Source organism: Mobula birostris, chromosome 16 (assembly GCF_030028105.1).
Source record: "Mobula birostris isolate sMobBir1 chromosome 16, sMobBir1.hap1, whole genome shotgun sequence".
NCBI lineage: Eukaryota > Metazoa > Chordata > Chondrichthyes > Myliobatiformes > Myliobatidae > Mobula > Mobula birostris.
This window is the reverse complement of record NC_092385.1, coordinates 19,681,359-19,825,537: the sequence shown is the minus strand read 5'-3', so window position 1 is coordinate 19,825,537 and position 144,179 is coordinate 19,681,359. Positions and strand designations below refer to the sequence as shown.

The window sequence follows — 144,179 nt, the reverse complement described above, 5'->3', positions numbered from 1 at the left end:
TTTCTGATCAAATCTAAAACCTTGAAAAAAACTTGAAAGAGTAATAAATCAAATTAAATGAAAATATTGGATAAAAGGTCGCCATATTTGTTCAAATTTAAAGGATGTATCAAATGTCCGACTTCTTATTTTCTCTAAACTTAAACAGGACAAAATGGAGGAGAGCCAATAAAAGACCGTAGGTGGATTAGAAGCCTTCCACTTCAATAAAGTGGCTCTCCCAGCCAATAAGGTCGAAGAGGCTATTATACATTGAACAGAAACAGGAATATTTCCTGCTTCCAATGGGATAATCCCAAAAATTGCCGTAAGCAAGTGAGGTTGTAGATCCAAATCCAAAACTCTTGATAGTGTTTTAAAAACATCTCTCCAAAAGTTATCTAGCTTTATACAAGACCAATACATATGAGTTAAAGTGGCCAGCTCATACACCTGTCACAAATAGAATTAATATTGGAGAAAATACCACGAGTTTATCCTTTGACATATGGGCCCGGTTCACTACCCTGAACTGTATCAAGGAATGACAGGCACAAATAGATGAGTTGTTAACCAAATGAAAAATTTTACTCCATTGATTATCTGAAAATGACTCTTAAAGTTCCAATTCCCAAGCGCGTTTAATTTTACCGTTAGATATCATTCGTAAACTCAATAACCGTTTATAGATTATAGCTATCAACCCTTTTTGAAATGGTTTAAACTGAAAGAGAACATCTATCATATTAAGTGGAAAAGCAGAAGGGTAATTTGGTAACAAACCACGTAAAAAATTCCTAATTTGTAAATATCTAAAAAAGTGTACATTAGATAAATCATATTTATCTGCTAACTGAGAAAAAGACATTAAACAGTCCCCTCAAAACAAATCTGAAAAAGTTATTATTCCCTTGGTTTTCAAAATTAAAAAGGTCTTATCCAAAATTGATGGTTTAAAAAAAATTAAGACAAATATTATTAGAAAGAATAAAATTACTAAACTCAAAAAACCTACGAAACTGGAACCAAATTCTTAATTCTTTTCATTTAACTAATTATCTTGAAAATCTCAGTAAGTTAGCCTCTTAGCTGCCTTCTTTCAGGGCTAAAAGTACTAACTTTCTCCCTTTTTTTAGTCAAATCACTGACTCTTGATATCAATCTTTGGTCATCATTGGCATTCATATTTATTGAAATACAGTGCAGAATAGGCCCTTCTAGCCCTTCGAGCCATGTCGCCCAGCAACCCCACTTGTAACTCTAGCCTAATCATGGGACAATTTACAATGACCAATTAACCTACTAACTGGTTGGTCTTTGGACTATGGGAGGAAACCAGAGCAACTGGAGGAAGCCCACACATTCCATGGAGTACAGACTCCTTACAAATAACATTGGAATTGAACTCTGAACTCTGACGCCTCGGCCTGTATTAGTGTTGCACTAACCACTACGTTACCGTGACGCCCAACTGGAGGCATTGATTCCAATGGCTGAATGCTGTCCAGTATTTCAATGACAAGCATACTGAATATATCCTGACATGTATTCTATCATTTTGTGCCTCTAGTTTGATACTATAGTGGATATTTTATTTCTCCTGTCCATTGGTTGGATTTGAGACCTTTTGGAACCCTTTGGTTTTTGCTCTTTTAACTGTCATTTATTTTAAGTTATATTGTACAATTTCTCACTGGAAGGAATTTTTCAACTTTTCTTGTTCCACCCTTTCCCTCTACCATTTTTTTTAAACTGGCTACCTCCTCTCAAGTGTCTCAGCCCGAAACGTGACCTATCCATTTCCCTCTGCAGATGCTGGCTGACCTCCAGTACTTTGTGTGTGCTGCAGATTCCAGCACCCACAGTCTCCTTGTGTCTCCATGTCAACATTTCTTCCTTTTTATTTAATTCATGACATATTAAGCCATTCTTAAGTTCCTTATTCCATTCCCCCCCCCCCCCGCTTTTGATTTCACCTTCCTTTGGACTATGTTCAAATGCATATTTGACCATTTTATCGAGTTTCTTAGAGTAATAGAAAAGTACAGCAGAGAAACAGGCCCTTCGGCCCATTTAGTCTGGGCCAAACCATTTAAGCTGCCTAGTTTCTTAATCCAAGTTACTGATCTAAATTATAAACATTCTCATTGACTTCTAGTGATGTCAACCCCCCCCCCATCTACCTTTGCCCTTAGTTCGTTGCCTGATTCTCCATAGCTTTGATTTTAAGTAGGTACAATGAGCTGTTTGTCAAATGCCGTTCTACTTTCTATCAATCAAGTGGAATCAATTGAATTATGTTTTCAGTAATCTCAGAGGGTAGCTACAGTTTTCGACAGTTTGCTGTCTGACCTGGTGAGTATTTCCAGCAATATCGCAAAAAAACCCTATGCTTACAACCTGACATCAAAACTGCAGGCATTGGAAGTATATTTTATGCTGATCAGACCTAAAAGAATGAAGTAGATTATTATTTTGAATATCCTCAATTTAAATGGTTGGTTGAAAATTGCAGAATAATTCTAAGCTGTAGACCTTTGTTCTGTGAAGCGCTTAACCACAGCGAAAAAAGCATGCCCGCAAGAAAATGAATCTCAATTAATGCATTATCACATTAGACAGTGATTACACTTAATTGTTTATAAGACCGTATAAGGTTGTGAAAGGCTCTACAAATACATTAAATATTTTCTGTCTTTCATTGTACTTTGTTCTACCTCTATCTTCACTTGCTTTCATACACAATTTTTGCTTTCTGTCCAGCAGATAAAACCTGTTTGTCCTTCACGTTCTCCCCTCTCAACCTCATTCTCCTGCCTTCTTCCCATAACCTTTGATTACTTGACTAATCAAGAACTATCAACCTCCACTGTAAATATATTCAATAACAGCCATCTGTGGCAATAAATTCTGCAGATTCACTACCCTCTGGCTAAAGAAATTTCTCCTCATTTCTGTTCTAAATGGATGTCCCTCTATTCTGAGGCTGTGCCTTCTGGTTCTAAACTCTCCAACAACAGGAAACATCCTCTCTAATCAATTCCATCTTGGCCTTTCGATAGTCGATAAGTTTCAATGAGATCCCCCCTCTTTCTTCTAAACTCCAGTGAGTGCGGGCCCAGAGTCATCAAATGCTCCTCATACATTAATGCTTTCATTCCTGGAATCATCCTTGTGAATCTCCTTTGGGCTACCTGCAATGCCAATCTTTTCTTAGATAAGGGGCTCAAAATTGCTCACAATACTCCATGAGTCTGGCCAAAGCCTTATAAGGCCTCAGCATTATATCCTTGCTCTTATATTGATGTCCTCTCAAAATCAAGGCTAACATTGCATCTGCCTTCCTTCGCACTCAGCCTGCAAGTTAACATTTAGCGAACCCTGCACAAGGACTCCCAAGTTTTCTCCCTGTTTAGAAACTAGTCTACGCCTTTGTAACCCTTTCACTACAGCTGGTAACAAACTTGGCTCATTAGCTAGGTCTGGCTAACAGCCACGTGACCCAGCTTTGCTTGGGTAATGGCGAGACAGCCACCTCCAATAAGCCACATACATCTGGGGCCGGTATCATTCGGGTTGAACCAAACAGGAAAACTGCAGTGCTCTGATGAGGGAACAGAAATTGTGGCGAACGCTGTGTAAATGCTGCCCCATGCAAGGTTAGCATTTGCCAGGAATTAGCAAACCTTACAGCAGCATTAAATTAAAGTGGAAGAATATTTACAAATATTTTAACTTTAACAAACAGTTAATAGGGGGAAAAAAAGAAAAGGGCCCAGTAGGGTTAAACCAGTCTAAGTGTGCACACAAACATTGGAGCTCATTTCTGGAGTAGCTGGGTGTTTCACCTCGATTATTCATGTGCTGAACCCACGTTCTGCATGAAAGACACCACTTCAAACTTCCCAAAAGACTTTTTAAACCAACTGGCTGACTCACGAGTATTGACACCTCCTCCTTGGAACCATTCATCGGCACAAAGCACTTCCTACAATGGGGTCTGTCCTTCGGGCGGGATTCTGCGAGCATCTTTCCTTCTGTTCTGCACCACCATCATCTTCCAACCCCTACCATTCAAAGCCCAAAACCAGACTAGTGTCCTTCAGAACTCTGATCCTGCCCAGCTCTCTCAAATGTTCTGTGACATCCCACTGGAGAGAATGTTACAGCACGTTACCAGACAAACCCAATTGGCTGAAACAACATTCCTAGACTGAGCAAATGCTCCTTATATCAGCCAAAGCCAAAACAGTAGTCTATGGAGCACAGCTAATAGAACACACCGTGTTCGCATAAAACTGCTAAAATAAAAGTACCTCACTGCATAGCAGTAGAAATAGAATAAACAAATTCTTAAGCAGGGCATTACACCAAAGTGCGTCACCGTACACTTCGGAAACAAGCAAACTAAAAGTAGCGACAAATGCATCAAATAGCTGCTGCATAAACAAGGAAACATTTTGTGTTGCTTTCAGAGGAGGTAACTCATGTTTAATCAAGGAAAAAAAATTAACTGAAGTGAGTTTACATTGTTATCAAGACCTAAAAACATCAGCGATATCAGTCTTATTAGTGCAAGAGTTTCAGACCAAGACCCAGTATGTTCTTGGTTCCTTTCATCATGCTGAAATTTAATTTCTTTGAAAATAGTTGTGATGAGATGTTAAGCTCCTGTGGGGCTTACAAATATTACTCGACACATAACTTTGGCAAGCTTACACTTCCATTGTAGTGGTCAGAATGTGAGTAGCATCATCTCCAAACATTTCCCATCAAAATCAGCAATCCAAGAGCTACTTACAATGTATGATACTGTATATTCATTGTCAGAATGGGCATTGAACCTAAGGTGGGCTGACAATGTTGTCATCAAGTGATGGCCAGCTTTCAAAATGGAGCTGATTGTTACACTGTGCTGATGAGGCAATAGGCTTCTGATCTCATCCTTAGGCTGTCAATGCTGGGCAAAGGCAGCGAAAGTCAGATTACAGAAGATATGCCAAGTATAAGATTTGCCTTCAGAAATTACAAAATGCGTTGGGTGAAGAACGTTGACTTTTGACTTTTTCCACTTAAAATTCTGTTTGTTGAACAACAGGAGTTATATTTAGTTTTCTGCCGTTGTACATGCTTAATGCTGGTTTGTTTTTAAATGGCTGAAAGTGCTCGTAAGAAGCTACAGAAATCTCTAGCAGGTGTGTGGCTGTGTGCTGGTGGTACTGCTGCAGATAGTTAAATCCTAATTCCTAGAGGCTTGCCCTGTTTGTAAACAGTCTGTACTTTCTCAAAACTGTCCCTCAGGCTTTCACGGAGGAAGTTAAATTGCTGAAGTCTACCCAATTTGGCACGATATATTGAGTGTATGCTTCAACGATCATAATTGCAGTGGGACTGATTTCATTTAGCAATCTCTAGACATACCTTCTTCAATAACAACTGCAGGCTATAGGAACCCAATCCTGTTTATTTTTCTCAAAGTGATTGGTTAGAGTAATTCTGAATCTGAAACATTTGTCCTTTGTATTACTTAATAAAATGCAATACTGAAGATTGAACATTCCACCCAATAGTTCCCCTTACAAACAATGTAGGAACCCATACATCCACTCAGTGTGAGTACAAGGAGGCATTTTTACTTCTGCACAAATACAAAAACCTCTGCATAGAGATTACTAGGATGTGATGTACACTCCTGAACTGGGATAGTTCTTGACCAATATCACAGATTGCTCTATTCAAAGGCACAATAAATGGAGCTCCTATTCTGTTTTCAGATGTGGCCCACTTGAAGATTATACAATGGAGTTTAATGCTCAAACCTACTGAAAAATCCACAGTGAATAGCCAGTGTTTGGTTCCCATAGATACTAGAATTCAGCCATCCAGCCATTTCTTGTTTCTTGGTTTTAAACAAACATCGGGGTCTGTAGTGGTTCCCCGCAGAATCCAGGTGCTTCTCACAGGAAGAAAAGAAAAAAAAATCGGAGGGTGAATCATCATAGGCACTTTTCATTCACCTGAACTGTGTGTTCAGAAAGGCCTGAGAGGAGATTATTTTGGCCTCGTGATTAGGAATAATCCATGATGCCTAGTGCAAGGTTGAAATCAATATTAATTTGTTTCAATGTGCAAAAAAAACCCATGTTAAATATACAGGAAGGAGCAGCCACTAACTTGCCAGCATTAGTGCCAATTCAGAAAGCTGACCACTACTGTTATAATAACACTAAATATATTCTTGAATCCACAGTGTACAAGACAAAATTATATATTAATTCCCATTGTCTGCAGCCAAGTGTTACTAATTGCACAGTGGACAGGCAAAATTGGGCCTTTAATGAAAATGTTGTTTTTCCTCTGGAATTTATGAGCTAAAAATTAACTGTGTAATAAAAGTTAATTTGTCCCTCCTTGAATTTCTCCAATGATTTTACTTGGGTAACTTGGCTCTTAAAAATTGCTGAGGCTTTATTCACAGTAATCAATTTATGAACAGCTCTGTTTTCAGCTTAAATCAAGTGGCACGTTAATTGTTGGGAGATGATGTTCTAGTTTTGTATACAGTCTCCAGGATTATTTTAATCTTATTTTGTCTCCTCCTTTACATATATCATACAAAGAACATACCTACTCTACATAGCTATAGAATTGCAGTATTTTCCATCACTGCAATGCAATTGCCATTGTAATTCTCCCAGCAGGTAATGGGAGGCACCCTGGCTTAGGTGACTCATTTAATTATCTCACCTCTCTAATTGTGTCAGGAAGATGGCACGCGAAGGATTGCAGGCAAGGAGCCACATCTTGAAGTCTACTGTGCATTGCATTAATACTACCAATCGAGAGCATGGCCTCCAAAGCTGGGGCCCATGGACCCCTTGCTAAAGAGTATTGGTCCATGGCATAAAAAAAGGTTGGGAACCTTTGATCTAGGGGGTCACCAAGGCACATTTTAGCTTAAACTATATCACATATTCAAGAACTGTTGTAAATTTCATTGGTAGTTATAGAATCAGCAAAAATAGCCTCAGACATCAATGACAAACGTTTTTTAAATTTAAGTATTTTTACAGATGGAAGTTGCTACTTAAAACTGAATTATTTTTCAAGAGGTAATGAAGATAGTTTCTAAAACAGGGCTAATTTCCGATTAATTATTATGTTTTCTTTAGACCAGATATTGGGTTTGCACTCTCTAGATCTGTTAAGAAGATCTGAGAAATTCTCCTGCATTAAGTGCCAATATTTATCCCACAATCATCGTTATTAAAACGTGCATTTTATTTGTCTATCTGGTCATTTATCTCATGCTGGATTTATTTCAATAGTTCCTCATCTGGGACATCTTGAGGTTGACAAAGAGAATATAATTTATTTATTTATTTTAGACTTAGTGTTAAGATGATTATACTTAAAGCTGTAAAAATTGACAGTTTAACTTCAGCGGTTAGATTATTTGACTTCATATAAATGCACTCCTGATGTAATCATAAGAGACAATCCAGAGACACTGTTCTGATATGAAAATTCACCATGCATTCCATTTCAACTCAGGGAAATCAGTTCAATGAATTTTCTTTATTAAACCTAAAGTGCCCTTAATTATTTCTGTTCTCCTTGCTCTGCAAATCACATATCTTCAACAATTGTACCTAAGTGACTCCACATAAAGGTTTTTTTTTCTTTTGGCTAAGTTATGACACTTTTGATTAGACAGGCTGAGGTACAAATATTACAAATTAGGCCTTTCTTAACACACGATCAATAAAATCTTTATTCAAGCGTAACATTTCCTGGCAAAGTAATTACGTGTTTGTCAGGATTCAACAGTGCTTCGTGCAAAATGGGAGAATAGTGGTAATTTCTTCTTTTCTGGGTCTCTAAGGGTTATATGGTCAAACTAATAAAAACCAAATCTACACAGTGTTCCTATATAACATATTACAACCTTCTGATAAACTCCACTGAGCTTTTAATTCATTTTTTTAAAAGCAGTCTGTCTCCATGAAAATGCTGCAGTGGTGTTTGGCTGTAATGTTAATTTATGGTCTTGTAATAGTACTTGAGAACAGAACTTTTTATGTTCACTGAGCTGTTCTCTAAAGGCTGGTGTATGTTCTCAGCTTAGTTGTGTAGATTTGATTTTGTGTAATAATTTTGAAATATTGCCCATGGAGGACAATGATAAGGAGTCCTTAGTTTTAAAATCTCCCTATACATTTAATGACACAGCTTTATAACAAATGTTTTCCAAAAAGTAACTTCAGCAGTGTTCATTAATAGGAGAGTTGGCCTGTCAGCACTTGTGAAAGAAAGCGAGTGACTGAATGAAAATGTGTGCTGCTATTTCTGTCCTCTTAATGGCTCCTTGTTTGCTTAATTTCTAAGCATCTGGTCTGGAGTACCTTCTGAATGCACAGGAAAGAGAAGCGATTCATCTGGTGGTGGGGTCTAATCTATAGTGAGGCAAATCACCCATTCACATAGATTGTTGTACTGTGTCATAGGTGCAGTTTTTGGCTGTTATGGGGCATCCTTATTCTATCCGCCGAGGTGACTGTAGTTGTCATCGAGAAAGGCTGGAAAACAAGTTCCTTTGACCATGAACCCAGGAAAATCTGCTGATACTGGAGATCTAAAACAACAAACACAAAATGCTGGAGGAAAAGGGTTTACTCCTTCCCACAGATGCTGCCTGAGTTCCTCCAGCATTTTCTGTGTGCTCCTTTGACCATGAATGCATTTTTATTTCTATCTACGGCTTGCCAGCTTTGGCCATGGCACACCAGGAAACCTGAAAGCCCAGCACATGAGAGGCATTAGGAGCAACGATGAAGCTGAAAGCTGGTGCGAGAAGAAAAGAGCCTAATGTTTGGATGACTTTCAAAGGTCTAACAGGTCTTCATTTTTGGAGGCCCTTAAACCTAAATTTGTCAGTCAGTACCTTTGCAGAGATTTATGCCATCGTGCTGAGATGGGGTTCATAGATCATTTTCACTGTCCTCATTCCTTCATTATTTCCGAGAATTGATGGTATTTTGATGATTTAAGAAGAAAGTGTTGCTCAAAGGAAATTAGAATTAACAGAGGTATTGTTTTTTTTTACCAACACCAGTTCTAATTTAACTGATTTTATCATGCTGTTTGTGTTGTACACAATAAGCCACCTCATAGCTTGGGCCATTTGCCATGCATTATTGCCCTATGTCCATTCTTACCTTGTTGCTCTGAAGCATCCTGCACCTTCATGCAAAGAGCTGAGCAGAGGCAGAACCTCCAAAGGTGCATTGATGAAACCTTCAAAACTACCCTGAAACATTTAACAATCAGCATTACTCTTCTCTTGTACTGACTGTCAAGTTGTCTGGATTTTAAATGTCTCTGATACTCAGAGATATTTAACAACTTTTAAATATGACAACTATTAAATATGAGTAAATGATTGAGATTAATAATACTTAAATGTTAAAAAGTAGCCAAAAGTACTTAAAACATTTACAAATAATTAAAAACATGAAACAAATAACTTTTATAAAACAAACTTGCCTTCCCTTTGTTTTCTTCTTTGCCGCTCTACAATCCCTATTGATATCTCTGGGGTCACTAATCCTCTGCCAGGTCTAACCCTGTGCAGTTTCTGAGCACCAATTCACCAGCAATGGCCCAACTGACAGATTTAGTGTTAAGAAGCTGTTGGTAAATTCAGATCAACATCATTAACTACACATGCATGAAAGTACCAGGTTTAGTTCCACTGAGAAGCGTCAGTTTTTAACCAGCTAAATACGGTCCAATTAGATGGCTAGGAGGGCACTTTTTTTCCCTCCTAAAGTTCAACAAATTCATGAAAACTCTAGATTATCCATTGCATTGAACTTGGCACAAGGATAATGCATCACAAATTGTTTAGCCTTATATTATTCTTCCACAGGAAAGTTGGCAAGTAAATGGTTAATTAGTAGTTGATAAATGATAGATCAGTCCAAGCTTTTTTCACTGAGTTAATTTTCAGCTGCTGCTCTTGAATCTCAGTGTAACAAGTGTTTATGTGCTTGTAACAAGTGTCTGAGTGGACTGTTATGTCTGCAGTTTGTCATGCATTCGGATTGCTCTCATATGTTCTCCTCCCACAGCAGTGACCCAATCCCTCAACGACTCAGTACATGACAGGGCTGGCTGTATCAATCATTATCTAGCAGATAAAGCACCGGGGTAGTGTTTAAGAGATGGATTATTGCTTATGACATTACTTAGTTTTCAGACAGCAGTCAGTTTGAAGCCTCTCCTGCCGACCAAGTCTTCAAATGTGCAGGAAGCAACTGGTGGTTACATTTAGGCAAGTAGTTTAGATTCCTAATTTGACTCAAGGAAGCAATAATGGTGGCTTTAATTGCAGAAATTACAACTGTTGCTTTGAGTTTGACATCTGCAAAATGACCAGGGGAATAGAAACACTAAACCTAATGTTGCTTGCTGTCCTAGTTTTGGATCTATATTTAACTGATAATCACCGACTAAATCTACTTGTTAATCTTATTCATTGGGCCCGAAGAACAGGTTTTAAACCTTTTGAAAATATATCTTTTAAAAACTGTTTAAGTGGCACAAATGCTTGGAAATTAAACTAAACCCAAAGTCACCCTTTCTACAAATAGAACAAAAGTGCCAATGCGAAAAGATGCAAACTACAATGAAATTTTAAAAAAAAGCTTTTAAATTAAGAGTAGATTTCATCCCCATCACTTTGGTTGTATTAGATACATTTAACAAATGCAATTTCCATTCTGATATTTGTCAGGATCAAAAAATCTTCCAAGTAGAAATAGGGTTTTGTACAGGCCCAATCCAAACTTGAAAAAGGTCCTTATGCAACACATAAAGGGATGGTGTGTAATGTTCACTTTGACAGTACAAGATGTGAAGTCATTTTCCAAATGCATATGGTTTGATGTGTAAAGTCCCCGAGAGATGTTTTATCACTATATTCTCAAAATGTTCTTTTTTTTAAAAAAGCCAGCCTAATGGAAATCGATCATCACATATTCAGGGCTCAAATTATTTCACATTTAAACTAAGCAGTATTAATCATGGAATAGTGCTTATTTGCAATCCATTGTTTTGACTAATGCCATTCATTTTTTTTCTTTGTTTGTCCTGATTGATAGTCGAGGCATTGAAGTTAACCAGACAAATGTATGTATGCTGTGGGTCCCTTTCCAGTACAGCTGTGTTTTTTAGCTGAGCACTTTGTGTGGCAGTTATCACAAAGCAGCTGTGCTTGCTTATTAAACACTTTGCAATTTTCACCATGGTACAGATTTGTTCATCTGACAAACAAAGCAAAAGGAAAGTTAGAACAGTAACACCCATTTAATGCATAAGCATTAAACTGCAGCCTTCCTCTAATGAAGCTGAGAGTTCAGCTCTGCTAAATTTGCATTTTACCGTGTCTTTATTGATTTCCTCTGTGTTACCGTGAAGTTTGACAATGTTAAAAATACAAAAAACTGGTGCTAAATCTGCCGCATGCCTTACTAGCAGTCTAACACAGTTTTATCCATAAACTAACTTGTCCTTACTCCCAGAATCAACATAGAATCGGAACTGCCATCTCACTCTGTGACAAATCTGTTTCAATGCAAACGTGCTGATTACAGCAAAATAGGGATGTAATTACTCGGGAAAGTGGCAATTCAACCAACAATTGATTTATGAAAACATTTATTAAAGAACAGATTAGAAATATTTATTCAGCAAATCTTTTTAACAAATGAATCAGTTCCATTGCTGCTTATTTCCATGTTGAACGTTCAAGTAGCACAGCACAATTAAGCAGATTGGCTGAGTCCATTTAATTAAGTGAAATGAAGAATTTCCTTTCAGTTTGCATCCAACATATGGGCTAATTGCTGCACAGTACTAATTTCTAAAAGACAAGGAAAATCAGAAGTAAGTGACTTTAATTTTGTGCCATTTCCTTAAGATATGTTTCAATATTCCAGCATTTATTCGTGTAGCCTATTAATCAAAATGACAACAAAACATCAATTTCCTGCTATATGCAAGTACTAACAATGTATATGTAATATTTTAAGTTCTAGACTTCCTTCAAGTTTACATATGTGTTTGGCAATGGCAACCCAATCTGTGAATTCACTTCAACAAATGCTAAATTCATGCATCTCCAGAAGATCTAGTGTATGTAACACATTAAAATGTATTAAGTGGAAATTTCAAATTAGGAAAAGCATGAACTGTGATAGTTAAAGAATTATTGCAGATTAGGAAGTGTCATATTCATATATTCTCACTTTGCAAAATAACAAAATTCACCTTCAACACCATTGCCAGAAAAGGCCACACACAGAAAAGCAGGAGACTTGAAGAAAAATGTACACTTAATTAAAACCATGACTGTATTCGGTAGACATGGTATGCAATTCAGCTTTAGAGGTTAATTGGAGAAATATTAAAATTATTTTTTATATATTGCATTCAATTTGCAAAAGCTAGTTTTCAATCTATCACAAATAAAAATTTGCAGTATCAAAGTGCTTATGTACACCTATATAAGAATTATTTCCTTAAAAGACTGATACCATGTATCCTATTTTTTTTTAAGTTTGACTACTACACATCAATGTTGGTGATCCAATTCTGCATTATTTGGCTTATGTTATTTTGTAAAATAAAAACAGAGAACTTGAGTAAAAAGTGTAACAATCTTGCATTTGAAAAAGAGCATATATGAATGCTTTGAGACCATAGCTCAGGGACAGTTCACAATGTCTATGTCCTCCATGATGCCAGTTTAAACTAACCCCATCTGCATGTATATGATCTATATCTTTCCATTCCCTGTCTGCTCAATCTAAATCAGAGAGAGCTGTTGAATCAGAATTTGTCATAAACATATAAGCTATTGATCAAGGAGTTAATGTTACCAACTGCAATGAACAGTCAAATTCTAATACTAACTATTTAATAATAATTGTATATCTAGGATTTAAATATAAATTGCCAAGAGTATTTGGTATGTGAGAAACTACTTTCCACAGAAAACCTAAGAAGCACAATTACTTCCTCCACATAACTCCATGAGGACCATAACTTTGTCGTGGTTTAGAGACTTGCATGCCTCAATGACCAGCAGAGCTACCATATGTTGTTTGCATTCAGGTCTTCATGCTTTGGCTCTTCGTAGGGCCACCCATGCCAAACAGGTCAAAGAGTAGAAGCCAAACTAAGAGTGGTCCACCAATCTTTCAGGTTTGGGGGTTCAGCTCAGGGTCAACCACCCTGACTGGTCAAACAAAACTGTTAAAGAAACAGCAATAAAGAATCCTTCAACATTTGTGTGCAACTGTAATCCTGAGTCTCCACCCGGGATTTGCATGGCTGACAGTAGTAAAAACTAAGAGGAAGCTCCTAGCACAACGAAGGAAGCCCTGACCGCTGCCAAAATCTAGGCCAAAACTGATGGCCAGTAGCTTCCCAGGTGGAGACTCAGGAATACCGTCTCACACAGATGTAGAGGGATTATTTTTTTCCATAACAGTTTTATTTGACCAGCCAAGGTTGTTAGCTGTGAGCTGAACCTGGAGGACTAATGGACCACTCTTAGGCTGGCCTCTACCCTTCGACCTGTTTGGCATGGCTGACCCAACCAAGAGCCAAAGCATAATGCCCTGAGTCCGGCCAACACGGACAGAGATGGAGGACCTTCTTTGCTGCCCTAAACACCAGCAGTGTTACAGGCAGTGAGTGAGTAAGTTAATCCATGTAACTTATTTTGACTATTGAAATATTATTGAATGATTTTAAAACTGATCATCATTCGTGTTTTAAGTAGCAGAAAAATTGTCCTTCAAAGTGTGACTACTTACCTTGCATGTCAAGGTTTGCGAGGAAGGAAGGGGCGTTTAGAAAGGCATCTGAATGTGCAGGAGATGGAGGAGGATGGATTATGAGCAGACATAAGGAATTAGTTTAATTCGGCATCATAGTCAGCACACACTTAGTGGGCTGAAGGGCCTGTTCCTGTGCTATACTTTTCTATGTTCTGTGAAGCTATTCTTTACAGCATCATTGCTCAACCGCTCAGATACCCTCTTAAGGAGGGTATGGGTGTAAGAAAGACTGGACAAACAATCTTAGGAATGCATTAAGTTTTTAAAAATCCAAACATTAATTATTACAGTAGATAAACATGAAATCTTCATTTCATTGCTTCATTTAATAACTTAAGTGTTTTGTTCATTTATTAATAAATGTAACTAATGCGACATGAGTTGATTACTTCCAAAATCCTATTTTAGCGTAATTACAGAGAGCTGGAATGGCATTGGAGCCAAACAATATATCATGGAAACAGGGGACATTCTTTCATTATATTTCAATTGAGTAGTTATTTAATGTTGTGTTGTTGTTTAATTAGATCCACAGGAAATTTCAGTGTAAATTGAAATTGGCGAAAAAGTGGGTGTAAATCGGGTGTAATGTCCCAGTTATGGTCCCTGTAGCAAATTCCAGGTCCCTAACGAGGCTGATTTATGTGTTGTAATAATAAGTAAAGTGAATTAAATTAAAATAGCTTCTGGAACCACTGAAAAAAAGTACAGCTACAGTATAATAGCTTGAAACATTTTTTGCTTATTGATAAAATTTGTCATTTTGTTGAGCTGGCAGTGATGGAGTTCATTTCACAACAAGAGCGAAGGTAGTTGATCAAACATGATGTAATAGTTACAGGAGATGTTTTACAGTGTTTTCACTGATAAATCCAATTTTCTTCCTGATTTGGCATCGTTCACCATCAATGCCCTGAGTAAAGTAAAGCCATCCCTACTTTACAGAGGGGGAGGGGAGGTCCTGCATTCCTTGGAAATGGTCTGTATCGCGACTTTCTGTAACGTGAAGCTGTGCCCTCTGCACACACATCTAAGGAACTAAGATGAAAGAAGTAAATTCTATGTATTTATTTATTTGTTTGTTGTTTTTTTTTCAAGCAAATTCCATAAGAGCAAATTTTAATCTGGATCTCAAATTTCTGGATAGTGATTTGAGAATTCTGCAAGGGGGAATATGCATTAGCTGAATCTTGATAAGCATAATCCACTATTCTGTCAAAATGAATAAATCTAAATAATTCCTGAACAATGACTGACAACAATTCTGGAGGCATTGAATGCAAAATTGGATTTGGAAGCAGGCTCTGTTTGATTATTGTTTGGAGAGCAAGTTTGCATTGCATGATTCATTAATTGTGCCAGGCACATATTGGAGAGCTATTAAGCACAATTTAATATCCAGCAGACATGAACCAGTAGATCAAACTACCAGGTTTGAAACAAGTCCTTCTGCAGACTCTGCATCTTCAACACTGCCTGCTCATTTACCTATCATTGTATCATATGTAAACTTGGCCACAAAGCCATTAATTCTGGCTTTCAAATCAATGTATAGCGTGAAAGCAAGTGGTCCCATACTGACTGCTGCAAAACACCACTTGTCATTGCCAGCTTACCAGAATAGGCCACCCTTATTCCAAGTATGCCTTCTGCCAATCAGCCAATCTTCCATCCATGCTAGTCTCTTTCCAGTAATACCATGGGCTCTTGTATTGTTAAGCAGTTATGTGAGGCACCTTGTCAAAGGCCTTCTGAAAATCCAAGTGAACAACATCCACTGACTCTCCTTTGTCTACTTTGCCTGTTATTTCCTCAAAGGATTCCAACAGTCACCTTAAGGAAACCATGCTGACTTTGGCCTACTTCATCATATGCCTCCAAGTATCCAGAAATCTCTTCCTTAATAATGGACTCCAACACCTTCCCAACCACTGAAGTCAGGCTTTCTTCTGCCACCCTCCCTCCTTGAAGAGTGGAGTGACATTTGCAATTTTCCAGTCCTCTGGAACCATTCCAGAATTTAATGATTCATGAAAGGTCATTACTAATGTCTCCACAATCTCGTTAACTATCTCTTTCAGAACCCACCTGGTCCAGGTGACTTATCTACCTTCAGACCTTACAGCTTCCCAAACGCCTTCTGCTTAGTAACAGCAACTACACCCACTTCTGCCCCCTGACACTCGAATTTGTAGCACACTGCTAGTGTCTTCCACACTGAAGACTGATGCAAAATAACCGTTAAGTTTGATCTCCCCTGCTCTATCTGCCTAAAGCAGAACTTCCCAGTAGCCAAACGTTTTAACTCCTGTTCTCATTACTAAATGTCAGTCCGTGGTCTTCTCTTGTTCCACGATGAATCCAGCCACAGGCTGGAGGGGCAACACCTTAAATTCCATCCGGGTGCCCTCCAACCTGATGCATATCGATTTCTACCACCAGTAAAAATAAAATCTCTCCTCCTCCCCTCTTCTTCTGTTCCCCACTCTGGCCTCTGACCTCTGACCTCTTCTCACCTGCCTATCACCTCCCCTGGGTCCCCTCCTCCTTCCCTTTCTCCTATGACCCACTCTCTTATCCTATCAGTTTCCTTCCTCTCCAGCCCATTATCTTTAATACCTTCATGGCTTCACCTATCATCTTCTAGCTTATCTCCTTCCCCTTCCCCCCACCTTTTTATTCTGGCATCTTCTCCTTTCCTTTCAGGTCCTGAAGAAGGGCCACAACCCGAAATGCCAATTGTTTATTCATTTCCATAGATCCTGCCTGACCTGCTGAGTTCCTCCAACATTTTGTGTGTGTTGCCTATTAAGCTTGTCCACCATTTCTTTGTCTACCGTTACAACTCTCCAGTGTCATCTTCCAGCAGCCCAATATCCACTCTCACCTCTCATCTTATTGATTCATGAGCAAGTTGATTTCCTCTGGCTATTGGCACAATTTCCCGAGTGTTTGGTACTTTCTGATGATACTTTAGGTTGCAGAAATCTACAGTGAGTACTGAGGGAGGTACTGAAGGACCTTTTATTGATGTAAAGACATCAGCCAGATCAATTGCTCTCAATCATGGGTAGATCAATGGGCGTTAATTTTATTGTGCATCTTGATAGGAGAACAAGAAAATGAGGATCTGATACAGGGCAATGAACCTGTTGATTGTACTGTTCCATGTTTTATGTTCGAATATGTGGGAGAGCAGGAATGGGAGGTGGAGGAGGTGGGGCGAATAGCTCTGAGTGGAAACAAATAAATATCAAGATGAGATGGTTAAGGACGAAAGGCATGCAACTTGCCTGTGATTCAGTAAGGATGCCACACAGACTCACGGACATGGTGACCTGGTATTGAAAGATCAGCTGAGGAGAGGAGGAGAGGAATTGCCTTTGTCAATAGCCTTCATCAGTCGGGGCACAGAGTATAGGAGAAGGGACATTATGATGCAGTTATATAAGTTGTTGGCAAGGCCGCACTTGGTGTATTGCGTGCAGTTTTGCTCTAGGATTTTTGTTTCCTAGAGTACAGTAGAATGAGAGGGTGACCTCAGAAGTCTGTAAAATCATGAGGGATAGAGATAGACTTTTCTCCAGGCTTGGGGAGTCCAAAATGAGAGGGCAGAGACACAAGAAAAGAGAGGAGAGATTTAAAAGATTCCTGAAAGGTAACTTCTTTACACTGAGTGCCGTGGATATCTGGAATAAACTGCCTGAGGAAGTAGTAGAGGAGAGTACAATTCAACATTTAAGAGGCATTTGGACAGGTACATGGAGAGGAAGGACTTGCAGGGTTATGGGCTGAATGCAATCAACTGAGACTACCAGGGAGGATGTGGTGGTCGTCATGAACCAGTTGCAGGACTGTATACGGTCTGGCACCAACCTCTATAACTATCTATTTCTGTTTTTTTTAAGTGGGAATCTAGAAATCCACCAGGCTCCCTTCCAGATACATCTCTCCTGTGTCTCTCCATCATTCTGCCTTCTCCGAGGTATGTTGGGACACTTTGCAGCTTTCTTGTTCCCCCATGCCATTCTTTACTGTTTTCCAGCTCACATTCACTTTCTGCATGTTTGCCAGCATTTGCTTCAGTCTCAATTTAAGAGGTGTGGACTAACTTTAACTGGTGCTAGCAAGTTATGAATATTGGCCCCATGCTGATGTGTCCAGTCAGTCAACAATGCACTCAGAGTTAGATGTACATAGAAATCATTATAATAAGCAGGCAGCCTGTAACTGGCATTATGCCTGCATTGCAATCAATTACTTTGGCTAATCTTGTATTCTGATCCCTGCACCCTTTTTGGGGATGCCCCTGTTTAACCTCCCCATTATATTTAAAAATAAGACTAATATGATGTTGCATGTCACCTTGCAGCCTTTACATCTTGTCAAAGCTGACTTATAATGATACGAAAGAGATGGAGGTAGTTAATCAGTTTGACTTTGTTGTATCTTAGTTATGGCAGTGCCTTGATTTTTACAAAGTTTGAATGTGACAAAGTAAATGATTTCAAAAACACAGGGTTCAATTTATTAAGATTTAATTTAAAATTTACCAGTGGTTACTGAAATACATTTGTGTCTTTTTCTTTTTGACTTAAAAGTATTGTAACATTAAAAACTATTAAAATTCTAAATTTTACCAAGTGATTTATAGATATGAAAAATATCATGTGGAAGAAAACTCATTGGATTTGAATTGAAACATATCACTGTTACCAAACTATTCCATTTTAATACCAAATGAGCTGTCATCTGAATTTTTATTTATTTTTATTTATTATCAAATGTATAGTCAAGACTCCAATAATAAAACCTGAGCTACATTCAGACCACAGTAAGTCAACTTGAACATCACCTTTTCAACACTAGTTCATTAAATTTCCTCTTCTGTATAGAGTGTGTGTTTACTGAATTATTCTGTTTTATAAATTGCAATTGCTCTTGATAAGAAGTAATGTGTGCGAGAAAATGGATGTAGGCATCTGGAGCCTGTCCATCACTGAGTAAAATCAGGGCTGAAGTTCTATAGAAAATCCATTTTGAGAACTTATTACCTTAAGAAATCAGAGGAGTAAGAGTGGACCAAATGGCCTCTCCACCATTCAACAAGATAACCATTTAGCCATGATGATCTGATCTTGACCTTAACTCTTTTTCTTGGCTGATCCCTGAAATCTTTGATTCCTCTGAAGTCAGTCTTGAATACATTTAATGAAGTGCTCTCCCCCTCCCCCCATAACTCAATAAGCCAAGGAGTTCCCAATATTCACAAACCTTTGAGAGAAGTTCCTTCTCATCTTTTTCTTAAATGGGCTCCCCTTATCTTGAGGCTATGCCTTTGAGTCCTTGGTTCTGTTTGAGAAGAAAGAACTCTGCATTTATCCTGTTACGCTCATTCATCATTAATATTTCAAGAAGATTTTCCTGAACTATCTCCCTATCTTTTCCCCTAGTACCCGATAATCTATCGATCTTGGTTTACAGTAAAATCAATATTTGAGCATCCACAACCCTCTGGAGTAAATAATTTCAACGATTCACAACCCCCAATAAAGAAACAGATCTATCAGAGGTGGCTGCACGGTGGGATGTAGACAGGACAGAATCCTTAGCATTCACTTTAGACCCATTACAACTCATGACGTCAGACAAAACAAAGAAATTAAACCCTTGTGCTTATTGATAATGCTCTTCTTTAGCTGATGAATTCGGGAAGAGGTACTTGAACATAACAAGGGCACATTTTATATTAAGGGCAGGGGTCTCCAAAATGCTCCAGCAAACAAAGTTTGTTAGTGCCACTGCTGACCAGGCTGGGTGACCCCAGGAGGTCATAGTTGCCAAACACGTGGTGAGCAAACTAATATAAGGGACAAACCCGCTTGAAATCATCCAGATTAATTATTGCATCAAATTTATCTGGCTACGGGCGGTATTGGGAGGAGTAATCACTGCAGTCTCCTTGCGGAGATTGGAGTCTTGGCACTGAAGGCAACCTCCAATGTGTTGTGCTTGATGAGATGAATTTGACGTAGATGGAATTGCTTAACACAAGAAGTCCATGAGACAAAGGGACTGTATTCCACCAGTTTATTACATCATGACTTATCATAAGTGGTGAGGAAGGCAAATGCAATGTTAGCATTCATTTCAGGAGGACTAGAATATAAAAGAATGTAACGTTGAGGCTTTATAAAGCACTGGTGAGGCCTCACTTGGTGTATTGCAGTTTTGGGCCCCTTATCTTAGAAAGGATGTGCTGAAACTGGAGATTGTTTGAAAGGGGTTCATGAAGGTGATTCCAGGAATGAACAACTTGTCATCTGAAGAGCATTTGATGCCTCTGGGACTGTATTCACTGGAATTCAGAAGAATAAAGGGTGAGCTAATTGAAACCTATCGAATGACGAAAGGATTTGATAGAGTCGATGTGGAGAGGATGTTTCCTAGGGTGGGCAAGTCTAAGACCAGAGGACACTGCTTCAGAATAGAGGGCCGTCCTTTTAGAATAGAGACGAGGAGGAATTTCTTTAGCCAGAGAGTGCAGAATCAGTGGAATTTATTGCCACAGGTGGCTATGGAGGCCAAGTCTTTATATGTATGTTTAAAGCAGAGGTTGACAGATTCTTGATTAGTCAGGGCATGAAGGGATATGGGGGGGTGGCGCAGGAGATTAGGGCTGAGAGGAAAATTGGATCAGCCATGATGAAATGGCAGAGCAGACTCAATAGGCTAAATGGTTCAATTCTGTGCCTCTATCTTACCATTTTATATCCCTCACTCTACATTAACTGTCAGCAAACCAAGGAGTGTGCTGAGATCAGCAACACTTCCACCTAAAGTTGAGGTTCTGGTCCAGTAAAGTTGCAGCACGGGATTACATGTGAAATAGAAGAAAAGAAGAAGATTTGCTTTATTTGTCAGGTGATCAAACCATATTGTGAAGTATGTTGCTTGTGTCATGGTTTGTGATGTACTGGGGACAGCCCACAAGTTCTGATGCCAACATAGCATGCCCACAACTCAATAACCCTAACTGTTCATGTGGAGGAAACCCACTCAGACATGGGAAGAATGTACAAAACCCTTAGAAACAGTGGCGGGAATCAGACCCCAATCAGTGATTGCTGGCGCCATAAGCAAATGTGCTAACCAGTACATTACAGTGCCGCCCAGAAAAACGGAAACAGCGTGCCGCAGGTAGTCACCACACAGACAACAGATCAAGTCCACGTTGTGCTTGATAGTGGAAAATGAGTTAGAGACAGCTCAAATAATAACCTTCTCCTCAGCACTGGCAAAGGCCAGATTATAAGTAGAAAAGGCAAGGCTGTACCACTTTGAACCAACTTCAGGTCTAAGAGTGTTTTATCCCCGCCAGCCTCTTCCCAAAATCCACACATTTCATAAAATATTCCTTTTGGAACAAGAAACAGCAAGACCTGTGATCACAACCATATCCCAGTTGCACTAGCGCATCGCAGGCTGATAACTCTACAGTACTTGCTTCATTACTAATGTTAAATAATCTGGGTGCGTCACTTTGTTCAGAGACTTGCTTTCCCAAACTAAAGCATTTTGTATTTTTCATTCCTTATCTCAAATTCATATGATGATTTCTTGTCCTTTTAAGCAAAATTTCCACCATTCCATAAAATCAGATGATAAACAAAATTGCTTAGCCCCCAAAAGGAAAGATATTTCATTAATTTTTAATGACTGTAAATGTCAGGCAGTTAATAGATGAAGTGTTTTGTGTTTTTGTGACTTTAGCAATATTGAAATTTGATTACTCTTAGCACATACTTAACACAATAATTCATACAGCATAAATTTATGTAGCAAGTAATTATTGCAGTGGGAGTGGACAATTGTTGGTTTGTGTGGTTGTGCTCAACGTCATTTATTTCAGAGTAATTCATTTGGACTATTTTTAGAAACTGTGGTCAATTTACTTTGCCATACCCTTAAGCTACATTCATTAACTTCTATGTGAGAATAAATGTGCCCTTAGCATATGATGCACTTCTGTAATAGTACTTTTCCTTTATTGCCATGAAATTTATCGATTTAAAATGATCCTTGTCTGACCGTTTACAGCCAGACCACAGTGATAGTAATCAATGCATGCTGCATGGACATATTTTGAATTGGTGCAGTTTCTGACCATGAAGAATCACATTGTATATCTCCTAGTGCCTCGGCTCACTGAGAGTACTGCAAAACATTACTCAGACCACAGCATTGTAAAGACAATTGGTACCTCATGTCCATCTCGTCTTCCTGCTTTGTCGCACCTCAGCTATACTTATATAAACCTAATTGTATTTACTTAGTTTAAAATTAATGCAGGTATCTCGACTTAATCTATAGATGGACTAGCATGTTGACTAATCTCTATTAGAAACTGCTTCTCATGATGGATCAACTAATACATACAATTTCAAAGATTCATGAGATGCACTCAGAGAAAAATCAATTTGAACGTTTCACTCCACAGACCAGCAAGTGAAAGAAAGTAAGTCATTCTGGACCTTGCCAAGGAGTAGCTTGTTGGATGTGTGGGAGTGATTGTCTCATTGAGCTCTACGTATCTAGAATGAGTAAATAAGAGCCAGTATGTTCCATCATTGTTGACTGTGCAGTGAGCAGGATCCACATACTTTGCCTGTTTTTATGAAATTCACAAAAATATTGGTTTCGTCACAGTACGATAGTGTAATGGTTAGCAGTATGATAGCGTAATGCTGAGCAGTATGATAGAGTAATGGTTAGCAGTATGATAATGTAGTGGTTAGCAGTATGATAGTGTAATGGTGAGCGCGGCACTTTACAGTACTGGCAACCCTGGATCATTTCTCACCATTGCCGGTAAGGAGTTTGTACATTCTCCCCGTGACCACATGGGTCTCCTCCGGGTGCTCCAGTTTCCTCCCACAGTCCAAAGATGTACCGGTTGGTAGGTTAATTGGTCATTGTAAATTATCCTGTGACTGGACTAGGGTTAAATTGGGGGTTGCTAGGCGACACAGCTCGAAGGGCTGGAAGGGCCTATTCTGCGTTGTATCTGAATAAATAAATAAACAAATAAAAACAGGACACCTGGGTAAAAAGTAGAATCCTTTGTCGTCAGCAGGATGTTTTGATTTTTCTTCTCATTTAGAAGGGTAACAACTTGATTGCATCCTGCTCACTTTGGGAAATTTAAATCATCAACATTAAAACATGAAGTCACCCTACTTCTATGCATAGTTTGTCTTTTAAGGTCCTTTTAACTAAAGGATAGTGCCTCAGTGGAAATCAATATTTTGAGTTAGAAAACAAGTGCCATGCAATGCTATTCCTATATACTAATTGGCTTGAAGCACTTGGATTGTGTGTAATGACAATTCTTTGAGCACAGGGGAAGCAGAGAACGCACAAGCAATGTAAGTTGTCTCACCATGCCATGGAAATCTCCCCAGTGAAATTCTATTGGGTTCTGATTGTGACAGAGAGCCAAGCACATGATGCAAGGTTTTGCTAATGGTGCCAGGCCATTCATTTTCATGATTTAAATAGGTTTCTTACAGTTTTCTGTTTTGGAATGTCAGTTGGAGACCAGCTTCAGTCTTTCTGGGCCCAGAGGAACCCAAATGCAGCAGAAGCATCTAGTAACATTTGAAGTGTGTCTCTGATTTTCCAAGAGTGCTTTAGTCGTAGTAGGGTTGGAGGAAAGATTGACTTGCAGAGAGCTGTCAAGGCGGAGGGGAAAAAGGGATCTTTCACCAAGGAGAGACACTTTAATATCCACTCTGTTGCCAGACTCACAAAATCCAGAAGCGGAGTGTTCAGAATCAGTGGTGATAGAGATCTGTGCCTTGCTGCAATCTGTTACAACCACACAGTCAGAGCTGGACCGTGCCACCTGAGATGAGGGTCTCAGTCATTCTGAGCTTCCTGGCTTTTTGATCATTTCCTGTGATGCCAGCTTACCAAGCCATGGTTTGAAATTTATGCAGCTCTGCTGTGTTAAGTACGTTACTTGATGCTCTCTACTCAAAGAGCAGAGAATTCATATCTGTCTTCTTGAGAGGTCCAGAAGGTTCAATTGAATTTCCAAGGATTGCAGCCTCTCATGTGACCCTGGACCACCTTAGAAATTACAAGGGCAAACACTCCCTAAACTTATAACTCCTATGTGACCACAAGCTGAAATTCATGGCAGCAGCTGTTCAAAGGAAGTACAGTGACTTCTCGCCACGGTGTGAACACTCGAAGGAATGGAGCTCGGAGGTGATTTCCTGCTCATTCACTTTCACACTTGAGTGGTGTTGCTTCAATGACCAATGCGGAGTGCAAGGGCTGCACGATACAAACATGCAGAGATTGTTCCATGAGCTGCGCAGAAGAAAAGCTTGCTCAGACAGAAGGGGGAAGAGCAAGCTCAAGTCTCCAGCACAGTGTCATTGTTAGAAGCAAGGTGACAGAAGAAATTAGACAACAACTCAGCAGCTGATGGTCAGCTTAGGTAGGACATGACTGGTGGCTTCTTCCCGCTGGCAAAAGGGCGAAAGGTTGTCTGAGCCTCTTCCTATCGATTGTGCGTATACTTGACGGAATATGTCAGGTCTTCCTGAGCCTCGTAAAATGAGCTCAGTTACTGACAGGTCCCTGCATTCTTATGACGGGTAATTTCCATTATCCAACACGGCTGCCACTCCAATCTCAAAACATTAAGTGAAATCCTAGCCAGCATTCTGGAGCCCATCTCTTAGCAATTAACCTAGTGCTGTTGGCTTGTCTTCCTTCAATTTGAAAGTATATGGCATGCCCCGGCCTATTAGTGTTCTACAATTCATTGTCAATAATTACTGTCCAGGAAAAGCATTTTGTTCTAACCCCCAATTATAAATAGTTGTGCTCTTTTGTCACATATCCATATAAAGAAAAGCAGTACTAGGTAAAAATGCTTCCAGATCTCACTATAATTGTTTGGTATCAGACCACTTTCCCTATCATTTTGACATGACCACCCACTGTGAATTGGAAGTTTTTGTGATTGCTTTAACTCATACGTCTATTTCAGCTTGCACTTGTGATGTTTCTTTATTTTTGGTGTATTCTTTTTGAGTGAAAGGGAAGATTAATTGCATTGGGAATTTATATTCTACCTACATGAGCCACCCAAGTTCCTTCTTATTAAAGATGAGATGGGAAATCACACTTCGGTGTACATTCTGTGGTTTCATGGTTCAGTTCATCTGCTGGTCCCTAAGTAACTCAATAGCAATTAAGTGTCACTTAGGCCCTCACTCTTTAGCAGTCTTACCCTCTTGATGTCCTACTAACTTCATTTGTTTATAAAATGCCCTTTCTGTTTCCTGTGTATTATCTTTTTTTTACATTATTTCTCCACATCCCTTACAACTGAACTTCCTACATTCCTAAGAGGCACATTATATTTTTCATCGTTAGTATTGTTAGCCCTAATTTTATCATGCGCCTTGTTTTTATGTTTTCAGTAAGTCTTGGGCTTTTTACCGATCAATTCATTTCTGCACCCTTATGGTCCTCATCCAGGCCACTTCAGAGAGGACCTCCAAAACTCAGAAAGACACGAGATTCTGGCACATACACCATTCTGATCTCAAAATACCCTGCCGCCCTTCAGTCTCACTCAGTCCAGGCTAGGATTGAATCGCGGAGAATCACTGGGCAGTGTGGCTCAAAGGGCCAGAAAGGTCCATTCCTCGCTGCATTGCAATAAGTAAATTAACTGGAACTCCCGGCTTAACAGCACAGCACAGTTTCTCCAAAAGGGCTGCAGTATTTCAAGAAGTAGTTCACCACTCACCTTTACCAGGACAATTTTTCAATGGGCAACAAAATCTCAAAAATTGAATTTAAACATAAGAACATAAAAAGTCATGATAGAGAACTTTTTCTTACATAGCCCACACAGATGTGAAATTCTATCACACAATGCAGCATTTACACGTAGGATGCAATATCTGAAAGAAATGAACTGCAGAACCAGTACCTGATGTATCACGTAGGCTCGCAAAGGGTTGGTAAAAGTTCACACGAACTTCTCATAGCAGTGACATCAGTAGTAGGTACATTCAGTTACACTTATGTTGCCTGTGAATGGTGTGGTCTCCTCACACAGAGGGGCACCTTCACATTGAAAATGAGATTTGCTTCATTCCCTGCATGAGCAGGTCCAAAGCTGTAGAATCCAGCACTTGGTTGCTGGTAGGACGTGTTTAAATGGTGCAATTCCTTCCCCATTTCTGTGGACTTTCCCCTGGCTGGCTGGCACTGTCCCCTCATTTGACCATTATTCCAGCATACCATTCCATCAGGTATCAGTCTGACATCCTTCCAGCAGGTGACTGCAACAATCATCATTATCTAGTACCCTGACTGGAAAACATTCTGTGTTTCCTTATCATGGCCCCAGATCGTGCTCTGCCTCCAATCTCCACCGTGACTGCTCCACGGCTACCCATGAATTGCCATCTACTACATAAAGGATGTGTGTGCTAAATGTGGAATGTTTGTTCTGTGGTGCACACTTGGGTATTGGTTGAGGAAGAATATTAGGTTTATATTTTACATTTGGAGAATTTTCACTACTGACCTATCAGCCCACTTATTAACTTTTCTGCCCTGTTAATTTGAGTCAGATTCCCAATTGCTTCCCCTTCTTTGAACACAATGATTACCTCTTTCCTTTTGGCCCACAAACAAACTTACCTAGAAATCACTGCTGGATGTATTTCAAAAAACTTACCCATTCTAACAACATACATTATTTTTATTCCATTCCTCAGGGCTGATGAAGGGTTTTGGCCTGAAGTGCAGCTATTCATTCCCCTCCATAGATGCTGCCTAACCTGCTGAGTTTCTCTGGCATTTTATGTGTGGTGCTCCATGGCAGATGGTGAATTTGAATTCAGTAAAAGTATCTGATTACCTTGAAACCATGTCAATTGTCATAGAAACCCACGGCAATGTGGTTGACTCTTAAATGCCCTCTGAAATGGCCTAGCAAGCCATTCAGTTGTATCTAACCGCTAAAGATTTCCAGCACCTGCAGAATCTCTTGGGTCTACATTTGGCATGCTGGTTGCAACAGTTGTTCTCCAACTGTTCAAGATGCTGTTGACCATAAGACCACAAGACATGGGAGCAGAATTAGGCCATTTGGCCCATTGAGTCTGCTCCACCATTTAATCATGGCTGATCCTTTTATCTCCTCCTCAGCAGCACTCCCCCACCTTCTCCCCATAACCTTTGATGCTGTGTCCAGTCAAGAAGCTCTCAAGCTCTGCCTTGAATGCCCCCAGCAACCTGGCCTCCATAGCTTCCTGTGGTAATGAATTCCACAAATTCACCACCTGTGGCTGTTGAGACCACAATTGAAGTAATGTGTGTATTTCTAGCCATTGGCTATATAGGAAGGATGCCATTAAGTTTGAAAGAGTACAAAAAAGGTTCATGAGAATGATGCAGGTATTGAAGGGCTTGAGCTATAAGGAGGGGCTAGATAGGCTTGAGCTTTTTTTTCCCCTGGAGCAAAGGTGATTGGGGGGTGACCTTATAGAGGTATAAAATCATGATGGGCATCAGTAAGGTGACTGGTCACAGTCTTTTCGTCAGGATAGAGGAGTGTAAAAGTGGAGAGCCTAGATTTACAGTGAGAAAGGAAACTTTTAAATGGGGCCTGAGGGGCAAGTTTTTCGCACTGACAGTGCCGAGTATGTGGATGTAGCTTAGGCAGGCAACCTGCTTGGCATGAGCAAGTTGGGCTCTGGGGCCTTTTTCTAAGTTGTGTAACTGTAACTCTATGACCCCAAGAGTTCAAAAATGGCCAATGTTGTTTCCCTCATAAACCTCCATCTCAATGATGTGGTAATGTAAAATATATATTGAGAAATAAACATGCTTGCCTTCTATTCCTTACGTACTTATGCTGTGAATAGTACGCCTGCATTCCAGTACTGTGAAAGAATCCCCTTTTACACTTTGTAACACGCCAAAAGTGCTATACCCTGTATTATAAACTTCCCTTCCTAATATAATTAAAACTAATTTGAAGTAAACCTGTTGCAATTATTATTAATCCTTACAAAATTGTAAATTCCTAAAGCTTTCCAGGTTTGCTTTGAGTGTATAGAAAGTACAAGTATGCAACTCAGTCCTAACTTCAATGTTTTTACAAAATAACATTCCTTTTCCAGATTTCCTTATATATTTTTGATATCATTAATACTGTTCCACATCATTAATACTTTTAATTTCCCTCTACATCAAACCTTTTTCACTCCCTTTTAATTCAAGTTAAAGCCAAGGATTTTACTGAAATAGATTTCACCTTTGTTTTCCATTTCTGATTGCAGATTTACGTAATTCTGCCTTATTAATATCGGTCATTTTCCTGACTCTTCATTTTGCTTCTGGGAACAATCTCCCCTGTTCTTTCTGGGTCTCTCACGTTTTAGTTACTTTATCTTCAAGAATGTTGATTCCATTTCAAAATGCTTCTTCTAGCATAGGTGGCATGCAAGTATGAAGCCTTGGCAATTGCCCCAATCCTGCAGTTGGACAATGATACTTAATTTTTTCTTAACCTATTCCAACACAGGCAGCAATGCCACTTTCTAAGTACAAAGCCACAATTGTATCCATATCACCTGTTCTAATGCAATTCATGGTTGTGTATTTTCCCTTTTTTAAACATGTTTTTGCCTGTAGGTTGAGCTATCAAAGAACTCTCACCTGAGTCCTTTGATGACTGGTAAGCTCGTTGTTTTATCATCTTGCTCCTGCCCCATTCAATCAAGTCCAAAGCTTCACTGCACAAGGATTCAACAGTCTAAGCAATAGCTAAAACAGTAATGCCAATGTTATCCCCACAACAGTGGTTAGGATAGATAAGCAAGCCTACACTCTTCCATTAGTTCCACTTGCCTTCAGATCTGCCCCATCTTGAAGGATACCAGTGAGGGACATGCAATCTATTGGAGCAAATATGTCTGCCGGGATTGAATAGCTGATGGTGTGTGGAAAGTATAAGTTATAGACATGGGATATTCAGCAGTAGTGAGGATGTGAGTACTTGGTGGAGCACATGAGCTCACATTGTAAGACTCGATTAATAGAAAGTGTTGTACATGAGGTTGTGAGATGTTGAACGGTCTCTGAGATTCCATTTAATATCAGAGGGTGTATACAATATACCACCTGAAATTCTTACTCTTCACAGACATCCACAAGACAGAGGACAAACCCCAAAGCACGAATGGCAGAAAAACATTAGAACCCCAAAGCCCCCCTTCCATGGTCAAGTAGCACCAAAGCATCGACCCTCTCCCCTCCCCCTTCCCCCACCCCCCTCCACGTGAAGGAATTGGACCAATCACAATGCACTCCCACTGCCTGCTTCTGGAGAGATTCAATTTACCACCCCACGCCACGCCACGGCTCAGTGTCCGTTGATCATTAGAATGATTGATGAATGCATTCCTAGCATGCAACTGAACACTTACAGTTGTTTGCACACTCTCAATTCATGAAGGCATTTTTAATCATAGTGTGTTTATTTATCCAGTTAATTGTTAATTACAATTCAGCCGAAACTATCTATATTCTTAGTAAGTGTGCTCATTAGAATACTGACAAGTCAGAACATTTCTGCTCTTCCAGCCCTGCCAAAGGGTTTTGGCCCGAAGCGTCGACTGTACTTTTTCCCATAGATGCTGCCTGGCCTGCTGAGTTCCTCCAGCATTTTGTGTGTGTGGCTTGGATTTCCAGCATCTGCAGATTTTCTCTTGTCTGCTCAGGATGATTTTCATGGCAAAGTCTAATCCAGGGGTTCCCAATCTGGGGCTAACGGACCCCTCCGTTAATGGTAGGAGTCGATGGCATAGAAAAGGTTGAGAACCCCTGATCTAATCCTGTTTAAAATGATGAACAGTGGTAACTGAGGAGAGGGCGTTAGGAAGTGGCCTCCTAGAATGTGCTGTGATCACATTCTGGGTGACCTGTTGATGATGTCCAGCTTTTGCTCGATAGCGTTCCCCTGTGGCCTGTCAGCTGCAACAAGTTCCTCACCTAAGCAACATCTCATTGCTCAGGAATTCCATCAGCATGACTTTCTGCCTTCTAACTTCCATTTTCTCACCTTCTCAAGTAGAGTTGTGGATCTCCAGATACTCTGTTCTGGGAGAAGTTACTGTAGGGAAATCACATTATAGCACAATTCACTTCTCCCTTGGCATTCACACACACATTCCCTTTCCAGCTAAAGTCACTGGGCAATACGATATTAATTAATTAATATTACGATGTTATAGATATCTAATTAATAGATAATTGACTTATCTATCTTCTCACTACCCGAGAGACCCCATTACCATCTGCAGTGCCATCTTGGCTGCCTCACCTGAGATCAGGGCAGGCCAGGGATCTAACGGATATGTCTGCGTACCGTGGTTGGCCAGTGCTATTATCCACAAGGACACTGAGAGAGGTAGAGCATTACCTTTTCAGAAAATCAACATCTGCAGGGAGATTGTTAGCAGATCAGTGTCTCCCTCAGGTAAAGTACTACAATGTGATAGTTTGCACCACACACATTGGTTAAAGGATTTCAGCGTCAGTGCCCACTTGCACTGCATCTTGTAGGCAGGAAATCAGCAGCTAGCAATGAGTTCCTGAAGTACTCACCCATCAAGTTTTCAGCTGTACTTTCAAACTTCAACTCATATTTTGGGCATGTGGTAACATATAACAGTTTATTTAGCAGTACACTTATAAACTAAAAATGTAATGTAAATAATTGGGCTGAAAATTAATTTATATAGAGCAGAGTTTGTTTGGGATTAAAAGAGCAACAAGGGGATAAGAAGTGTTGCAATGTGCAGACTAATTGTTGCAAAGTGCCCTATATTTTAATATTGTAAATGAGGTGGCATTCTCCTGAGACTTACCAGTATTTGTACCTGCACATTGCACAGTAATCGTACATTTTAGAGCCATTACTGAGACTTGGTTTAAATCCACAGATATATAAAGCTCGAGTTATGTACTTCAATTTCATGAAGATTTATTTTTCAAGAGGGCTACTGTCTAGTTTCTTGGCCTCAATTGCTTTGCTACATTATGAACCATTTCCTTTACACAAATTCCAATTGTCCAGAGAAACACATAAAATAATAAATTGTGAGTGACTGAGAACATATAAAATGCAGTCAGTGGAGAAACAGATTAGCCTATAAATGTAATATAATAAAAATGGACTTTGCTGAAAATTAGTGTGCTTGTTCCTTGTGGACCGAAAATATTTGCATCTGGCAAAATCTCCGTTAGCACTCAGATCATGTGGATACTAAAAATGATAGTCTTGTTCTATTCTTTCTTGATTGCTGAGTTTTGGAAAGTACCCAGATCCTGAACACTATACATACATCGTGATTTATATTCTGTTATTTTATTACTGGGAGAGCTGGGAAAAGGTTTGACGTGGTTTATACTTCAGTTTGATCATTTTCCATTAGAAGGACTTGTAAGTGGCACCAGAATCTCAAAATAGCTCTGAGAATTTAATAAATACTTTTTGCCATAATTACTTTTAACCAGGTGTACTGGAAATGTTTGCCTACTATTTTATTTTTGAAACGACAGTTGAATTGCTTTGGAGCAGAATTTCCTCTTGCTTCCTGCTGTAGGGCTGTTGAGTGAAAGAGGGCAGATGCCTCTGTATTTGTGCATTTCTGCCAACATCGGGCCTCAGGAGAAGAGATGTGAAGTCAGCTGACAGACTGTCAATGTTTTATGTTTTTGCACAAAGTCAATCTTGCCTGCAAAGGTGAAAAGAGAGGAAAATAAAGCAGAAGTTGTCGGGGTTTTTTTTGTGTTTGGTAGCAGTTGAAGATACCAATGGCAAATAAACAGAGATGAGGTGTTGAGATATGGTCTCAGAAGCTTTTTTTAAGATCAAACGTATATAACACCAAAGTTTTGATTGATCTAGTTCAGTCTCAGATATTTGCCACATGGTGGGATGGAATTGGTGGCTTGTCACTGAATTTATGGCTTTGATCTTCCCAATGTTTAGCTGGAGGAAATTTCTGCTCCTCAAACACTAAATACTTTGAAAAGCGTGACTTTTTAAAAGGTACTTATGTAACCAAGTTTAAAAATCTCAGTTGTCACTAAAACTACTACGTTCCAAGGAAGTGTGTCAAAAACATTGGTGCACTCCAGGAAAAAGGCAAAGGTATTTTCAGTTGTGGTATCATGAGGGCCAAGTTTTGATCTTAGTGGAACTCCAGGAGCAACATTGCAGGTGTGGAAAGAGAAACCACTGGCTCTGGCTGCAGCTGGGTTGACACAGGTGAGGAAAATCCTACTAACTAGATGCTAGACATGAGGCATTGGAAGAGGATGCTTGACCAGTTATCTTTGAAACAAAACCTGCAGATACCTCTGGAGGTCTGAGGACAGATAGTTTCTAACAGCCACGGTAATACAGAATTCCCATTGTGGCATTGTTAAGGATAATTTCAGCGTCCTCACATATTATGACTGGCAATGATTTATAGAAGAAAAAGAACTAGGCAACAATGTAATTTCAGAAGTAACTGGAGGCAACCTAGGGACTTCCAGTCCAGTTCTTTAGTAGCAAGCAGACAAGTAAAAATCTAACTGAATGAATGGTTTCTTTCTGAGGGACAAGAAGTCACAGGTTGTTGGAGGGCAAGTGGAAGAGGTGGCTTAAGATTGTTTTTTGAGATAAAATCAAACAAGGGCCTATAGGAACAATGGGGAGATTAGCTCCAAATTTTCATTGGTTGCACCATCACTGTTTTGGAAAGATTCTGCCATCGTAATAACAAAGATGGTTTGGTTATAAATTAAGCTTGAGTTCTTCTGCATCCCACCCACTACATTAGGAAAGAAAATGAATGGAGTTTAAACAGGCTGCTAACTCAATGTTGCCCATTTTGCTCTATTGCCAATACCCATGAATTATTAACTTTAGTTTGTAGCTGCCTAAATCTGAAAGAGGCTGTCCGTGATGATGGAGCCAAGGTATGTAAACTCGTGAACTACCTCCAGCTCGTAGTTGTTGATGGTAATGGCGGGGGGTGCTCAACGCCTTGGCCCAACACGTTGGTTTTCTTCAGGCTGATGGTCAAGCTGAAGTCCTGGCAGGCTCTTGAGAAGCTGTCCATGAGGTGTCGCAGTTGCTCTTCAGAGTGTGTTGCCAGTGCCGCATCGTCTGCAGACAACATGTCCCTGATGAGTACTTCACGAACCTTGGTTTTTGCCCTCAGCCGGGACAGACTGAACAGCCTCCCGTCCGATCTGGTGTGGAGGTAGACACCATCAGTTGATGTTCCAAAGGCGTGCTTCCGCATGACTGCGAAGAAGATGCCGAACAGGGTGGGGGCAAGCACACAGCCCTGCTTCACACCACTGCAGATGTTGAAGGCCTCCGAAGATCAATAGACGGATCGGACGAGCAGCCTCAACATTTGCCAGGCTGACAAAGAGAGTCTGGGAGAACAGAAAGCTGACGACGCACACCAAAGTTGCAGTCTACGGGGCCTACGTCATCAGCACACTGCTTTACGGCAGCGAGACTTTGAGCCTCTACTACAGACAAGAGCGGCGTCTCAACGTCTTCCACCTTCACAGCCTGAGACACATCCTGGACATCACGTGGACTGACCGAGTCACCAACAATGAGGTCCTGGCCCGTGACCAGATACCCAGCCTCCTCACCCTGCTCCAACAACGCCGTCTCCACTGGCTGGGCCACGTACACCGCATGTCAGACAGGAGGATCCCGAAAGACCTGCTGTACGGGGAACTGGCCTCTGTCAAGAGAGCACAAGGGCGGCCCCATCTTCGTTTCAAAGACGTTTGCAAGACAGACATGAAGTCACTGAAAATGAACGTCGAGAGGTGGGAGGACATTGCAAGCGATCGCTCTCACTGGAGGCTGGAACTACGCAGAGGTCTAAGAAGAGGAGAAGAGAAGCTGAGGCTTGCTGCTGAAGAAAAGCGCACTCAGCGGAAAAACAGCACCAAGACAACACTGGAGGACAGTGCCTTCAAATGCAGTCGCTGCAGCCCAGACTGTCACTCCCGTGTGGGACTCTACAGCCACAACAGACGCTGCTCTACCAACACAGACTGAAGCGAGACTTTCCAGGCGCAGATCCATGGTCTCGTGAGACTAATGGATGCCACCACAAATCTGAAAACAAGTATGTTTGTCCATGGTATTTTAATGAATGGTTTTCCAGACCCTGGTGTCTGACTCAGAAATATACTTGGTCCCCAGATGTTTTTAATAGTGTAAGCGGTCTTGGGAAAGGGAGGTCAGAACACATATTCATTCTCATGGATAATTAATGATTGCAGAATCGATGTTCCTCTTGGAGTAGATGGTTTTGCAAACTCACAATAACTATCAAATTCAATTTCGATACTGCTCATCGTCTTCAGTTTGAAATGGGGTTTCACCTTAGCCATTTGAGTATAAAATCACAAGACCTCCGTCCATTCACTCGGGAAGATGCCATAATCTATATTGACTAGTTGCTCTACAGTTACATCATAACTTATATCTGTGTTTTTTTTGTAATTTATTTTTTATTGAAGTTCATCATCAAACAAACAGTTCCATAAGATGTATTTCAGATGCTGTACGTATATATATCATATAGTCATATTTGTCACAAATCTCCACATAATATTTATCTGAGGTATACACTTATAGAAAGGAGAGGAAAGAAAGAACAATCAAAAGAAGAAAACTATGTACAAAGTAGGGAGTGATCTTTTATTTACAACATATTCATTGACTTGTGAGAATAAAATCAGGCCTGTGAGGTGTTATGTAGTTAAACCATTTTTCCCAGTATGAATCAAATTGTTCCAACTTATGCTTAACAGATGCTGTTATCTTCTCCATTTTGTAACTGTCCATTGTAATTTCCATCCATACATTTAAAGTTGGGCTCTCCTGTGATAACCATTTCCTGGTAAGGGTCTTTTTACCAGCCACCAGCAGTATCTGTGTTTTGAGAATTTATTTTTGCATTTCATTGTTCTATAGGCTTTGCTAATTATTGGATCATTTAAGTGGCAATTTTAGTAAGAACTGGGATTTTTAAACTTACCTATTTCAACATTGTTTAAGAATTGCACATTGTGCACTTTTTCTACTGACGTACAACTCCGGTTGAATTAAATTTCATCTGCGCTGTTCCCGGCCATTTTCGTATGAATAGAAAAAAGTGGTCCCTGTTGCATGACTCCCAGGGCTCTGACTCTTCCATTACACTGCTTTGCTATTAAATGCTCAATCAGCGGAATCCAAAACGCAGCAGAGTTAGCCCAATGTAGCAATTGTAGTATTGATATTATGCATAACTTTCCTGTTATATTAAATTTTGAGTTTGAATCTATCTTTATTTTAGCTGTTCAGTGTTTTAAAAAATACTTTAAAGGCTATTTACTTGGTACCTTAACCGAGAGCTTTTTTGTGAGTTTAGTAAGTTAATTGATTGCAAAAGAGGTCTCATTGTTTATAGTATAATTGGCAAGTTTTCCTGAGGGCAGTTAGGCAGTGGCATGTCAAGCCCATGGAGAGCAGAAGGACCAAGGGAGTGTAGAATTTTGCCTGAGTTCTGCATTAAGGTGAGGTTAGATTGAAGGTATTAGATAGCTCCAATTGATTAGTGACTCCATGCCTATGAATTCTATCCCCTTTGCAGATGACCACCCACATCTCCCTTTCTAAGTGGCTTCTGTTCCCAGTACTTATTGAGGCCTCCTTTAAGGCCCCAATCTGTAGTGAACAATCTAAGAACCTTTTCTAATTCTGTAGCACATAATCATTTGTGCACAAATGTTGCCAGTTGCCAAGACTCAGCTTTGTGACACACTGTGAATGTTCTCTGCCTAGATTCAGCCAAGGACTACATCCATGTTTTCCACCTGCATCCCGAGATTCCCCAAAATGTTTTCCCTTTGCAATTCACTTGAAAGTCTCCTTGTATTAGATGAAACTCTCACGCGGTGTGAATCTTGAAAAGATGAAAATTCACTCACTCATTTCGCAAAAGATTAATTGCAAAAGGTTTCTATTTGTCAAGCATGAAACATTCCAGCCCTTAACATATTGGAGCCAGTCACACGAAAATCATGAAAATTAATAAACTATAAGCAGCATGTTTGTTGTGTTATTTCACTTCTTCTAGCAATTTGGAAAAACTCCATTGAATTTGATTTTGCTTCTGCATGAATAACTCAATAAACTGGGAAATCACATAGACCATTATAAATATACATATTCACCTTATTCTAGAATTCTAAAGGAGAATATCTAGGTTTCTCCGAACACCAGGCCTGTTCTTGTAAGTTAGACAGAATGATTATTCACATTATATTTTTAGGATTCATAAATGGTAGATTAAAATATATATAATACTTAACATGATTGTACTGTGGATAGCAAGTAACATGGAATCTGCATGAAGTCACCTTCACTTGCAATAGTACACGTATAGATTGTCCCTGGTATAATTACCTGTTTCAAATTACTTATAAAGAAGGCATTCAGTTTCTTCAAAACAAGGAAATATTCTTTTGAGGTGCAGTCCTCTGTCTGCATATAATTACTTCTAATAATTTGGGTGGTCCAATTTGCAAGCAAATTAATCTATTTCTGTTTGATATCGTTTTGAAGAATTCCTGTTACATGCTGAAGTCAGTGTATATGTGAATTGCTTTCAATTTATAATCACAAAGCTGGAGAAAAACCTGTAAAATAGTTGTCTAAATGATTTTTTTTTTGGCCTAATCTTTTAACAATCCCTTAAAGAAAATGGTTTAACACCAGGTAAAATTGGACACAGTAAGTTTAATACTAAAGTCCAGTGTTTTATAATAGCAATGAAGTGCAAATTCTCATTTATGACAGTAATAATTCTTAAAAACTAGGATGTACTTGGGTGATGGTTGCAAAAAAATAGGTGGTGTACTTAATTTAGATTTGACACATTTTTTGCGCATTTCTGAAGGTCTTTAGGAAATTCAGTTTTCAGCAGAATTTTAATTTGCCCTAACATCTTTTTTTCCATTGAAATAGTACCAACATTAGTGCAATATACAAAATTCATCTATAGGGAGATATTTAACCTGACTTGGCTGAAAAACAGCAACTGTTACTTTCTTACAGAGTTAATTCTTATAAACTCTGTTTTCCATGAAACTATGCTATTTAAAGGGCCATTGCTCATATTGCATTCTTGTCTTCAACAACATCAGATCTGCTTTCACTGCTTTGCCTTTTGAGTTCAAAGTCACAGCCATTTTCACTTCCTAGCCTCAGGAAGTTTTCAGGTTACTGCTGCTGATCTTTGCCATATCTTGCAGTTTGCTGATCACGGCCTCATTGGAGAGGAATTCCAAACTCCGTCCTCCTTTCATCCCACAGGGATGGGTAAAATGGAGAAAGTACTTCCCCAAAGTGTAGGCATTCAGAAACTGTGTTCATGTCCTTACAGAATCCTTTCTAGCAATTTTCTACCAGCGTTTCTGGCTGTAGCTGTCTTGTACTGTATTTCCAATGAGCTGTATTTGATCCCGAATTCCAGTGCTATCTCTAGAGAGGTAATATATATATATATATATTCTTTGTGACAATGTGTGGTTCTTACCACACCCTGAAGACATTTCGATTGGTAAATTAAATGGTCGCTGTAAGTTGCCTCAGGGTATCAAAGTTCAATGTAAGCAACACACATCAAAGTTGCTGGTGAATGCAGCAGGCCAGGCAGCATCTCTAGGAAGAGGTGCAGTTGACGTTTCAGGCTGAGACCCTTCGTCAGGACTAACTGAAGGAAGAGTGAGTAAGGGATTTGAAAGTTGGAGGGGGAGGGGGAGATCCAAAATGATAGGAGAAGACAGGAGGGGGAGGGATGGAGCCAAGAGCTGGATGGGTGATAGGCAAAAGGGGATGCGAGAGGATCATGGGACAGGAGGTCCGGGAAGAAAGACAAGGGGGGGAGGGACCCAGAGGATGGGCAAGAGGTATATTCAGAGGGACAGAGGGAGAAAAAGGAGAGTGAGAGAAAGAATGTGTGCATAAAAATAAGTAACAGATGGGGTACGAGGGGGAGGTGGGGCCTTAGCGGAAGTTAGAGAAGTCGATGTTCATACCATCAGGTTGGAGGCTACCCAGACGGAATATAAGGTGTTGTTCCTCCAACCTGAGTGTGGCTTCATCTTTACAGTAGAGGAGGCCGTGGATAGACATGTCAGAATGGGAATGGGATGTGGAATTAAAATGTGTCGCCACTGGGAGATCCTGCTTTCTCTGGCGGACAGAGCATAGGTGTTCAGCAAAGCGGTCTCCCAGTCTGCGTCGGGTCTCGCCAATATATAAAAGGCCACATCGGGAGCACCGGACGCAGTATATCACCCCAGTCAACTCACAGGTGAAGTGTTGCCTCACCTGGAAGGACTGTTTGGGGCCCGGAATGGTGGTAAGGGAGGAAGTGTAAGGGCATGTGCAGCACTTGTTCCGCTTACACGGATAAGTGCCAGGAGGGAGATCAGTGGGGAGGGATGGGGGAGACTAAGGCCCCACCTCCCCCTCGTACCCCATCTGTTACTTATTTTTATGCACACATTCTTTCTCTCACTCTCCTTTTTCTCCCTCTGTCGCTCTGAATATACCTCTTGCCCATCCTCTGGGTCCCCCCCACCTTGTCTTTCTTCCCAGACCTCCTGTCCCATGATCCTCTCGTATCCCCTTTTGCCTATCACCTGTCCAGCTCTTGGCTCCATCCCTCCCCCTCCTGTCTTCTCCTATCATTTTGGATCTCCCACTCCCCCTCCAACTTTCAAATCCCTTACTCACTCTTCCTTCAGTTAGTCCTGACGAAGGGTCTCGGCCTGAAACGTCGACTGCACCTCTTCCTACAGATGCTGCCTGGCCTGCTGCGTTCACCAGCAACTTTGATGTGTGTTGCTTGAATTTCCAGCATCTGCAGAATTCCTGTTTAAAGTTCAAGGTAAGTTTATTATCAAAGCACGTACAGTATATGTCACCAAATACTACCTTGAGATTCATTTTCTTGTAGGCATTCACAGTAAAACAAAGAAATACAACAGAATCAATGAAAAACTATACACAAAAACTGACGAAGGCTGTGCAAAATATAAGTCAGTGGTAGAATCTGAGGTAGCTTGATTGGAATGTGTGCAGTATAAAAGGGATTAGGGTAGGATAATTGTAACTGCATGCTTAGTGCTCAGCAGGGACACAATAGGCCAGTCTGTTTCTGTGCTTTGCCTATCTTTGAACACGAGTCCTGCAGACACAGTTTCTTACCACCCCATTTAGGTCACTTTCCATCATAACTCATTTAGGAGTGACACTTCCCTGGAGCTGGACGAGCATTACTTATATTGTGCCATCTCTTTCCAAGAGCTGGCCCCAGTGATTGTGCCTGCTAGGTCAAATAGTGGCTGCCTCAGTAATAGCTCCCTACAAGCCATTCAAATGTTGGTATTTTTTTTACACATCTGGTTTGTTCACAGAAATTTAGATAATTGGCAAGATTTTTGTTTCCTTTTTAGTAGGAATAAGACAATTCTAATCACCATTCTGCAAAACAACCTCAAAACATTTCAGCTACTGGGTTATTATAAGAATTTTGTTCCCCTTTTGGTTGCATCCTTGGGGTACTGCATGTAAGTTCCCTCAGCTGGGAAAACCTATCTATCACTCTCCTCTAATTTGGCTGCCTGCAGAAACTTCCTCTATTAGGATGGCATGCAAGTCGAGATATTAGCCAAAAGAGTTAGAAAGAACTTATCGTAGTAAAAACACTGGTGTTATGCAAGGGCAATTCATGGTCTCATTTCATTATCATCCTTTTTTTTGCCATAATACTGTCCCTCACCTCCAAAAAACAAATCTATAGAACCAATGGGAAACTCCTTAATCTACGCTGTCAGCACTGTAGAACTCAAGTCACTCCAGACTTGATAGTTGAGATGCAGTTATCCTTACATTTGTGAATGAAATTTATTTGGTGATCTACTGAAGTATATATGAATAGATGGGCCTTAACTCAACTTCCACAAGGCAGAGGTCAACTTGCTCCTGCAGCCCAGTTATGTTTCACAGCAAGACCATGAAAAGCGTTGACCACCTTGTGTATCTCATTGGCCTCTTTAGTGAAGGCAGATATCAGTGATGAAATTTATTATTGCCTTCAGAATGCCAGCACCATTTTGGGGTAGCCGAGGAGAAAGACATTTGGAGATCTAGACCTCAATCCCGGCACAAAGCGTGTAGTATGTGGAGTAACTGTAATTCCTGTCCTGTGAGGTTTCTGATGTTTTGAGGTTGCTTCGTAATATAAAAATGGTGATGGGGGGCTGTTGGTTAGTAGTGTACTGTCCTTTAATCATGGGCACACAGTTCTCATAGGATTATACAGAAGACAAACAGGCCTGTCTGCTCATTATACACATGAAGAACCATCAAGAACACATATATTTATCCCATTTTCCAGTAGTTGTTCCGTGGCTTCTTATGCCTCAATAATTCAAGCACTTATGTAAATACTTCAAAATATTGTTAGAATACCTGTCTCCAATGTCTTCTTATGCTGTGCATTCTAGACTATAAGTACCCTCTGGGTGACTTCTAAAACTTCTTAGCCTCACCTTAAATCTATGCCTTCAGGTCCTGGACACCTCTGTCGAGGGGTGGGGTGGGGGGGTGGGAGGTCCTAAAGTTTCTTAATATCCGTCCTATCTATGCAGCTTAGAATTTTACTGTCTCTTTTCGGTCACCTTTCAGTCTCCTCTGCCTCAATGAAAACAAACCCAGTCTATCAAAACTCCCCTCATATTGCACTGTGGGCAACATCCTGATGAATCTCCTCTGCACTCTCTCCAGTGCACTTACGTTGTGAAAGTATTCCAGCCTAAGAAAACTTTTATAAGCTTGTACTATGATTTTTCTATTTTTTTTATTTAATGCCTCAGCTAATGAAGAAAAGCATATTATATGTCTTCATCACTCTAAGTGTACAGTATTCTTCGGGTATCAATTGACTGATACACTAAGGTCTCTTTGTTCCTCAATGCTACCCAAAGCCTTGTCATTCATGGTATATGCCTCAGATCACCCCCTTAAAAGAAGTTGCAGTAATGCATTATCTCACATTTGTCAGGATTAAATTCCACCTGCCATTGCTCTGCTCAAGTTACGTTCTGATCAATATTATTTTGTGGCTTAAAACTACCCTCCTTACAATAACCACACAACCAATTTGTTTCCACGTGTTTGCATGTGATCTTATTGGACAAGATCAAAGTGATGTGGTTCAAAGTAATTTTGTCACAAACTAACTAAGACATTCAATCTGCCATGGACAGATGCAGCATTTATAAACCATTATACGTTAAGGCTGAAGAGATTGTGGAAGCATTAGTAACAATCTTTCAAGAATCAATAAATTCTGGCATAGTTCCAGAAGAATGGAAAATTGTAAATGTCACTCCACACTTTAAGAAGAAAGAAAGGAAACTATAAGCCAGTACATCTGACCTCAGAGTTTGGGGAGATGGATAAGTAGATTGTTAAGGATGTGGTTTTGGGATACTTGGAGTCAAATGATAAAATAGGCCATAGTCAACATTGTTTCCTCAAGAGAAAATCTTGCCTACCAAATCGGTTGGAATTCTTTAAAGAAATAACAAGCAGGATAGACAGAGGAGAATCGGTGGATGTTGTGTACTTCCATTTTCGGAAGACCTTTTGCGAATTGCCACACATGAGGCTGCTTAGCAAGTTAAGAGCCTATGGTATTACAGGAAAAATACTAGCATGGATAGAGCATTGGCTGATGGGCAGGAGGCAAAGAGTAGGAATGAAGGGAGTCTTTTCTGGTTGGCTGCCTGCGACCACAGTGGTGTTCCACAGGGGTCTGTGTTGGGACTGATTCTTTTCACGTTATACATTATTTGACATTGGATTATGGAATTGATAGCTTTGTGGCCAAGTTTGCGGATGATACAAAGATAGGTGGAGGGACAGGTAGTTTTGAGGAAGTAGGCTACAAAAGGACTTAGACAGATTAAGAGAAATGTGACAGATGGAATACAGTGTTCAGGCACTTTCATAGAAGAAATAAAAGGGTAGACTATTTTCTAAATGAAGAGAAAATTCAAAAATTTGAGGTGCAAAGGGACTTGGGAGTCCTTGTGCATGATTCCCTCAAGGTTAATTTGAAGGTTGAGTCAGTGGTGAGGAAAGCAAATGCAATGATAGCATTCATTTCAAGAGGACTAAAATGCAAAGCAAGAATGTAGTGTTGAGACTTTATAGAACACTGGTGAGGCCTCACTTGGAGTATTGTGAGTAGTTTTGGGCCACTTATCTGAGAAGGGATGTACTGACATTGGGGAGGGTTTAAAGGAGGTTCACAAAAGGATTCGGGCAATGAAAGGCTTGTCATATGAAACGCGTTTGATGGTTCTGGGCCAGTACTCACTGGAATTTAGAAGAATGGGGAGGGATCTCATTGAAACCTATGGAATGTCCAAAGGCCTTGATAGAGTGGATGTGCAGAGGATGTTTCCTATGATGGGAGAATCTAAGACCAGAGGACATACTCTCAGAATAGAGGGGTGTCTTTTTAGAATGGAGATGAGGAGGAATTTCTTTAACCTGAGAATGGTGAATCTGTCTGTGAAATCCACATTCCGGTTCACAGTCCGGTCCATGTTCCTTATACCAGGTTTTCCGGTTTTCCCCAGTTTCTGTTGAGGCAGCTGATTCTCGTTTGGGCTGGCTTCATAAATGCCTTCAGGATTCACCCTCTGGCTGCTGGATTGTTCCTGTCCATACCCCTGAAGCCTTGCCTCACCTCATCTGAAGCCTCGCCTCGCCTCGCCTTGCCTTGCCATGACTGAAGCCTTGCCTTGTCTGAAGCCTTGTCTCACCTGTAACCCTCGCCTGCACCGCTGTCAAGTTCCATCACCGGAGCAAGATAAGGAACTGTCTATTGTTGTTTTGAATTGTCTGTATCCACGCCTTCGCTAGGTAGGTCCGGCCGTCTGCAGCTACCTTGTGTTGGGAACCGTCTCATCGTATTCTGTGTTCTGTGTATGAGTCCTGGTCCTACGTCCTGTTTCCAAGGAGGGGTCCTGGTTCTGTGTTCCATGTTCCTGTCGCTCCCTCAACCAAGGCTCTGTGTTCCTGATTCTCCCTCGACCAAGTCAAGGCTTCGGGGTCTTGTCCAGTCCTAGCCACGATCCAAGAACCTTGTCCTGTCCAAGCCGTGGCTTTGTGTTCTTGTCTTGTCCATGTGTCTCACCAAGCCCAGGAGTACCTTGCCCAGCCCGGTGCTGGAGTTCCCTCGTCCTATCCAGGAGTCTCATGCCCAGTCCTGTTGCCTCTCCTTGTCCTGTAGCCATGTCTTGTTCTGGAGTCCGAGCCCGAGTCAAGTCCCAGGTTCTGAGTCCCTGCCCAGTCTCTGGTTTGGTGTTCATACCCAAGACTCGAGGAACCCAAACCCCGTCATGTGCTAGCCTCGAAGAAACCCAAGCCATGAAGAACCCAAGTCATGACCAGTCCTGTAACCACGTCATGGCCTCGCCTGGTTCCAGCGTCCGAGCCCGAGTCAAGACCCAGGTTCTGGGTTCTTATACAGTCTCTGGCTCGGAGTCCAAGCCCAGGCTCCTAGTTCCAATTTCCATGTCCTGGTTCCACTATCCTAGTCAAGTCCTATCCCAGGCCCTGTATCCTTGTCTCGTCCAGGGCCTGTGTCATGTTCAGCGTCCTTTCTTCCCAACTTCCCTTGCTTCCTTGTCACACCTAGTCCTGTTCCTAGTACTTCAGTGTCTGTGTCTTGCATCTGGGTCCACCACCAGTGGCCCCATTATGACAGAATCTGTGGAATTCGTTGCACAGGTGGCTGTGTTTGGCCAAGACATTGGGTATATTTAAGGCAGTGGTTGACAGATTCTTGATTGGTCAAGTCATGAAGGGATACGGGGAGAAGGCAGGGTACTGGGGTTGAGAGGAAAAATGGGTCAGCTATGATGAAATGGCAGAACAGACTCGATGAGCCTATTTTGCTCGTATACCTTATGGTCTTATATCTATGCATGTGCTAATGCCTGTATGAAGAAAATGCAGGATTTATCATTTCAGTTTATGATTAAGTTATTTCTCTGTAAGTGTAGAAGTACTTCTGACATTTTCTATTTTAGTATCAGGTTCTTCTCATCTGAAATATTTCGTACATTAAAGCGTTGAGTAGACGGTCCTGCAATCATGGTGCCATTTTACCAGGTCCTTTCATTTGATTGACTGTCCATCAGGGAACAATGCTTGATTCATCAACCTCTCTGGCAATTTGCATGCTCTGCATCCAATGTAACAGAATTATTGCGGACAAAGAATCTAAGGGATCCCTGCAAAAAGTTTAAAGTCCAAAGTAAATTTATTATCAAACTACATACTGTATATGTCACCATAAACAGCCCTGGGATTTATACAGGCAAACACAGTAAATACAAGAAACATAATAGAACACACCCAATAGAGCAGAGTGAAAGAAAAAAATAACAATAATCAATAAATAAGCAATAAATATCGAGATCATGAGATGAAGAGCCCTTGAAAGTGGGTCCATATGTTGTGGGAACAGTTCAGTGATGGAGCAAAGTGAAACTGAGTGAAGTTATCCTCTCTGGTTCAATAGCCTAATGGTTGAGGGGTAATAACTGTTCCTGAACCTGGAGATATTGGTCCTGAGGCTCCTTTACCTTCTTCTTGATGGAAGCAGCAAGAAGAGAGTATAGCCTGGATGGTGAGGGGTCCTTGATGATAGATGCTGCTTTCCTGCGACAATGCTCCATGTAGATGTGTGCAGTGGGGGGGGGGGGGCTTTACCCATGATGGATTGGGTTGTATCCACTACTTTGTGTGGCTTTTTCTTTCAAGGGCATTGGTATTTCCAAACCAGGCCATGATGCAATCAGTCAATATAGTCTCCCACCATATATCTATAGAAGTTTTTCAAAGTTTTAAATGACATACCGGATCTTCGCAAACTTCCAAGAAAGCAGAGGCATTGCTGTGCTTTCTTTGTAATGCCACTTGCATGCTGGGCCCAGGAGCATTGAAATATCAATGACCTCTTGATAGATGGTAACCTTTATGTACATTGCTACCAGAAGATATTGAGGTAATTCCAGCAGTGGCACTAGGACTCTGAGAAATTCGAATGTGCAGCAATGAAATAGGTAAAAATATCAGTAACAAAAAGCTAGCTAGTAGTAAATGAGATGTAGTTCTCAAAGCCATTCCTTTAAATCTGAAACCATTCTTTTTTCTTATTAATGACATTCCTATTCAGATTACTCAAATTGATTTTGTGCCCAGCATCTAACAGAAAGACATTTTCAATTCTCCTAAATATAAACCACCCTAGGTATGAATTCTAATGGTTTTATGCAATAGTTCTCCAAGTCCTTAACTTGGAAATTGGAATTATGATGCAATGGTGCTTGTATTGCTAGATATAAAAAAACCTTGATATTTGACCATCTGATGCATGACTAGTTTTTTTTCAAAATACCTTTAAGAGTTGCAGTGATTTAAAAAAAGGAACAGAGTCAACCAAGGTTTGTCAAAAGAGTAAACTAATCATACAGATAATTTTGTGTTAGATCATTTTATATATTGTATTTTGTATTTTCTTAGAAAGCTGTTCAGCCCATCAAGTCTTTGCTGACTCTCAGACCAAGCCTGTTAATCCCATTCCACATTTATTTATCAGTAACCTGTATCAGTAACTGCGCTGCTCCACAATGCACTATATGAGGTCATTCTTACCCTCAGTCATTAGGCTCTATAAGGAGTCAACCTATAGCTGGGGAAGTGATGACCCCTCCTGCTAGACTGTTTGTGGTAACTTATGTTTTATTATTTCTTACTTCTCTTCTAATATTTGTATATTTGTGTATCTGTGCACTAGTAATACTACTGTGACACTGTAATTTCTTTTGGAGTCAATAAAAGTAATAATCTATCTTTATTAGGTACCCATCAACTCTCATAATTCTTCTGTCACCAGTCTAAAGTTGGGGTGACTAACACTAATCAATTAACCAGCATGTAATAGTAATGTGTTAAGAAATGAGAGGACCAGAGGGACATAGGCTGATCCAATGAGATTGTGCAGACTCCAGACAGAAGTCAGGATCAAACCCAAGTCACTGGATCAGAGGGGCTGCAGCATTAGCTGCTGTACATTGTGCTCTCCTATTGTCCCTGCCTAATCAGGTGCAAATGGACTGAGATGAAAGATGCATGCTTCAGGGATTTTAACAATATAATCAGTCTGACCAATGTAGAACACCCAATAAGTTGGAGAGTAAATGCCTTAATTTTATTCATTTGCTCATTTTCATTTTCCTTAACCTTTCCAATGCCATTTGCAGTATACTAATGGCCAAACACACATAACAGCTCTCCAAATTGTTTAATATATGTCTCCTCAATCTTAAATGTAACAATTACCTTTTTGGGTGGCAGGGTGGAGATACATCTCTACCAAAGGAGATCTCCTTCTCTCTGCTAGCCTGCAGGTCACCCTCATGCAAGGTGTAGCAACTGCGTTGCCCCACGATCAGGGTCACATCAATCCATGAGAGAAGATGGTGGATGGTCGTATGAGCAGCTGGTGCATATCAGAAGTCCTGGTTACATGACCACTGACACCAGGCAGAAAATTGCCGAAATGTATTGATAATGGCTGGGATCACCCATCTTGTAAAGACACTGCCCAGAAGGCGGCAACAGCAAACCACGTCTGTAGAAAATGTTGCCACGAACAATCATGGTTATAGATCATAATCGCTCAAGTCATATAACAGGGCACATAATGATGATGGTGAATTACTTCTATTTTATATGTAACAATAGCTTTTCTTTAATTAGCATATTTCTGTTGTGATAATTAGATAGGGGTGTTACCTGGAAGTGATGGTAATTTAACTTGTGGTTTGGTAGATATCTTAACATGATTACATTATTGACAAGAATTTGATTTGTTTGTGTTTGTGTACTACATAATGTCCACAATATAGTGTATTTTTCACTTTGACTGATTTGGATTACCTTTATGGGCTTAACTTGAAATTTGTCACACTTCAGAAGGCATATCTATGAATTACTTTATAACCTGGGATGGTGCAGATAAGATTGTGTTGAAAGCATCCATTTCAAAACATAAACTAGAGCCAACAGTAGAGGATGAATGCAAGTCATAACTGAATATTTATTATGTATAAACAATAAGAGGTATGGGCGAACAGAGATCTTTCCAAATTACAATGACTTTACATTTAGTTTGTTAGATAATGATTCAAATTGGCAGTAGGTACCACAGAATCCACCAATAAACCTATGAATGACTTATGTTATTGAATAAGCTGAGAGCTAACTTTCAGGAGGAGTTGCAGCTACCATCCAGGTGTGGTTAGAATGGAAGTACTGGCTTGAAGCTTTGTTTGGTGGCTTGGGATAGATCAGCAGATTGAATGGCTTGCCAAGCCCTGTACGGGATGCCAACACGTCCAGAATATTCCGAGAGCAGTGCCCCTCCATCGCTGGAATTGGCCTGCATTGCCCCAGCAGAGGATTCATGCAGATTTTGCCAGACTACTCATGGGCCCATATTTCACGGTAGTAGAGGATGCCAGCTACAAAGTGGCCAGAAGTGTTCCTAATACCCTCTATTGCAGCCTCACTGTTGACGTGTTGAGAAGCCTCTTCACAAGGACTGGTGTTAGTCAGTGACAACGGACCACAATTTGTGGCAGAACAGTGTCAGTCATTCCTGAAAATGAATGGAATAAGATGTTAGATCTGCACCGCATACCACCCAGCTACGAATGGCTTAGTGGAAAGGTCTAGCCAATTGTTTTTGTCCAATTATAGGTGTTGCTGAAAAATACAGAATGCTCATTACAGTGGCAGTAAATTTCAATTCTGCAGCTGCTGGGAGTGAATATGGCAGTAGACATACCTATGCATATGCATAGCTTGAGTCTTGCTGAGCACCCATGTTGGTGAAGGGGCAAACACCTGCTTAATGTATGCAAGGTAGATGGATCAAAGTTAATTGCTGATTTGAGGCCAGGGCTTCAACTAACCCCCTCCTTTAACCTCACACAGCTGTGTATTTGACCAGTAGGTAGCAAGAAGGAGCTCTCCCATCTGCCGTCCCCACCAGCATCACTTAAAGGGATCATCACCTTCATAGTTAGTTGATGATTGATTTATACTAGCTGTCCCAAGATTTGCACAAGGATTTGGCGCTTTCTAGGTCAGTGTGGAGTGACAGACCAGGTGCTGAAGGAATTGCCTTTAAGCTTCTACATTATCCTTTTGAGTTGCAATAATGCCCAGATGTTCACTGCATACAGACCCCATTTCTAAGTTATGCTCAGAGTCTGCCTGAGCTGATGGCTGTAAGTGTTAAGTCTTCACTAAAACTGTGTACCTTTACTTTCTCCTGGGAGTTGTCCTTAGGAGAATGTCATGCTGTGAAATGGAGGAGGGAAAACGCAGAGGCTGCTTACATCATCGACAACTTGTAAAGTTGACGGGATGAGAGAATGTCAAACAATTGTAAAGTGAGAGGCAGAGGAAGGGTGGGAAGCCATCGTCATCATCATCATCCACGGTCGCAGACTCTCTATAGATCACTTCAGTTATGGTTTCCACGTCTTTGAGGAAGAAAGTGATGTAACCAGCCTGAACCCAACACAGCCTCACTGGTGCTTCCAGCAGTGTAACACCCTCTGTTGTGTCTGTTCAACTGCATATCAATTAAATAAAAGCACGCACATGGAGGTGAGGTTAACTGCTATATGCACTTTGCAGAGAGAGGATGGGTAAGTTATTAATCAATACGTAGTGTTAAGGAGAGTCATTGGGCTAAAAGAAATAAATCCATACATTACAGTTCCTCCCCCTTTAGATTAATATGACATAAACTGTTTAACAAGACATTCAATTTCGCTTTAGAAACATAGAAAACCTACAGCACACTACAGGCCCTTCGGCCCACAAAGTTGTATCGAACATGTCCCTACCTTAGAAATTACTAGGCTTACCCATAGCCCTCTACTTTTCTAAGCTCCAAGTACCTATCCAAAAGTCTCTTAAAAGACCCAATCGTATCCACCTCCATCACCATTGCCGGCAGCCCATTCCACGCACTCACCACTCTGAGTAAAAATCTTAACCCTGACATCTCCTCTGTACCTACTCTCCAGCACCTTAAACCTGTGTCCTCTTGTGTCCTCATTTCAGCCCTGGGAAAAAGCCTCTGACTATCCACACGATCAATGCCTCTCATACACCTCTATCAGGTCACCTCTCATCCTCCGAAGCTCCAAGGAGAAAAGGCTGTGTTCACTCAACCTGTTTTCATACGGCATGCTCCCCAATCCTGGCAACATCCTTGTAAATCTCCTCTGCACCCTGTCTATGGCTTCCACATCCTTCCTGTAGTGAGGCGACCAGAACTGAGCACAGTACTCCAAGTGGGGTCTGACCAGGGTCCTATATAGCTGCAACATTGTCCCTTTAACAAACCCTACTCAAATAAACAATAGCTGTCCATAACTCACTTCACTGTGCTAAAGATTCAGTCTTTTGGGCAGCGCTCTCTCTTTCAGGATGGCACCTTTTGGACGTGTGGAGTGGGACCAGGTTTGGCAGATGTCTTGTCAAAGACAACTTCTTTGTTGCAGGTGTCATGTTGATGTTAGTGACATGATCATCACTGAGAGGCAAGTCTGGTGGTTGTAGTGTGTCCGGCTTGTTGGATGCGGTCAACTCAGGTGTATTCTTCAACTGAGCATCCAGTACCTGGTCCACATGATGTCTCCATGTATGATCTCCTATATCCACTGTGTACATCTGGATAACCTACAGCTGTCACATCAAGTCCTTGGAGTGCTTCCACATAAGCTGCCTCCAGCGCATCCTGGGAATTACCTGGCGTGAGTGGGTGCCTCACACTGAAATACTTGTAAAGACCAACTGCAGGAATATTGAGGCCATGGATCACCCAGCGTCAGCTGCAGTGGCTGGGGCCCGTGATGAGGATGCCCCCATGTCGGCTACCCCGCAGACTGTTATACGGCCAGCTACATCGTGGTTGACGCTCAGCTGGAGGGCTGAAAAGCGCTATAAGGATCAGATGAAGAATGCTTTAAGGAAGTGCAAGATCAGACCCGAGGACCTGGAGGATGTTGCTGCTGACCGTACCACTTGGCGACAGCTGTGTAGGGACAGGGTTCATATTCTGGAGATGGAAAGAACAACCAGAAGACAGCAGAAGAGAGCCAGGAGAAATGCAGCCATGGTTGCCACCACTACCACATATACATGTCCCACCTGCAATAGAGCTTGTGGGTCCAGGATAGGACTGTGTAGTCATCAAAGATCTCACCGTTAAAGGAGTGGACGTCGTCATCGGATTTCGATGGACAACCGAAGAGAGAGAAGAGACTGTGTACATCAGTGGTCCAGTTCTTGTAGCTATCCTACCGGGTGTTCACTTGTCTTTGCGGTAATCATGCGCTAGGACTTCCTGTTCAACCTCGAAGCTTCTTGCTGATTTACTTGACAACTGACTGAACTGTTTATTCTGCACTTCCCTCCGTAGATCGGGCTTCAGGAGGCCTACGCGAGATCTCAGATTCCTGCCTCTGAATAGCATTGCAGGTGTTTGATTTGTCATCACATGAACAGAGTTCTGATACACAAAAAGGAAGTTGTCCACCTTGTGCTGTAGAGAAATGTCCTCCTTGTCCATAACTTTAATGGACTTGTTGAAGGTTTGGATAAACCTTTCAGCTAACCCATTTGTTGCTGGGTGGTGAGGAGCTGACTTGAAATGTTTGATGCTATTTTTCTACATGAATAGTCTGAACTCTTTTGACATGTATTATAGTCCGTTGTCACTCACAATTTGTTCAGGTAAGCCATTTCTAGGGAAGACAGTCCTCAGAGCAGAAACAGTCTTTTCTGATGTGGTTGACTTCATTGGTATCCCCTCAAGCCAGTTCAAATGAGCATCCACAGCAATCAGAAACATGGTCCATAAATGGCATAGTGAAGTCAAAATGCACTCTTTGCCATGGTGAAGATGACCACTCCCACAGATGTAACAGTACCTGTGAGGGTGCATTTTGAACTTTGTGGTATCCTGAACAGCTTTATGTCAAGTCTTCGATCAGTTTATCTATTCCCGGTCACCACACATAGCTCCAGGTCAGACTTTTTATCTTGATTGTACCCGGGTATCCTTTGTGCAAATTCCCTAACGCTCTGGTGCATAGTTTAGAGGGAACCACAACACGAAATCCACACATCAGCATTCTCTGACGTACCTACAGTTGGTCTTGTTTCACTGAGAACTCTGGAAACTTGGAACATGAGCTGGTCATCCTTGCATGGTGATGTCATAGACTTTTGACAATGTCGGGTCATTCCTTGTTTCTTTCTGTATTTCAGAATTGTTACCAGCAACTGGTCCACCGATGTACTGTGGAACACCTCTGCTGGGTCACAGAATGAAGAATTTTCTTCTACAGTTGCCAACGGTGGAGGACGTGACAAGCCATCAGCATTGCTGTGTTGTTTGATACCCTTCAACGCTGCCATAACAGTGGACTCCTAGGGACAGTGCCCAATGTTGCAACTGGGTAGCAGACATCACTGGGATTCCCTTCCTGGGATTGAAAATGGGCACAAGGTGGCCTGTCACTAGAGTAAACTTTAGTCAGTAGAGGTAGTGGTGGAACTTCTGTATTCTGTATACCAGGCTTAGGGCCTCTTGGTTGATCTGTGTGTCGTTGCATTCGGCTCTTGTCAGTGATCTCGAAGCAAATGCAATCGGATATTCAGATCCATCTTTCATAATGTGTGGCCAAATGACACAAATTCCATGAGGGGACACATCACACGCCAGTCTGATGGGCAGAGATGGGTCATAATGGTGAACAGTTCATCAGATGTTATTAGTCTCTTTGTTTCCTTAAATGCTCTTTCACATCTTTCTGACTATTCCCACTTTGCTCCTGTCTGCAACAGTGTGTTCAACGGGTGCAGTACTGTAGCAATGTTTGAGAGAAGCTGGTTGTGGTAGTTTACAAGGCCCAAGTATGACCCAGGTTGTGACACATTTTCCAGTTTGGGAGCTTGCAGCACTGCTTCTATCTTCTCTTGTATTCAGAAAAGCTTTCATCCTTTCACTGATTCCTTTTTGAAATCTAAATCTCTCAGTTATTACTAGCAGGTTTAGGGCTCAAGTGATTTGGTAAAATTGCAATGATTTCATCAAACGTCTTGCCTGCTGGCTTCTCAAGAGTTAATAAGTTGTGTAAAAGCCCGTACGTTTTAGCACCTAGGACACTAAGAAGTGTGGAGACTTTATTTTCCTAATCCACATCATTTGCATTACAATACAGTTGAATCCTCTCAAGATATAATTCCCCAGTCCTCATTAGTACTATCAAATTTGTCAACTTTCCCGACTAGGGATGCCGTCACATTATTTTCACTTTAAGTTTGATGGTTGTTTGTCTCTCTCTGTGTACCGTGCACTATTAATCACGCATCCCATTGTTAGCATCTATGACAGCCTTCTCCGTACTGGTTCACTCTTTCCTCTCACTGTCTCTCTCCCTTTGTCCGAATTCTGTCACCATGTAACTGTTGGTGCAGTTGGTGATATCTGCTGACATTCAGGTTCATACTCATCGCCAATTTGTTGTGCCTGTACAACGACATATCAATTAAATAAAAGCACACACGCGGAGGTGGGGTTAACTTTGCAGGGGGAGGAACAAATCAATGAGCATGGGTGCATTATCAGTCAATAAGTAGTGTTAAGGGGAGTCACTGCACTAAAAGAAATAAATCCATTCATTACATCTTCTCCTTCAAGTTTGTAGAGTATATTTGGACATCCTGGTTCAGTAGTGAGTGTGAGGTGAGAACAACTCGTAACTATTGGATATGAGTTATGGTGACTGGGTGTGTACTGAGCAGTGCCTGCAGCTGGAGTAAAGTCAGAAACAACATTGTACAATGTCATTTGAGAACCTGAACTTAAGGGGTCTTTGAACTAATGACATCCAGTCAGTCAAGTCTTTATACTTGTGTCATTGTGAACCAGCTATGCTTCCATTACATTTGGAGCATTCCTCTGTACATACCTTCCCTGCAACTACTACACTGGTAGTCTCCACACATGGTGGTGCCTTCTCTTTTCATGTATTGTCATTCCCAAATTACTGGGTTTGGCTGCAGACTTTAAAATGCATGCTGCCACAATGCCACAATTAACCTCTTTTAAAAATTGCAGACTAGCTTTCATTGGTGATAGCCACTTACAAAACTGTGTGCCACCGAGACAATAAGCCAATGGACAGATGCTGGAAATGTGGACTAGCATACACACTAAAAATGCTGGAGGAACTCAGCAAGTCAGAACAGACCCTTTGATATGGTTGCCCTGATGAAGGGTCTTGGCTCAAATCGTCAACTTGATTTTGTTCCACAGATGCTGCCTAACCTGCTGAGTTGCTCAAACATTGTGTGTGTGCCACAGAGTAGTTCCTACTATCTGTACATTCAAGACATTAATAACAGCAGGCAGTATGAATTAGATGTGCTTCCTGCATTTGGGTCAGTTTCACGTAAATCAAACATTTGTTTCTGCCTCTGTGCCGATCTGGTGTCCAATTTCACCCCACATATTTAAATTTCTTTTTGTATCTAAATAGATATGGAAGCTATTTTAAGGCACAAGAGAGACTGCTGGAAATCTGAATTAATCCCTGATGAAGCGTTTGGCCCAAAATGTCAATTGTATATTGTCCTCCATAGCTGCTGCCTGACTCACTGAGAATCTCCAATATTTTGTGCATATTGATGCTGGAATCAGTTTTATTCTCTGTTTTCCCTTTGCATGAGCCTGGTGAAAAGAACAGCATGACATTCAGTAGAGAACAGATATTTGGTGCACATAAATTTACTCAATCAATCAGGAAAACCACTGTAATCTATTGTCCAAAATAGGCTCTATGAACACGCTGATATGATGAAAAAAGTAATTTTGTAACCATTTGTGCAGCTTTCATATCTTTTAACATTAAGTCCCTGAAACCTGGAAACCTAATTCCAAAAAATGAATTGTTTTTTGTTGGCCATTTAAAGTTAAGCACCTGCCTATCACCTTCCCCCGGGTACCTTCCTCCTACCCTTTCTCCAATGGTCCACTCTCCTCTCCTATCAGATTCCTTCCTCTCCAGCCCTTTTCCTGTGATGGTGGGGGGGAGAGAGGGGCTTCAGATTTCTGATGTTTCTATCATTCATTCTACGGGGTTTCTTCTTTTGTGGATGTCGGTGAAGAGTAAGAATTTCAGGTTGTATACTGCATACATTGCCTTGCCTTGCCTTGCGCCCTTAACTCCTGGTGGAGTCGTTGGGGTGCCGTCATGACAAGCTTTGCACCGGTCTGTTCCATCTGTCGCGGTTGTGTGCCAGAGCCTGGGTCACCGCAAATGTTTTCCCTGTCCATTCTTTAATGTTGTCCATCCATCTTTTCCTCTGTCTACCTCTCCTTCCTTTCCCCTCTGCAGTTCCTTGTACAATGGTCTTTGCAAGGCCACTGGATCTTGTTACGTGGCCGGACCATCTCGAACTTCTTTTCTTCACTGTTGTGAGAAGGTCTTCATGGGGGCCAACGTGGTGCTGGATGGACTTGCGGACCTGCTCATTTGTGATGTGGTCCAAGTATGAGGTGCCCAAGATGTTACGATGGCATCTCATTTCCAATGCCTGTATCTTTCTCTGTAGCTCTGCTGTGAGGGTCCATGTCTCACATGCGTACAGGAAGATGGGGAATACTAATGCACACAGGAGTCTGATCTTGTACTTCATGGTGATGTTGCTGTCCCTCCATATTGTCTTGAGTTTAGATAGTGCAGTCATTGTCTGTGTGGTTCTTGCCAGGATTTCTGGTCTTGATCCTTCACTGATGATTGCCCCAGGTATTTGAGCTGCTGCACTGTCTCAAGTTTCTGACCATGGACTGAGATGTCTGTTGTGATCGCACCATTGGCATTTGCCATGAGCTTGGTTTTCTCAGCACTTATTTCCATTCCAAACTTTGTGGAGGCTCTGTCAAGATGGCTGACCAGGTTGGCCAGTTCGTCCTCTTTTCCTGCAAGTCCATCAATGTCATCAGCAAACCTTAGGTTTGTGATGTTCCTACCTCCGATGCTGACTGTGCCCACATGATCTTCAAAGGCAATACTCATGATTCGTTCCAGGAAGACGTTGAAGAGAGTGGGGGAGAGGAGGCAGCCCTGATGGACTCCTGCAGAGGTATGGAACCACTCCCCGATGGTGCCCTGAGCGAGTACTGCACTGGTTGCCTTGGCGTAAAGCTGATGGATTGTATGAATCACCTTCTGCCCCATGTTGAATTTCTTCATGGTGGCCCATAAGGCATCATGCCAGACTCTGTCAAACGCCTTCTTGAAGTCTATGAAGATGTGGTAGAACTCTCTCTGGTGCTGAAGGTGTTTCTCACAGAGGGTGCGGAGGTTGAAAATCTGCTCCGTGGTGCTTCTGCCCTTACGGAAGCCTGCTTGTTCCTCAGCAATGACATCTTCTGTCTGAGGTCTCAGTCTGTTCAAGATGATTCTGAGCATTACCCTGCTTACATGGCTGATCAAACTGATGGTAGGGTAATTCTGGCAAAGTTGGAGATTGCCTTTCTTGGGAAGCACAATGATCAGCGACTGAGTCCAAGGTGTTGGCCATTCACCTGGCTGCCAGATCTTATTGCAGATGGTGGTAAGCATGTCTATTGTGGCCTCTTCTCCATGCTTCAGCAGTTCAGCAGGGACGTTGTCAACTCCTGCTGACCTCACGCACTTCAGTGATGGTATTGCGGCTTCAACTTCTTCGCACATGATTGGATAGTCCTCCTCATTGGAAGATTCCCGCACATTCAGCATACTTGGATCCCCTTTGCTCTGGTGGTTGTACAGTTCTGAACAGTACTCTTTCCACCTTTCCATTATTTCCTTTCCTTCTGTGAGACTTTTGCCATTTTTGTCTTGGATGGTGTTTACTTTGGCTTGTTTTTCTTTGGTAAGATCTTTCACCAGTTGGAATGCCTTTCTTGTGTTGTTGTTGGAGAGACTGTCTTCAATGTCTGCACATTGTTTGGCTATCCATTTTTGCTTTGCTTCCTTCATTTCCCTCCTGATTTCCTTGTTGATTTTCCTGTATTCTGTTCTTCCCTCTGCTGTGTTTTTATCTTTCTTTAATTTCCCTCTTGTGTCACACATATCTAGTATCTTGTTAGTGACACATGGTTTAGACTTGCGGCAGCTTTTCCCCGGAATCTTGCTTGCTGCTTCTGTCATCACTGTGTGAAAGTTATTTGTGGTGGTCTCCAGGTCTTCATCAAGGAGGAGTATTAGTACAAACTTCCCCCCAACTGCTGCCTGAAATTCTTCAGAGAAGGCGGGGTCTTTCAGTTTTTCAAGGTCGAATCTCAGCCGGCTGTTTTTTGGCTTGTTATTCTCCTCAAGCGCACTCTGATGTTCATCATGACAAGGTCATGGTCACTGCCCACGTCTGTTCCTGGGAATGTTCTGGTCTTCGGTCTGTTCACACCAGATTTGTGCCGTCTTTGCACCAGGATGTCGTCAATCTGGTGCTGTTGACCACTGGGGGCATGCCAGGTCTACCTTTGGGATGCTTTGTGCTCTCCAAGTGTGTTCGACAGCACCATGTTGTTTTAACTGGCAAATCCCAGCAGGCGTGGTTCCCTCTCATTGGAGGTGTCATTGCATGAGGGGCTGATGAGATCCTCCCAATCATCTTGTGCGTCTCTGCCCACCTTGGCATTCCAGTCACCCTGAATGATCAAAATGTCTTTCTTGTCCACCTTGTCGATGACATCTTGTAGTTTCTTGTAGAATTCTTCAATGTGTTCATCGTCGTGGTCTGTTGTTGGGGCGTAGACTTGTGCCACTGTGATGTTGAATGGCTTTACTCGCGGGCAGATGGTCATGAGCCTGATTGACACTGGTTGGCATCCTAGGACAGCGTTCTTGATGGATTTGTTGACTAGGAACCCTACGCCATTTTCATGTCTGCACTCTTCTCCGCTATAATAGAGTACATGTATGCACTTCTCCAGCGTTCTTCCATCTGGCTTCACAGAGCCCGAGGAGGTGCCAGTTGTATTTTTCCATCCAATGCGTGAGTTCCTTGAGTTTCTCTGCGGGGAAACTCAAGGAACCGTAAACATTCTCTGATATTAAATTGGATCATTTGAACCTGGCTTCACCTGTCGGCTTCACCTGTCAGCTTCCAGCTATTCTTCTTCCCCTCCCCCCACCATTTTATTCTGTCATCTTCCCCCTTCCGTTCCAGTCCTGAAGAAGAGTCTTGGCCCAAAACGTCGACTGTATTCTGTTCCATAAAGCTCCCTGACCTGCTGAGTTCCTCCGGCAGTTTGTGTGTGTTGCTTCAGATTCCAGCATGTTCTTTGGCCAATATATTTGCTACATTGTATCTAATAAAATTTTTAATGAACGGTTTCAATACAATCACTTAGATCTTCAGCAACGATTCACTTACCTCATTTGGAAGAAGCCGAAATGAAAATGGTGGAAAAATCCTGAAACATTCATCGAAAGATTGTCTACAGCCAGCTTACCTGTCAACTAAAGAAATAAAACCAAGGTGAACAATCCTAGATCTGAGAATAATAATGAGAGTGAGTCTGTACTTTACTAACAAAGGAACAAAGACCGCTGTCGTATCTTGCCGGGTAATCTCCTCCAGAGGAAGGAAAGTTCGCCCTGTCACTGTAGCCCTTGTAATGTTTCTTCACTGCTGGCCTGCCACATGGCAATAGTAATATCAGCCAAGTGCAAGTCACAAATTACAAATAGGTTTTCCACTAATCTATGGTAGGTGTGAACTGTAGAAATAGACCTGCCAGAGAAAGAAGTTAAGCATGTGTTTCCTGGTTTACAGTGAGGTGAAACATAGCCTAATCACCTACACTTCGGCTAGTCTGCTGTTAAGACCCTGCTTCTTAGCACTTACCTTTGGAATTCACTAATCCACTTCTTCACCTTCCCGAGCCCTGAGGTAATTCAAAACCCCGCTGCTTATACCTTTATGCACATTAGCCCATTCACCTACCACTCCTACGCTGCTGGTCCCTACTGGGCTCAGGGCATGCAAGGTTTACATTTTGATTTTAACTCGCTCCTCTGCTTCACCTTATTCTCCCCAATTTCCCTCAGCTCCAAAACCCACACAGAATTCCTTGAATGGGACCTTAGCAATGCCTTCGTCAAAGTCCCTCCTGCTGGGTTCGTTTGGAAGGCTAAATCACATGGGATCGGGGATTGGATTTGTAATTGGTTCAGTTGTAGGAAGCAGAGGGCGATGTTCAAGAATTGTTTTAAATTGGAGGACTTGGTCTAGTGCTGTACCACATGCGTCAGTGCTGCGACCTTTATTGTTTATAATTTATGTTAATAGATAGTTATTAAGTCTGTGCATAATAGTAAAACAAGTGGTGTTGTAGATAGTGTAGAAATGACGACAAACTAGAGGGAAATATCAATCAGCTAGATATGTAGTCCAAGGATTGGCAAATGGCTTCCAATCCTGATAAAAGTGAGGTTTTTCATTTTTTCAAATCAAACCAGTGTAGGACCTACACAATGTGATGGTAGGGACCTTGGAGCACAAGTGCATAGTTCACTGAAAGCGGTGTCACTGGTAGGTAGGGTGGGGAAGATGTTTGGCACACTGGACTTCATTCAGGGAATGAGTGTAGAAGTTCAGAAGTTATGTTGTAGTTATACAAGACATTTTTGAAGCTGCTCTTGAAGCACTGCGTGCAGTTTTGGTCACCCTGTTATAGGAAAGATATTATTTAACTAGAAATAATGCAGGAGAGATTTACCAGGAAATTGCTTGACCTTGGGGGCCTGAATTACAAGGAGAGGTTTTGCAAATTAGAACTTTATTCACTGAAACATAGAATTAGGCATGACTTAAGAGCAATGTTCCCTCTAATTTTTAGTAGTCAGGGTGCGCAAAAATCTTATGTTGTGCAAATTTTTTTCCTGTGACAAAAGTATGCGCGCACTGAATGCACACATGGCACAGTTTATGTAGGTTTACAAAATATTTGACATAAAACTGCACAGAATAACAACAAAATAACATACATATTTAAGTCACTCAGTTATTTTTCTCTCTCCTGTCTTTGGCATTTACCCATACTTTGTAAACTCTATCTAGACTAATAGAACTTCCATCCAATTGAAAGTTTTTGATTCTCATTAACATATCCAAATGACATTCATCTAAACAGTTTCTCAGCTTGTTTTTGAGTTGATTCATTAGGCTAAAACCTTGCTCACAGTCCACACTAGATGCAGGAAAGGTTCCCCCAATGTCCATCAACTGTGCAAGTTCGCAAAACTGTTCATTTTGAAGTACAAATGCCACCATTTGAGCAAAGTTTGAAATCAGTTTGGATTTATTTTTTTCTTGCACGGAAAATTTGAAATCATTAAACTGTCTAACTATTACAGTATTTTCAGTTAGAAAATCATGATATTTTAGACATAAAGCATTAACTTGTTCATCGCCAAATGTGAAGTCACAATCTACAATTGCAGAGAAATCAAAAGCTGACCATTCTTGTACCTCATCTTCTGGAAACCTTTCTTCTAAATGAACACAAAGACTATTTATAAAAGTCATTTGTTGACAGATACGAGGGGTGATTGATAAGTTCGTGGCCTAGGGTAGTATGAGTCAATGTTAGAGAACCTACCACATTTACTTTTCAACATAGTCCCCTCCTACATGTACACACTTAGTCCAGCGGTCATGGAGCATACAGATCCCTTCTTTGTAGAAGTGCTCCACAGCAGGGGTGATTGATAAATTTGTGGCCTAAGGTAGAAGGAGAGGAGTTATTAACTTCAAACTTTCTGCATTATCACTCAAAGAGTTGAACTGCATGTGCATGTAACGGGAGCGTCTTGGATCTCCAGGTGGTCCACAGCAGGGTTGATTGATAAGTTTGTGGCCTAATGTAGAAGGAGATGAGATATACAACTCTCGTTACATGCACGTGCAGTTCAACTCTTTGAGTGAAAATGCAGAAAGTTTGAAGTTAATAACTCATCTCCTTCTACCTTAGGCCACAAACTTATCAATCACCCCTGCTGTGGACCATTTCTGGAGGTCCAAGACGCCGACTACTACAAAGAAGGGATCCTTGTGCTCCACCACCACTGGAGTATAAATGTAGGAAAAATAAATGTGCTAGGTTTTCTAAAATTGACTCCTTCTACCATAGGGCATGAACTAATCAATCACCCCGCATATATCTGTGGTCTCATCAACTGCTAATGCGTGAAAATCTGCTGAGGCTATTTCTTCAAACATGCCTTTCTGAACAATATAGTTGATAGTCTCCAGAAATTCGAACGCATAATTTTTGCTTCACCAGCTGTCTGGGAGTTGAACATGCGTCCATTAGTGTGTTGAACTGAACGTAAAGAGTTATTCATTTTAACAGCTAAAACACACTGTTGATAAGAACTTTGATCTCCTCTGGGTTTGATCGTTTTCGCTCTTGCTCATCTGCACTCAACCGTAACATGCGTAGCACTCCTGTAACGGGTAATGATGGGTTCCGTTGCCTGAGCTTTTGTACACCGTCCACATGCAATGTACTTGCCAAATGACCCTTCAAAAAGTCAAGTTTCCAAATATCATCCCACTTCTTTCCACTAGCAAATTCTCCAGCAACTTTCGCATCATGACAATACAAACAGAAAACTTCAGTTTCGGAATCAAACATAAATACTTCTTATAGCTGAACGTTCATGACCTCATGAGCTTTCGGTGTAGCAGTTTCTACTATTTTGTTAAGCCATTCAACTTTAAACAAATTTGCAGTTCTTTTGCGCTTCACGCCCTTCGCTTCTTTTGAATTCGACGTAGTGAATCAATATCTTTTTCAATAAAAACTTAGTAAGCTATCTACAGGATTTGAAACAGATCTTTGTAGACTTTACGATATGAACACTGTCCGCCAAAGATAGCTGCTGCTGTGATGCAGCTGTACAAACAGGAACAGGAAAGGTGGGGTAACGTAAATTAGTGACGTGCATTGTGGTATTTGAAAAACTGACCAACTAGTTAACAGGAACATTTAGCTAAAAGATTATTTTCAATAAGTATAATTATTCATTACTACATTATTTTAGGTAACTAACCTTTTGTGTGCACATTAATTTCCTCTGTGCGCTGGTTGAAAAACGTGTGTGCGCACACATGCGCACAGCTTAGAGGGAACGTAAGAGGTATTAAGATTATAAGGGGTATGGACAGGGTGAAAGCATATAGTACCCTCTCCCTGTGGGAAAATACTAAAAACAAGAGGTGATAGATTTAAGAGGAGAGGCAAGGGATTTAAGAGGGACATCAAGTGCGGCTTCTTCATGCAAACTCTAATGGTTACTTGTAACAAGCTGCCAGAAGTAGTGGTTAAGGCAGGCATGTTAGCAATATTCAAAAAACATCTAGGTAAGTGCACGGATAGAAGAGGTTTAGAGGGCTAAGGGGGAAATGTCGGTGGACAAATGGGATCAATTCATTGGGTAATGCAGTCACCATCGATGAGTTGGGCCAAAGGGCCAGTTTTCATGCTGTATGTCTCTACATTGACACTCGTCCAGTTCTATCCCTTAAACTAGTCGATCAATTAGAGGACATGCCCTCTGCTTCATAAGTAATAATCTCTGAAATTCCCTCGCTGGGTCTCTCCATCTTCCTGCTCTCCTCATTTTTATGACTTTCGTTATAACCTACTTTTATGGCCAAGCACCTTCCCTTTGTGACTGAACATCAAACACTGTTTGCTAACACTGCTGGAGTACACACAACACTAAAGAAATGGGCTTCGCATAGGTACAATGTCGATATTCAATTAATGGAATATTTCTTATCACCTCGGAAACCACGTCCAACTTGACCTCCAACACGAGCTCCCCTCATCTGACATTTTGCACCTGGTGGTCATGGCAAAAATCGCTGAAGTGGGAGTAATTTCGCTGGATCAATATAAAGCTGGAAGCGGGAAGAAAATGGAAATAAATCCAAGCATACTCGACTCAGGTAGCTCACGTAAGAAAATACATTCATTGTGCTCCAAGAAAAAGATGGATTAACAACCTTGCAGCTATTCTTATGTGCATGACTGTAAAATGTATAAACTGGGCTTGCTATGTGCATGCTACTGTGTGACTTTCTCAAAGAGGGATTTTGTCTCCAAGCCACGTCTGTCAAATAGTCCATTGTTTGATTGCATTCATTGGTGAAGAAGTTTGAAAGAGATAGAGAGTTTAGTAACATAGTGTCCTAAGAATAACCTTTCCCTCAGTGGCCTCAAAACAAAAGAGCTGGTCATTGACTTTAGAAAGGGTGGGAGCAGTGTACATGCCGCTGTCTACACTGACAGTGTTGAGGTTGAGGGGGTAGAAAGCTTCAAGTTCCTGGGAGTGAACATCACCAATAGCCCATCTTGATGTCACCACATCACAGCTAAGAAAACTCACCAGCGCCTCTGGAGGCTAAAGAAATTTGGCAAGTCCAAAAGACCCTGACCAATTTTTATAGATACACTATAGAAAGCATTCAGTGTGGGTGCATAACGGCATAAGAAACAGCAGAGAGTTGTGGATGCAGTTCAGCACATCACTGAAACCAGCCTCCCTATCGACGCCTGGACTTCTCGCTGCCTCAGTAAAGTAGCCAGCATAACCAAAGATACCACCCATCCTGGACGTTTGCCCTATACCCCTCTCCAATCAGCTAGAAAATACAAAAATTACAAAAGCACATGCCACCAGGCTCAAGGACAATTTCTATCTGCTGTTATCAGATTCTTGAACAGACCTCTTGCATAATGGACATTTGACCTTACAAGCTACCTTGTTATGATTTGTTCATCTGCACTGCATTTTCTTTGTAGCTTTACATAAAAAAATATGAAAGGGATAAATAAGATAGAGGCAGGAAGGTTGTTTCCACCAGTAGGTGAGACTAGAGATAGGGGGCATAGCCTCAAGATTTGGGGGAGTAGATTTAGGACGGAGATGAGGAAGAACTGCTTTTCCTATTGAGTGGTGAATCTGTGAAATTCTCTGCCCAATGAAGTAGTGGAAGCTACCTCAATAAATATATTTAACACAATGTTGGATAGATTTTGCATAGTAGAGGAATTAAGGGTTATGGGGACAAGGTAGGTAGGTGGAGATGAGTCCATGGCCAGATCAGCCATGATCTTATTAAATGGTGGAGCAGGCTCAATGGGCCAGTTGGCCGACTCCTGCCCCTGTTTCTTAATGTTCTTTACACTTTATTCTGTATTGTTATTGTTTTTCCTCAATTCACTGTGTAATGATTTGAGCTGTATCAACAGTATGCAAGTCAAGCTTTTCACTGTACTTCAGTGCAGGTGGGAATAGTAAATGAGTACCATTTCCTTTTTCTTCTTGACTAAATTCACCACTTCTTTTCAACATCCAAGGTTCCCTTATCTTGTCGTCCTTGTCCTTCCTTTTTACTGGAACTTACCTAGCTTGTACTCCGTGCAATTTGCTCCAGAGGTCGGAAGTTGATTTGCCCCAAAACTGCTCTTTTCAATTAACCCTTCCTAGTATCTTGTGATTCACCCTGCACAATTTAATACTCTCCTGCAAGGTTCATACGTACCCTTATGTACAGCTATCTTAAAACATATGGATTTGTGGTCACCATTCCCCAAGTATTCTCCCACTGAAAGGCCAGTAGGCTCATTTCTAACCACTAGATCCAATATGGATCTTACATACTAATTTAAGAAACTCCTGGATGCACCTATCAAATTCTGCTCCAACTAAACCTCTTGCACTAAGGAGGTCCCAGTCAACAGAAGTTTAGATTTAGATTTAGACGATGGAATAGATAGCTTTGTTGCCAAGTTTGCAGATGATACAAAGATTGGTGGAGGGGCAGCTAGTATTGAGGAAACAGATAGGACTTAGACAGATTAGGAGAATGGGCAAGAAAGTGGCAAACGAAATACAATGTTGGAAAATCCATGGTCATGCACTTTGGTAGTAGAAATAAATGTGCGGACTATTTTTTAAATGGGGAGAAAATCCAAAAATCTGAGATGCAAAGGGACTTGGGAGTCCTTGTGCAGAACACCCTGAAGATTAACTTGCAGGTTGAGTCAGTGGTGAGGAAGGCAAATGCCATGTAAGCATTCATTTCAAGAGGTCTAGAATACAAGAGCAAGGATGTGATCCTGAGGCTTTATAAGGCACTGGTGAGGCCTCAGCTTGAGTATTGTGAACAGTTTTGGGCCCCTCATCTTAGAAAAGATGTATTGTCATTGGAGAGGGTCAAGAGGAGGTTCACAAGAATGATTCTAGGAATGAAAGGGTTATCATACGAGGAATGTTTGATGGCTCTGGATCTGTACTCGTTGGAATGCAGAAGGATGAGTGGGGATCTCATTGAAACCTTTCGAATATTGAAAGGCCTTGACAGGGTAGATGTGGAAAGGATGTTAGAAGAGTCTAGGACAAGAGGGCATAGCTTCAGGATAGAGGGGCACCCTTTCAAAACAGAGATGTGGAGAAATTTCTTTAACCAAAGGGTGGTGAATTTGTGGAATTTGTTGCCACATGCAGCTCTGGAGGCCAGGCTGTTGGGTGTATTTAAGGCAGAGATTGATAGGTTCCTGATTGGACATGGCATCAAAGGTTACAGGGAGAAGGCTTGGAACTGGGGTTGAGGAGGACAGAAGAAAAGGAGAGAGAAAAAGGATTAGCAATGATTGAATAGTGGAGCAGACTCAATGGGCCAGATGGCCCAATTCTGCTCCTATGTCTTATGGTCTTATGGTCTAAGTTGAAGACAACCATGACAACAACCCTATTCTTTGTACACCTTTTCCTAAATCTGCCTACATATCTGTCCTTCAATGTCTTGGTGGTTGGGGGGGGGGGGTGGAATTCCATAGTATAACCCCATCAGTGTCAGCTCACAGGGGACCTCATTTTTCAAGAATTATGCAACTTATCACATGGCAGTAGCTTGGAGAGCTTGAACATTATACAGTATAATTTCTATTCAATGTTATAAACTGACAAAGTTTTAATTAATAATCTTGTTAAAGGGCTTAAAGAAAGAGAAAAACAATTATAACATAATGAATTTTATAAGACAAAGTCATTTTGTTCAATCAAAAACCAGATTTTTAAATCTAAACAAGCAAATTGTGGAAACACAAGGCACAAACTGGCTCCAGTATACAAATAAACTACATAAAAAGGTATGACAGTGGAGAAGGAATGGTCAACAACAGTACATGTGGGACACTTGGGGACTAAATGCTTCCAGTCAATCAAGTGGTCTGTGACTACTTGTACGGAATTATGTGGGTCAGTAACCGCTTTCATGAAAGCTGTCATGATTTTACACCTTTATCATACTGTTTGACAGTAATAATGAAGTGGAAAGTTGCTTATTGAGGATGCTGCCCAGCTTCCGCAGGCTTTAGCATTATCATCCCATTGACTTCAATGGAAATAAAACCAGGGTACCATGCATTTTGTGCTGCAGTTCAGAATCAAAATTTATCCTGTTTCTCGTCAATTTTCCTTCCTGTCTGCTGGAATCTGCTATCTTTTACCTGCTATTATAAGACCAGAAGCGATAGGTGAAAATTTAGGCCATTCAGCCCATTGAGTTTCTCTAACATTTCATCATAGCTGATTCTTTCTCTGTCTCAACCCCATTCTCCCTGTAACCTGACTAATCAAGAACGTATCAACCACAGTCTTAAGTACACTCAAGCCTCTGGTCTCCACAACTGCTCGTGGCAACAAATTCCATAGATTCATCACCCTCCGGCTAAAGCAGGTGTTCTCAATCTGGGGACCAGGGACCTCTTGTATAAAGGTAGGGGTCCATGACATAACAAAGATTAGGAACCTCTGAGCTAAAGGAATTCCTCCTCATCTCCATTGTAAGTGGATGTCCCTCTATTCTGCGGCTGTGCCCTCTGGTCCTAGTCTCCCCCACTATTGGAAACATCCTCTCGACATCCACCCTATCTAGGCCTTTTAACATTTGATCGGAGCTCCCATGTCGGTCTTCCAAATTCCAGCGAGTACGGGCCCAGAGCCATCAAAAGCTACATATTTTTGTCCATCTGATTTCGGAACATCTGAGTTTTAAAAGGAGCACTGAGCTAATATTTTTTCTCTAGCTTCAGATCAGTTGGGGGCTGATAACGTGCTACACAGAAGGTACTAAAAATAAAGTGTACCGATGTGTTTCTGGCTCTCATGAATTCCTGAAAACTCTGGAAAGTGAAAAGTGGAAGTGTTCATGGCCATTTATGCTGGTTATTTGAAATATAAATATTTATTTACTATTTAAGTACTATTTAAAATACATTAAATACTGCTGTTAAGAGCTAATGTGTGTTCCAAACATGTAGTCATTCACTTGACAGGTACTTAGATAGGAATGGCGACCAGGCAAATGTAGTTGGCATAGACAGGCCTCACCAACAGCATGTAATGGCCCATTTCAGTGCTCTGTTTGCTATGACTCTATGTCTTTTATTGTTAGTATGGGCAATGGGTTTGCAGAATTGGAGAGGTAGCTAGTTACAATAATGCAGTTTAGGGAGGAAGAAACTATGACTTTAATAGAAACCTGAGACCAAGGATGTATAATGAACTCTGGTCATTTCTAATAGTGTAACATTTCCATTGTGTTCTCTGACGGAAGATTCTATAGATCATGTAAACTCAATTTTTAAAACAAGTATTGTGTAACTCATTCTGCGGAATGTTAATAATTAATTTCTTGTGAATGGGAAGAGCAGCCAAATCATTGTGGGTGGGTGGTCCTTGGAAATTTGCATCATTCGCTGTAAAAAAAAAAGTCACCTCATAGTCAGCAACTACATTTACTGGGTCTTCACTGGGAGTTCACATACTTGGAAAATCAGAATGAAGAAAGGCAAATATGGTGGAGTGAAAAGATAGGAAAAATATTGAAGATTGGTTTTATTTGTCACATGTACATCGAGACATACTGTGAAATGTGTCGTTTGCACCAAGTCAAGTCAACTCAGTGAGGACTATGCTGGAGGCAGTGTGTGAGTGTCATGCAGCAGCTGCCAACACGACATGCCCGTAACTCACTATATCTCTGTAACTCCACTTTTGCATTATATTTTGTGTAGAAACCATAGTGCCTCTCAGTGGCATGTGGCTGTTGCCGAAAATAAGCAAGATATAAGTCACAGAGTTCAAAGGTCAAAGTAAATTAATCATCAAAGTACATATATGTCACCATGTGCAACCACGTGCCAGGTTTGTTTTCTTGTGGACATACTCAATAAATCCTTAGGAAAATAACCCTAGCAGAATCAATGAAAGTACACCAGCTTGGGCATTCAACTAGTGTGCAAAAGACAACAAACTGTGTAAACGCAAAAAGAAAGAAATAATAATGAATAAATAAGAAATAAATGTTGAGAACATGAGATGAAGAGATTTGAACGACAAGTGAAACCTGTCAGTAAATTCCATGAGCAATATGAATCCTGAATTTGACTCTTTAAGGATAAAGTAACTTTGTACCAAACCTACAGTGATTGCATATACTGCATATATAAAAGGTAGTTCTATTGACTGCATCATTTCCGCACAAAATGAGCAGGGAGGCTGATGTCATGGATCTGTTCAGGGGAAAAACAAGCAAAAATTAAGGATTGATCTACAATGTTGTTCTGAAGAGCACAAATGTTGAAGGGTATTTCAGCTCTGTCCTTTTGTGCCCAAGAGAGAACAGGCGGAATCTTCTCAACAAAGGGGAACTAATTGAAATAGTGATGTAAATTCTGATGAGATCTCTAAAAGATTCAGTATATATCACAGACAAGATCAAAACACTAACTTGGGGTATGAGTTCTTAGTCTTACAGCAGAAACCAGGTCAGCCTGTACAAGATTGCTTTATGGGCTTAGAAATGCAAACTCAAGGAAAGGGGCAAAATAGTATAGTAGCTGGACATGGAGTCAATCAGGAAGGACATGCAATGGATAAAGCCAGTAATCAAGGAACGGTATAATAACTGATGAAGATGATAAATAGCCAGCTTTCAGATCAGTTCTGAGAAAGGAAGCAGTGTTGACAAGGAAAATGAAAACCAGACCAAAAGAAAGCTATGGATTGGCACATGAATCCACAGGAAAAAAAAACACTGCCTCACCTACAAACTAAGCGACAGATTGGCATAAGTAGGTGTGCAAATCTGAAGTGAAAATACGTCAAGGAAATCGCAAAGGAAGAATAAAAGGAAAAGAAGGTGAAGAAATAAAATCAGAAGATGACACAGAATTTGTGGGCACAGTAAATACTGAAGTTGTGCGCATGCCTAGAGTAACTGGATGTGACTGTTCCCTGGACCATTCAAATAAAAAAATGACAAAAAAATCCATGATCATTAATATAAAGATAAGACTGGATTAGGGAATGTAAAGTAACATTACACCTCTGGCATCTGTCATAATTTCCATCCTCCCCTTCTCCATATGCCTGTCACCTCTCCTCACCTATTGCTTGCTAGCTTTTGCTTCACCCTTCCCTTCACCTTTCAGTCCAGTTGAAGGACCTTAACCTGAGACATCAACTGTCCATTTCACTCCATAGATGCTGCCTGACCTGCTGAGTCCCTCCAGCATTATGTTTGTCGTTCCAGATCTGCAGTCTCGTAGTTCTCTACATAAAGGACGAATCAAGTTGAAGAAAAAGCTTGAAAAGGAATTTCAATAGGTGGAACAAAACTGGGGCAACAGCCATAATCATTACACTTGATAAATGAGAAAAATGTACTGCGATGAGAGAGAAACTGAATAAATGGCTTAAAATATTCTGAGACTGAGGAAATTGTTATCAAAAGAGACCACTACCCTGTTTCAGCTCTGGAAGAAATCATACTGACTTTAGTAATGGCCAAAACTTTCAACAATTTATGCCAGAAACAGGCACTGGCATGCAAAGCTTGATAAGGAATCTTTACTATTGACAACGTTTAACACTCCATCTGTAAAGTACAAGTTCCAACATAGAGTAAAACAGGATGTATTTCAGCAGAAAGTAGGAGAAACAAAGGATGCAAACGAGCTGTAGACATAGCACATGACTTCCAGATCTATACAATATATGACAAAGCCCACATCTGTCATTCCCACAAGGCAATGAAAAGACCCAGAAAGGCTGGGCTCAACTAAATGCTGACAAATGCATCATAATGGAGAAAGCATGCCAGTTCCTTGGAGTGGTATACACACCAGATGAGGCTAAGCTAAGTCCAGAAAAATCAGAGTGATCTCTGAGTCAAAAACACCCAAGGAGAAGGAGCAGCAAAGAAATTTGAGATTTTTTTTAAAAAACTACAGATATTGCCAATCTGAATTTAAAACAGCAAATGCTGGAAACATTCAACGGGTCAGGCACCATCTGTGGAAAGGGAAGCAAGTTGACATTTCAGTTCAAGGATTCCTTGTCTGAAAGTTATTAAGAGTCTTCAATTGAAATGTTAACAGAAAAGCTTTCTTGGACTGAACTATTTCATTCCTTACACACCACAAAGTATGGCAAACCTAGTAAAACAATGAAAGAAGATGCTGAATAGCAGTGGTCACTAACCCCTGAAACGGATTGTAACAAACATGGGAAGATGGTGCATACCGCACAGAAAAAAAGATATCAACATACCATTTTACAGGTAGGTACTTATTTTAAAGACCTGGAGCAGCCACTGCTAAAAATGGTAAACTGTAAGCATTTGCATCTAAGCACACATCATCATACCACTTAGAAAGAGAGAGTTATTATGTCTATCTCTGTGGAAAGAAATCCCCAGTCGATTGTGATCTCTTCAATAAACCCGTAAGAAAACCCCAAGCACAGCATTAGGAGACGGCAAAGGTCAGGGTGATGATTCATTTTGAAATATAAGCAGAATAAGAGATGTTGCTGGTAAATGCATGATCTTATCTGAAACCTTAGGAGAGTCATGAGATGCGAGATCCAGCTCGATATAACACCAACAAAACTGAGCAAAATCAGAGGAGAGAATGAGCTGCGGATATTTCCCCAGCTACAAACTTGGGTTTTGCTCAAAAGGATGCCACCAATAAGATGTTATTGGTCAAACACAGATGTTGCTTCAAGAGAAGTCTATGGTTCAAACTAGGTCATTTATTCCAAGATATGAGGAAGAATTACTAAAGAAGATATATGAATGCCACATAGACGTTGAGAAAGTTAATGCTGACAGCTAGGTCAAAAACAAGTTTATTGTTGTATGTACAAGTAAATGTATGCACAGCTACAATGAAAAGCTTACCTGCAAGTAGCATCAGATACATAATAAACACAAGAAAAAAACATAAAAGAACACAATTAGAACAACAGCAAATGAAGCATGTTGTAGTGGAAAATAGTCATGGTGTTATACTGAGGCAGTGATTAATGTTGTGCAGGGTGTCTCAGGAGCTGAATGGTTGAAGGGAAGTAGCTGCTTTTGAACCTGTTGGTGTGGGACTTCAGGCTGTATGCTGGAATAACATCTACAAAAGTTGAGAGAGAATGATGTGAGCAAGACATATGTCAGAAATCCGCAGTGTAAAGCGATGATGCCTACTGAAGTATTACCTAGGCCATGACATACAGAGCATGCACATTTGTTCACGTGTAGATTACCATTCGAAGTTTACATTCTTCCAAAAGCAAAAAACTGACAGGTACAAGAGATACCACAAGAGCTCAAGCTCTATTTACAAAAGAGGGAGTTTCTGAGAAACTGGTGACAGCAGAATCCAATCCATCTCTCAGATAGTTACTGAATTTCGAGAATGATACAGATTCCCAAACATGTCTTTGTCCCCATACTGTCCAAGAGGACACAACTTCATGTAAATAGTACTCATATCAATAGAGAGACAAAAGAAAATCTAGATTTTGAGAGTCATGATCTTAAGACTAAGATGAAATCATCAAATAAGGTGAATTTTAAGTTATTAATATTTCAGCTTATTTGTGTATTATACACCTGTTTATTTTGTAACTATGTTAGAAAAGCCTATCAATTAGATTTTCTATGGGATGGAGTGAGCCTTTTGAAGTCATTTGCTTGAGATTTTCTAGACATGTCTTTGAGGAAAACATTGTCTTTCAGCTGTTCCCACTGGCTTTGGCAAGTCCACTGAATTTCATTCTAGTGGGTGAAAATAAGCATCCCAAACATCTGTCAGCACTTTATAATCACTTGCTTTTTTCCATTTGTTTCTATGCAAACTTTTGATGATAGAATTATTTAATTTATGTCGATACTCTCAACTGGCAGACCCAAGGGAGTTTGTTGTTGTTGAAGATAAATCACTTTCTAATACAGTGGAACATCGGAAGAGATTCAGATTAATGGATTATTCAATACATTTTCACTGTTTGTTCTTTTATATCCTCAAAATTCTCAGATTCTGGTTGCTATGCTCTAAATAAAAAACAAGAAAACAACACATTATACCTATTATAGCATTATCTCTACTCAATGTTTTAAAATAAAGCTACTGCTGTAATACGCATCGAATTATCAGTGAGTGGGAAGTAAGATTAGGGAAGTCATTCTCAATCAAACTATATAATGGCTGAGGTCTTCCAGGTTTAAGGGACTGTAAGAGCAGCCAAACAAATGGGTTGCAAGGCAAGGATTTCTATTAATTCAGCACTTTTTGTGACCTTGGTAAATCTAAAAGCACTTTAATGTTAACTAATTCTGTACTGCATTGAACTTGCATGCTGTGAGAACCAACATAAGCAACGCACCAAATCTGGCTGCTGGTTCCACAAAGATCTGATACTAATGTCCACTGTGTGGGTCAGCTTGTCCCTGACTTTGGCACTTCAACATTGTAAGGTGGACATCAGGGATAGGCATGAGCTCAGACGCCAGACCAGCAGGGTGTCTCCTCCGCTGTCGCCTCAGCACTGAGAACAGTGGTGATGCACTGACATGCAGTATTGAAGCACAGATACTTTCTGCATCTGGCCCCAGCAGTATTGGTAACCCTGCAACATCCCTATTCATGTTAATGGGATCGCTGACTAGGGGTAAATACCAGTAAGTGGTTGATTTTATTTTGCATTATCTTAATACTTTAAACAAGTTTCTAGTATATTAGAATATTTTAAATTGCTTAAGATCATTTGCGCTGTCCATCAAATATTTCCGATTATCAGCAAAAAAATAACATTTCAAAGGGCACTAACAACAGTGGACTGTCAAAAGGCCTTTAAGGTTCTGAGAGTGTGACCTCTGGACACTTTGCCTAAGGCCAAGTCATTAATTGTAGGCTGCTGGGCTTGGCAGATGGCCTACCGCCACTGGACCTCCGAGACAATCAATCCATTGGACTCATAAAATGTAAGTGATCGCCAGACAATATGGGAGCAACACACATCAAAGTTGCTGGTGAACGCAGCAGGCCAAGCAGCATCTGTAGGAAGAGGTGCAGTCGACGTTTCAGGCCAAGACCCTTCGTCAGGACTAACTGAAGGAAGAGTGAGTAAGGGATTTGAAAGTTGGAGGGGGAGGGGGAGATCCAAAATGATAGGAGAAGACAGGAGGGGGAGGGATAGAGCCAAGAGCTGGACAGGTGATAGGCAAAAGGGGATACGAGAGGATCATGGGACAGGAGGTCCGGGAAGAAAGACAAGGGGTGGGGGGGGACCCAGAGGATGGGCAAGATGTATATTCAGAGGGACAGAGGGAGAAAAAGGAGAGTGAGAGAAAGAATGTGTGCATAAAAATAAGTAACAGATGGGGTACGAGGGGCAGGTGGGGCCTTAGTGGAAGTTAGAGAAGTCGATGTTCATGCCATCAGGTTGGAGGCTACCCAGACGGAATATAAGGTGTTGTTCCTCTAACCTGAGTGTGGCTTCATCTTTACAGTAGAGAAGGCCGTGGATAGACATGTCAGAATGGGAATGGGATGTGGAATTAAAATGTGTGGCCACTGGGAGATCCTGCTTTCTCTGGCGGACAGAGCGTAGATGTTCAGCAAAGCGGTCTCCCAGTCTGCGTCAGGTCTCGCCAATATATAAAAGGCCACATCGGGAGCACCGGACGCAGTATATCACCCCAGTCGACTCACAGGTGAAGTGTTGCCTCACCTGGAAGGACTGTTTGGGGCCCTGAATGGTGGTAAGGGAGGAAGTGTAAGGGCATGTGTAGCACTTGTTCCGTTTACACGGATAAGTGCCAGGAGGGAGATCAGTGGGGAGGGATGGGGGGGACGAATGGACAAGGGAGTTGTGTAGGGAGCGATCCCTGCGGAATGCAGAGAGAGAGGGGGAGGGAAAGATGTGCTTAGTGGTGGGATCCCGTTCGAGGTGGCGGAAGTTACAGAGAATAATACGTTGGACCCGGAGGCTGGTGGGGTGGTAGGTGAGGACCAGGGGAACCCTATTCCTAGTGGGGTGGCGGGAGGATGGAGTGAGAGCAGATGTACGTGAAATGGGGGAGATGCGTTTAAGAGCAGAGTTGATAGTGGAGGAAGGGAAGCCCCTTTCTTTAAAAAAGGAAGACATCTCCCTCGTCCTAGAATGAAAAGCCTCATCCTGAGAGCAAATGCGGCGGAGACGGAGGAATTGCGAGAAGGGGATGGCGTTTTTGCAAGCGACAGGGTGAGAAGAGGAATAGTCCAGATAGCTGTGAGAGTCAGTAGGCTTATAGTAGACATCAGTGGATAAGCTGTCTCCAGAGACAGAGACAGAAAGATCTAGAAAGGGGAGGGAGGTGTCGGAAATGGACCAGGTAAACTTGAGGGCAGGGTGAAAGTTGGAGGCAAAGTTTATAAAGTCAATGAAAGGGAAAAAGTCAACGAATGGGAGGTTGGGCATTCTAAATAGCATCACCCCAATGATATCTGTGATAACAGAGTAAGTCTTCAGCTCCAATACCAGCACTAATGCCAGGCATACCTGGATATATCTGCAGTAGTTTAATTTTCCAGTGCTGGGTAATAGTTAAAGTTGGTGGTGGCATCTTCTGCCTCCTCACTGGCTATGGTGCCATTTCACTGCCTCAGTGAACTCTGAGTGATGCCTAATAGGGTAGAACACTCTTCCTATAATAGAGATAAAACCTTGGTTTTGCATTACATTTGACCGTGCACCACACCCTCTGCTCAGGTCTCTGCTGTGGTTGGTCCACAAACCTCCATCTAAGAGCCAAGTCTAGCCCCTGCTGTTATGCATACTTGATAAAAGTTAAAATATTAAGAAATCCAGCATAACTATCAGTAAGCAGATGCCAGGAATCTGAAGTAAGAGCTGCAAACACTCTGCAAGTTAGCCAATGCCTGTGGTGAAAGAAAATTAAAAGGTTGATGGTGTTTTCTCAGGTGCTGCCTGAAATGCTGAAATACTTCCAGCATTTTTTTTTCAGAGTAATATCAGATTTGGAACAATGTTACTTTTAAAACAAGTGAAATCAGAAGTCCAGTACAATACATTTCTGTCCTGTGCCTCTGGTGTACTTTTTAAAGAGAGTACCAGAAACAACATTTCAGTCAAACTTTCTCCCAATTATCAAATTTGTCCCTGTGCAGAAATATTTAAATGAGAGTTGGGCTGCTGAGAGACATAAGTAATATCTAATATTTTGATATAATTTTTACATTCACTATTCAAATTGCAAAATTAATGGACTGAATTGCTTTCAGTCTGTGACTGTTCTATCTAAAGTTTCATCTCAATTATCACAAGAAACAAAGAATATTAGCCATCTTACATGTACCAGATACTTTATCTCTGAATGTTGGGGCATTGAATAAACATGAAATGACTGATAGATTAAGCTCCAATCCTGGAAGTGCTTGCCCTCACAATTGTACCTGATGATTTTCGTGCAATGAACAAAATAGTATCGGTACCTTGATATGCATATGTCAGAGCAAACATAAATGAAATAAATTCTCATGCCGCTCCGCAATGTGAATGTACAAACCAACGACCCGATTAACTAGGAAAAGCAGACACTTGATTCCAGTCAGCAGTGAATTTACTTCTCCGAAGTGGCAACAAACATTCACTTGTCCTGATAGTAGACTTAAGATACCTAAACCACAAAGAATGAGCATAAAAGGGCAGTTCTGGTGAAATGCAAACGTTAAGACGGGAACAATGTGGCTAATGAGACACAGGCAAAGTAACAACAGAAAATCTCCAGATCTTGGTAGATGTACTATTGTCACTTGGAAATGGCATTCAGTAATGACTTTTCTCATTGTATTTGGGAGGATCACATTTTCCTGACATGGAAGATTGACATTCACTGATGCAGAAAACATTTGTTAATTTAGCATAGAAAATCTTTGGTTGCCCTTTTTAAGGAACTCATTGGATGCTTCTGAGCTGGAAATTGGTCTAAAGTTTCAAAAGGATCTAATGGCATATACTGGCACTGATGATTAATGGGCAAGGCTTGGAAGACCTATTTTCAGGCTGAAGCTGTAACTTATCTTTCTGCAATGCAGTGGACTTGACCTCCATGCTTGGGAGCACAAGAAAGTTTCAAATCATCTCTTTCTCTTTGTTGCATTAAAGTCAATTACTTCAACTTTCCAAGAGCTTACAGGGGAAATATTGAAAGCAAAATTGTGTAAATATTCAAACCCTTTGAAATACATCAGATGAAGCCATTCATGCTGATCTCAAACTAATTGATTACAACACTTCTGCAGGCATTAGCTGGCATGGAATTTGCAGGAATGGAATACCAACAATTGCGAATGGAATTGAAGGATTTACAAAGTAAACTTGAAATAAAAGCGTCTATGTGTACAAACCATATGTTTCCGTGGGATCCTTGTATTCCATTGCTTTGACTGTTATCCAAAATAAATTTATCCAACTTAAAAGGGAAAGAGCCGTAAATAATTTTCTTCTGATTGCAATTTTCAAAGAAATAGAGGAAATAGTTTTGATCATAGTATATTTGTTAACTTAGTGGGATTAAAGTTCATTTTTACAGTTTATGGCAATTTCTGGTTAATGCACAATTTGTATATATAATTTATTTTTTAAGATCTGTTTATATTTTACACAAAGATATGGAAAGTTCTCCAGAGCATTGCCATGTAACTATTGACAGGACGAATGTTTTTTTTTATGGCAAATGGTCGGTTACAGTATGTCTAGGTTATGCTGTCAGAAGATTGGCATTCACCTCATTAATAGCTTAATGCAATTTATAATTAAATGAACATCAGCACTTTCAGCTGTGTTGCCATGCTTTCTGAAATGGTCAAAAAGGGATGCAAGCAGCTCCTGAGTGGGGCATCATAATCACCTACTGATATGCATTGAATTTAAGATAATTATTTCAAGGAAAGCTAAAATGAATTTGTAATGCCTCACATATTTATCTTGCAAGCTGTAGTAATAGTGTGTCAAAACCAACTGAAATTACTGACTGTAGTGTAGGAAGAGACAGAACTTATTGTCTGACTGACCCCACATAGGAAAATCTGCAGATGTTGGGAATCCAAAGCAACACACACAAAATGCTGGAGAAACTCAGCAGGCCAGGCAGCATCCATGGAAAAGAGTAAACAGTCGACGTTTTGGGCCGAGATTTGATGAAGGGTCTCAGCCCAAAACATCAACTGTTTACTGTTTTCCACAGATGCTGCCTGGCCTGTCGTGTTCCGCCCCGTGTGAGGCTCCAAGTGGTAGGCCTTGCCACAGGGGCATTCTGAGCAATGGAGATTAAATACAGTCCAATGCACTCAATGAGTTTAACTCTTTCTGTGCTGTTGGTGAGGTTATTCAGACAGACATTTTCACCATGTATTGTTTGATATAGAAAACTTTTGTTATTTCAAAAGAAAAATCATTGATATTTTTGAAGTACATTTCATTAGCAATTCTCTTGGATACTTTCACGGTCTTCCTCTTTTACTCTTGATTTGGAGGAGGCTGACAACATTTTAAAAGGCTCAATGGACTAATATCGTGTCTGACCTGCATAAAGCTCCGTCTACAGGGTTATGTTCAGGTTAATCACTGATGTACATTTTATTACATGAAGACATAAAAGGTAACCAATACATGGGGAACAGCAAAACCTCAATCACAATGTCTGCGGCCTATAACAGGGAACTACCTTTACAGCTAATGATGAAGGTGATGTAATAAGTGCTGTAGGAAACTTATTGGAGATAGATTTGCATGCCAGTGATGAGAGCTAGTTATCTCAAAGAAAATACTATAATAATTGAGGTGCAAGTGAGGACGAGTTTCCTCAGCAGGTTATGGAATGGAGCCCTCAGGAAAGGACTACATGTAAGGTCAAAGTTGAGGTGAAGTTCTATATTGGAAATAGAAAAATAATAAACAGAAAGCTGGAGGAGCTGGCACAGGGATAGTGAAATGTCAAAGCCTTGAGGCACACAACCATTAACCTGATTACAATGACTGATTGAGTGGTATTTCACATCTCTAACTTTCTCTCTCTTACCATAATATTCTTTGGCTCCAGTGAGGTGCATGCACCAAGTAATACTTCCAGCCTGTGCAAACTTCCTTTACTTTGTCAGTCAATGCAACAACCATATCAGGAAATAATCACATACTTTTCTGTTTATACTTTAATTGTACGAGTGATTTAAGGAGCATTCATTCTGTAAGTTCATTTCCATTTCTCCAGATCCTGTTCCCCTGCTGCTGTTAAATGACTGTAAATAGTGCTTCCTTTGGGTTGATTATATTCAGTATTTGTTAACCACTATATTATTACAGGAATAGAAATGTTGAACTGTTGAATTATACCATATTTTTCTGTGGTTGCAGTAGTGCTTGATATGATTGGTCTTCTGATAAAATCCCGATGCTGTTTTATTTAAATGATCATTATGCAATAATGATAGGCTTTCAAGGCTCTGCCACTGCTGGGCAGAGTTTCCTTTCTGTAATTGTCATCTCAGTGCTTTAGTTCTTTCAGTATTTTCCATTCAGTTCACAGCAACATTTGCTTGTGTTTCTACAGCATCTCTAATGCAGTTTAATATCAGAAGGTCAGCGCTAACAAGCAAATTTTGCCCCCAAGCCAGACAAAAGGGTAGTTGGTCAGGTGTCCAAATTCTTCGTCAAAGAGGTGGGTTTTATGGATGACCCTACAGGATGAAGGGGAGATAGACAGGTAGAGAAGTTTAGGGAACAAATTGGAACTTTGGCAACTGAAGGCATGGCTAGCAATGGAGTTGAAATTATTGGTGTGGGGAATTTCAAGATAAACACACTCACCTATGAAGGTTACATTCTGGATGGGCTTTCAGAGATGGTTTGTGAGTGGGGACTGGTAAGGCCTGGGAAGCTTTTGTAAAATCAAAATGTCACTTAACTAGAAGCAGGTGTAGTTCCGGGGCATGGTTTTGACCTGAAATGGCAACAATTTGTTTCTCCCTACAGAGGCTGCTTGAACCACTGAGTTCCTTCAGAAAACTGTTTGCTCCTCCAGACCCCAGCATCTGTAGTCTCTCGTGTCACCGGCGCAGTTCAGTGGGAGACAGGTGAAAGGGGCTCGATGAGAAGATTCGAGGAAGTTTGAGTTCTGGATGAATTCACATGGAATGAGGAAGGCCAACCAGAATGCCACTGGAATAGTCAAGTCCAGAAGGAGCAAATGCAAGGCTGAGACAGAGCTGTATCACAGGCAGAAGAAGTGATGGCCATGGTGTGTACACTTATGAAGGGCAAAGTTCATCACAAGAACAAATATGGCATCAAAGCTACAAACTAACTGGGTCTTGGTAATATAATTTCCATGAGCAAGGCTTTATCTCCCATGAACATCAAGATCCGGACAATGTACATGGAACAAAGTGACTGTTGTGCCACAGAATCAACTCTTACACTTTCTTGAAACTGACTGCCTAAAGATACACAGAACACTTATATTATTCATTCATGCTTTTCAAACAGAATGAAAATGCAATCAGGCCATGTAGTTCAGGCCTCAGCTCTAAATTATTTGCTCCATTGGCCTTTTGTGAATAGAGAAACTAAGTAAATTTGAAGGTTAATTAGCACATGATCATCATTAGGATTTAATCTTCTTAAACAAAAAGTGGCAAGGTGTAGAGGAGCTCCTTCCCTCCGCTAGCCTGCAGGTCACCCACAGACAAGGTGTAGCACCCGCTTAGCCCCCCAGTCAGGGTCACGTGAAGCCATGGGAGTGGGTGGTAGATGGTCGTTTGAGCAGCTGGTGCATATCACAAGTCCTGGTTATGTGACCACTGACACCAGGCAGACAATCTTTGAAGAGTATTGATGATGGCTGGGGTCACTGTCTTGTAAAGACACTGCCCAGAAGAAGGCAATGGCAAACCGCATCTGTAGAAACATTTGCCAAGAATAATCATGGTGATGAAAGACCATGATTGCCTACGTCACAAGACATGGCACATAACAAACAAACGGACAAAATAAAAAGTTATGAAATTCGTAATTCAGTCTTCTTCCAAACCGTTGAATTTATGTGGAGCTAAGTTTTGCAACCCTTGCTCCCACAAGCATCCATCATCATGAACATGACTGGTAACCAAATCGTTGACACATGACGGTAAGACATGACAGAAGAGTGCAGTGGATTGAGGGCTTCTGAAACCTCCCCTCAAAAGTAAGCGACACACGCAGTCAACAAAAACCTACACTCAGCTCATGATAAGCCTTCAGCCATGCCTTCTGAACTTGCACAATTCAATGGCACACTTGCTGGCCTCATTCATTCCAGGGTATTGTTTTCAAATGAATGAGTGGGAATGAAGACTATTACAATGTTCAATGCTCAGTCATTCTCAACAACACAGACAGGCAAGAATCGCAAAAATCCCCAGAGCCTAACTAAAAGAAAATCATGTGAGATGCAGAGAGACTGCAGATGCCAGAAACCTGAAACAACACACAAGATAATGAGAGGCATTGATCGTGTGGATAGTCAGAGGCTTTTTCCCAGGGCTGAAATGGCTAGCACAAGAGGGCATAGTTTTAAGGTGCTTGGAAGTAGGTACAGAGGAGATGTCAGAGATAAGATATTTATGCAGAGAGGGGTGAGTGCGTGGAATGGGCTGCAGGCAATGGTGGTGAAGGCGGAAACGATAAGGTCTTTAAAGAGACTCCTGGATAGGTAAATGGAGCTTAGAAAAATAGAGGGCTATGGGTAACCCTAGGTAGTTCTAAGGTAAGGACATGTTCAGCACAGCTTTGTAGGCCGAAGGGCCTGTATTGTAGGCTTTCTACGTTTCTACACAAAAAGCTCAGGGGATCAGACAGCATCTATGGAGAGAAACTGACAGCCAACATTTGGCCTGAGACCCTTCATCTGAACTAAAAGCAAGAGGGGACTTACCCGCTATAAATAGGTAAAGGAAGACCTAGTGGGTGATGGGTAGATTCAGGTGAAGGGGGTGAAAGGGGATGATGGAGGGGAGGGTGGGAATGAAGCAAGAACGTAGGAGGTGATAGAGGGCTGAAGATGGAGTCATAGAGAAGAACAGCACAGAAACAGGCCCTTTGGCCCATCTAGTCCATGCTAAAACTATTTAAACTGCCTATTCCCATTGACTTGCACAGGAACCATAGCCCTCCGTATCCCTACTATCCATGTACCTATCCAAACTTTTATTAAACATTGAAATCCAGCTGACATGCAGCACCTGTGCCGGCAGCTCATTCCACACTCTCACGACTCTCTGAGAGAAGTTTCCCCTCATACTCCCCTTAAACTTCTCACCTGTCACCCTTAACCCATGATCTCTGATTGTAGTCCCATCCAACTTTAGTGGAAAAAGCCTTCTTGCATTTACTCTAACTATACCCCTCATAATGAAATTTGAGAGGAGAGGACAGTGGACTATGGAATAACAGGAAGGAGGTGAGGAGGGAGGAATGTGTGGGTGGTGGGCGGATAAAGAGGGTTGTACAGGTGAAAGGGTAGAGGTGATGAGGCCAGTGGGATAAGAAAACAGTACAGGGTGGAATGATCACTGTAAGTTTATAAAAATATCAATATTCATGCTTTCAGGTTGGAGGCTACTAAGGCAGAATATGAAGCCCTACTCTGCATCTTGCCTCAGCTTGGCAGTAGAGGAGGCCATGGACTGATATGTCAGTGGAAATTGCAAATTAAATGGCTGGTCACCGGAAGATCCACATGATTCGTGAAATGGTCTATTAACCTGCAATAAAAGTTGAAATAACCTCCATGTGTTTATTTACCTCGTTTGTATTGATTCTTCCATATGTTAAAGCTTTCAAAGTTTTTTTCTCCACACTTGTGGGTCCTCAGTAATTAAAAGTTATGTAAACAAAATCAAGCCAGCCAGGCTGAGATCAGCCATGAAAGTGGTGCTCTTGCTACTTCCAAGTGCCACTGGACATGTGCTACGTCCTGCATCTTTGACTGTGCATGCGTCTTCCAGGATTGGAGTCTTTAACTATGTAAGCTCAACCACAACAAGGTGCAGAGTAAATAAACAGTTGGCAAAATCAAAAATACTTCCCTTGTATCACATCAGGTCATGTGCATAATAGTATTCAGAACTAACATTTGGCAGTACATTAGATGGTAGATGAATTCTGCAACAGAAAGCCAAGTAGTCACAGATGACTGCAATGGAAATTGTAAATGGTGGAATGATTGGAAGTAAGCAATATTTTAATTAATTCCTTGTTGATTTTTCTTCTTGTTTGCACATGTTAATGAGGATAAAATACTGTCAATAATTAGCGGATCCGGAGCTGGTCTGCAACCATTCTAATTATTGAACTACAGCTGTCACAAGTATCTCATTGTAATTTGTCACACAGTGGGCAATCATTCAGTAATGACATACTTATTGTTAATAGTTTTCATAATAATTATTAGTTATATCATTACAATTTGGTTTACTTCAACTGCTGTTGCTTACAGAAGTGTTCTTAATTGCAATTTTGACTTGGGTTTCTCCCCATTCCCATGACATCGTGCATTGATACTTTTTTGCCAATAGCTTGGGTTTAATACTTTAAATATCAGTGCTTTCCTGAAGAAAATTGCAAGCACCCTTTTGAAATTATCAAACCTACAATAGAGCAAGATGAAAGGACTTTAGTGTCTATATTTTAAAATACTGAAAATGACCAGACAAAAATAAATCATTTTATTTATTTTTATTTAGATAGGCAGCACAGTACTGGCTCTTATGGTCCATTGGACCTATTTTGAATGTGGGAAGAAACCAGAGCACCTGGAGGAAACCCATGTGGTCAGTGGGAGAACGTACAAACTCTTCACAGAGAGTGGCAGAATTGAACCTGGGTTGATGGCGATATAATAGTGTTATGTAAACTGCCATGCTATTGTGCTGCCCAAGGTGCAGGTGTTTTAAAAAACACACACAATTATAAGCCTATTAGACCACAAGATATAGAAGCAGAATTAGGCCATTTGGCCCATTGAATCTGCTCCACCATTTCATCATGGCTGATCCATTTCCCCTCTCAGCCCCAAACTCATGCTTTCTCTCCGTATCCCTTCATGCCCTGACTAATCAAGAATCTATCAACCTCTGCCTTAAATATACCCAATAATTTGGCCTCCACAGCCACCTATGGCAACAAGTTTCACTGATTCACACTCTCTGGCTAAAGAAATTCCTCCTCACTTCCATTCTAAATGGCTGTGTACTCTGGTGTTAGACTCTCCTTTCATAGGAAGCATCATCTCCACGTCCGCTCTATCAAGGCCTTTCAACATTTGATAGGTTTCAATGAGATCCCCCCCCTCCATTCTTCTGAATTCCAGTGAATACAGATACATTATCAATGAACCTGCTCAATAAGCATATTATACAAGATACTATACCTTTTAAGTGTTGAGTATTCTGTATATTGTGCTTACAATGTAACCTTAGCAAATGTCTGTTTAGCACTCTGTTAACTGAGAACGTAGAAGTGATCTGCTAGTCCTATCAGAAAAGATAAGATGCTTTTAATATCTTTTACTCATTTCCAGATTGTCCTTAAAATTTGGAGTCTGGAATGTTAAATTAAAAAGCACTGCCCAGATGATCATTTCTGAAGACACGACCCGAATAATTAAAGGCTAATTACTTTAAAAAGTTAAGTAAACAGATATTCCTCAATATGGCAAATAAATTTTCTAAGATTAGCTGGCTTAATTCTTTAATAGCCTGCTTGTTGGGAAGATGTGTCGCAGAGAATTCAACTTTTAGTTATGAACTAACTTACCATTTTCAGGTAAGTTACTTGTGAAGAATAGGAATAGGTCGTATGTCTGCAAGGCCTGTGTTCTGTACTGGGTGTCAGATGTGGGATGTCTGGGAGACTCCCGGCCTCCCGGACAGCCACATCTGCGCCTGGTACATCGAGCTGCAGCTGCTTAAGGACTGGGTTAGGGAACTGGAAATGCAGCTCGATGACCTTCATCTGGTCAGGGGAAATGAGGAGGTGATAGATAGGAGCTATAGGCAAGTAGTCACACTGGGGCCATGGGAGACAGATAAGTGGGTGACAGTCAGGAGAAGGAAAGGCAACAGTCAGATACTAGAGAGTACCCCAATAGCTGTCCCCCTTAACAATAAGTACTCTTGTTTGAGTACGGTTGGGGGGGACCTAGCTGGGGGAAGCAACAGTGGCAGCGACTCTGGCACAGAGTCTGGCCCTGTGGCTCAAAAGAATAGGGAAAGGAAGAGGATGGCATCAGTGATAGGGGACTCTATAGTTAGGGGGTCAGACAGGCAATTCTATGGACGCAGGAAAGAAACACGAATGGTTGTTTGCCTCCCAGGTGCCAGGGTCTGGGATGTTTCTGATCACGTCCACGATATCCTGAAGTGGGAAGGTGAACAGTCAGAGGTCATGGTACATATTGGTACCAACGACATAGGCAGGAAAAGGGCGGAGGTCCTGAAAACAGACTACAGGGAGTTGGGAAAGAAGCTGAGAAGCAGGACCATAAGGACAGTAATCTTGGGATTATTGCCTGTGCCATGCAACAGTGAGTATAGGAATAGAGTGAGGTGGAGGATAAATGTGTGGCTGTGAGATTGGAGCAGGGGGCAGGGATTCAGATATCTGGATCATTGGAACCTCTTTTGGGGCAGGCGTGAACTGTACAATAAGGATGGGTCACACCTGAATCTGAGGGGGACCAATATCCTGGCAGGGAGGTTTGCTAAGGCCATTGGGGAGAGTGTAAAGTAGAATTGCTGGGGGTGGGAACCAGCCTGAAGAGACAGAGCAAGGGGCAGTTGGCCCACAAATAGAGAAAGATTGTAGGCAGTGTGAGAGGGAGGATAGGCAGGTGATAGAGAAGGGATGTGCTCAGACTGATGGTTTGAGATGTATCTACTTTAATGCAAAGACTATCATGAACAAAGCGGATGAGCTTAGAGCATGGATCAGCACTTGGAGCTATGATGTTGTGGCCATTACAGAGGCTTGGATGGCTCAGGGACAGGAATGGTTACTTAGAAAGCCAGGCTTTAGATGTTTCAGAAAGGACAGAGAGGGGGTAAAAGAGGTGGGGACACAGAACTGCTGATTAAAGATATTGTCACAGCTGCAGAAAAGGAGGAAGTCATGGAGGGATTGTTTACTGAGTCTCTGTGGGTAGAAGTTAGAAACAGGAAAGGGTCAATAACTCTACTGGATGTTTTTTATAGACCATCCAATAGTAACAGGGACATCGAGGAGCATATAGGGAGATAGATTCTGCAAAGGTGTAATAATAACAGGGTTGTCGTCGTGGGAGATTTTAATTTCCCCAATATTGATTGGCATCTTCCTAGAGCAAGGGGTTTCGATGGAGTGGAGTTTGTAGGGTGTATTCAGGAAGGTTTCCTGACACAATATGTACATAAGCCTACAAGAGGAGAGGCTATACTTGATCTGGTATTGGGAAATGAACCTGGTCATGTGTCAGGTCTCTCAGTGGGAGAGCATTTTGGAGACAGTGATCACAATTCTAACTCCTTTACCATAGCATTGGAGAGGGATAGGAACAGACAAGTTAGGTAAGCATATAATTGGAGTAAGGGGAAATATGAAGCTATCAAGCAGAAACTTAGAAGCGTAAATTGGGAGCAGATGTTCTCAGGGAAATGTAAAGTAGAAATGTGGCAAATGTTCAGGGGATATTTGCGTGGCATTCTGCATAAGTATGTTCCAGTGAGACAGGGAAAGGATGGTAGGGTACAGGAACCATGATGTACAAAGGCTGTTGAAAATCTAGTCAAGAAGAAAAGAAGAGCTTACGAAAGGTTCAAAAAACTAAGTAATGATAGAGATCTAGAAAATTATAAGGCGAGCAGGAAGGAGCTTAAGAATGAAATTAGGAGAGCCAGAAGAGGCCATGAGAATGCCTTGGCGAGCAAGATTAAGGAAAACTGAAGGCATTCTACAAGTATGTGAAGAGCAAAGAGGATAAGACATGAGAGAATAGGACCAATCAAGGGTGACAGTGGTAAAGTGTGTATGGAACCAGAGGAAATAGTGGAGGTACTTAATGAATACTTTGCTTCAGTATTCACTACGGAAAAAGACCTTGGTGATCGTAGGGATGACTTACAGCAGGCTGAAAAGCTTGAGCATATAGACATTAAGAAAGAGGATGTGCTGGAACTTTTGGAAAGCATCAAGTTGGATAAGTCACTGGGACCAGACGAGATGTAGCCCAGGCTACTGTGGGAGGCGAGGGAGGAGATTGCTGATCCTCTGGCAATGACCTTTGCATCATCAATGGGGACGGAAGAGGTTCCGGAGGATTGGAGGGTCGCAGGTGATGTTCCCTTATTCAAGAAAGGGAGTAAAGATAGCCCAGGAAATTATAGACCAGCGAGTCTTATTTCAGTGGTTGGTAAATTGATGGAGGAGATCCTGAGAGCAGGAATTATGAACATTTGGAGAGGCATAATGTGATTAGGAATAGTCAGTATATAGTCGTGCCTTATGAGACTGATTGAATTTTTTGAGGATGTAACTAAACACACTGATGAAGGTAGAGCAGTAGATGTAGTACATATAGATTTCAGAAAGGCATTTGATAAGGTACCCCATGCAAGGCTTATTGAGAAAGTAAGGAGGCATGGGATCCAAGCGGACCTTGCTTTGTGGATCCAGAATTGGCTTGCCCACAGAAGGCAAAGAGTGGTTGTAGACAGGTCATATTCTGCATGGAGGTCAGTGACCAGTGGTGTGCCTCAGGGATCTGTTCTGGGACCCCTACTCTTCGTGATTTTCATAAATGACCTGGAATAGGAAGTGGAGGGATGGGTTAGTAAATTTGCTGATGACACAAAGTTTGGTGGTGTTGTGGATAGGGTGGATGGCTGTCAGAGGTTACAGCAGGACATCGATAGAATGCAAAACTGGGCTGAGAAGTGGCAGATGGAGTTCAACCCAGTTAAGTGTGAGGTGATTCATTTTGATAGGTCAAATATAATGGCAGAATATAGTATTAATGGTAAATCTCTTGGCAGTATGGAGGATCAGAGGGATTTTGGGGTCCGAGTCCAAAGGATACTCAAAGCAGCTGCGCAGGTTGACTGTGTGGTTATGAAGGCATACGGTGTATTGGCCTTCATCAACTGTGGGATTGTGTTCAAGAGCAGAGAGGTAATGTTACACCTATATAGGACCCTGGTCAGTCCTCACTTGGAGTACTGTGCTCAGTTCTGATCACCTCACTACAGGAAGGATGTGGAAACTATAGAAAGGGTGCAGAGGAGATTTACAAGGATGTTGCCTGGATTAGGGAGCATATCTTATGAGAATAGGTTGAGTGAACTTGGCCTTTTCTCCTTGGAGCAACGGAGGATGAGAAATGTCCTAATGGAGGTGTATAAGATGATGAGAGGCATTGATCGTGTGGATAGTCCGAGGCTTTTTCCCAGAGCTGAAATGGCTAGCATGAGAGGACAGTTTTAAGGTGCTTGGAAGAAGGTACAGAGGAGATGTCAGGCGTAATTTTTTTTACGCAGAGTGGTGAGTGCGTGGAATGGGCTGCTGGCAACAGTTCTGGAGGTGGATACAATAGCGTCTTTTAAGAGACTCTTGGGTAGGTACATGGAGCTTAGAAAAATAGAGGGCTATGGGTAACCCTAGGTAATTTCTAAATTAAGTACATGTTCAGCACAGGATTGTGGGTCAAAGGGCCTGTATTGTGCTGTAGGTTTTCTATGTTTTATATTTCTGTGAAATGCACAATATTATTTCAAGGGTCAATATAGATTAAAACATTAGCACTAAAGGACTTGCTGGTGCAATAAGATCAGTGGTGAAGCTCTTGTGAATGCCACACTGGCTTTTCTCAGGCATCATTTCACAGGCAACCTGTCAATTCCTAGCATTCAGGACCTAAAGAGTCCACAAACAATGCATGGTCCGCCACAGTGGGCACTTAGGAAAAGACTCTTTGACTCTTTGATCCTCTACCAAGAAGAACAAGGGCTGTTTGACGAGAATCAACAAAGGATTAAGTAGCTTAGAAATTGCAAATGGAGGAGGTTTCTGGATTGGAGTTGCAGAAGGCAAATGAAGAGAGTGGTCCAGCAGAAAACTCTGGATCTAAAGAGCTGATGGCAAATGGAGGGAGTGGAAAAGGCTGAGTAACTCATTAATAGCCACGATGTGTGGACGCTTCAGCGTTGTAAAAGCCTCCATGGCCCCAGCACACAATGTCCCAATTCACTAAGTGTTAAAGTTCATACACACTTCACTTTTAAGTGACTGCCCACTAACCTTGTAAACCTTGTCTGAAATTCTCCCATTAATGGAAATATCTCTACATTTACTTTGTCATACACCCTTAGAACCTTAGGTTTCAATATGACAGCCATTGTTCTTTTGAACTCCAAAGTACACAAATCTCATTTCCCTTGCTTTTTGTGGCAGAACTCTTTCAACCCACTATCTTGGATTTTTGAATTCATGAAATGTATGATTCCATCAATCTGGAGGGACTGGGGAGCTGTCCTTTTAAATCTGAAATTATGTTTACTATATGATGGCAGATACATCATGATACTAACAATCAGGCCTACAGTGCACTATTCAAAGGTGCAGATTAGAACATAAATCTCAATGTCTTCTTTATGACAGAAAACAGGTGGACACAATTTAAATTTCATCCTCTAAGTATCTCAAGCAAGTCACCTCTAATTATTCAAACTGGAAGACTGGAAGATGTTATCTGATTGAAGCCTAACATCTTTCAGGACAATAACCTGTGCCACCAACGTCAATGGATACATTTTTGCCATTGAAGCAGTAAATATGTGATGAAAAGGGAAAGAATAAAGCTGCCTTTCAAATATGCCTGAAAGTAATGCTTCAATCCTCAAAGTAAAAAGACGGAAAACATATAATTCCTTGTTGCAAAGGTGACGGCTATCCACTTCACCCAAAACATATGCAATTCACTGGAGTCACTGGCCAGCTGTGTTGAAAAAGAGAAATGCTGGTCGGAAATAGTTTCTCAGAAAGTCATTAGCGGTGCAGCAGCACACAACCTAAGCACAAGGTAAACACCCTGTTTGATTTTATTCCAGAAGCAATCAGCACTTAAATCATTTCAGATATGTATGGTTGGCACTTTTTCATCAACACAGCAGGCCCTCCATCTGATTGAAGTTGTTTACACATTTCATAAGCTGTAATTTGTAAATACATTTAAACTTGGTAAAGTGAAAAGAATTTTGTTTAAATTATCCCTAATTTAATTTTGTGGTTGAGCTTTTTTCTACCAATTACTTACTTCCTTTTCCAAACTTTAGCTCAAATGAAGATCTGCTGTGTACAGCATTTTAATTACTTGCGATAAAGGGCCCATTGTTAAAAATGAGGAATAAATTAATTTGAATGCTGTAACAGAATCCAGTCCAGTGCTTTCTTTAATTGCAGATAATTAGTCCCACTGATATTCAAACCAATGTGGAGCAATTACTACTTTTATATATTTAATACATTCTGAAAGCCCAAGAATGGAGTTTTATGGAAATGATTTCTTCAATGAATTTTCATTTTGAGCAGTTTTCTGCTTAGCTGGGGTATGCCAATCTAAATATTTAGTGCAATACAGCATCTGTTTTAGTTAATCACTCTCCTGATCTATATATTATTAACCTGGTTCAGTAGTTTGAGCTTCAGCTGCTCCATAGCCTTTTATCATAGCATTGGCTTGGTTAATAACTGTTTCACATGTGGTCCACACAAAGGAACAAGTTCAGAATCCTATATTTCATAGATGAATTACCAGCACAAGGCTCAGTATAAAGTTAAGGTGAGAATAATTTAGTTTAAGTTGAAATATGATTCAATTATTAATTTATTTTATGGCTGAGACTTCAACGCTGTTCTGAATCCTATGGTATTTCATTCCATTGCTTGACAACGGATTAATAATGACTGTTCAACTGCAAGTTATACCTTGGATCTTAGAAGGATTTCTAAATGCCTACTGGTAACATTTTATCTTTGAAAGTTGGAGTTTTAATGCTCAATTTTACAGGCTTCCCTGTGGCAGTGAAATATTTGAAAAATGCTTTTTCTTTAAAGACATATAATTATTTCAAAATCCGTTTTTTCCCATTCCCTACAGGTTCTAATATTTTAGATGTTTCAGATTGCATGCAATTTACACGAGCATTTAAACAGTTTAAGATGTTATTAGGAGTGCTTTAGGCTTTTACGTTTACCACAGAATCCTTGGACAACAAAACAGTGCTATGAAAGCCACATGAACTCCTATTGAATCTTCTAAATACTCTTTTCCATTTTTCATCATGTACTCTGTTTGAAGGAGACTGCCGGATACACGGGATGATAATTCATGCCAAAAAAATTTGGAGGGTGGATTGCTAATCAATAACAGAATGCGCTTAGCTCACAGAAATTCAACGATGCAACTAATTGTTAATCTTATCATCTGGGCTAATCCAACAGTCATTTCAAAAGCGCCAACATTCATTATGCTTGGTTATTTACTGTTTTATTCTTGAAGTGGGCATCTTGGTTTTATTTATATGCAGAGCAAAATCCTTTCAAGGTATCACTGAAACTCACTGGACATTTGACCTGCATTTATTTTTATCTTGAGTTATATGATTCTGATTTTTATTTCTGATAGTTTGCTCCCTAGATGGGTTAAGTGGTTTTCTGTGTGCAGAATTCAGGAATTATTCTTTGCATATCAGATTCTAAATGACGTGTTGTTCCGTGCTTGGATCATTTTCAAGTTCCTGAAAAAAAGAACATTTATTTAGGGTTGGGGTTTGGGGGCATTGAAATAATTGGAAGGTAATGACTTTATCTTAACTCTAAAACTAAAGCAAAGAAGCCATTAACTGCAAGTGGTCAGTATGGCAATTATTGTAAAAGTTGTAAACCGTTAATCTACAAAAAGTTTATTTTCTGCTTGTCTATCATCTTGTGAGACAATTGAGATCTGTCTTCTTTGTCCATACTCCCTTCTTCCTGAACGGAAGCTACAATCAGTTGCTTTTAAATTTCTTTTTCCACTCGTTGGTATACAACATTTCAAACTGCCTTTTGTGACCTGCTGCTGGTTCTTATTTCCCTTTCTATTCATAAGCTTTCATGTGACTGGCTTGCCAACAGCAGCATGGACTTGTAAGAAAAACTGGTACTTCACCCTTCCAGGTGTCACTGTTTACAAGTGATTAATGATCCTACTGGAGAAAAATAATGTTTTTTAATTGCTTTTTTTGTATTTTTTTTCCACTTTTCAGTGTAAGTGCTTCTGAAACACTCTGCTGGTCTCCAGTGATTTTCAGAATGGAATTTTACTTGGCAGCAAAACTAACTCAAACCAAAGGCATAACAGCCAAGTAAATGAAGAGAAGAAAAAAAATCATTTAAAACATTCATTATTTTGGAAACCAAGGCCTCATATTTGGCTGTGCAATACCATTGTTTAGGCACACAAGGTGCCAATATATTTCAAATACAGGATCCCGCGTGGTACGAGGGGTGATTGATAAGTTTGTGGCCTAAGGTAGAAAGAGTCAATTTTAGAAAACCTAGCACATTTATTTTACAACATAGTCCCTTCCCACATTTACACACTTAGTCCAGTGGTCGTGGAGCATACAGATCCCTTCTTTGTAGAAGTCGGCGTCTTGGACCTCCAGAAAGTGGTCCACCGCAGGGGTGATTGATAGGTTCGTGGCCTAAGGTAGAAGGAGATCAGCTATTAACTTCAAACTTTCTGCATAATCACTCAAAGAGTTGAACTGCATTGCTGTATAACTCATCTCCTTCTACCTTAGCCCACAAACATCAATCACCCCTGCTGTGGACCACTTTCTGGAGGTTCAAGACGCCAACCTCTACAAAGAAGGGGTCCGTATGCTCCACGACCGCTGGACTAAGTGTGTACATGTAGGAGGGGACTATGTTGAAAAATAAATGTGCTAGGTTTTCTAAAATTGACTCCTACCTTTGGCCACAAACTTATCAATCGTCCCTCTTACACATTAGCACAGGGACTTACACCAGCTGCCACGTTGGGGATGCATTGCAACGCTGATGCTCTCAGAAAGGGTGTGGAGAGGACAGTTCAGGCCATCTACAAGTGTCTTATCAAATTCAGGTCCTAAATATTTAATCTTTGTCAAAAATTCATTGGATTTCATAAAACTAAGTGACATTTAATACCTGGATACAAATAAAATAACATTTTTCACATTTATCAAACTTAGTGAGTATCTTATGTTGTGAAGGCTAACTCTGTGATCTCTGATTATGCCCACTCATATTGCCTAGCCTTCCAAGGTATCTGAATCACATGCAGTAGCAAGGTCAAATTGCCATGACAGTATGTCAAATAACTCCAGAACTACATCCAATCTCTCATAATGCCCTGCTCCCACAATCCCCATCCTCCTTTGATATCTCAATTTCCATGTAGATGATTTCCAATCCCATTGAAATGTCGATCTGAAGCATCTAGCTAGTCCGTGCTTACCCTCAACATTTGATATGCACACAACATTGATCCTATCTTGATGCTTGGCCCCTCGCAATGCCCATCCATTTCACCGAACCTCTTGCTAAGTCCAACGTCGCTCAATGCCCAAAACCCTGAGATAACTGCCCACACTGCAATCCTTGACCCAACTGCCTCGGACTCCATCTGCTCCCCATCATCACAAGCCATTGTAAATATAATTGGCAAGCTCCAGTTAGAGTATGGTGACTTGTTGTGGCCTGCATACCACAAAAAAACATATATATGCATATAAGCAGTCGACGGAAAAAACATAATTTATTATAGTGACAGAAACATAGTCAGCTGTTTTATATTAAAAGATAACCTGATATAACTCTAAGAATTATAACTCCTCCCTCCCTGACAATCAACACAGGCACACCTCAAGGATATGTGCTTAGCCCTTCACTCTATTCTTTCTACATTCATGACTGTGTTGGTTAGGCACAGCTCAAGTGCCATCTATAAATTCCCTGATGACACCATTCCAGTTGGCAGAATTTCAGATGGTGACGAGGAGGCATACAGGAATGAGCTAGATCAGCTGGGTGAGTGGTGTCGCAACAACAGCCTTGCACCCAATGTTAGAAAGACCAAAGGACTGATTGTGGACTTCAGGAAGGGGAGGTCGAGGGAACATAAACACCAGCCCACACTGAGAGGTCAGCGGAGGAAAGGGTGAGCAGCATTAAGTTCCTGGGTGCCAACATCTCAGTGGAGCTATACTGGGCTCAACACTCGCTGATACAGTCACGAAGGCACACCAGTCGTTATACTTCATTTGAAGCTTGAGGAGATTTGGTACATTACTAAACACCCTAGACAATTTCTACAGCTAGACTGTGGAAAGCATTCTTATTGGTTGCATCACAAGCCTCCCCAACATTGAAAGCCTCACTACCTTCAAAAAGTGATGCCTCAAGATGTTGGCCTCCGTTATAAATGGTCCTCATCATCTGGGATATGCTGTATCTCATCACTACCATCAGACAGGAGGTATAGAAGCCTGAATATGCACAACCAATGTTTTAGTCATAGTCATAGTCATACTTTACTGATCCCGGGGGAAATCGGTTTTCGTGACAGTTGCACCATAAATAATTAAATAGTAATAAAACCATAAATAATTAAATAGTAATATGTAAATTATGCCGGGAAATAAGTCCAGGACCAACCTATTGGCTCAGGGTGTCTGACCCTCCAAGGGAGGAGTTGTAAAGTTTGATGGCCACAGGCAGGAATGACTTCCTATGACGCAAGAAAGAACCGCTTCTTTCCTTCTGCAATCAGATTTTTGAACAATCCACGAACGCTACCTCGCTATTCCTCTTTTGGACTAGTTATTTCTTCTGAAATGCTTGCTTCGCTGCCGCTGCTACTGTGTGATCGAGAATCTCTGGAGGGGAAGGCCCCAAATCCTCGGCTTTGCCTATTGCCTGTTGCCGGGGCCGGGGTCAAAGCGCTCGGTAGAGATGGTGCTCGGTGCTTGGTGTCGGAGGCTCGGAGTTTTCGGACGGACTCGGAGTCGGACTGTGGTCAGATGCTTCCAGTATGCTGCATCGGCAAGTTAGCGGCGCTGGAGGTTCACCATCTGCGTGAGATGATGGGACTTCCGAGAGACTTTGAGACTTTTACTGTGCCATAGTCTGTTCTTTATCAAATTACGGTATTGCTTTGCACTGTTGTAACTATATGTTATAATTACGTGATTTTTGTTAGTTTTTAAGTCGGTTTGTCATGTGTTTCCTTGATATCATTCTGGAAAAACATTGTATCATTTCTTAATGCATGCATTACTAAATGACAATAAAAGAGGACTGTGTGTCCTCATAATCATGATCATAATATGTACTTTTTTTATTGTAACTGGTTGTAATCTTTTATGTTTTGCACTGTACTGCTGCCACAAAACAAATCTCACAATGTTGTCAATAATAATAAGTGTGATATTGAAGATCATGAACCAATTTCCATGACATGCAGATATTTCTAGACGAGAGGCCTATAAATACAAGATTGCCTCTAATAAATATGGTAGAGACTTCCAAAGAAATATATATACCCACAGGATAGTTAGCATGTAAACTCGTGCAAAAAGTCTCCAGTGGTGACATCCGTTAGTCTCACGAGACCATGGATCTGCGCCTGGAAAGTCTTGCTTCAGTCTGTGTTAGAGCAGCGTCTATTGCAGCTGTAGAGTCCCACACGGGAGTGACAGTCTCGGCTGCAGCGACTGCACTTGAAGGCACTGTCCTCCAGTGTTATCTCGGTGATGTTTTTCCGATGAGTGCGCTTTTCTTCAGCAGCAAGCCTCAGCTTCTCTTCTCCTCTTTTTAGACCACTGCATAGTTCCAGCCTCCAGTGAGAGCGATCGCTTGCGATGTCCTCCCACCTCTCGATGTTCATTTTCAGTGACTTCATGTCTGTCTTGCAAACGTCTTTGAAACAAAGATGGGGCCGCCCTTGTGCTCTCTTGCCGGAGGCCAGTTCCCCGTACAGCAGGTCTTTCAGGATTCTCCCGCCTGACGTGCGGTGTACGTGGCCCGCCCAGCGGAGACGGCATTGTCGGAGCAGGGAGAAGAGGCTGGGTATCTGGACGCGGGCCAGGACCTCATTGTTGGTGACTCCGTCAGTCCACGTGATAGCATAAATGTATAAGGTAGATAGAGGCTCATGTTCACCATAAATCCCACCATAGACTTTAAGAGTGGAGCACCCTGATATTGTGCTCGAAGTACTATTACTAGACTATTGTTTAAAAACAAATTGAAGAATGGATTCTGTTTCTCTATTTTCCATTTCTTAAAATTTTTATCTGCTCTTTTTAATTGAGTTTTGTTCTAAATGTTTTGGTTCAGATATCCTTTGTTAAAGTTAAAATATTACACTTATGTTTCCCTTGTCTTTAACATCCAGATTGAAAAAGACAAACAAAATTAATTGTGTTTTTGTGGAACTTTTACAAGAGCAAAAGAACTCAGAAGCATTTCTTAGGGGAATTGTTCGACAAACTCTGCCACAGAGCTGCTTCAGAAAATATTTAGGAAAGAGATCAAAGACTTAGTCAAGGGATAAGGTGATCACTGGGCACTGCAGAGAGTGATGTGGACAGTCTAGTGCATCTGTGGATGTGAACGTCCTTCCAATGAGGACATTTACAGCAGCAGGTGCAGAAAAAAGGCCTTGAAATTCATCGGGGACCCCAGTCACCCCAGCCATAGACTGTTTGAGCTGCTTCCGTCTGGCAAACGCTACCGTAGCATTAAAGCCAGGATCAACAGTCTCCGGGACAGCTTCTTTCTACAAACCATCAAGCTTATAAATTCACATGTCTATACATTACGATGGAGTCATAACGCAACAATTTTTACTCCTGCATGTTGTGGGATGGATATAAGGTTTAAATAAATTCAATCTTCAATTCAAAATTCAAGATTGGAGGTTGTTTAGGACAGCGTTGGAATATTCTAGTCCAGACATACAGTAGTGTCGACATGTACCTACGTGGAGTGCTGCACTAGGTATGCTAAGCAGGGATAGTCGGTAGGGCTTACAACGGTGGTTTAAGCATCAAAAGGCTTATGTGGTCAGATGATCAACCTCTGTTTAAATAACATTTAACTGAATTTCCCCAAATTTGTGAATAGTCCAACTCATCCTTAAAAGTTACTATACACACATGCACCAACACACAAACAAAAATATACACTACTGATGGACCACATCCAACACTTGAACTTAACAATTAAGTCTACACCCAGTGGCCACTTTATTTGGTAGCTCCAATAAAGTGGTCACTGAATATATGTTCCTGGCCTTCTGCTGCTGTAGTCTGTCCGCTTCAAGGTTTGAAGTGCTGTGCATTCAGAAATGATCTTCTGCACACCACTGTTGTAATGCCTGGTTATTTGAATAACTATCGCCTTCCTGTCATCTTGAACCAGTCTGGCTATTCTTCTCTGACCTCTCACATTTTCAAAGCATTTTCGCCCACAGAACTGCTGCTCACTGGATGTTTTTTTTCGTTTTTCGCACCAATCTCTGTAAAATCAAGAGACTGTTGTGCGTGAAAATCTCAGGAGATCAGCAGTTTCTGGGATACTCAAACCATCTCATCTGGCACCGATAATTATTCCACAAAGTCACAGATCAAATTTCTTCCCCATTCTGATATTTGGTCTGAAAAACAACTGACCCTCTTGACAATGTCTGCATGCTTTTATGCATTGAGTTGCTGCCACATGATTGGCAGCTTAGATATTTGCATTAATGAGCTGGTGCACAGGTGTGCCTAATAAAGTGGTCAATGAGTGTAAATTTATTTCTTATAGTATGTAACAGTTTCAGGTTGTGTCACGGAGAGGCAGCATGAAGGTAAGAAATGGGAAGGAATTAAAAATAATCCTTTGGGATCCATACAGGTACTGCACTAGCAGCAGGGAGGCAAATGATTCCCTGGATACAACGGAATAGCTGACTCCATGTGGCTGGATTTAATCCGTAGACAATCAAGGTGAATGCGGCAGACAGGTTGAGGAGGGCGGAGTTACAGCTTCTTAATCATTCTCCAAACATCTAGCCTGTTGCCAGCCACTTGCAAATTAGTACTATTGTCTCGATTATATCTGTCTTTAAATTTAATATTTTTGATTTCAAAATATGCGTCTTGCAGCCGGGTGAGATGTCATTCAATGTACTCAGTGGCTACCGCTGTTATTTTCTAAAACGGTCAATGGCAATTAAATACCTTTGCTTGCATAATTTTGAATGATCAGCTTTTACATGATATAAATTGCTACCTTCTGTAATCCCATTTCAGTGCTCTGTTCATATATTGTTTAAAGCTCTTAAGGGTTGATGATGCCTTAGCTATTTGTGATTTGCATGAAAGCAACAAGTAGGGACTCACTCCATATTTGTGTAGATTCAAGATTGCTTAATGTCATTTCCAGTACACAAGTGTAAAGGGGAATTAAATAATTGTTTCATTATGTGAGGGTTCCTTTAATTGTGAAAATATATTTTGATTATAGAATATAATAACAATCAAACTTATAAGACTCCATTTTACTCCATTATCAAAGGCACATGACAGATTGTTCTTTAAATCAGAGTTGCAGTCCTTGTCTGTGACTAAAGCAGCACTAAATTTCACTGTAATTTTCATTGAAGCGGGAATCCTTGTTGATATAAAGGCAAATTTTAGAATCAGAATCAGGTTTATTATCACTGACATATGACGCCATTCAATGCAATACATAATCTAGCAGAGAAATAATAATAATAATAAAAAAAACAAATCAATTACTTATATTGAACAAATTTTAAAAAGTGCAAAAACAGAAATACTGCATATTTTTTTTTAAAAAGTGAGGTAGTGTCCAAAGGTTCAAGGTCCATTTAGGAATCGGATGGCAGAGGGGAAGAAGCTGTCCCTGAATCGCTCAGCGTGTGCCTTCAGACTTCTGTATCTCCTACCTGATGGTAACAGTGAGAAAAGGGCATGCCTGGGTGCTGGAGGTCCTTAATAATGGACGCTGCCTTTCCGAGACACCGCTCCTTAAAGATGTCCTGGGTACTTTGTAGGATAGTGTCCAAGATGGAGCTGACTAGATTTACAACCTTATGCAGCTTCTTTCGGTCCTGTGTAGTAGCCTCTCCATACCAGACAGTGATGCAGCCTGTCAGAATGCTCTCCACGGTACAACTATAGAAGTTTTTGAGTGTATTTGTTGACATGCCAAATCCCTTCAATCTCCTAATAAAGTATAGCTGCTGTGTTGCCTTCTTTATAACTACATCAATATGTTGGGACCAGGTTAGATCTTCAGAGATCTTGACACCCAGGAACTTGAAACTGCTCACTCTCTCCACTTCTGATCCCTCTGAGGATTGGTATGTGTTCCTTCAATCTTACCCTTCCTTAAGTCCACAATCAGCACTGTTGTCTTATCACCAAGTTGTTGCTGCAGCACCACTCCACTAGTTGGCATATCTCACTCCTGTACGCCCTCCCGTCACCAGCTGAGATTCTACCAACGATGGTTGTATCATCAGCAAATTTATAGATTGTATTTGTGCAATGCCTAGCCACACGGTCATGGGTATTTAGAGAGTAGAGCAGTGGGTTAAGCACACACCCCTGAGGTGCGCCAGTGTTGATCGTCAGTGAGGAGGAAATGTCATCACCAAACCGCACAGAATGTGGTCTTCCAGTTGGGAAGTCGAGGATCCAATTGCAGAGGGAGGTACAGAGGCCCAGGTACTGCAGCTTCTCAATCAGGATTGTGGGAATGATGGTAATAAATGCTGAGCTATAGTCGAACAGTATCCTGACGCAAGTGTTTGATATGTCCAGGTGGTCTAAATTTGTGTGAAGAGCCATGGAGATTGTGTCTGCCGTTGTCCTATTGTGGCAATAGGCAAATTGCAGTGGGTCCAGGTCCTCGTTGAGGCAGGAGCTCAGTCTAGTCATGACCAACCTCTCAAAGCATTTCATCACTGTCAATGTGAGCGATACCGGGCGATAGTCATTAAGGCAGCCCACATTATTCTTCTTAGGCACTAGTATAATTGTTACATTTTTGAAGCAAGTGGGAACTTCCGCCTGTAGCAGTGAGAAGTTGAAAATGTCTTTGAATACTCGCACTAGTTAGTTGGCACAGGTTATCAGAGCCTTACCAGGTACTCCATCGGGACCTTCCGCCTTGCGAGGGTTCCCTCTCTTTAAAGCCAGTCTAACATTGGCCTCTGAGACGGAGATCACAGGGTCATCAGGTGCAGCAGGGATCTTCACAGCTGTAGTAGTGTCCTCCCTTTCAAAGCGTGCATTGAAGGCGTTGAGTTCATCTGGTAGTGAAGCATCACTGCCATTCATGTTATTCGGTTTCGCTTTGTAGGAAGTTGAATTTTATGAGAATCAATAAAATGTGACGGCACTGAAGCAAAGGTAGTTATGGCCTTTGAGTTTGAGTGTCAGAAAACTACAAATGTTGTCCAGTCACTCTCATAGTAGACCTGGAGGCTGCTTGGCAACACAGATTTAAATGAGGTTGTGTCATCAGTTGTGTCATAGCACAGGAATAGGCTCTTGGACCCACCACATCATCACCATGGTGACTTTTTTTGTCCATCCACACTAATCCCATTTGCACACATTAGGTCCATCTTTCTATGCCTTGCCTCTTCAAGTGCCTGTCTAAATATCTCTTGAACATAGCGATATTTAATTTCACCACCTCCTCTGGCAGCATGTCCAAGATATCAAAAAAAGAAATCCCCCACAGATCCCCTTTGAAGCTTCCAACTCTCACCTGAAACTTATGCCCTCTTGTTTTTGATAGCTCTTCCTTAGGAAAAATATTCTGTTTATCTACCCCATCTCTGCCTCTCATAATTTTATATACCTTTGTCTCATAACCTGTCAGTCTCCTCAACACCAGGGAAAATAAGCCCAGCCTATCCATAGCCAAAATGCTCCAATCCAGGCAACTTCCAATCCAGGGAACATCTTCTGCACCCTCTGTAGTGCAATCACATCCTCCAGTAATTAAATCACTTCATTAGTTTCATTCTGCTCTTGGATCAATTTCGGCATACAGGCACCAATCACAAACAAGAGACAATCTGCAGATGCTGGAAATCCGAGGAACACAGGCAAAATGTCAGAGGAACAAATCCTCCAGCATTTTGTGTGTGATACATGCACCAATAATTGGATTCAACAATTCTACATTAAAATATAGTATTAGCTGAGTAAGTATTCAGATACTTCCAGCTTCAGTAACTGGACTGAACTCCATCAGGAACAGATACAAAAGCCTGCTTTTAGCTGTATTTCCATATCATCTCTGCATATGTTCCTTTCATTTCCACATGACTGGGTGTTGTAGAGAAGAAAAGATGATTCATTTTTAACTGGAAAGTAGATAGCATGTTTTGTCCTAAGAAAAAACTTGCAATAATATTGCAGATTACATTTTTCTAACAGTCCCAGATTTATTCATGCACTAAGTGGTAAGGTTGGACTCAGAAGTAATTTTTGGAAGTAGCTGGATCATTATTTGATGTAAGGATGAATTAACTTTAAGAACAAATAGCAGGTTCTTAAAGGAAAACATTTCTGACATTAAAGGTTTATTAAAGAGGCTCATGGGGTGAGAACAAGAGGAACCCTATCCCTGTTAAGGCGGAGGGAAGGTGGGGTGAACACGGATGTCCAGAAATGGGGGAGATGCGGCTGAGGGCAGCATCAATGATTGAGGAAGGGAAACCCCTTTCTTTGAAGAAGTAGGACATTTCTGATGTCTTGGAAAGGAAAGCCTCATCCTAGGATCCAACACTTCCGCATCCAACAGATCATTCTCCACAATTTGTGACATCTTCACCGGGATCCTATCTCCAAACACACCTTTAGCTCCCCCACCCCCCACTCTCTGCAGGAATTGTTCTCTCTGTGATTTCCTTGTCCATTCATTCCTCCTCACTACTCTCCCTGCTGGCACGTAGACATGTAAACGACAGAAGTGCTACACCTACCCGTTCACCTCCTCCCTCACCTCCATCCCAGTTCCTTAACAATCCTTCCAGATGAGGCAACACTTCATCAGCAAATCTGCTAAGGTCACCTATTGTATCTGGTACTCCTGATGTAGTCTCCTCTACATTGGTGAGACCGCTTTGTCGAGCACCTCTGCATCTGCAAAAAGCGGAACTTCATGGCAAACAACAATTTTAATTCCTATCCCCATTTCCCTTCTGACATGTCAGTCCATGGCCTCCTCTTCTGTACTTGAGTCCACTCTCAGGGTGGAAGAGCAACACCTCATTCCACCTTAGTAGCCTCCAACCTGATGGCATGAACATAGATTTTTCCTTGTGGTAATTCTTTTCCTCCCCCTCCCTTCTTCAATTCCCCACTCTTACCTCTTCTCCTCACATCTCCCTGGAACCCCTCCTGGTTCCTTTTCTCCCATGATCCACTCTCCTCTCCTATCACTCACAACACGCTGGAGGAACTCAGCAGGTTGGGCAGCATGCTGCCCGACCTGCTGAGTTCCTCCAGCGTGTTGTGATTGTTGCTTTGACCCTAGCATCTGCAGATTATTTTGTGTTTTCTCCTCTCCTATCAGATTCCTCCGCTCTAGCCATTTGCCTTTCGCACCTATCACCTCCCAGCTTCTTACTTTATTCTCCCCCTCTCCCCCACCCATCTGGCTTCACCTTTCACCTTCTAGCTTGTTCTCCTTCCCCTCCCCCCACCTTCTGAATTCTGGCATCTTCCCCCTTTCTTTCCAGGACTGATGAAGGGTCGAAATGTCGACCTGCTTATTCATCTCCACAGAAGCTGACTGACCTGCTGAGCTCTCCAGCATCCTGAGGATGTTGCTTTGGATTTCCAGCGTCTGCAGAATCTCTTGTGTTTAAGAAATTAGCCTCACCAGGAGAATCACTTTATCAGGACTATTCAATTCACCAGTTTGTCCAAAATTACAGTTAATGGGTCCTCTTCACGAGTTGACTATTATCCTTTGTTGTTAACTAATGGCCCTCTAATTCCAGAATTGACTAAATATCCTGAAGGCATATCCTCCTAGTTGTGGTAATACAACCGACTTAGCTGACGTGAATGAAGATTTGTGCTGTTATGAAGTAGGATACTATATTTGAAGACTGTGTGCAGAATGGAGCAGCTTTCTTCAGTGCCAAGTACCAGATACAATCAAACACCATTTCATCTCTCTACCCTTTGACCTACTTGTTCAAATGCTCTGGAAGACTATTAAGAAAAATGCGTGTAGAATGCCAATTCATTTTCTGAATTAAACATGGAATTCTTGATTGCGTTATTCTCCAGCATGTATAATATTCGTTCCAGCTTGGAATGATCTTTGCATTTGCACTTTTGTTCTATCAGTTTTCAAGAAAAAGATTTAAATTAAAATTTTGATGTTTGTTTTTGTGTTCCCCTTTCCGTGCTATACAATTGTAGATTTACATTTTTCACCAAACTCACAATTCAGCTTGCATTTGTTTAGGTGAGCAGTTCCATTGCCTTTTGCCACATTTCAATTTTATTTAGTAAGGTGTGATCTTTTAAAGTTTACCAGGCAATTAATTCAAGCAGATATCTGACATCAGTCTTTATGACACAGGGTTTTTGTTTTGTTCCAGCTGAATTTATTCAGCACACGTGGAACGGCATAATCGTTGCAGTATGTTAACATGTGAAAGAAAATGGCTGCTGGGCTTGTCTCAACTCTCAAATCAACAGAGGCCCGGACGTTGGAATATGGATTAGCCCATTTTGTTTGACATGCAATCCCATTTTGATTAAAAAAATATAACATTTACAAAAATGTATCACGCAGATAGCGAACTATGCTCCGTGTATTGAGCCCATGCCAGACATCCCACCCTGCAAAAACTCATTTCAGGGAGGTCTCAACCGGAAATCTCAGCCTCATAGCAGTCTGTGTCAATGAATCTGTTAGTTTTGCAAGACATCAGATTCACAAGTGTTTTGTGAGACAGCTGACTTCTGAATTCTGTCTTAATGTGCCATGTTCACAATAGCTGCTGTCTTGGTTGATGAGCAGGCATAGTTTTTTACTATTTCTGAATCAGGAAACATTTTCCTGAATAGCTTGCCTGTGTGCTTACACGCCTGGAATGGCAGGTTATGCTCAACACTGAAAGATGTAAAGTACACTTCAGCTCTAGTGACCTTCTCTGTCAGACTTTGGTTTTCTGCTGAAAAGAACTGTGAAATACTTGTGCAGCCTTCCCTGCGCTTAGCCTCCCTAATATGTTGTGGTCCCTAAATAAAAGCATAACGTGTATCCTTATTACAGGTGTGCGCCGCTTAACGTCCATTCGGACAACGTCCAATCGCATACACGTCCGTAGTCTCTCTCTCTCTCACACACACACACACACAGCCTGCAATAATCGGGATCAGAACTTACTTTTTTACATCGAAATGGGGGATTTTAAATCAGTGATTTAGAAGTTCTGTATCTTCAAGTTCAAGTTTATTGTCATCTAGCTGATTGTCCACAAACAAAACAACCTCTGTCCGGACCACGGTGTAGCCACAATACATATATCACACACACCACATAAAACAATATATTACCATATTTTTTAATAAAGTGTAATTCAAAATGCATATAAAGTGCGCAGCACAGGTAAACAGTTTGCTGTCCTAACGACGAGAGTTCAGTGGGGACCGGGTATTTATTAAAATTGTTTTTTCTTCTGAAAACGGCTGCGCTTAAACCCGGCCCATCGTGGGCTTCGATGTACCTGTAAGTGAAAGTGTTTCAGGAAAAAAAAACCCGAAGAATTTGCTTGCTGCGAGCGCGTTTTTAAAGATGTCTTAGCGGATGATTTTGGAATTTCAGTCCAATTTAAACCCCGCTCTAATCCCCTTAAGATGCCAACGCGCCCCGCCGTACAGAACAGCCTCACGTAGTCAGGTTGTCACCGCCAGCCTTGGGAATTTCTTCGCCAGGCTTTTGCACTTCATGACCGACAGTTGTCCAGATGATTTCGGCGTCATTACAGACGGCAGTAACTGAACTGATGGACGATGGAAGAGAGACAGAGAGGTCGACTGTAAAGCCCGCCTACAGAGAAAACTGATAGATCTACTTAGCACAAAGAGAGATCAAGCAGGATTCATTTTATTTTCTTTCTTTCTTTTTATTTCCCTCTCCCTCTCCCTCTCTAAAAAATCGATTTCTGGGATATTGCATATAATTTGAAGGCATCAGGGAGCCGCTATCGATATGCGGGAGACTCCCGGAACTCCTGGGAGAAGTGGGATGTCTGCCATCCATATCTGAGGTGAAAAGGTGTGTGCAACAGCATCCCACAATGTGCCAGATGCCATTTCTGGGATTTATGGTTGTGGAAGAGTGTTCCATGTGAGCTATAGGCCAATCATACAGACAGAAGTTTGCAACGTGTCAGTAAAAGCAGCCACTACAAAACTTAAAGATGGTTTCTTTAAACAGATCTTCAGCTGGTCTTGGTAACACAAAAAGCAATAGTTTCCTTTTAAGTAATACTGTTTTCAGGCCCTCTACTGGACCTTTGATGTTTCCATCCTCTAATGCACCCGCAATGATTACAACTTCTTAATTTCCCTTCCTTCTCTTACAACTATTACAGTCCCCACCACCATCACCACTGGCATCTGTCTAATCCCTGTTCCAATCCCCGTTCCAACCCCACATCTTCACTCCTCAAACCCACCTCCAGGCCTCTCGCCCACAACTGTACCTTTGTCACGTTTGCAAAGGGAAGAACCTTGCACACAACTGGATTTCTCATTGCTAACGGGCATCTGCCTTATGACAATTTTAAAACCACACAATCTTTCTTAAAGGCTAATAAACTGGTAAATATTTGTGTATCCTGAAGAAGGCACGAAAAGCAAATTGAATTGAAAGCAGGAAGCAAGCAGTTGGAATTAATCAGGATTTTTGTGATTGTCCCTTTCAATTTTTTAAAGATACAATTAATCATAAATAAATTTGTTCGATGCAGTTAATCTGTAATAATTAGTTTATAAGGAATCAAACTAACAATACTTTGTTAAATGAAATAGGGGTACAGCAAGACAATCATATTAAGGAAATAGAGTTACAGGTAACATCAAATATTACTGTAAAGAGCATAATCTTAGTTAAAACGCAATAGTGAGTAACCTTAACAAATGAGATCAAAAACAATTATATCACAGGTGGTGTTATTCAAATGGTAGCCAAATTCCTGTATGCTTCTCTATTCCTATTCAAAAATAATTTTACTGTGACTGCAATGGATGCCATTAGAAAATTGGGTTAGAGAGGACTTTTAAATGTCGACTGTACTTTTTTCCATAGATGCTGCCTGGCCTGCTGAGTTCCTCCAACATTTTGTGTGCGTTGCTCAGATTTCCAGCATCTGCAGATTTTCTCGTCTGCAGTCTGTAGTAAGAACTGTTACTGTTTCGTGGCAAATCTTGTGTGAAGTAATGTAAATAAGTTTACTCTGCACAGAATCTTGACCAACAATTTCTCTTCTATAAACTACAGCAGCTTGGATGCAACTTGGACCTGGATTGCCAATTATGCCTGAAGCTAAAACTCTTGGATCCCAGCTTCAAAAATACAATAATCCAAAGACATAGTAAGCCCCATATATATGCATTATTGGATTAACCTTTTGTATGCTCTAGGTTAGTAACTGATTAAATTTAAAGGTTCTTTCAAAATGATTTAAATGTTACATGCCTTTGATAAACGTATTCAGAAAATGTAATGGAACAGTGAGATTTTAGATTTGGGTTGACTTGTCAGATTTCCCTTTCCTCATGAATTACAGGGTACATGTTTCAATCTAGGAAGTAAAACCAATTTTGAAGATATGTTGTCAAAGATAGCCTCTATTACATTTTTGCTTCAATGTGCTCCAATTATAGCCTTCATATGATAGTTCAATTATTGATTATAGTGACTACTATATTTGAGGCTGAGAAGAAACCTACTGAAAGTTGTAATTGTCCCTGAGGTTATTCCAGAATTTCAATAACTTACAGTTGATGATATATGAGCCTGAAATCAATGGCACTTTAGCCCATTTTTACAATAAATGTAAGCTACCATCATATGACACTCTGAATTATGATTAATTAAGCAGCATCAATTATACATTGAAGTAATTGCCTTGGCAGATGGCTCTGATTTATTGCCAGCTGTAATTTTTGAGCTAGTTTTGGCATTCTATATCCTTTTTCTCTACCTTACATCCAAATTTCAAGATGGCGCCAGTGATCAAGGGCAGAGAAATAGACAGCTCACGGAACTACTTTTTCTTCTCCATTGTGCTTCTTCTCCTGAACTGCGATTGATTGCAGTCTGCAATTTCCATTTTGATGATATATCTTTGGGCTGACTGAGTGATCCAGCACTTTTGCTGTCCCCTGAGGAATCTGGCGAGGTTGAGAGTGGAGTCTGCGGCCATTGTTTCCTAATGGTGGAACGCAAACCAGTGGTCGACACCATTACTCCTTGCCGATTAAACATCAGGCAAGATTGAAATCGACCAGGATGCCAGCAGAAGGCAAGTAGGTGTTCACTGCTGTCTGCCTATGTTAAACCATCTTGTTGCTGCTGGAGGAAAGTGCAGGAGTCTTGGATTTGATCATGGTGGTGTGGCTCAAGGCTGTGGGACTCTGGATTGATGTTGAATGTCCCCAGCACTGAACACGCTTCACAAATTTGCTTTTGGAGGACTCTTCAGTTCATGTTCCATGCGTTTCTGGTTACCTTTTTTGCTATTTGCGTGATTCGATCCAGGTGCGTTGGGATGGAACTGGTTCTGCAGCTGTGGCCTGCAGACATCAACGCAACGCTAAACTGAACTAACTCAGTGGCTGTCACTTCTTGACCGTTTTGAGGACTCCTCATATTGGCATTTAATATCCTGTGTGTTAATTGCTCACTTTTTGCTGTTTGCAAAATTTGATTGTCTTTCATGTTTTGGGTGTTTGATATTTTCTTTTAACAGGTTCCAAGGTGTTTCTTTTTTCATGGCTGCCTGTGGGAGGACAAATCTCAGGGTTGTATACTGAATGCATATTTTGATAATAAATGTACTTGGAAATTCTGAAGTTAATTTTTTATCTGAAATATATTTGCTGTATGATATAATTGTCTTTAATTTCAGTTAATTAGTTTTACACCAATTTTGCATCACAGCACAATATATCATCAAGATCAGCAGTAAGTGAAGCATTTGCATATGATTTGCATAAAATATTATTTTCACAGTGTTATGTTTGTGGTACTGGGAAGCCGGGTGGCTATAAAAAATGCACACGAGAGATGGAGAGATGATGAACAAACAGACAGCCATTCATTTTGCTTGCAAGTCATCTACCCAGAATGCCCTCTCATGTTAACCTGTAAGTGTCAAACGAAACGTGAATACATATAATTTGTCAGTTATAGAGTCACAGAACACAGAAGCAGTCCCTTTGGCCCATCTAGTCCATGCCAATCTATTAATATACCTTGTCCCATTGACATGCACCCAGACCATAGCCCTCCTCCACACATCTCCCATCCATGTACCTATCCAAATCTCTCTTAAATGTTGAAATCAAACCTGTCTCCACACTTCCTCTGGCAGTTCGTTCCACACACTCACCACCCTCCAAGTGAAGAAGTTCCCCCTCATGTTCCCTTTAAACATTTCATCTTTCACCCTTAACCCATGACCTCCAGATCTAGCCTCGGTTTTCACCCCAGGGCTGAAATGGCTAACACAAGGGGGCATAATTTTAAGGTGCTTGGAAGTAGATACAAAGGGGATGTCAGGGGAAGGTTTTTCCACACAGAGAGTGGTGGGTGCGTGGAATACACTGCCGGTGGCGGAGGCGGATACAATAAGAGCTTTTAAGAGACTCTTAGATAGGGTGCAGAGGAGATTTACAAGGATGTTGCCTGGATTAGGGAGCATGCCTTATGAGAATAGGTTGAGTGATCTTGGCCTTTTATCCTCGGAGCAACGAAGGATGAGAGGTGACCTAATAGAGGTGTATAAGATGATGAGAGGCATTGATCATGTGGATAGTCAGAGGCTTTTTCCCAGGGCTGAAATGGCTAGCACAAGAGGGCACAGTTTTAAGGTGCTTGGAAGTAGGTACAGAGGAGATATCGGGGGTAAATTTTTTTACGCAGAGAGTGGTGAGTGTGTGGAATGGGCTGCCGGTGATGGTGGTGGAGGCGGATATGATAGGGGCTTTTAAGAGACTCCTGGGCAGGTATATGGAGCTCAGAAAAATAGAGGGCTAAGGGTAACCCTAGGTAATTTCTCAGGTAAGGACATGTTCAGCACAGTTTTGTGGGCCGAAGGGCCTGTATTGTGCTGTATGTTTTTTCTATGTTTCTACGTTTCTATAGTTACATGGAGCTTAGAAAATAGAGGGCTATGTGGTAGGGAAATTCTATGCAGTCTCCAGAGTAGGTTAAATGGTCAGCACAACATTGTGGTCTGAAGGGCCTGTAATGTGCTGTAGACTTCTACGTTCTAGTGTCAACAAACCTCAGTGGAAAAAGTCTGCTTGCACTTACCCTGTCTATGCCCCTCATCATTTTTAATACCCCCATCAAATCTCCCTTCATTCTCCTATGTTCTAGGGAATGAAGTCTTAACCTACTTAACCTTTCCCTATAACTCAAGTCCTCAACTCCTGGCAACATCCTTGTAATTTTTTTCTGCACACGTTCAATCTGATAGATATCTTGCCTTTAAGTAGGTGAGCTGAATTGGACACAATACAGGTTCCCCCCGCCATCCGAAGGTAGAGCGTTCCTATGAAACAGTTTGTAAGCCGAAATGTCGTAAAGCAAAGAAGCAATTACCATTTATTTACAGTATATGGGAAAATTTTGTGAGCGTTCGCAGACCCAGAATTAACCTACCAAATCATGACAAATAACACATAAAACCTAAAATAACAGTAACATATAGTAAAAGCAGGAATGATATGATAAATACACAGCCTATATAAAGTAGAAATACTTCTCTACAACAATTGCCTGCACAGACCTCCGTAGCGAAAATCTCACGCAAGCGCTCTCGGCAGAAAATCTCACACAAGCGCTGTTGGCATAAACGCGCTCTCCAGTAACCTTTAAACTATGAAGCTACCAAATCTACCAAATAACATGTAAAAATACACAGCCTATATAAAGTAGAAATAATGTATGTACAGTGTAGTATCATTTACGGGAATCGGGAAGACAGCTTGCCGAGCACACTGATGATGGTGTGTTAGGCTGAGTTGTCGCAGGCTGGGTGGTGCAGTGGCCCCCACCCTCTGGGCCGCCGACCCAATACATTGCCGCGAAAAACGCAGCACGTCTTTAAGAAAAAAGCCAAAATAAACATGCTAATTAATTAGGTGCCGCCGACACGTAATTGTCGGCCCAGATCAGAGGGGATGCAATCGGAAATCGGCACTGATCTGGGCCAACAGTCATGTGTCAGTTGCACCTAATTAATTAGCTTGTTTATTTCGGCTTTTTTCTTAAAGATGTGCTGTGTGCCTCCCGGCTACTGTTGTATTCTCCGCGAATCGGTACAGTACCTGTCCGGGGCCTGGGGTTTGGGGTGGTGGGACACGGGGGTGTCATCTCATCGTCGATCAGGGCAGGCAGCTCATCTTCTCCTATGACTGCCTGCCTCGATGTCGAAGATCGAGGTTCGTCGTCTGCTGTGGCTGATGTGGAAGACTTGCTTGACTGCTGAGCCTCGCGCATTTTTCTATCATACAGTTCTTTGTAAGGACTCAAACCATCCTGCAAATGTTCCCTAAACCTACGTACCCTTTCAAAAGTAAAGTCATACTTTATCATTGCAGTGAAAATCTCACGCAGTTGCTTCACATTCAGTTCGCTACTGCATTCAGTTTCGATTGTTATCCTTTCCTTTTCCAATTGCATCAGCTCTTCATCTATCAGTTCTTGGTCATGGGATGCTAAAACCTCTTCAACATCATCTTCGTCAGCTTCCACAAGCCAAATTCACTTTGTCCTTGCTTCGTTCACCACGATCAAAACGCTTAATTATTTCTAGTTTTACGCTAATTGTAACACCCTTACGAGCTCTTTTAGGCTTTTCCGATACCTTAGGACTCATCTTGCTAACGGCTGCTCACAGGCACGTGTTAAAGCAATGCCGTTCCGAATCCGGGGGAGAGCGGCTGTTGGGGGCGCGTGCTGCCTTTTATCGCGCACTGATTTTTTCGTGCGCTGATTTTTTATTGCGTGCTGCCTTTCTTCGTAACAGTGAAACACCTTCTAAGAGCGAAAACAGGGTACTAATGTAGATCTTTCGTAACAGTGAGGTTTCATAAAGCGAACGTTCAAAAAGCGGGGGACACCTGTACTCCAAATTAGGCCTCACCAAAGTTTGTTCTACAGCTTCAGCATAACTGTGTAATTTTTGTCACATTATTTTGTTTTAAATATGAAAGCAAGTTTTTGGAATTGATTGTGAGTCTGCAAAGGTGAGGTTTAACCCTAGATTGTTCAGTGAGAAAAGAGCAGGCTTGGATTAAATAGTTGATCAGGTTGTAATCTGGGCATCTGTGTGGGATCTGGGACCATGGACATGAGAAAAATCTGCAGATGCTGAAAATCCAAAGCAACACGCACAAAATCCTGGAAGAATTGAGCAGGCCAGGCAGCATCTATGGAAAAGAGTAAACAGATGACATTTTGGACTGAGACCCCTTCATCAGGACCATGAGATGGCTTTAATGAACAGTATGGCATGCTTTTCATCTGCTCCTTAATAGATATTGATTTCTGTGTAAGGTTTATCTATTTGTTACAAGCCTTCTAAGAATGGTCGGATTATGATAAAAACTGACCATTATTGCTTCAGCCATGAGACCTCTGGTATTTCTACACATATTAAAACAGCACAGGCCACATTACAGCAAGTGTGCCATATGGACAACTGGAAAGAGGGGTACCTTTCATTTTAGTGGTATTTATGTGCAAATTGTAAAAGGAACTTCTAGCCTATATGCAAGTTTTTTTTTACGGAAGCAACCAAATATATTTCAAGCAACTGCTTGCTTTACTCTGATCTTTCATTACTCATCTTTGAATCAGGTGCATCTTTGCGATGCTTAATGGATTAAATCTCTGTCTTCAGACTTAAGCCTGCAGCTCACTGTGAAGCAAAGCACAACATATAGTCATTTAAATTCTTGTAGACTCACACTGACGGTTTGTCACAACACTGCAAGATTTTCCCTTCTGCTGGGTTGGGCAATGTTGTTCTTTTGGATGATAAGTAAGAGAACGCCAGTGACATGGCAAGCCATGTTAGCCCATAATTATTCAGAATCTGTCACAAAGGAATGCAAAGTAGTAAGACTGGAAGATAGTGATGAAAGTTGCTTATAAATTACTGTCCTTAGTTTCTATTCAAGATGATAGATGTAATGTGACTAAAAGGATGACTTAAAGGATAACTTAAAAATAAGCAAAAATGTTCAGTAATTTTGAAAATATATATGTTTTTGATCCTTTCTTATTTTTCTTTGAACAATGACATCTTAGTATGTTGGGTCATTAATATGCTGATACAATTATCTAATCGTTTACAGTCTCAGTTCTATTGATGTAAACTCTTAGCAAGTTAGAAACTAAATACGTACAGACAAGGAAGACTATGTTCTCTGTCCAATATATTTATTGTCTTAAATAAACAATACAGTTCTTCTATCTTAATGGACAAAATTATAGTTTAAAATACACAAAGGAGCACTTCAGCTTCTCTACTTCAATTTCTGAGATGTAATTCTAGTTATTGAAGTATAAAGATTGTGGACAGAGTGAAAAAGCAAACATTTTATTGGTTCTAGACACGAAAACATTTATTTGCTAATGAGACAAGAATGATAAATAGTAAATTCCTGGGGAATGGCGAAGTCTTGGCTTGCTTCAGTGCGGAGTTGGATATTTGGCAATTTGAATCTATGCCTCTGTTTTGTAGCAGAAGCTATCTGATCCAAACCTGAACACTTACAGTACTATTTAATATTTCTAATTTTCTATCTGATTTCCATTCTTATTTAATGAAATAGTATTGAGTAATAACCATGTGTTTGAAAGATATTCCTTCCAAATCAGTGTCTTTCACACCAGCACCACATTCACAAGTCAGTTAATTCCTATTGCCTCAATTTAAATTTGTGTTCCTTGTTAGTGCTAAGAAAAATAATTTATCAGTGTTGGTGAATCTTCAAAAACTTTAGTAATACCTGACTACTTCATTCAAGGATTTTGAAAATCATCAAGGAAGATTAAAGAGAGCCCCTGACTATAATTTTGTAGTATTTTATTGGAAAAGTGTTTAAATCTAAAGGGCAGGTAGCACATGTAACAGCCATCTCTGGGGAAGAGAAGGAGGATAAGCCAGTTAATCTTACTTTAGTCATTAATAATATACAATAATTTGTGTTTAAGTAATGCGCTTACTGGAGAGGAAAAAAATGTCCTAATGTGAAATTTAGATTTGATTGCAAAGCAAAGGAGGGGATATTGCAGTGTGACCAGATGCTGAGGTAGAGGGCAGGGCTCTAAGACTGACCTTAAGGGAAGAGAGAGAATTCCATTGTATAGAGGCTTGGGGCCAAAGAGTCCAAAGGAACCATCATTAATAGTGAGAGGGAAGAACAATGCACAAGAAGCCAGAGTCATGTGCTGTGGTCTTGGGGCCGAAGATATTTGCAAAGATTAGATGACACTTTTAAGAATCTGGGAGTCATTAAACATCAGTAAAAATAGGGGAGGCAGGTAAGGTGTCATGAGTGTGTGAGGGAGGTATCAGAGCTTTAGGTGTAACGGCTTCACTGAGAAGGCATCCAGCAGAGAATGAGTCATGTCTCGAGGTGACAAAGGTTTGGCTGAAGATGAAAGAAGACAGGGAAGGAAGTGATTCTTCCTGTACCTAAAGTATCCTCTTACTGTCAGTCGCACCACAGAGAAGCATTTATGGTTCTTGTTCTATATCTTGTTCAAGATATACCACTTTTGAATTACTCTCACTGCAATCTGCAGCATGCAATTTCCCTTTAAGCAATGTACTTTTCAAATCAACTTAATAATTTACAGATTTCATGAACTTCTGGAAGACAAGGTGGACCAAGCAAGTATAAGGAGACGAAAGTTCAGTGCTAAGGCCGGAAGTGAGGCGGTGGGGGGGGGGGAGGGGGTCGCAGGACTCCAAGGCAGGCTGACATGCTGAGAGATGAGGCCTTCTCTACCCAGCATCCTGTTAGCAAATGTGGAGAACAAAACTGAGGGCCTGAGGGCAAGGTCGCTGTGTCGGAGAGAAATGAGGGATCGTTGTATTCCATGTCTGAGCAAGACATAGCTAACCCCGGGGAAGCTGCTACAGCGATCATACCAGAAGGCTTCTCAATTTACCAGGTGGATCGAGCTGCTGATTCAAAAAAGGCAAAAGGTGGAGGTGTGTGTTTGATAGTAAGCTCTCAGTGGTTCTGCAATGTGGCAGTTTTTTAAAAAAAATTGCGTCCCCTCAACAGCATTTAATTGTTAGGTCGGGGGAACACTTATATTAAGGCTGTAATTATACCAGTGCTAAGAAGAACATGGTGACATGCCTCAATGACCATCAACCAGTAGCACTTACATCCACAGTGATGAAGTGTTTTGAGAGGTTGGTGATGAAACTCCTGCCTGAGAAACAACTTGGATCGACTCCAGTTTGCCTACCTGAGCAAAAGGTCCACAGCAGATGCCATCTCATTGGCTCTTTATTCAACCCTGGAACATCTGGACAGCAGTGATGAATACATTAGGATGCTCTTTATAGACTACAGCTCAGCATTCAATACCATCATCCCCTCAAAACTAATCAATAAGCTTCAAGACTGTGGCCTCAATACCTCCCTGTGTAATTGGATCCTCGATTTCCTCACTTGCAGACCCCAGTCAGTTCGGATTGGCAGCATCTCCTCCACAATCAACATCAGCACAGGAGCTCCACAAGGCTGTGTGCAAAGCCCCCTGCTCTACTCGCTTTACACTTATGACTCTGTGGCTAAGCACAGCACCAATGCCATATTCAAGTTTGTTGATGACACCACTGTCGTAGGCCAACTCAAGGGTAGTGATGTATCAGCATAAAGGAGGGGAGATTGAAAATCTGCCTGAGTGATGTCTTAACAACAACCTCTCACTCAATGTCAGCAAGACCAAGGAGCTGATTATTGATTTCAAGAGAAGGAAACCAAAGGTCCATGAGCCAGTCCTCATCAGAAGATCAGAGGTGGAGAAGGTCAGCAACATTAAATTTCTCTGTGTTATCATTTCAGAGGATCTGTCCTGGGCCCAGCACAGAAGGGCAATTATGAAGAAAGCATGGGAGTGGCTCCAATTCCTTCGGAGCTTGTGAAGATTTGGCCTGATATCTAAAATTCTGACAAACTTCTATAGATGTGGTGGAGGGTGTATTGACTGGCTGCATCATGGCCTGATATGGAATCACCAATGCCCTTGAATGGAAAACCCTACAAAAAGTAGTGGATACAGCCCAGTCTATCATGGGTAAAGCCCTCTCCACCATAGAGTACATCGACACGAAACGCTAAGCCAACCAGTGGTGTAGTGGTATCAGCACCAGACTTCGAAGCAAATGGTCCCGACTTCAAATCTGGCAGGCCCCTTGTACGCTTTCCACCCATGCAGGATTGAGCCTCGAGCTAAAAACTCGGCCTCGTAGAAACAGTTAAATGCTACGGAAATGGCAAAAATGTCGCCCGACGCGCCACAGGGTGTGAAAAGGAACAACAATAATGCAAAATGTCGTCGCAGGAAAGCAGTACCTATCATCTAGGAACCTCAGCATCCAGGACATGCTCTCATCACCGCTGCCATCAGGATGGAGGGACAGGAGCCTCAGGACGCACACCACCAGACTCAGCAACAGTTACCACCCCTCAACCATCAGGCTCTTCAACCAAAGGGAACACCATCACTCAACTTCACTTGTCTCATCATTGGAATGTTCCCACCACCAATGGACTCGCTTGCAAGGACTCTTCATCTCATGTTCTCAGTATTTATTGTTTATTTATTTATTATTATCTTTTTTTATTTTGTATTTGCACAGTTTGGTGTCTTTTGCACGCTGCTGAACAGCCAAATTGGCGCGGTCTTTCATTGATTCTGTTACGATTATCATTCCATAGATTTATTGAATATGCCTGCAAAAAAATGAATCTCAGGGTTGTATATGGTGACATATATGTACTTCGATAATAAATTTACTTTTTTTGCTTTCTTCTTTTTCTGAGCATTATTTAAAACTTTCCTATCATCTTTACATTTGCTCTTGTTTTCTTCATTATCATCAGCCCACATGAGCCAAATACTTCCATTGGCTCCAAAACTGATTAACCCTGGCAACCTGTCCATGGGTGTAGTCTGCTTTGATAATGTCATTTTTAAACTGGGCAAGCTCTCTTTGTATCTTTCTGCCTTGTTGCATTGTAATTTTCCCATCCAGTACCCTTGTCCTTAACCTTTAACTTTTCTTTTGCCTATCTTATTAGGGAGTGGTCAATCTTTTAATACCTTAAATAACTTTAAACAAAATCTGTAATATGTTCCCATAATGTCAAACTCAAAATATACTCAGCTCCAAAGAATGACATTCACCTTGGTTAGTGATGAGAAATGTCCTGAAGTTCTGTCACTCATTGTATTGTGTCCCTGAAATTCACTCCATTGAAATCACCCAAATGAATTGAATTGAATTGACTTTATTTCTTACATCCTTTACATGCGTGAGGAGTAAAATTCTTTATGTTACGTCTCCATCTAAATGTGCAATGTGCAATCATAGTAATTTATAATAATTTATGATAAATAGAACAGTCAATGAATATACTCAAATCAGCGCAAGTTCATCAGTCTGATGGCCTGGTGGAAGAAGCAGTCCCAGAGACTGCTGGTCTTGGCTTTTATGCTGCGGTACCATTTCCCGGATGGTAGCAGCTGGAATAGATTGTGGCCGGGATGGCTTGGATCCCCAGTGATCCCACGGGCCCTTTTTACACACCTGTCCCTGTAAACGTCCTGAATCATGGGAAGTTCACAACTACAGATGCGCTGGGCTGTCAGCACCACTCTCTGCAGAGTCCTGTGATTAAGGGAGATACAGATCCCATACCAGGCAGAGGAAATGTACACCTCAATGACACTACATATCATTAATTTACTGTAGCCCTGCAGACCGGGGGTGAATTTCTACTCAAGCCTGATACAACTCTAATTAGTCCTTCCTTTTAAATGTATGGGCTTTGGATTGAGTTAACTAATAATTTGCATGATTAAATAGTTACTTTTTGTGGTTTCTCAAAATTCAATATTTACTCTAAGATGCAAAATCTTTTCAAACCAATGAAGCTGTCAATATTTGCTAATTTTGGATTACATTGAAACGTGTTGGTGGAAATTTGGTCCTGGCTGAAATGCTGTAGCATTCTACCCTGTGGTGATCTTTACAGATTTAAATAGTTTAGAAATAAACATATTTAATAATCTTTCAATCTTACTCGGAGAGTGGCCCTCTGCAGAATATGACAACATATAAAACACTATTCTAAATTATGTGCGATATGTAACAAAGAAAGTTAAAGAATGCAGTGATTCCTAAACTCACTGGGAAATATGATGAATTTGTGCATTCTTGCATTTCTTTCTGGAAGCCTTTCTCATTTTTTAAATGTTTATTTTAATGCATTCATTCCCTTAATAGCTTAATCATACCCAAAGACCTGTCAAGTGTTATTTATTGCAATTTCTGAGGTTCGCTGAGGTCAATGTTTACCAGTCAAGTTAGGAATTAAGAATTATAACCCATCTTTCTTAAAGAAGCAGAGTGACATACTCCACTTTAAATAGTGTTACGTTGTTAGGTGTTATTGATTGTTACTTAAATCTTGAAGTTTTTGTTTACAGTAGCTTTTGCACATTTGTTTTTCATAGGCAGGCAAGATTGTTCACGAATTTAATAATCACATTTTCAACAGATGTTGAACTGGTTACGAAGCTCTCTCATGTGAATTGTCTGAAACAGTGCCTCATATTAGATGGCCAGCAATAATAGACAGGAAATTAAGCATCAAATGCAAGTCAACAGTCATTCACTACAGTCAGGGAGCTTAGCTGGAGGGAGAAGTAAAGCTAGTGCTTTCAGCACCTTGCCTGCTCTCTGCATTGAACACGTGAAACGACACCTCCCACCATTATAAAAGCCCACCTAGGAGCTGATTCACAATCAGAAGACAGTTGGAAATCTGCTGTACTAGATACAGATCATACCTTGTATTTTATAAACACAAGCAACCAGCAAATGCTTTTTTTTCCACAGCTGATTAATTGAGATCTACCTTTTAGAGACTTTCATGAACGATTAATGTAAACATTTAAAGATAGCTGCATTATTGTATCGCAAGTTAATGACTTTAGCAAACTCAGGCCTTAAGTGTACACGAGAGGTCATAGGATTTATGGCTTTGCTAATCTTATCCCTGACATGACTTTATATTTAAAAGCTAAGGAGGAAGTTAAAATCAACCTTAATGTTTTGTAAAGGTGACAAAAGCAACTAGGAGCACCTGCAGTACATCACTCTGTTTATATTTTAGCTTAAAACTTTGATTTCCTCAGTCATACCTCTCTGTATTACAAATGTAGTAGACAATAACATTTGAATTCACAGCAAACATGAAATTATTTAAAATATCAGAGGAGGTCGGCTAATTGCGCAAATCTGTGACTCACTAAAAGTTGGAGATAAGCCAAGCAGATCCCATCGTATCAATCTTTAAGGCTGCAGTGTTGTGCATTGTTCTGCGGCCCTCTTTCCAAATGCTCAGTAGTTAAACATGGTCATCTATTTTTCTATGGTCCAGTTCAAAAGAGCTTGAGGATACTTAACCATCTTGCATCTCTGATCGTCATGATTTCAAAAGGTTTGCTGTTTTTGTGCCATATTAATCCACTTCAGTTTTATTCACTTCATTAAGATGTGGATATCACTGCCAAGGGTACCATTTTATTTCCCTTTTAAAATGCAAAAGTCTTCCTGTTGAGGACACTCTCACGATACATTTGGATAGGGATTTCTTGGATTTAGCCCCTGTGTATACGAAGAAACAACAATAAAGTTCCAAGTGTGTTAGTTGCAGAAGAACCTGCAAGTAGTGATGTTCCTTTGTTCTTCTTGATGTAAGAATCTTGGGACTGAAAGCCACTGTCACAGTGAGCTAGCCAATTACCTGTCGTGCATTGTGCAGGTGGTCCACCCTCTAGAGAAAGGAGCTCATGGCTTTGAGCGTAATATAATTATAATAAGTATAGTATACTATAATTATATAATTGGGTGCCAGGGTAGTGTAGTAGTTAGCGCGACACCATTACATCTCGGGGCATTCAAGTTCGGAGTTCAAACCTGGCATCATCTGTAAGGAGTTTGTCATCTTTCTCATGTGCACATAGTTTTTTTCCAGGTCATCCTGTTTCCTCACACAGTCCAAAGACCTAGGTTAATTGTTCATTCTAAATTGTCCTGTGATTAGGCCGGGGTTAAATCAGGGGTGTGGGCACGTGGCCAAGTGGTCAAGGCGTTCAACTAGCAATCTGAAGGTCGTGAGTTCGAGCCCCAACCGAGGCAGCGCGTTGTGTCATTGAGCAAAGCACTTAACCACACAGTGCTCTGCGACGACACTGGTGCCAAGCTGTATCGGCCCTAGTGCCCTTCCCTTGGACAACATCGGTGTCGTGGAGAGGGGACACTTGCAACACGTGCAACTGCCGGTCTTCCATACAACCTTGCCCAGGCCTGCGCCCTGGAGAGTGAAGAGTTTCCAGGCGCAGATCCATGGTCTCGCAAGACTAACGGATGCCTTTACTTTTTAAATCAGGGGTTGTTGGGCACCGCGGTTCAAAGGACCTATTCCACGCTGTAGCTCAACAAATAGATAATTAGCGAAGGGCAATTAAGTGCTCAATGAATCGCCACCATTGAGCACATCTACAAGGAGCACTTCCACGAGAAAGCAGTACACATCATCAGGCCATGCTCTCATCTCACTGCTGCCATCGGGAAAGAGGCACAGGAGCCTCAGGACCTGCACCAACAGGTTCAGGAACAGTTATTATCCTTCAACCATCACATTCCTGAACCACCATGGATATCTTCACTCACCTCAACTCTGAACAGATTCCACAATCTGTGGACTCACTTTTAAGGACTCTGAAACTTGTGTTCTCAGTATTATTTATTTACTTTTTTTATTTGCAGTTTGTATTCTTTTGCACGTTGGTTGCTTGTCAGACTTTGTGTGTAGCTTTTCATTTATTCTATTGTATTTTTTTTTACTGTGAAGGCTTGCAAGAAAATGAATCTCAAGGTGTTTCGCAGGGATCTGTTCTGGGACCCCTCCCCTTTGTGATTTTTATTAATGACCTGGATGAAAAAGTAGAAGGGTGGATTAGTAAGTTTACTGATGACACAAAAGTTGGGGGTATTGTGGATAGCCTGGAGGGTTGTCAGAGATTACAGTGGGACATCGAAAGGATGCAGAACTGGGCTCAGTAGTAGCAGATGGGCTTCAACCCAGATAAGTGTGAAGTGGTTCATTTTGGTAGGTCAAATTTGAAGACAGAATATAATATAAATGGTAAGACTCTTGGCAGTGTGGAGGATCAGAGGGATCTTGGGGTCCATGTCCATAGGACACTCAAAGCTGCTGCGCAGGTTGACAGTGTTGTTAAGAAGGTGTATGATGTGTTGGCCTTCATCAAATGTGGGATTGAGTTCAAGAGCCGTGAGGTAATGTTACAGCTATATAAGACCTTGGTCAGACCCCACTTGGAGTAGTGTTCAATTACGGTCACCTCACTACAGGAAGGATGTGGATACTATAGAGAGAGTGCGGAGGAGATTTACAAGGATGTCGCCTGGATTGGAGGGCATACTTTATGAGAATAGGTTGAGTGAGCTTGGTCCCTTGGAGCGATGGAGGATGTGAGGTGACCTGATATAAGTGTAGCACTTACGCTTACAGGGATAAGTGCCAGGTGGGAGATCCGTGGGAATCTCTTATCCGCACATCCATCCCCACGTATCTCCCACCGGCACTTATCCCTGTAAGCGTAAGTGCTACACCTGTCCCTACACCTCCTCTCTTGCCACCATTCAAGGCCCCAAACAGTCCTTCCAGGTGAGGCAACACTTCACTTGTGAGTCTGTTGGGGTCATCTATTGCATCCGATGCTCCCGGTGTGGCCTCCTCTACATCGGTGAAACCCGAAGCAGATTGGGGGACCGCTTCATCGAGCACTTCCACTCCGTCCGCCAAAACAGACAGGATCACCCAGTAGCCACCCACTTCAACTCTGCTTCCCATTCAGATGTGTCCATACACGGCCTCCTCTACTGCCATGATGAGGCTAAACTTAGGTTGGAGGAGCAACACCTCATATACCGTCATAGTCCCCAGCCCCTTGGTATGAACATAGAATTCTCCAACTTCCGGTAATTCCCTCCCCTTCCCTTCCTCTATCCCTATTTCACTCTGCCCCCTCCCCTAGCTGCCTATCACCTCGCTCATAGTTCCGCCTCCTTCTTCTACTACCCATTGTTTTCCTGCCTATGACGTCCCTGCTTCCCCTTCCCCACCCCTTTGTCTTTCAAATTACTGGTCTTTCAACTGAACATACAAGCATTCTTCAAATCCTTCCCCCTCCTTCTTTGTTCAGTCCTGATGAAGGGTTCCAGCCCGAAACGTCGACTCATCGTTTCCACTGATGCTGCCCGACTTGCTGAGTTCCTCCAGCGTGGTGTGAGTGTTGCTTTGATCCCAACATCTGCAGATTATTTTGTGCTAGCAGAGCAGCAATGGTGTGCGTTTCTGAGGACGGTGTAGAACATGTGTATTCCAAAAATGAAGAAATACTCAAATGGTAAAATAGTACAACTGTGGCTGTCGAGGGAAGTCAAAGCTATTGTAAAAGCAAAAGAAAGGGCATACAACAAAGATAGAGGATTGAGAAGTTTTTTTAAACCTACAGAGAGCAACTAAAAAAAATCATTAGAAGGGAAAAAATGAAATATGAAAGCAAACTAGTAAATAATATCTATGTGGAAAGTGAAAGTTTTTCAAGTATGTTAAAAATAAAAGAGAAATAAGAGTGGATATAGGACCACTAGGAAATGAGGCAGGAGAAATAATAACGGGGAACAAAGGGATGGCAGATGAACTAAATGAGTATTTTGCGTCACTCTTCACCGTGAAAGGCACTAGCAGAATGCCTGATGTTGTAGTGTGTGAAAGGTGCAGTTACTGTTAGACAAGAGAAGGTGTTCAAAAGGCTGAAAGACCTAAACGTACATAAGTCACCCGGACCAGAGGAGCTGCACCCTAGAGTTCTGAAAGAGGTGGAGAGATTGTGGTGGCATTAATCAGGATCTTTCAAAAATCATTGGACTCTGGCATAGTGCCAGCGGACTGGAAAATTGCAAATGATACTCCTGAGGTCCTTTAACATCTGTTGGACGATGCTGAGGATGTTCTACGAGTCTGTGGTGGCCAGTGCTATCATGTTTGCTGTTGTGTGCTGGGGCAGCAGGCTGAGGGTAGCAGACACCAACAGAATCAACAAACTCATTCGTAAGGCCAGTGATGTTGTAGGGATGGACTGGACTCTCTGACGGTGGTGTCTGAAAAGAGGATGCTGTCCAAGTTGCATGCCATCTTGGTCCAATGTCTCCCATCCACTACATAATGTACTGGTTGGGCACAGGAGTACATTCAGCCAGAGACTCATTCCACCGAGATGCAACACAGAGCGTCATAGGAAGTCATTCCTGCCTGTGGCCGTCAAACTTTACAACTCCTCCCTTGGAGGGTCAGACACCCTGAGTCAATAGACTGGTCCTGGACTTATTCCCTGGCATAATTTACATATTACTATTTAACTATTTATGGTTCTATTACTATTTAATTACTTATGGTGCAACTGTAGCGAAAACCAATTTCCCCCGGGATCAATGAAGTATGACTATGACTATGACACTCTTTAAGAAAAGACGAAGGCAGCAAAAAGGAAATTACAGAACAGTTAGCCTGACCTCAGTGGTTGGGAAGATGTTACAGTCAGTTGTTAAGAATGAGGTGATGGAGTACTTGGTGACACAGAGCAAGATAGTACAAAGTCAGCATGGTTTCCTTCAGGGAAAATCCTGCCTGACAAACCTGTTGGAATTCTTTGAGGGGATTACAAGTAGGATAGATAAAAGGGATGCAGTCAATGTTGTATATTTGGACTTTCAGAAGGCCTTTGACAAGGTGCCACACGTGAGGCTGCTTACGAAGTTAAGTGCCGATGGTGAGTTACTAACATAGTTAGAGCATTAGCTGATCGGTAGGAGGCAGTGAGTGGGAATAAAATAATCGTTTTCTGGTTGGCTGCCAGTGATATGCTGTTCTGCAGCAGTTGGTGTTGGGACCACTTCTTTTTATGCTGTATATAAGTGATTTAGATGACAGAATAGATGGCTTTGTTGCCAAGTTTGCAGATGATAAGAAGATTAGTGGAGGGGTAGGTAGTGTTGTGGAAACAGGGAGGATGCAGAAGGACTTAGACAGATTAGGAGAAAGGCAAGAAAGTGGCAAATGAAATACAATGTTGGAAAATGCATGGTCTTACACTTTGGAAGTAGAAATAAGTATGTGGACTATTTTCTAAAATGGGAGAAAATCCAGGAATCTGAGATGCAGAGGGACTTGTGAGTCATTGTGCAGAACACCCTGAAGGTTAACTTGCAGGTTGAGTCGGTGGTGAGGAAGGCAAATGCCATGTTAGCATTCATTGCAAGAGGTCTAGAATACACGAGCAAGGATGTGATGCTGAGGCTTTATAAGGCACTGGTGAGGCCTCACCTTGAGTATTATGAACAGTTTTGGGCGCCTCATCTTAGAAAAGATGTGCTGGTATCGGAGAGGGTCCAGAGGAGGTTCACAAGGATGATTCCAGGAATGAAAGGGTTATCATATGAGGAACGCTTGATGGCTCTGGGTCTGTACTAGCTGGAATTCAGAAGGACGAGGGGGAATCTCATTGAAATCTTTCAAATGTTGAATGGCCTAGACAGAGTAGATGTGGAAAGCATGTTTCCCATGGTGGGAGAGTCTAGGACAAGAGGGCATAGTCTCAGGACAGTGGGGTGCCCTTTCAAAACAGCCATGCGGAGAAATTTCTTTAGGCAAAGGGTGGTGAATTTGTGGAATTTGTTACCACATGCAGCTGTGGAGACCAGGTCATTGGGTGTACTTAAGGCAGAGATTGATAGGTTCTTGATTGGACATGGCATCAAAGGTTATGGGGAGAAGGTTGGGAACTGGAGTTAGGGAAGAGATAGAAAAAAAGATGAGCCATGACTGAACGCAGAGCAGACTCGATGGGCCAGAAGGCCTAATTCTGCTCCTATGTCTTATGCAAACAACAGGAATTCCGCAGATGCTGGAAATTCAAGCAACACACATCAAAGTTGCTGGTGAACGCAGCAGGCCAGGCAGCATCTGTAGGAAGAGGTGCAGTTAACGTTTCAGGCCGAGACCCTTTGTCAGGACTGACGAAGGGTCTCGGCCTGAAACGTCGACTGCACCTCTTCCTACAGATGCTGCCTGGCCTGCTGCGTTCACCAGCAACTTTGATGTGTGTTCCTATGTCTTATGGTCTTATAATGAATTGGCTAATTAAAGACACTAGGTGTTAGTGAATCAATTTTATCCTTGCTGTAATTAATAAGTTGCCATGAGGATCAAAGCTGAGGTACCAAGCATTTAGGATTTATATGAATGAATTAGATTCAGAAACAAAGTGTGTTATAAATAAATTCGCTGAGATAAAAATAGATGGGAAAGCGAGATGAAAAGGATACAGGAACTCTGCAAAGGGACACAGACAGTTTATGTAACTGGGCAAAAGTCTGGCCAAATTTAAACTGAGGAAATATGAAATCATTCACTTTGTAGTGTAATGTTTAACTGGAGAGACTCTGCAGAATACTGGGACTTAAAGGGATCTGGATGTTCTCACATGTGTGAAATAGAATGTTAGCATTCAGATATAAGTAATTAGGAAGGCCAATGGAATGTTAATCTTTACAGGAATGAGGACTTGGTGTAAAAAGTGAAATCATTCCACGAGTGCACAGGCATTGCTTTGACCACATCAGGAATTGGCTACAGCTTTAGTTTCCTTATTTATAGAGGGATATACTTGCAATGAAAGTAGTTCAAAGTAGTTCACTGGGTTGAATGCATAGATGATGAGTCAACAGTGCAGCTAAGGGCACTCACAAAGTTTCAAGCTATGTCTGATTTTTTGAGGGAGATGTCGAAGTATTTTCTTTTTATTCCTCCACATGCCCACTCCCCCAACTCTTCCTCCAGCAGGACAATATCTGCATTGTTGTCACTTCCTACACTCATACCAAATTTGAAAATTTCTTCACTTTGGCAGTTAATTCCCACTCCGCTTTGACCTTCCATGGTCCAACCCTGATTCCTCTCTTCCCTTTCCGGGTTCCCATCCCAGAGTATTGACTAACCACCAACCCCCTACAAGCCCACAACCCCCGCAGCAGTTATATTTCCCCCAACCCCAGCTTCTTGAAAGAACTCCATTTCCATTCCCCAAGTTCCTCTGACACTGTCAAATTTGCTCCAATGGTGAGATATTTCATACAAATGCCTCTGAAAAGCGTTCCTTCTTTCTCAACCATGGCTTCCACAACCATTATAGTGAACAGAGCCTGTGAACATGTCCCAACCCTCTGATCTCATTCAACAAGAGCCAACATTTCCTGGTCCTCACCTCGACCCCGCCAGCCTCTGAACTTAACCTTTGCAATTTCCACCAGCTCTGACAAGATTCTACCACCAGATACATATTCGCGTCCCCTTTCAGCAGTTTGAAGGGATCACTCCTTCCCTGACACCCTAGTCCATTCTTCTGCCTCCAGCTATTACTTTGCATTGTATGACACTTCCCCATTCAAATGTGGGAAGTGCAATACCTGCGCCTCAACTTCTCGCTTCCCAAAATCCAGGGACCCAATAGTCTTTCCAGATTATGGCAAAGATTCACATACTTCCATTTGTGGTTCCCAATGTGGCCTCCTTGATACTGGAGAAACCAAATGCAGATTAGGGACGCCCTTTGTGGAATAACTTCTCTGCTCTGCAGCAGTGACCCTTGAGCTTCAAGCTTCCTTAGATGTCACTGAAGTAGGTGGCATCATAGATACTGAAAGCAGCGATCAAGAATTGGAGGGCGTGAGAGGAGAACCTGAGTGGCAACTTCCTCACTCTGAAGGTGAAACAGGACGAGCAACCAGAAGAAATTGTTGAGACAGATACATTAATAGCATTTAAAAGACACTTAGATGGGAAAGATTTAGAGATGTGGCCAAGTGCCAGTAAATGGGACTAGCTTGGCTGACATTGACCAGCTAGGCCAAAGGGCTTGTTTCCTTGCTGTACAAATCTACATCTCTGACTCTATGACTCATGCAGAATTATAACAAATCCCAATATAAACCTGAGAATCAATTCTTTATCTATTTTTTTAGCTGAGGATCTTGCAGACTGCATGACTCAATATTGACCATCAGACATAGGAGCAGAATTAGGCTACCTGGCCCATCGAGTCTGCTCTGCCATTTCATCACGGCTGATCCTTTTTTCTCTCAACCCATTCTCCTGTCTTCCTCCCATAACCTTTTGTGGCCTAACTAATCAAGAATCTATCAGCGTTCATCTTAAATACACCCAATGACCCGGCCTCCACAGCCACCTGTGGCAATGAATTAAACTGATTCACCACCCTCTGGCTAATAAAATTCCTCCTCATCTCCATTGTAAAGCAATGTCCTGCTACTCTGAGGCTGTGCCCTCTGGTCCTTGACTCTTTCGCCATCGGAAACATCCTCTCCACATCCAATCTATATAGGCCTTTCAATATTCGATAGGTTTCAATGAGATCCTACCTTATTCTTCTGAATTCCAGCATGTAAAGGCCCAGAGCCATCAAACGTTCCTCATATGATAGGCCTTTTATTCCCAGAATCATTCTTGAGAACTTCCCCTGGACCCTCTCCAAAGTCAGCACATCCTTCCTTAAATTAATTATAGAATTCTACAGCATAGGATAACCTGCTCTTTCTTTCTGTTTGTATCAGGACTGGCCAGTTTTGGTTACCATTTCTCTCTTCCTTTTTCCTTTCTTTGCACTTCGCAGTTGGCTAGATAACACAAACAAAGACGCTTTACTGCCCATATTACCAACAGTCACCTTGTTCCACCCATTGCCTTCCTGCCCCGACACCTCCCTTTCCTTTTCCCTCTGAGACTAACTTGATTTCTTTCCCAGTCCTGATGACGTAACTACAAACTGAAACATTAATTGTTTCTTCCTCCGCAGATGCTGCCTGAACTGCTTGGTGTTTCTTTCATTTTTGTTCTTATTTCTTAACAATGGAATTGTTTTACAAGGAAGGGTCAAGGTCGAATCCAGAGCCATTGGATGAAAGTGTGAGACGTACGATTCTGAAAAGCCTGGAAAAGCTGGATGCTGAGAGGATGTTTTCTTTTGTGGGGAATCTAAGTTTAGGGAGCAGTTCTTTAAAAACAGTGACTGGCCATCTATGGCAAAATAGGAGGTGTTTCTGCGCTCAGCTGGTTGTGAATATTTGGCATTCTCTACTCCAGTGAATTTTAGAGGATGAGTCACTGAATATATTCAAAGCCAAGATAGACAAATTTTTTATAAGCAAGTCTAGGATTATGAAAAAGCTAACCAGACCAGCCATGATCCTAGTCATAGTCATAGTCGTACTTTATTAATCCCGGGGGAAGCTGGTTTTCGTTACAGTTACTCCATAAATAATAAATAGTAATAGAACCATAAATAGTTAAATAGTAATATGTAAATTATGCCAGTAAATTATGAAATAAGTCCAGGATCAGCCTATTGGCTCAGGATGTCTGACCCTCCAAGGGAGGAGTTGTAAAGTTTGATGGTCACAGGCAGGAATGACTTCCTATGACGCTCTGTGTTGCAGCTCGGTGGGATGAGTCTTTGGCTGAATGTACTCCTGTGCCCACCCAGTACATTATGTAGTGGATGGGAGGCATTGACCAAGATGGCATGCAACTTAGACAGCATCCTCTTTTCAGACACCACCGTCAGAGAGTCCAGTTCCATCCCCACAACATCACTGGCCTTACGAATGAGTTTGTTGATTCTGTTGGTGTCTGCCACCCTCAGCCTGCTGCCCCAGCACACAACAGCAAACATGATAGCACTGGCCACCACAGACTCGTAGAACATCCGGAAATGTTAAAGGACCTCAGTCTCCTCAGGAAATAGAGAGGGCTCTGACCCTTCTTGTAGACGGCCTCAGTGTACTTTGACCAGTCCAGTTTATTGTCAATTCATATCCCCAGGTATTTGTAATCCTCCACCATGTCCACACTGACCCCCTGGATGGAAACAGGGGTCAACGGTACCTTAGCTCTCCTCAGGTCTACCACCAGCTCCTTAGTCTTTTTCACATTAAGCTGCAGATAATTCTGCTCACACCATGTGACAAAGTTTCCTACCGTAGCCCTGTACTCAGCCTCATCTCCCTTGCTGATGCATCCAACTATGGCAGAGTCATCAGAAAACTTCTGAAGATGACAAGACTCTGTGCAGTAGTTGAAGTCCGAGGTGTAAATGGTGAAGAGAAAGGGAGACAAGACAGTCCCCTGTGGAGCCCCAGTGCTGCTGATCACTCTGTCGGACACACAATGTTGCAAGCACACATACTGTGGTCTGCCAGTCAGGTAATCAAGAATCCATGATACCAGGGAAGCATCCACCTGCATCGCTGTCAGTTTCTCCCCCAGCAGAGCAGGGCGGATGGTGTTGATCGCACTGGAGAAGTCAAAAAACATGACCCTCACAGTGCTCGCTGGCTTGTCCAGGTGGGCGTAGACACAGTTTAACAGGAAGACGATGGCATCCTCAACGCCTAATCGGGGCTGGTAGGCGAACTGGAGGGGATCAAAGTGTGGCCTGACCATAGGCCAGAGCAGCTCCAGAACAAGTCTCTCCAGGGTCTTTGTGATTGGGGAGGTCAATGCCACCGGTCTGTAGTCATTGAGGCCGCTGGGGCGCGGCGTCTTCGGCACAGGGACGAGGCAGGATGTCTTCCACAGTACAGGAACCCTCCGGAGCCTCAGGCTCAGGTTGAATACATGGCGAAGTACTCCACATAGCTGAGGAGCACAGGCTTTGAGCGCCCTGGTACTGACACCATCCGGTCCTGCAGCCTTGCTTGGGTTCAGACGTTTCAGCTATCTTCTCACCTGTTCAGCTGTGAAGCCCACCATGGTGGTTTCGTGTGGGGAAGGGGTATAGTCATGAGAGCAGGGTGGGGGACTGTGAGGAGGGGTAGGAGGGGAGAGTGGAATATGTGTTGGTTGGGGGCCGACAACAGATGGCTCATGTGTGGGATGGGCAGGGGCCACACTGTCAAATATGTTAAAGAACAGGTTAAGTTCATTGGCCCTGTCCACACTGCCTTCCGCTCCTCTGTTGCTAGTTTGCTGGAACCCAGTGATGGTCCTCATCCCCCTCCAGACCACTCTCATGTTGTTCTGCTGGAGTTTCCACTCAAGCTTCCTCCTGTACCTGTCTTTAGCCTCCCTGATCCTGGCTTTCAGGTCCCTCTGTATTGCCCTCAGCTCCTCCCTATTTCCATCTCTAAACACCCTCTTTTTAGCATTCAGGATGTCCTTAATGTCCTTTGTCACCCATGGCTTGTTATTTGAATAACAAAGGACAGTTCTTGTTGGAACATTGCAGTCCACACAGAAGCTGATGTAATTAGTGATGCATTCTGTGAGCCCATCAATATCCTCTCCATGTGGCTCACAGAGTGCCTGCCAGTCTGTCACCTCAAAACAACCCTGGAGCGCCTCATAAGCCTCCTCCGACCATTTCCTCACTGTCCTCGAGGTTGCAGGTTTACTCTTCACCAGAGGCACGTAGCAGGGTTTTAGGTGCACCAGGTTGTGATCTGACCTTCCCAGTGGGGGGAGGGGAGAGGAGCTGTATGCATCCTTAACGTTAGCGTACATCAAATCCAGAGTCCTCTCCCCTCTGGTTATACAGCTCACATACTGCGTGAAGTTGGACAGTGTCCTAGCCATGGTAACGTGGTTGAAGTCACCCGAAGTGGTAATGAGGGCACTTGGGTGCTGGGTTTGTAATCTGGCTATGACGGTGTAAATGATGTTTCACGCTGACGTCGGGTTGGCAGAGGGAGGGATGTACACAACAACCACAATTGCATGCGAGATTTCCCTTGGCAAATAATATGGCCGGAGTCCAACAGCAAAAAGTTCAATATCTGGGCTACAGACCCGTTCCTTGATCGTAATATGCCCAGGATTGCACCATCTGTTATTTACCAGAACTGCCAGCCCCCCTCCTTTACGCTTACCGCTCTCAGTGCAATTCCAGTCAGCTCGAATGGTCTGGAAGCCCTTTATGGAAACGCTTTGATCGGGTATGTCCTTGTGCAGCCACGTCTCAGTGAAGCACATGACACTGCTCTCCCGAAATGTTCTCTGACTCCTGACAAGCGCAGTCAGTTCGTCGATTTTATTCCCCAGTGATCTCACATTTCCCATGGTAAGAGAGGGGAGACACGGCTTATAACTTCTCTTCCCCAAAAGCCTCTGTTGTCTCGACCCGGTCCTCTTCCCTTGCCTTTTTGATCCCCCTCTGCATCCTCTGTGTATTTTCCTCCAGATTTCAGCCGGTATGTCCGCTGCTCTGTTCACTAAACCGGCACAGTAATCCTATTGAATATCTGGGGCACTACATGTCCACTCCTGCTCCTCTTTCTTATGATCTTCCCTTCAACATATCCAATCTAAGAGAAAACAAGACAAGTGAATTCTGTGCAGTTCTACAAACCTCTTCCTCATAATGCTGCTTTGGCTTGCAAATTGTGATTTCACCTGTCACATATCCAACTGCCAAGCTGACCACAGATGGGAAGTATGAAGAGCAAGTCGTTGAAGCTAATTAGTTGTTCTGGGGTACTGTTCTTGAGCTTGAAGCTGAATGTACTAAATTGTTTTGTTCTTTCTGTGTCAAAATCCAGCCAAGATTTTAGCATATGGGTTACTTAATTAAAAGCAGAGGAGGTAAATTGGAAGCCTAGTGTTACTACAGGGTGACCCAATTCATTCACATTTGATGTGTTTTGTCAATATATCATTACAATAACTACAATGAAGAGGGACTTATTTTGTTTATTTTTCTTCTGGTAATCATCACGCCTCTGCAAATCAATGACTCCTTGATGCACAGCCATAGATGGTAATTGCCCTGCAGTACCTCACAAAAAGGTTACTGTTCACGTTCGGGCTTCGACAGTGAATGATTCAGAATCCCAACAAAGATCGTCCTGTCTGTACATATGTACTTCCACAGCGTGCTGCAGATTTTCCTCAGTTCAATCCAATTGTAGCATTCCGATGCCCCGGCTAAGATTAGTTTATTCAGCAGAGAGCACAGATTACATCTTGGACCTTCCTGATGTGCAAAATTCAACAGCATACCAGATGTATTAGCAGAGTCACCAGGAGAGCTGCAAACAAGTCTCCCTAGATCTGACATCAAAGCTGAGCACCATAACAAAGGGGAAGGATAAAAATTTTACTGTAGTTTGCTCTAGACTTTTTAAATAAATTCTCAGTATTACTTTGATATTGAAAGCTTACTGACTTTTCAAACTTGATCACTTTGAAATTTGATACTATTTTGATATTTAGGGATACAGCACAATAACACGCCCTTCTGGCACAATGAGTCTGCTCTGCCCAGTTACACCCATGTGACCAATTAACCTACAAATGTCTTTGGAACGTGGGAGGAAACCAGAGCACCCAGAAAAAACCCACATGGTCACGGGGAGAATGTACAAACTCCTTACAGTGTGTCGCGGCAATTGAACATGGTCACTAGCACTGTTTTATTATACCAAGTAACATAGTACTTCAAAATAGCACAATTTTGTTTAACTAAATAAAGCTTATATTAATTTGGTAAAATAAAAAGAAAACTGTATCAAATGATTGACTGTGCCCTGCATTTCTCACCTGCAGGATTTTTGTATTTACTACAGTCACTGCTAATCATCAGGAACTATTCTATCAGGGCCACCAAAATATGATTTGACATCTTGATTTCTAATATTCACAACATAAAGGATTGTAGTGAATGATCCTATACTGGCTGAACTGTCCACAGAATATTTAGTGATCAATTCAAAGTAAATCCACATACAATAAGATTTCACCAATGTAACCTGATGTACTTTAGCAAGTTCTTTGAAAAAACAGGGATCCATGTCCTATTCTCCAGATCACCGGCTGAAAATGAATACATTTGTACAGCATAGCATCATGGATGAATGAAACATCCTTTGTGTTATTCCCTTCCATGGAAACCAACCTGATCTGCCTCAACCCTGCGATGAAGCAAAATCTATAATATGATTACATCCCTCATGGGGGAAACTACATTTTCTCAGCTACTCATTACTTCTATTTGTAGAACAATGTTGATCAGGATCAAAATACTGCCAATGTTTACTTAGCAAGAAGGGAAGGAGAAATCATGGTAACTTTGTTTGTTCATGAGGCGCAGCAAGTGAGCAGTTGTTTCTATTTTCTTCTATAACTGTGATCTTCTGGTAGGGAATTATTGCCTCAGAAAGGTGCTGTCCATCATTAAGGACCCCCACCACCCAGGACGTGCCCTCTTCTCATTGTTACCATCAGGAACAGGGAGGAGGTACAGAAGCCTGAAGGCACACACTCAACAATTCAGGAACAGGTTCTTCCCCTCTGCCATCTGATCTCTTAACGGATATTGAACCCGTGAGCACTACCTCATTACTTTTTTAATTTCCATTTTTTACACCTACTTATTTAATTATGACATTATATATACACACACACACACGTACATACAGTGGCATGCAAAAGTTTGGGCACCCCTGGTCAAAATTTCTGTTACTGTGAATAGATAAGCGAGTAAAAGATGACCAGATTTCCAAAAGGCATAAAGTTAAAGATGACACATTTCTTCAATAGTTTAAGCAAGATTACTTTTTTTATTTCCATCTTTTCCAGTTTCAAAATAACAAAAAAGGAAAAGGGCCCGAAGCAAAAGTTTCGGCACCCTGCATGGCAGTAGTAACACCCCCTTTGACAAGTATCACAGCTTGTAAACACTTTCTGTAGCCAGCTAAGAGTCTTTCAATTCTTGTTTGGGGGATTTTTGCCCATTCTTCCTTGCAAAAGGCTTCTAGTTCTGTGAGATTCTTGGGCCGTCTTCCATGCACTGCTCTTTTGAGGTCTATCTACAGATTCTCAATGATGTTTAGGTCGGGGGTCTGTGAGGGCCATGGCAAAACCTTCAGCTTGCGCCTCTTGAGGTAGTCCATTGTGGATTTTGAGATGTGCTTAGGGTCATTATCCTGTTGTAGAAGCCTTCCTCTTTTCATCTTCAGCTTTTTTACAGATGGTGTGATGTTTGCTTCCAGAATTTGCTGGTATTTAATTGAATTCATTCTTCCCTCTACCAGTGAAATGTTCCCCGTGCCACTGGCTGCAACATAAACCCAAAACATGATCGATCCACCCCCGTGCTTAACAGTTAGAGAGGTGTTCTTTTCATGAAATTCTGCACCCTTTTTTCTCCAAACATACCTTTGCTCATTGCAGCCAAAAAGTTCTATTTTAACTTCATCAGTCCACAGGACATGTTTCTAAAATGCATCAGGCTTGTTTAGATGTTCCTTTGCAAACTTCTGACACTGAATTTTTTGGTGAGGACGCAGGAAAGGTTTTCTTCTGATGACTCTTCCACGAAGGTCATATTTGTGCAGGTGTTGCTCCACAGCAGAACAGTGCACCACCACTCCAGAGTCTGCTAAATCTTCCTGAAGGTCTTTTGCAGTCAAACAGGGGTTTTGATTTGCCTTTCTAGCAATCCTATGAGCAGCTCTCTCGGAAAGTTTTCTTGGTCTTCCAGACATCAACTTGACCTCCACCGTTCCTGTTAACTGCCATTTCTTAATTACAATTACGAATTGAAGAAACAGCTACCTGAAAATGCTTTGCTATCTTCTTATAGCCTTCTCCTGCTTTGTGGGCATCATTTATTTTAATTTTCAGAGTGCTACGCAGCTGCTTAAAGGAGCCCATGGCTGATTGTTGGGACAAGGTTTGAGGAGCCAGGGTACATATAAAGCTTTGAAATTTGCATCCCTTGTCCTTTCCTAATGATGACCGTGAACAAGCCACAGCCTTAACAAGCTAATTAAGGTCTGAGACCTTGGTAAAAGTTATCTGAGAGCTTAAAGTTAACAAATTTCACAACATATACTGGTGATATTAAACCTGATTCTGAACTGCTTCCCTTTTAAACCCAGTACTATCAAATAAAACCATCTCGAAACAGTCTTCCACACAGCGAACATCAAGAAGATCCATTCTTTGTCCCAGTGGAATTTTATTACAGTCTCTGGATAGAATATCAGCTGTCAATAACATCCATCTAAATCTAGAAAAATAATAACCACAGATCTTTTTAAAGTGGCATGTGACTAGAATTTAGTGAGAATTCTTCTTTCAACAGAATCTTTCAACAGCCACATTAAATGGCTATTGTAAAACACAATGTCAGCTGCAAAGTCTGTTTGGCAACATTTTGAAGTCTTGATTTCTATTGCCATGGGAAAATGTTTGTATTCAACAAGTGATAGCTTACCAGCAGAAAAAAAAAGTTACAGAGTCATGACCATATGTCTAAACTAGAAGAAACACTGCACAATTTATTTACAATTCTCATACCCAGTTGCATCTCCCAATTAGGATATCTATTACACATGAATGCAGTCACTTTTTCATGGTGTACATAATTGTTAATTGCTAATGCAAGCTCTTGTGTGGAAAGAGAAGAATGGACTGAATCACTTTATGAAATCACTTACTCACTTCCTCCAGTTAAAGCTTAGCTGGCTTATTCTGTGCCTGGTTCCATCAAAGTTAGTTAAGAATTTAAATTGTAAATGAGTATGTCAATGACTAATATATTAATGTGTTGTTGAAAATATATATCATATAATCTAAGGGCATTGTATGAGAACACAGTCCAGGTATAGCAATCATACTTAAAATTTTGGGTAGATTTGTCTGCGTTCAAGAGAAATAAATACAAATGCATTTTTTCATCACCCGTGTCCATTTTACTCCACTGATATCTCATCAAGCTGAAAATATAAATGCATTGTATTATTTTCATGCACCTATGTATAATAATACTTACACATTCAAGTATAATTTATATTAGTTGAGCTATTCAAATAATCGGAGCTTTCAGAATCATTGTCAATGGCCATCATCTGTGTAGTCAAGGATTTTTAACTTGGTTCATTCACTGGAAGAGTTGTCATTGTAGGAAAAAGGCTGTATTGAAAGCTGCTAGTTTACTCTCAAGCAGAATGACATTTATTACCATCACTGGTAATGGTCGTAATAATAATCATCATAACATCCTCTGGCAATGTATTTTTTCCTCGGGGATTCATGCTTTGTGCGGGGCTAGACAGTATGATTAGATGAATAATCCTGCCTTCTTCATTAGTAAAAACACTTTTCCCCCTTAATTTAATATGGACTTGGAATAAATGAGTTTAAAAGCAACATCTGGGAAAATGAAACCTCAGATTTGCAAATATAGAATTTTTGGCACAAACGTTATGCCTTGCGTAAAGTAAAATATTGCCACAGCTCAAGTGCTGCAATTTTCTCCATTAATTGCAAAGCTGTGGAGCAAAGGGATAATTAATCTTAGGCTATACTCATACTGCGCTTTTGGATCAACACAAGTGGTTTTGGGTGTACATCAATGCAAAAAGTGGCAACGTAACCAGAGGGCCACTGAGCACATTAAAACCCAATGGAATAAAAATCTCTAAGAGGCTGTTTCATACAGTGGAGTTCCCAGAGCTTGCTGTAGAATTGCATCCCTGAACGCCAGCCATTATTTTAAAATGAATTTTCTGTTTACATCCTCTAAGTGCCTCATTTAGAGCAGGATGATAACAAAGGACTTTAAAAGATGAAATAAAAAGACAGAGATTTTCTACTATTTCTTCAAGTACCACGGGAATTATCACTCTGAATCTGGCATTATGACCAAAAGTGGATCTTGTTGCACTGATTTACGTCACAGAATCAGTCATCTCTCCTACCCAGTGCTGAAGACAGCCAAACTCTGTCATTTTTCCACAGTGGCCCTGATTTTTAACCCTCTCCTTCTGGTTGGAAAGGTCCGGCCACAGCAGCTGGGAATTAATCATTTATCTTCCAGCAGAATTTATTCCTTCACTCCTCTAACATACCAGGCAATAGGGAGCATTGTAGGCTCCCACAGTAAGCTGACAAGTACTCGCTAAATATTTAGGAAGGGGCAGTATGATAGCAAAGAGATTAGTGTAATCCTATTACAGCACCTGCGGCCCAGGTTCAACTCCACCGCTATCTATAAGGAGTTTGTACGTTCTTCCCAGGACTGTGTGGGTTACTTCCCACTTGTATGGTTTGGTAGGTTAGTTGGTCATATAGAGGTAACTGGGCAGCTTGGAATTATGCGGAAGACCATAGCAAAATAGGATCAGCAACACACATCAAAGTTGCTGGTGAACACAGCAGGCCAGGCAGCATCTCTAGGAAGAGGTACAGTCGACGTTTCGGGCCAAGACCCAAGATGGGGGATCGGGGCATGAAGGGGATCGGGGGATTTCTTTTTTTTTTAAAATGGTGTGCTTGTTGATCTGGATGTACATACATATATTACCAGGTTCCCTGACAGAAAGCCAAGCCTCTCTGCCCAGCAACTCTATTACTCCTGCCAACAGCAATACTTTGGATGTTTTTCTGCTCTCAACTCACCACTTCTTCGGTTTCTCCCTAGCTGCCTACTGCCGCAAAGATTACTGTGACTAAATCCATTCCCACTTCTCGACCAGCTTCACCAGTCGGAATGTGAACCATGCTGAATTCATCTGGTGGTCAATATGGAAACATTAAAATGAGAACAGCTAGTTAAAACAGCTTGGGCCATACAAGAGACTACTGTTGCAACTCTCAAATTAGCTGCCACATCCTGCACTTAAACTCTTACATTAAAATTAGGACAGTTGGGACCCTGCAGAAACCAGATTGGTTGCTCATTAAAAATACACGAGTTAATTACTTGCCGGTAAACCACCCAGATATTGCCAACTGTAATTTTAATAAATAGTTCTGGACATCTGGCTAAACCATCTTCCCAGAGTTGGCAATCTCCTTTAAACGGTGTTTCATAGTATGATTAGATCAGGGTCTAATGATATCAATGTTCTCCCTTGCAATTTTTATTCTGTGGCTATCCATCATGCCGACAAGAAATTTATAACTTCTGGGAGGATGACAAAGCTAAAATTGGAAAGTTTTCTATTCAGTTATTCAGTCCTCACAACATAAATTTGGGTCCCCTCCACACCAAGCTCTCTCCTTGTAACTCTGGTGAAACCTTCCCAGACCATCAAGCCTGAATTACCCAAGAAACATCAGGCTCCCGAACCAGCAGAGATAACTTCACTCACCTCAACTCTGAACTGATTCCACTACTTAAAGACTCACTTTCAAGGCCTCTCCACTCATGTTCTCAGTATCAGTGACTTTTAAAATTTGTAGTGTCTTTTTTTTTTGTACACTGGTTGTTGCCAGTCTTTATTTATAGATTAGATTAGATTATGAGGACACTCAGTCCTCATTTATTGTCATTTAGAAATGCATGCATGCATTAAGAAATGATACAATGTTCCTCCAGAGTGATATCACAAAAAAACAGGACAAACCAAAGACTAACACTGACAAGACCACATAATTATAACATATAGTTACAGCAGTGTAAAGCAATACCATAATTTGATGAAGAACAGACCATGGGAATGGTAAAAAAAAAGTCTCAAAGTTCCGATCGACTCCTGACAGTCCCTGATAGCAGGCAGCAGAAGGGAGAAACTCCCTCTGCAATAAGCCTCCAGGCACCGACAACTGTCGATACATTGGAAGCACCCGACCCCAGCCGACTCTGAGTCCGTCCAAAAACTTCGAGCCTCCGACCAACCCTTCGACACCGAGCACCGAGCATCATCTCTGCCGAGCACTTCGACCCTGTCCCAGCTGCCAGGCAACAAGCAAAGCCGAGAATTCAGGGCCTTCCCCTCCGGAGATTCAGGATCACACAGTAACAGCGGCAGCGAAGTAGGCATTTCAGAAGTTTCTCCAGATGTTTTTCCAGAAATATAGATAGTTCTTCCAGAAATTCTACGGTATTTCTTTATTTTCCTGTAAATGCCTGCAAGAATATGAATCTGAAGGTAGTATACGGAGACATATTCTTACTTTAATAATAAACTTGCTTTGTCTTTGTTCCTCCTTCAGACCCATTTGATTCCCAGCTTTCAGAGAGCTGTGGCTTTTCTCATTTGATAATACCAGGAAGAGGACAGACAGCACATTACAATGCCAGGGTATAAAATAGGTCTGCTTTGCCCATAAGCCATCTGCCCAAAACACACTGGAGTTGTTTCCACTTCCTTTGTCTACTGGGGGTAAATAGGCGAGGAGACAGGAGAAAATGCAAAATATTGATTCAACTGTTTTGCAAATCTGTGCAATATTTGCTTTGGGTGATTACAGTATTAGCTTGTTTCTTATAATTATTTTAATATACCCTCACTTTGAGATCTCTCCATTGACTGGGCTTACACATAGACGTCTTGCTCAGATTTTATTCAAACAAATTCTGTTGTTTCTTCACCGGAGAAGAATTTCAAATCACAGTGCTTTTCCTCAGATCACATTTCCTCTCTCACTCGGTTCTCATCTGAATTGTATTTGCCTTTTAAGCAAATCTTTCACCAGTACTGGCTTTTATAGTTTAGTTTTTTCATTAAGGACAGACAATTCCAACTAAGGAAATGGAAATCCTTCCTTTACAAACAATCCTAGTTTAAGTGAGTATCAAGTTCAAGAAAACTTTATTTGACTTTGGTTTTGGATTTATGATCTGCCATATTTTACATACATATATAATAATTGAAAAATTATTTTATAAGCTGTTAGTTCTCCAATGATTGCCATTTCTTTTTATTTACATTTCAAATTTTCCACCATATTCTAATTCTTTTTGGACAGGAGGAGGAAACCAGAGGTCCACGAGCCAGTCCTTATCAGAGGTGGAGAGGGTCATCAGCTTTAAATCCCCCAGTGTTTTCCTTTTGTAGGGTCGGTCCTGGGTCCAGCACATAAATGCCATTACAAAGAAAGCACGGCCGTGCCTCTACTTTCTTAGAGTTTTGTGAAGATTCAGCATTTCATCTAAATCTTTGACAAACTTCGATAGGTGTGCGGTGAAGAGTATATTGCCTGATTTTATCATGACCGGGTATGAAAAAGCCACACTTCAAATGGAAAAGCCTACAAAAAAATGGTGGATACACCCCAGTACATCACTGGTAAAACACTTGCCACCATCGAGCACATCTACATCAATAAACGCCATCTATAAATTTGCTGATGATACAACCATGTTGGCAGAATTTCAGACAGTGATCAGAAGGGATACAGAAGTGAAATATATCAGCTAGTGGAGTGCTGTCGTAGCTTCAACCTTGCACTTATTGTCAGTAAGACTAAAGAACTAATTGTGGACTTCAGAAAAGGGTAAGACAAGGAAGCACACACCAGTCTTCATAGAGGGATCCAAAGTGGAAAGAGGAAACAATTTCAAATTCCTGGATGTCAATATCTCAAAGAGGATCTAACCTAGAGCCAACATATTGATACAGCTACAAAGAAGGCACGACAGCAGCTATATTATATCAGGAGTTTGAGAAGTTTTGCTATGTCTCCAAAATCACTTGGAGGTTTCTACAGACATACATTGGAGAGTATGCGAACTGGTTGCATCACGGGCTCGGATTGGGGGAGGGGTGCTACTGCACAGGATTGAAGTAAACTGCAGAGAATTGTAAATTCAGTCAGCTCCATCATGAGCACTAGTCTCTATTGAATCCAGGACATCTTCTTCAAGGAGCGATACCTCAGGCAGCATCCATCATTAAGGACCCCCATCCCCAGGTCATGCCTTTTTCTCATTGCTACCATCAGGAAGGAGGAAATGTTAAGGCACCCATTTAACAATTCAGAAACAGCTTCTTCTCCTCTGCCATCCGATTTCTGAATGGACATTGAACCCATGAACACTACCTCACTACTTTTTTATTTTTATTTTTGCATTTATTTTATTTAACTATATTATATAATCTTACTGTAATTCACCGATTTTATTCTCTATTATTATGTATCGTATTGTACTACTGCCGCAAAGTTAATAAATTTCATGACATATGCCAGTGATAACAAACCTGATTCTGATTTTGATTCTGACGTGGAGTGCTGTCGCAGAAAAGCAGCATCTATCTTATCTATCATGAACGCCACGACAGCAAAATTAAATTCAACTAGACAGCATTTAGAAGCGAAGCTCCCATTGAGCTCTCTTCTCTTTTCTCTGTGATGCAAAGGCAAATGGCAAAAAACTCAGCTGCGACCAGCACATCAACAATTTTATCTGGATATTTTCCAGTAGGAGTGCCTCCATAACACATCAACCACATAGTCATCCCTCAGTGTGAGACAGTAAGTATAGACAATCTCAACGTCTTTGAGGGGCTGGATACTTTGTTTGTTTTTGTCGATGTCTGCATTTGCCAAATTCTTTACGATTCTGCAGACGTATCCTGATAAAGTATACATTGACCATTTTATGAAGCACAGGAAAAGTAACCTATTTGAACATCAGGCTAAATTTAATCCTCATTTTTTTTTGCCAGACCAATTTGCTTTTCCACTTATTTAATTGACCCACAAGTGCAACAACTGACCAATCTGTTCCAGTCTGTACTCTACTATTGCCAGAAATTAAAGTCAATCCAAAGATTCAGTTTTGATTCAGATATTTTATCAAGAAAATTCTATCAATAGTTTATTATGGAACTAAGCTTTCCCAGCTGTCCAATGCACTAAACCCACTCTATCAAATCTGACCAATGGTGAAGTAGCAAACTTTCATCTACTTAAATTACTAAGTAATACTTCAGGCTCCTTCCAATCTATAAGTATATTTGACTTATGTATAATGTTTCCAAAATCATGGGGAACATTTTGCAATGAGCTAGAGTAATTAACATAGTGCTGCACATACATTCATCACTGTATTTCAGAATCAGAGTCAGGTTTAATATCATCGGCAAATGTTGTGAAATTTGTTGTCTTTGTGGCAGCAGTACAATGCAATACATAATAATAGAGAAAAGCTGTGAATTACAGTAAGTATATATTAGTTAAATCAAATAAGTGATGCATTTTAAAAAATTTTTAAAAAGTAGTGTGGTAGTGTTGATGGGTTGAATGTCCATTCAGAAATGTCATTTGTATACTTCTCTAGAACTCATCACATACATGGTTTATCTTATCTAAAACTTAGGTTGTTAATCCTTTATTGTTACAAGTTGCAAGCCAACAACTGCCTTGGAGAGGGCTGACAGAACCTGGAGTGGCTGGGTGGAGATGAGTCATGGACAAAGAGAAGGAGCTAAACCAGGCCTTCTGAAATCTCTAATAGCAGGGACTGTGTACACATGTAAGTAAGTAAGTACACATCTGCTACACAAATTTCAATGGACATTTCGGCACACAATCATTCTGAATTAAAGCAGCCCAATCTAATTATCAGATTTGTACATGCACACTTTGACAATAAATTGAACCTTTGACCTTTGAACCTCAAGTCTTATTCCAGTATGAATGGTCAATTTTAATGCAGCACCAAGACCAAAACATAGTCCTACTGTTACATGTTGCAGAGTTTCTTGCATCAGGAAACTTCTGAATTTTGTTTGGCCCTGTGCCTCACTCCACAATTAGCTGAAAAACTAAGATCACTTGTGCTCTGCAGCTGAGTCTATCTTTATCTCAAAGGATTTTAAAATTTTATTCTGGTACTCCACCATGCCTAAGAAACTTTAATAGGGTACACATGCTGGTAGAAAGGACTGGGGATACATGGCTCACTACAAATTCTGGCCACACTTTTCAAATTAAAGGTCAGCAATCTATATCTTTAACCAAATGTAGCTTACGAATAAAATAGCCTGAATCTAATAGCGATTATGGAATTTCTTTTTCTATGCACGTGTTACACTGGAACACTTGGATGTACAGTGTGAGGTGCAATGAATGAACCTCCATCTATATTGAAAAGGTCATTGTTATTTTAAGAGCAGGGCGTACGGTACTTTTGTTGTGCAGGTCGGATAACAGTGCTGTGACACATACACTTGGTCATGAAAAATGAACTCAAAAATTCTTCGCGTATTTAAGTCTTAAAAATGTTCATAATGTTTTGCGAACAATGTAATGGGTTGCAGATGAGAAGAGCTATTTATCTAAAACTGAAAACCAAAACACTTTTGATTACAAGCTAATAGCCCTTCAAAGGAATTGCCCTTGGCACATTGGAAATCAGGCATTAATCTGAATTGTGTTTGAGATTTACTACAGTCTCTCACACAAGCTGTGTCAAACTGAAGGAGATGGTGGCAGGTAAAAGGCATATGCCTGGATGTAGAGCCCTTTGGTGGCGTGCTTCTCTGCAGCTCACGACTTAATTTTTATAAGAAGTAAGATGTAACGGGAAAGAAGGGACTTACTGCTATTTGCGGGGTCTGCCGTTCACCGCTGCATCTGACACGTTCGTGCACAGAGGAGCCTGAGCATGCGCAATAACATCCAACACCATGCTACATCTGCCTGCCCGCCTCGATGTTTACGGCCAGCGCACTCATACAGAAGTAGGCGGTAAATGCGAGTAAACACCGCTTCAGTACCACTTAAAGGGGACATGCTAGAGCAGGCGTTTATTCAGAGCTGGCACCATGCCTCAGGTAGGTCCCTCCCGAGTGATCTACTTTTCCAGCTCTGCTGTCCATCCACATCCACCCACCTCTCTCCTGATTCTCACCAGAGTCGCAGTCCTCACCCATCTCCCTCATAGCCACCAATCTGCCGACGCAACTTGACCCAACCTTCTCCCCTCTACTCAATCTGACACCCGACCTGCCCCACCCTCTGACAGCTAAAATCCCCCTCAGGCAACGGATCTGTTCTTCGGACCCAATACCACACCCACTGTTGGTCCAGGTTCCGGCATCTCCCTTCTCGTCTTGTGCCACCACACCCACAGTTCTGACGACCCAATCGCCATACCATTCTCCATCTGCCTCCACCCTCTGCTACCTCCCCCTCTCCACGAACTAGTGACACAAACAGCCCTCCTACTTTCAGAATTATGTTGCCTGCCCCGGCTTGCCAACAGTCTCTTGGTTTAGAACCATGAATTTCATCAGATACTCGCTAAATGAGTATTCATGTTCGTCTTTATAATTTAATTTTATAAATAGGACTACCTCTGAGCTTGATGTTTTCCAGAAGGGCAATAAACTAGGGCAATAGTTTTGTTTATTCTGTTAATTTATCCAAAAAAAAGGCCCGCCTTGGGTTAAATGGAATCATTTAACTGTGCCTTAAGTGAATCCAGGAACTTCTTGAACTTTCTGAAGGTTCCATTCTATTGATCAAGTTTTACCTTTGTAAATTGTGCCTCCCATATGGCATTATAGCAGCTCATAGAGGAAACAAGCACTTTGGATCACTGATTTCATGCTGATCTTTAATCACCCATTTACTACATACCACATTGATGCTATTCTTTAGTCTCCCACATTCTCCTCAAGTGCTCCAGATTCTGCTAGTCACCTACATGCTAGTGGCAATTGACAGTAGCTACTAAGCCACACATCTATAGGATACAGCACCCTGAGGAAAGCCACGCAGTCATAGGGAGAACATGCAAACTCCACATAGGCAGCACCCATATTGAACTTGGTACGAAGTGTTCTGCTCTGAGTTTGCTTAAAACTACTGTATTTTGTAATACAGTAGTTTTAATCAAAAGGTTGTTAAAAAGATTGTTCAGCTATTGGCTCTTTTATCTGCTCATAATTAACATTTTCTCCCTATCTGTCCATTCATCTATTTAGGGTTTCCATTTCCTGTAGCTCCTGCTTTCTTGGTGAAACATTGGGTTCAGTGACTTTCAGACATGTATTTAAATAAATGCATAGAGGCAGCAGAAAATACCTGTACAAGCTTTTAAATCAAAGGTGCAGATGGCAGGAGAACCCAAAGGTTGATTCAGTCCCTTAATTTCATATGCAGATCTTTATTGACCTGAGTTTTGCAGCAAGAATATTGTCAGGGCTATTAGCACTAATTTTTTACTGAATAATTCTTTGTCTCCATATGTATGGCTAAACACAAAAGTCAGGGTGCCAAAATCCAAGTTGTTCTGCTCCTCCAGAATCTTCTCTCAGGGGTTCCCAACCTTGAGTCCACACCCCTTTTGCTGAATAGAAAGGATCCATGGCATAGAAGAGTGGGAATTTGTAGTGTTTATTGACTAAATGGCCATGAACTATGCCTAAGAAAGTTAGAGCTTCTCCATTCAATTTCAGGTTTTAACTTGGTTTTAAGTCATAGTTGTGAGCAAACAGAGCTCTGAAACTGAAGGCTGACATGTAAAATATTGATTTCAATTACTATTGCAATTTGTTATAATTGTTTTTTTTCTTTATCTATGTCTCTTTTATTTACCCCTTAATCATAACTTCATTCCAGCTCGTCAATATTTTTGCAACTGGATATCTTCTTTGTTGTTGAAAGATTTTGTTATTTGTTTCAGGTATCTATAATTTCCATTAATTTCCTGTCTTCTGCCTCCCATGCTTCTTGAAGAGTGGAGTGACAGCTGCAGTTTTCCAGTCTTCCGGAACCATTCCAGAATCTAGTGAGTCTTGATAGATCATTCCTAATGCCTCCACAGTCTTCTCACTTACCTCTTTCAGAACCTTGTGGTGAAGTCCATCTGATC

At 41.3% G+C, this 144,179-nt stretch overlaps 1 long non-coding RNA gene across 1 annotated transcript; it reads right to left on the bottom strand.

The window, feature by feature from the left end:
• Positions 1–47,311: 47,311 nt before the first annotated feature.
• Positions 47,312–142,325, bottom strand: LOC140210843 (uncharacterized). The gene is made up of 3 exons (XR_011889308.1): positions 141,901–142,325; positions 57,694–57,779; positions 47,312–47,839 (listed from the first exon to the last, which is right to left on the bottom strand). It is a non-coding gene; the product is annotated as an uncharacterized lncRNA (long non-coding RNA).
• Positions 142,326–144,179: the final 1,854 nt, after the last annotated feature.